Here is a 144179-nt window from a genome sequence, read left to right as displayed (position 1 = left end):
ACTTTAAAAATTCAGATTTGAATCTCATTCAAACAACTTTTAAAATTCAGATTTGAATCACATTCAAACATTTTTTAAAATTCTGATTTGAATCATAATTTAATTGTGTGATTAAAACAACTAATTAAATACTTTAATTAGTCAAAGAATAGGCCTTAGATCATACAACAATTGCAGAATTAAAAGCCAAACCTTGAATCACCCATGGAACCATTGTTGCCGCCACCAATGGTGGCTTCTCCATGTGTGACGCCACATCTCATGATCGAACCACACAATTAAATTATATAATCAACAATCTAAATGGCAAATATAGTGGCTCTGATACCAATTGAAGGAACGGAAGCGTGAAAAACACAAGATTATACCATTGAATTCAAAAATTTTCACCTAGGGTCACATGCACCATGCAAGATTTATTTTTATCTATTTAATTTCAATGATAAACAACATATTAAAACTCTTTTAATATGTTTTTGGATCTGTATTTGCCATTTAAGATTTTAAAATTAATCAGATTAATTTTAGAACCCTAGATTAAATCAAGAACGATTACACTAACCTCTTGATGTGCCGCAGTGTCTGCGCTTTGAGATTCGTCTTCGTGACACCGATGTTGTCCCTCTAGCTTGTCCACACCAAGAACACCTATGGCAGCCCTTGAACAGCTTCTAAAGCCTTTTCTATTAATTAGAAATTCAAGTTCTGCCTTTTAAGAGATTAGAGATGCAAACAGGACACTAGAAACAATTTCTAGTGTTCTTAATTCAAGAGATTGATGGCTAATCTCTTTGAATTGATGAGAGATGAAGAGAAATAGCTGGAGAGGCTCAAAGTGGTGTGACATATGAGAGGAGAGGCTGCTAGTTATGTTTTCTTTTCATAACCCCACTTAAATAGCTAGGTTAACACATTAAACCCTAGCCACATGTCACCTTTTGATTAGCTCTAGGTTTAAGTGACCCAATCACATTGTGCCAAGTGTCAAACCTATATTTAATCTTGATTTTAATCATCTTACATGATTAAAAATATTTGGCAAGCTTATGTGTTATGCCATGTGTCACCATCTCATGGTGCCACGTGTCACACTGCAAAATGACCAAAATGCCCCTGTGTCTTAATTTTGAGTTCTTAACCCAAAATAATTATTTTCTTCTTCTAATTAATTTATATCAAATATAAATTAATTAATTAATCTCTTTTAATTAATTTCTCATCAATTAAATTCATATTTAAACACTTTAAATACAAATTTAATTTATACTACACATCCAATAATCTAGATTTGGTTTCAAGTCATGCTAGGACTTTGCAATTTTATTGCAAACCAAATCTATTTAATTAATCAATTAAACTCTTTAATTAATTAATTAAATCATATTTAAATAGGTGATAACTTGTGTATGTGTGTGACTTACTAGGCTCATCACTAATTGGCAATGAGACATGATATCAACTCTTAATATCATCGAACTCTTTCTTACCATAAATGATTTCTCTAAATCATTTTATGAACCTCATAGACCATGGTTAACACCTAGCATAGCATGCCATGGCCACCCAATTAGTAATAAGATTTACCTTAAATGAACCTATAATCATATGTTACCATGCACTAGAATCTCTCAGTTACAAAATCCCAACTCAAGCCGAGTCATGGTTTATGTCAAACTCCATTTGCTATGAATATTATGTTCTCTTTTAATTCCAGTTCTTGATTAAAAGATTTTTCTCATCGAAACTCTTTTACGAATAAATCTATCTGTCTGCCAGGAACTTGAAACATCAAGAACAATTAAATGAACATAGGATTTTATCTCTATTTACTTAGAGGAACAGATTCCTTCTTGATCAACACCTACCTCCATATATAACTAGCAGGAGCCAACACATGCCCATATACCCATACATAGTACAAGTATGAAAGCGAGATCAAACTCAAACTACCTATATACAAGATAATCATGCTATCTCAGGTCTAAAGATTATATGCACTGATATGATTTATGACAAAACATTGACAAGAGTAAACTCCATGTGCTTGTCATAAGTGTCACTGGTTCGGCCTACTTATCATTTATAAGTGCCTATCATGTTTGTTATATGGCATGAGACTCACCATTCCATCTTATTTATATCTCATATAAATAACTTGGGAACAAACATGAATACAATCTTTCTGGATAAGTCATGTCCTTATTATGAAGTATCCTCGATTGTGAACCTATTTATGATACTTTGTGCTAGAAATATTGTCACTCATATTCTTAACAACTTAAGAATAATATTTCTAACAAAATATCAATGGACCTTTTCTATTATACATAAATATATTATGTAAACGGAAAAGTGGAAATGCCTTTTATTATTAAAAATATGTACAAGATACATACTAAATGATATGCTCTAGGGCATACTACTAACACTAGAAGTGCTTACACAGGAGCTTGGACTGGAATATTGCCAGCCATTTGCTAAAATAGTACAGCCATCTGCTGAGCGAACTGAGCAGGAAACTGCATAAGCGGGATGGGTGCAGCTGACCCACTGGAATTCTGAGGAGCTGGGGCCTCCCCTATACCTCAGCTACTACTGATTGCTCTATTGTGTGATCCCCCTCTTTCATACTGAATCACAAAGAATTCTACTCCCCATACAACAAACACAAGGAGATTTCCCTTCATTAGTCCATATTTATGATGTAATGCACTATATGATCAATTAATGACAGTTGAGCAGTTGTACTTATCAAAATTTTTCAAACATACAATTTCAAAACTTGCATAAAAACCAAAGCTCTGATACCACTAAAACATGTCACACCTTATCCTTGGTAAGGCATGACATGTTCCCATAGCATACCTAATGAATTACCGAACTCCACCTACCGATAACCCATTAGTTATGCTACAAAGGATTTTAAAACAAATCATAGCTTTTTATCTTATCAATTCTTTAGCGGAAAACTGCATGAGAATAGTTAAAATTCCATGTAAACATTCATTGGAAATAATGATAGACTACATATTGCAATTCATAAGTCTCAAAGTAAAATACAAAATAGTTACAAACTCAAAATGTGATAGTAATGCAATGCTTTTAAATACAAACTGCTCAATGTTTGTACATCCATACATATAGGTACAAAATACATCAAAAGGAAATTACAAGGGTATACCTACGATATATACCCATAATCAAAACCAAAATGTTGCTTCCAAGTCTCTCACTCAGCAGCCTTCTCCTTTCCCTTTCTTGCGATAGCATAAATAAGCTATCGCTGAGTATATCACTCAGTGGTGCACAACTAATAACTTTAAAACTTGAAATAAAGTAAAACTTGTCAAGGCATAATAAATCACATCCTTCTTAGGCATGAAAACATCACAATAGTTCTAAGTTCATAAGAGCCATTTACTGGAATAACATTTCAAATAAGAAATCACACTTCGTAAATCACCATTCACAAGCATTAATGTTGCCAACATCAACACACAGTTTAGGCCATGACATAAAATTTCACAATCAGTGCCGTGTTGTACACCACGACAAAGTAATCTCAACCTCACTAACCATTATTAATGAGGGAAGGGCTAGCTAGCTAATGAGTACTCATGTAGTCTTACCCCATTAACCGTTATTAATGGGAAACATAATCAATATTCATTATCAACCCCAAGTAGCCGTTACTGATGGGGGAGTTCCAAAAGGGACTGTCATGCTAACTATGGTTTCAAAACATTTTCCAAAATTTTTCCACTCAACAATCTCATTTATAAACCAATAAACACATTTAAATTCATAATAATATCCATATAAAGGTGGCAACATCTAAATTTCTTAAATGTAAGAGAAAAACTATATTTCAGTCAAAGTAAACTTGTTCAAAGCAAACTCATTCAAATAAACACATTCCATACAATTTACAAGTTTAAAAACGAAGAAAAGGTTAGTTGTGCACAAACCTTCAATGCTCTCATTTCTTTTTACTCACTATTCCTTGTTCGTCCCAACCTCTTTCTCTATTGAAAATAAGCAAATAGAATGTCTCAATACGCATCTCAATTGCTACCAAGAACTCATCACATGAATGTGTAACACCCCTATATTCGGTAGTGCATTCTACTGTTCCGATGATCAGTGTCTGTCCGGATAGCTAGAATGCCTGGAACTACACTTAAATGTTAGTAAGGGGACATGAAATAATGAAAAAAAATAGAGGAAAATATAATAAAAATAAAGGAAAACTAAGAGAAATGAAATGTAACTAAGTTAAACGAGCCAAAAACCGTAGCGATGGGTGATCGCACTGAGAAGTTGCGGTGAGGACCGTTGACTAGCCCTGGACCACGGGGAACCCTGAGAAATATTTTTAAGACTTAAATAACCATCTATTGAAGTATAAATGACATTAGAAATATCAAATAAAAATTAATTAGTATAAAAAATGAAAAATCGAGAAATCGACAAAAATCGGTGTTATCGAAAAATCGGGAATACAACCCGAATAGGGGCATTGTGGTCATTTGACACCTCAAGTTATCTTTTTACCTAAATGTTTATTAAAAATAAATGATATTAAACTTTGAAAATATATGAAAATTAAAATGGTGGTACATAATTTAAATAATGAAAGAAATGGGATATAAATTAAATAATTAAACTTTAACCAGTAAAATGAATTAAATAAATGTTAGTGGAGGATTAGTGGGAGATATTTCCACTTAAGTGGACAGCCACACACTTCAACATGTTCATCTTCAACCTTGGGACCAACCAACCGAAACTAAAGCTCCCAAATCCTCCATGGCCAAACCTTCCACAATCTTCATGCAATCCACTTTAAGCCATCTTCTTTACTAAGTCCTTTCATTAAAGTTTATCCCCACCTTGCAAGGAAGAAGTTGATAGCAATTTTAAGAGGTTTTAGTGAAGTTTTGGTCAAACTTCAAAAGAGGTAAGTGTTTGTTTTCATTACTTGTTTCATTAAAATTGTAACTAAGGTTATGGTGAGTTAGATTATGGAAGAAGTTGAGGGATTTGGTGAGTATGGACAAGGTACTGTTTTTGGCAGCCTTCATGTCCATGGAAGTTGATTTATTTCTTCATGTATTTGATGATTTGGGGTATTGATTTAAGTGCTTAAATGTATAGGAGTTGATTTCCATGTATATAGGTTGAATTGTAAGTTATAAATTGAAAATGGAAGTTTGATGTGAATGTGTTACTTCGGCAGCCTCATGGTGAAGATTGGTAATGTTTAAGTTCATGAAAAGTTGTTGAATTATGGTACAAAAAAATGGCAGCATATTTATATGAAATAGTGGTGATAATGTATGTAATTTGGTAGTGTAAATTATATGTATTGGTTAGGAGTATTATGTGGAAAATTGTTTAGAATTGGATGTTGTAAATTAGGAGTTGTATTTGGTGTATGTAAGGTCATTGTATTCTACCCAAAGTTGCTATAATGTAAACTAATGAATGTTTATGGTTAGTACCAAATACAGAATTGATTGGGGAAGTGAAGATATAGTTGGTGAATGTGTGATTGGTTTGGTATTTGAGAGACATGTAAGGGTAGTATGCAAATGAGCTTATAACCCTAAGTGTGTGACTCCAATTGGTATGAGGCCAATTGGAGGTGAAACTAGGAACAAAATGTGCCAGCATGCATAAAGAAAGCCTACTTAAATTCTGTCTAAAAAGTGACATGAGAATTGACCAAATCCGGATTAGTGACTTTGCAAACCTGAAAATTGACTATTTGAACAGCAGTCAATATTTTGGCCATAACTCACTCAAAACAGGTCCAAATGACCTAAAATTTATACCATAGAAAGCTTAGACATATAGCTACAACTCTTTTGAAGACACCAAAACCCATAAATGACCATAAGCAAGTCAAAATGCTTGCACAAGTTTGGATATAAAAACTGCCAGAATCGGAAATGACCTAAAAATGACCTAAGTTTGCCATTTTAGTGCAATCTGTCCAGCAATAGTAAAATGACCATAACTTGGTCTAGTAAACTCCAAATGACCTAAAATTTGTGGCAAAAGTTCACTAATACATAAACCTAAAAGTTTGTAATTCTGACCAGAACCCAAAAACTGGGGAAACTATGTCATTTGGCTAGGTCAAAACAGCATACCGAAATCCGATAAACTGCAATAAAATGCAATATACTTGAAAATGAAATTGGTAATATATACCAACACTAAAGGACTATAAAATGTGACATATTGATAACATTAAAATTAATACTCCTAGAGTGCATCAAAGGTCAACATTATTGGTTGACTAATGAAAGCAATAGTATTAAATAAATTAATTGTTGAACCTTATTGTTAGAGATAATTTAAATGAGTACCGAAAAACTTTAAAATTGTGTGTTTTAGTTAGCAAAGACTTAGAGAAGGGGAAGAAAACACTGAGTCAAGGCCAAGAGGCTACTCATCAGAGGTTTGTGCACAACAGTTATTTCTTTTGAATTTTCACTTGAAATAAATTATGAAAATTTGTATGTTATTGCTTAAATTATGGAAAATTTGTTTGAATGAAATTTAATGGATACTTATCGCTTGAAAAATATTGCAAATGATTTGAAGCCACAACTATCATGTATATTTGATTGAATAAATCGCTAGCTTGTTTAATGGGACGAATTGGCTATGAATTCCCTCTCTGACTGAAGCGTTGAGGTGTGTGTCAGTTGAGGATGAATAGGATGAGTACTCATATAATTGCTAGCTAGCTATGTTATTCCTCATTAGCCATTGGCTTTTGGGACGAATTGGACTTTGGAAACATGATTAAGCTGTGTATGTGATTTATTGATATCTATTGAGATATTGTGAAATGGAGTTTAAATTCTTTATGACATTCTTTGCCTTTTGAATTTAACTATGATTTTAAGTATCCACAGTTCATATGATTTATGGTTTATGGTTTTAAATTGCTTTTTCTTAATGTTGTCTACCACTGAGACATTGGCTCAGCGATAGTATTTTCATTGCTATCGCAGGTAAACAGACAGACAGAGCAGCAGAGTAGGCTGCTTGTGCTACATTTTGGGATTCTCCTGGGTATATTGAGTATACCATATTTTTGTAATTTTTGTTGTAATGTATGTACATTGTATGTATATATTGTACTTGGTCTTGAGCAGTTGTAAACTAAAGTTATAAATTATTTTGGCCTGTAAAAATGTTATAATATATTCTTCTTATCTCAGCTTTTGGAACTACTGAAAATTTATTTTTAATTGGGTTTGACAAATGTTTAGGAAATTGATTTGTGTTGAGCTATATTGGAGTTTGGGATTGAACAAATATATTAGAAGTGTTTTTTACAGGTTTTTAAAGAACTATTTTATTCAAAATATAGATGGCACTTTGCCAAAAGTTTTACAGAAATTACTGATACTCAGATTTGTTATTTGGTTTCACTTCAGTTAAAAAAAAAATTTAACACCTGTCAAAAGTGCTCACCACTGTAAAAAGTTATAAGAAAAGGTTTAAAATCCCTTGTAGTGTATTTAATGGGTTATCAGTAGACGAAGTTTGATAATTCATTAGGTATACTATGAGATCATGTTATGCCTTACAGAGGGGTAAGGTGCGACATGTTTTAGTCGTATCAAAGCTAGTGTTTAAATTCTGTTTTAACCTGTTATTTGAACATTCTTTCTTTATAGTACAACTGCTCAATGTCATGGTTTGACACATACTGTACATTACATTATAGATATGCACTAACAGGAGGAAATCTCCTTGTGTTATTTGTTCAAGAGGTATAATATCCTCTAATTGACTATGGAAGAAGGGGACCATTTAGTTGATCAATCAATAGAGGCTGAGGTACAAGGGGAAGCCCCTATCCTTCACAATGCGATTGGATCAGCCACACCAGTCCCCTCAGTACCATAATTTCCTGCTCAGTTTGCTCAACAGATGGCTGCAATGTTCCAATAGATGGCTGGTAACATGCCTACTCAAGCCTCATTACAGACACTAGTGGTACAACCACAGCCTTCAGCTAGGCAGTACGACAAGCTGATTAAATATGGGGCTACTGAGTTCAAGGGGACAGTAGATCCACTAGAGGCAGAACAATGGTTGGAGAGAATGGATAGGGTGTTTAAGAAACTACACTGCACAGAAGAGCTGAGATTTGAGCATTCAGTGTCACTACTACAGGGCGATGCATATGACAGGTGGAAAACCATTCCTCATAGTTTGGTGTAACCTCCAGTACTAACCTGGGATGACTTTCTTCGGGAGTTCAGACAAAAATATGTCCGAGATGCCTATATGGACCAGAAGCTACAGGAGTTCTTAAGTATGAAACAGGAAAGTAGGTCAGTGGCAGAATATGAAAGAGAGTTTTTCCGCCTGAGCCACTATGCAGGAAGTCTCCTTTCCACCAGCAGGGAAAGATGTAAGAGGTTTGAAACCAGCCAGAAGCCCAGTCTCAGACTATAAGTGGTTGGATTCAAACATAATAACTTTTTTGAGCTCATTTCTCAAGCACTTGAATTAGAAAGAATTGAGTCAGTAATGGCTCCAGAGAAAAAGAAATTAGAGAAGACAGAAAAAGAGAATGAGGGGAAGTCAGTAGATCAGAGTTCCAGTGGTCCTACTGAGAAGAGAAAGAACTTTGGGGGACACAGCAGGGATGGTAAAAAGTCTGGTAAGGGAAGATTTTTAGGACAGAGACCTCCTCTATCTGGTCAGCAGACTACCAGAAGTTCCTACCCTCCCCGCCAATGTGAAACTTGTGGTAGAAATCATGGTGGGGTATGCTATAAGGCCACAGGAGCCTGTTGTAACTGTGGAGGCATAGTACACTTTGCTAAAGAGTGCACCAGTGCCCGTAGAATTGGGCCACCTCCTACTACTTCAGAAGGGTCAGTTCAGAATCTTGCCACTAGAGGTTCACAAGCACCTACTAGAGGTAGACGTAGGGGTAGAGGTAGTCCATTAGGCAGCCAAGGCACAGTCAATCAATCAGAGCAAGGCAGTGCTTCAGTCAGAGTCTATGCAATGAGATAGAGAGAAGAGGCTGAGACATTTGATATTGTGGCTGGTACCTTCTCAACTTTTAATCAAGATGTGTTTGTGTTATTTGATTCGGGTTTTATCGACTCCTATATGAGTGCTAGCATTATTGATTGCATTGTTGTTTCGTGTATAAAAATGAACTTTGAGGTACTAGTAACAAGTCTGCTAGGACAGGAGGTCAGGGTTAATAGAATGTATAGGGATTGTCCTTTGGTGATCCAAGGACATACTTTTCTATCTGATCTGATTAAAATGCCCTTCAGAGATTATGATATCATCTTGGGCATGGATTGTTAGCCAGGCATCACGCCATGATTGACCGTAGATTAAAGACAGTCACTTTTGGTCTCCCTCAGTACAGTGAAGTGGTAATACATGGGGAGAGGCAGTTATTGCCATCAAACATTATTTCAACTGCACTATCTAGAAAAATGATCAGAAAGGGGTGTGAAGCATACTTGGCACATGTGGTAGACACCCAAGTGGGGAGTCTAGCATTGAGGGACATCCCTACAGTATATAATTTTCCAGATGTGTTTCTTGATGATTTGCTAGGATTACCTCTGGAAAGAGAAGCGCAGTTTGAGATTAATGTTATGCCTGGTGTGGATCCAATCTCCATAATACCATATAGAATGGCACTAGCAGAATTGAAGGAGTTAGTGATATGCATGATGGATGATCATGGACAATAAAAGACCAATGTGATTGGATTTATTTCTTTTATGTTTCTTTGGGTTGTAAATTAATTAATTTATTTTAATTTATTTTAGTGGCATGTATTATAAAGGTTGTAATATTTTGGGTTGTAAATTTCATTTATTTGGTTCTTGTAAATTCGCCTTGGTATGCCAAGGATTACTATATAATTGGATTGTAAGAAGATCAAGGAGGTCAAGAGCATTAGTGGGACCAATGGGAGGAATTAAAGATTAAGTGTTGATTATGTACTCCTTTAGCAGCTCTTATAATATGAATGAATGAAATGCACCTAGAAATGCCAGATTCAATTCTTGGTGGCTCAGAATTAAATCCCTTAGAAAGTCCATGATCATACCATATTTACTGTTTATTCATGAATGCATGAGATGTATGGGATTGTATGCAAGTATATGATATATGCATGCTAAGTGGATAATGTGCAAAGTGAGGCCATAATAGTAATTAGGATGACCACAAAATCTTTCAAAAAAATGATTAAGTTGGAAATAGTATAATTAAAGTAATTATAGCATAGGCCCTCCATTGAGGCAATTATTTTAAGAAATTTTAAATAAATGCATATGATGCAATTAATTTAAAAGATTTTCTTAAGAATAATTATTAAGCATGAGATGTTGTGAATATGTAAATGGTTTGGTGGCCAATAATGGATGTGCCTAAGGACATTAAAATTATTTCCATGTTTACTGGCTCAATTGGATCAACTTAACTAATGCAAGATAAGTCAATAATGGATGTGCCTGAGATTTTGAGCATTAGGGGCTAGGTAAAAGGATTGAACCTCACATGAGATGTGATGGGCAAGGAGTTGCTCAGTTATAGTTTATTGTAATTCCAATAATGGATGTGCCTGAGGATGATCAATAAGGCTCTAAGAATTCAATCACCCACTAGAAATCCATCCAACTAGGATTTCCATTTCCTACTTTGGAAGTGTAGGATTTGCTAAGTTAGTGGGAGGACTAATTTGATTAAAAGACCACAATCATTTTGGTTAAATACATGATACATTTACTAATTAATCTGACCACAACCACCATCATCTAATATCCTTGCAAGCATACTTGATCGCAATAGGTTGACAGGACCTAATCTCTCTGATTGGCTAAGAAATTTTAAACTTGTCCTGAACCTTGAACATATAGGATATGTTATAGACTCAAATGTTCTTAGTCCCTTACCTCCAGAGGCCACTTAAGAGGAACATGAAACTTTGGACAAGTGGAAGGAGCATGATATGAGAGCCAAGTGTTACATGCTTGCTTCTATGAGTAATGAGTTACAGAAGCAGCATGAGAACATGCAGAGTGCGAGTGAGATCCTCCTTTACCTACAAGAGTTATATGATGAGCACAACAGGAATGGTAGGTATGAGATATCTAGACAGCTATTCCACATGAGGATGTATGAGGGACAGAATGTTGGGAATCATGTCCATAAGATTATTCGGCTGATTGAGTAGCTAGAACATCTTGACTTTAACATGGATTTCCAACTGCAAACGGATTTGATCCTTCAGTCCCTTCCTTAGTCATTTGGGAATTTTGTGATAAATTTCCATATGACTAAGTTGGAATGCACCTTGGCTGGTTTACTCAACATGCTAGTTATTGCTCAAAAGAATATGCCAGGCAATAAAGGAAAAGAGGTAGCTTTGATTGCATCTTCTTCTGCTAGAAAGTCCAACAAGAAGAAGGGTAATAAGAAAAAGAAACTTCAAATTCCTGGTCCTTCCAAGAAGATAGCTAAACTGAAAGGGAAGACTAAAGCTGATAGAGGCAAAGGAAAGTGTTTTAACTGCCAGCAGGATGGGCACTAGAAAAAGAACTGCCCAGGATATCTTGCTTCTCGGAAGGACAAGAAGGATACACCTTCGGAAGGTATGTTCATATCTTGTTATTTAGATTCTGATGATACTCATAGTTCATCTACAGCTTAGGTTTTAGATACAGGTGCCAGTTCTCACATTTCTTATGATATGCAGGAACTAGCAAACAGTAGCAGCTTGTGTTCTCGAGATGTTAGACTCCAAATTGGCGATGGCTCAACTATTGAAGCTTTAGCCATATGATTTAAATCTTTTTTTTATGTCTGGACATGTTTTGTGTTTGAATAATATCTTATATGTACCTGATGCTTTTAAGAACATCATTTCGATATCTAGTTTGACTAGAGATGGTTATGAATTTCAGTTCGCAGATGATGTTTACAATATTTATTTTGGAAACAAATATGTTAGCTCGGGTTATATGCATGATGGTCTTTATTATTTGGATAATAATGACAAACACAAATTGAATGTAAGTGATCTAAATGAATGCAATGCCATGATGAAAACCAACTCAAGTTCAAAATATATTTGGCACTTAAGATTAGATCATGTTGCAGAAGATAGGATTGCAAAACTGGAGAAAATGAGGATTCTATCCCCATTGGGTTTTGAACCTACTCCAACTTGTGAATCTTACCTTTAAGGCAAAATGACCAGATCACTCTTTGTTGGACAAGGGCTAAGAGCTGAAAATATTTTGGAGCTAATACATAGTGATGTATGTGGTCCATTTAAAGAAATGGCTAGAGGTGGTTTTCATTATTTCATTACCTTTACTGATGATAAATCAAGGTTTGGGTATTTGTATTTGATGAAATACAAATATGAATCCTTTGAAAAGTTCAAAGAATTTAAATCTGAAGTAAAAAATCAAACAGGAAAAAGTATTAAAGCTCTTCGATCAGATCGTCGAGGTGAATACTTGAGTACCAAATTTGATGAATACTTGAAAAAGCATGGCATTGTTTCCCAGCTGACTCCTCCAAGAACTGAATGAACGAAAGCGTGAAAAACACAAGTTTATACCATTGAATTTAAAATTTTTCACCTAGGGTCACATGCATCATGCAAGATTTATTTTTATCTATTTGATTTTAATGATAAACAACATATTAAAACTCTTTTAATACGTTTTTGGATCTATATTTGCCATTTAAGATTTTAAAATTAATCAGATTAATTTTAGAACCCTAGATTAAATCAAGAATAATTACACTAACCTCTTGATGCACTGCAGCGTGTCTGAGCCTTTGAGATTCGTCTTCAGGACGCCAGATGTTGTCCCTCTTGCTTGTCCATACCAAGAACACCTATGGAAGCCCTTGAACAGCTTCTAAAGCTTTTTCTATTAATTAGAAATTCAAGTTTTGCCTTTTAAAAAATTAGAGATGTAAACAGGACACTAGAAACAATTTCTAGTGTTCTTAATTCAAGAGATTGATAGCTAATCTCTTTGAATTGATGAGAGATGAAGAAGAATAGATGAAAAGCCTCAAAGTGGCGTGACAAAGGAGAGGAGTGGCTGCTGGTTGCTTTTCTTTTTCATAACAACACTTAAATAGCTAGGTTAACACATTAAACCCTTGCCACATGTCACTCTTTGATTAGCTCTAGGTTTAAGTGACCCAATCACATTGTGCCAAGTGTCAAACCTATATTTAATATTTATTTTAATCATCTTACATGATTAAAAAACATTTGGCAAGCTTATGCGTAATCCCATGTGTCACCATGTCATGGTGCCACGTGTCACACTGTGAAATGACCAAAATGCCCCTGTGTCTTAATTTTGAGTTCTTAACCCAAAATAATTATTTTTCTTCTTCTAATTAATTTATATCAAATATTAATTAATTAATTAATTAATCTCTATTAATTAATTTCTCATTAATTAAATTCATATTTAAACACTTTAAATATAAATTTAACTTATATTATACATCCAATAATCTAGATTTGGTTTCAAGTCATGCTAGGGACTTTGTAATTTAATTGCAAACCAAACCTATTTAATTAATCAATTAAACTCTTTAATTAATTAATTAAATCATATTTAAATAGGTGATAACTTTTGTATGTGTGTGACTTACTAGGCTCATCACTAATTAGCAATGAGACATGATATCAACTCTTAATATCATCAGAACTCTTTCTTACCATAAATGATTTCTCTAAATCATTTTATGCACCTCATAGATCATGGTTAACACCTAGCATAGCATGCCATGGCCACCCAATTAGCAATAAGGTTTACCTTAAATGAACCTATAATCATATGTTACCATGCACTAGAATCTCTCTGTTACAAAATCCCAACTCAAGCTAGAGTCATGGTTTATGTCAAACTCCATTTGCTATGAATATTATGTTCTCTTTTAATTCCAGTTCTTGATTAAAAAGATTTTCTCATCAGAAACTCTTTTCTGAATAAATCTATCTATCCTGGCCAGGAACTTGAAACATCAAGAACAATTAAATGAACATAGGATTTTATCTTTATTTACTTAGAGGAACAGATTCCATCTTGATCAACACCTACCTCCATATATAACTAGTAGGAGCCAATAGATGCCCATATACCCATACATAGTATAAGTATGAAAGCAGTATCAAACTCAAACTACCTATATACAAGATAACTGTGCTATCTCAGGTCTAAAGATTATATGCACTAATGTGATTTATGACAAAACATTGACAAGAATAAACTCCATGTTCTTGTCATAAGTGTCACTGGTTCGGCTTACTTATCATGTGCCTATCATGTTTGTTATATGGCATGAGACTCACCATTCCATCTTATTTATATCTCATATAAATAACTTGGGAACAAACATGAATACAATCTTTCTGGATAAGTCATGTCCTTATTATGAAGTATCCTCGATTGTGAACTTATTTATGATACTTTGTGCTAGAAATATTGTCACTCATATTCTTAACAACTTAAGAATAATATTTCTAACAAAATATCAATGGACCTTTTATATTACACATAAATATATTATGTAAACGGAAAAGTGGAAATGCCTTTTATTAATAAAAATATGTACAAGATACATACTAAATGATATGCTCTAGGGCATACTACTAACAATCTCCCACTAGCACTAGAGCCATTCATTACAATATCTTAAACCTATCTTCTCAAGATGTCGGTCTAACTGAGTCTGTGACATAGCCTTAGTGAATGGATCAGCTGGATTTTCAGCTGATGCTATTTTCTGCATGGCTACATCGCCTCGCCCAACTATTTCTCTGATAATGTGGTAGCGCCTTTCTATGTGTTTGGATTTCTTGTGAGACCTTGGTTCCTTAGCCTGTATGACTGCTCCATTATTTTCATAGTTTAGTGGAACTGCTGGCTCAATGGAAGGAACTATTGTAAGTTTTGTCACGAACTTCTTTATCCAAACAGCTTCCTTTGCAGCATCTGATGCAGCAATATACTTAGCCTCTGTAGTGGAATCTGCATTCGTGCTCTGTTTGGAACTCTTCCAACTGACTGCACCTCCATTGCAAATGAACACATATCTAGAGGTAGACTTTCTATCACCGATATCTGATTAGAAATTAGAATCAGTATAACCATCCAATTGCAAGTCTCCACCTCCATAAATAAAGAATAAATCCTTAGTTCTTCTCAAGTACTTAAGGATATTCTTAACAGCTATCCAGTGTTCCAAACCTGGATTGGATTGCTACCTGCTAGTCAAACTAATAGCATATGCGATATCCGGCCTAGTACACAACATTGCATACATTAAACTTCCAATAGCCGAAGCATATGGAATCCTAGCCATCTTATCTCTTTCTTCAGGTGTCTTTGGAGACATCTCTTTAGAAAGGTGGATACCATGTCTCACTGGTAACAATCCTCTCTTGGAATCAAGCATGTTGAACCTCTTTTAATACCTTTTCCAAGTATAGACTTTGAGATAAACCAATTATTCTTTTCGCTCTATCTCTATAGATGCGAATCCTAAGAATATAGGTTGCCTCCCCTAAGTCTTTCATGGAGAATGTATTTGACAACCATACCTTTATAGTCGTCAACATACCTGTGTCATTACCCATCAATAGTATGTCATCTACATACAAGACAAGGAAAGTGATAGCACTGTCACTAACCTTCTTATATACACATGGCTCATCCTCATTTTTGATAAAACCAAAGGATTTAATGGCTTCATCAAAACAGATGTTCCAACTCCTCGAAGCTTGTTTCAACCCATAAATGGATCGCTTTAGCTTGCATACCATGGAATCATCTTAGGATTCAAAACCCCTAGGTTGTTCCAAGAAAATGTTTTCTTCAATGTATCTATTGAGAAAAGCTGTTTTGACATCCATCTGCCAAATCTCATAATCATAGTATGCAGCTATTGCTAATAAAATCCTAATTGATTTAAGCATGGCAACAGGCGAGAAAGTCTCCTCATAGTCTATTCCTTGCCTTTGGTGAAACCCTTTCACTACTAGCCTTGCCTTATAGGTCTCTACCTTTCCATCAGAACCAATTTTCTTCTTGAAAACCCATTTGTTCCCTATAAGTATAATACCTTCAGGTGGGTCAACAAGATCCCAAACTTGATTCTTATACAAGGAATCAATCTCGGATTTCATAGCATCAATCCATTTTGAAGAGTCTATATCTGATATAGCTTCTTCATAAGTAAGTGGATCATCTCCATGATCTACTTCTTCATGAGTAGACAACTCTTGTTCTTCTTCATGAAGAAAACCATATCTCACTGGTGGGTGAGATACCCTGGTTATTCTATGAGGAACAACTGTAGATGTTTCATCAATGGGTATAGGTTGACTAGATGGATCTATATCCATCTGATCTGTTGGTTGGTCAGAATTCTCCAATTCTAGCTCTATTTGCCTTCCTTTGCCTCCTTCTTTAACAAACTATTATTCAAGAAATGTGGCATCTCTACTTATCACAACCTTTTGTGAAGTAGGCAAATAAAATATAATATCCAAAACTATCTTTTGGATATTCAACAAATCGACCTTTTTCTGATATGGTCTCCAATTTATCAGTGTTCAGCTTTTTGATATAAGCTGGACAACCCCAAATCTTAACATGCTTAAGACTTGGTTTTCTTCCATGCCATATCTCATAAGGTGTGGAACAAACTGATTTTGATGGAATCCTATTCAGAATATACAAAACTGATTCTAATGCAAATCCCCAAAAGAAGATTGGCATATCAGTATAGCTCATCATACTACGTACCATATCCAATAGGGTACGATTTCTCCTTTTAGATACACCATTCAGTTGTGGCGTTCCTGGAGGAGTCAGCTGAGAAACAATGCCATGCTCTCTCAAGTATTCATCAAATTCAGTACTCAAATATTCACCTCCACGATCTGATCGAAGAGCTTTAATACTCTTTCCTATTTGATTTTCTACTTCAGATTTAAATTCTTTGAACTTTTCAAAGGATTCATGTTTGTATTTCATCAAATACAAATACCCAAACCTTGATTTATCATCAGTAAAGGTAATAAAATAATGAAAGCCCCCTCTAGCCATTTCTTTAAATGGACCACATACATCACTATGTATTAGCTCCAAAATATTTTCAGCTCTTAGCCCTTGTCCAACAAAGGGTGATCTAGTCATTTCGCCCTGAAGGCAAGATTCACAAGTTGGAGTAGGCTCAGAGCCCAATGAGGATAGAATCCCCATTTTCTCCAGTTTTGCAATCCTATCTTCTGCAACATGACATAACCTTAAGTGCCAAATATATTTTGAACTTGAGTTGGTTTTCACCATGGCATTGCATTCTTTTAGATCTCTTGCATTCAATTTGTGTTTGTCATTATTATCCAAATAATAAAGACCATCATTCATATAACCCGAACCAACATATTTATTTTCAAAATAAATATTGCAAACATCATCTGTGAACTGAAATTCATAGCCATTTCTAGTCAAACTAGATATAGAAATGATGTTCTTAAAAGCATCAGGTACATATAAAATATTATCTAAACACAAAACATGTCCAAACATGTAACAGGATTTAGATCATATGGCTAAAGCTTCAATAGTTGAGCCATTGCCAATCCGGACTCTAATATCTTGAGAACGCAAGCTGCTACTATTTGTTAGTTCCTGCATATCATTAGAAATGTGAGAACTGGCACCAGTATCTAAAACCCAAGCTGTAGATGAACTATGAGTATCATCAGAATCTAAATAATAAGATATGGATATACCTTCCGAAGGTGTATCCTTCTTGTCCTTCAGAGAAGCAAGATACTATGGGCAATTCCTTTTCTAGTGCCCATCCTTTTGACAGTGGAAACACTTTCCTTTGCCTCCATCAGCTTTAGTCTTCCTTTTCTGTTTAGCTATTTTCTTGGAAGGACCAGGAATCTGAGGTTTCTTTTTCTTACTTTCCAGCAGAAGAAGATGCAATCAAAGCTACCTCTTCTTCTTTATTGCTCGGCATATTCTTTTAGGCAATAACCAGCATGTTGAGTAAACCAGCTAAGGTGCATTCCTATTTAGTCATATGGAAATTTGTCACAAAATTCCCAAAAGACTCAAGAAGGGACTGAAGGATCAAATCCGTCTATAGTTGGAATTCCATGTTGAAGTCAAGATGTTCCAACTGCTCAATCAGCTGAATCATCTTGTGGACATGATCCCCAACATTCTGTCCCTCAGACATCCTCATACGGAATAGCTGTCTAGATGTCTCATACCTAGCATTCCTGCTGTGCTCACCATACAACTCTTGTAGGTGGAGGACCTCACTCGCACTCTGCATGTTCTCATGTTGCTTCTGTAACTCATTACTCATGGAAGCAAGCATGTAACACTTAGCTCTCATATCATGCTCCTTCCACTTGTCCAAAGTTTCATGTTCCTCTTGTGTGGCCTCTGGAGGTAAGGGACCAGGAACATTTGAATCTAGAACATATCCCATATGTTCAAGGTTCAGGACAAGTTTCAAATTTCTTAGCCAATCAGACAGATTAGGTCCTGTCAACCTATTGTGATCAAGTATACTTGCAAGGATATTGGATGGTGATGGTTGTTTTGTGCTCATTTTTATCAGAAAATTAACTGCAGAAAATAACCAGATTAATTAGTAAATATATCATGTAATTAACCAAAATGATTATGGTCTTTTAATCAAATTGGTCCTCCCACTAACTTAGCGAATCCTACACTTCCAAAGTAGAAAACGGAAATCCTAGTTGGATAGATTTCTAGTGGGTGATTGAATTCTTATAATTCTATTGATCATCCTCAGGTACATTCATTATTGGAATTACAATAAACTATAAGTGAGAAACTCCTTGCCCATTACATCTCATGTGAGGTTCAATCCTTTACCTAGCCCCTAATGCTCAAAATCTTAGGTACATCCATTATTGACTTATCTTGCATTAGTTAAGTTGATCCCATTGAGCCAGTAATTATGCAAATAATTTTAATGTCCTCAGGTACATCCAATATCGGCCACTAAACCATTTACATATTTACAACATCTCATGCTTAACAATTATTCTTAAGAAAATCTCTTAAATTAATTGCATCTTATGCAACTATTTAAAATTTCTTAAAATAATTGCCCCAATGGAGGGCCTATGTTATAATTACTTTAATTATAGCATTTCCAACTTAATCATTTGTTTGGAAGATTTTATGGTCATTCTAATCACTATAAAGGTATCACTTAGCACATCATCCAATTAGCATGCATATATCATATAATAGCATACATTCCCATACATCTCATGCATTCATGGATAAGCAATAAATATGGTATGATCATGGATTTTCTAACGGATTCAATTCTGAAGCCACCAAGAATTGAATCAGGGCATTCCTAGGTGCATTTCATTCATTCATTTATTTTACAAGAGTTGCTGAAGGAGTACATAATCAACACTTGATCTTGAATTCCTCCCACTGATCCCACCAATGCTCTTGACCTCCTTCAACTTCTTGCAATCCAATATTACATAGTAATCCTTGGCATACCAAGGCGAATTTACAAGAACTTAAATAAATGAAATTACAACCCAAAAATTATTACAAACTTAATAATACATGCCCAAAATAAATTAAAGTAAATTAATTAATTTACAATCCCAAAGAAACATAAAAGAAATAAATCCAATCACATTGGTCTTTTATAGTCCATGATCATCCATCATGCATATCACTATTTAACAATTAAATAAAACATACATACTTAAATTAAATTGAATATCTCATATTCAACTTAAAAATCCAGATTTCAGTATGATTCAAATAAATTTAAAAATTCAGATTTGAATCACATTCAAACAAATTTAAAAATTCAGATTTGAATCACATTCAAACAACTTCAAAAATTCAGATTTGAATCACATTCAAATATTTTTTTAAAAAATCAGATTTGAATCACATTCAAATATTTTTTAAAAAAATCAGATCTGAATTTTATTCAATCAATTTTAAAAAATCAGATTTAAATATGATTCAAACAACCTTAAAAATTCAGATTTGAATCACATTCAAACAACTTTTAAAATTCAGATTTGAATCACATTGAAAAAATTTTTAAAATTCTGATTTGAATCATAATTTAATTGTGTGATAAAAATTCTAATTAAACAATTTAATTAGACATAAAATGGATCTTAGATCATACAACAATTGCACATTCACCATCCATTTAACTTTGCACACCATTGTGGTGCATCAACCATGTGCACCATGGTGTTCATCATTTGTGCCGCCACCTTGGCTTTGCAACCAGCAATGAACTCTTGATCTCATGATCAAACACACAATTAAATCATATATACATCAATCTAAATGGCAAATATAGTGGCTCTGATACCAATTGAAGGAACGGAAGCGTGAAAAATACAAGTTTATACCATTGAATTCAAAATTTTTCACCTAGGGTCACATGCATCATGCAAGATTTATTTTTATCTATTTGATTTTAATGATAAACAACATATTAAAACTCTTTTAATATGTTTTTGGATCTGTATTTGCCATTTAAGATTTTAAAATTAATCAGATTAATTTTAGAACCCTAGATTAAATCAAGAACAATTACACTAACCTCTTGATGCACTGCAGCGTGTCTGCGCCTTTGAGATTCATCTTCAGGACACCAGATGTTGTCCCTCTAGCTTGTCCACACCAAGAACACCTATAGCATCCCTTGAACAGCTTCTAAAGCTTTTTCTATTAATTAGAAATTCAAGTTCTGCCTTTTAAAAGATTAAAGATGTAAACAGGACACTAGAAACAATTTCTAGTGTTCTTAATTCAAGAGATTGATAGCTAATCACTTTGAATTGATGAGAGATGAAGAAGAATAGATGAAAAGCCTCAAAGTGGCGTGACAAAGGAGAGGAGTGGCTGCTGGTTGCTTTTCTTTTCCATAATAACACTTAAATAGCTAGGTTAACACATTAAACCCTTGCCACATGTCACCCTTTGATTAGCTCTAGGTTTAAGTGATCCAATCACATTGTGCCAAGTGTCAAACCTATATTTAATCTTGATTTTAATCATCTTACATGATTAAAAAACATTTGGCAAGTTTATGCATAATCCCACGTGTCACAATCTCATGGTGCCACGTGTCACACTGTGAAATGACCAAAATGCCCCTGTGTCTTAATTTTGAGTTCTTAACCCAAAATAATTATTTTTCTTCTTCAAATTAATTTATATCAAATATAAATTAATTAATTAATTAATCTCTATTAATTCATTTCTCATTAATTAAATTTATATTTAAACACTTTAAATATAAATTTAACTTATATTATACATCCAATAATCTAGATTTGGTTTCAAGTCATGCTAGGGACTTTGCAATTTAATTGCAAACCAAACCTATTTAATTAATCAATTAAACTCTTTAATTAATTAATTAAATCATATTTAAATAGGTGATAACTTGTGTATGTGTGTGACTTTCTAGGCTCATCACTAATTGGCAATGAGACATGATATCAACTCTTAATATCATCAGAACTCTTTCTTACCATAAATGATTTCTCTAAATCATTTTATGCACCTCATAGACCATGGTTAACACCTAGCATAGCATGCCATGGCCACCCAATTAGCAATAAGGTTTGCCTTAAATGAACTTATAATCATATGTTACCATGCACTAGAATCTCTCTGTTACAAAATCCCAACTCAAGCTAGAGTCATGGTTTATGTCAAACTCCATTTGCTATGAATATTATGTTCTCTTTTAATTCCAGTTCTTGATTAAAAAGATTTTCTCATCAGAAACTCTTTTCTGAATAAATCTATCTGTCCTGGCCAGGAACTTGAAATATCAAGAACAATTAAATGAACATAGGATTTTATCTCTATTTACTTAGAGGAACAGATTCCATCTTGATCAACACCTACCTCCATATATAACTAGTAGGAGCCAACAGATGCCCATATACCCATACATAGTACAAGTATGAAAGCAGTATCAAACTCAAACTACCTATATACAAGATAACTATGCTATCTCAGGTCTAAAGATTATATGCACTGATATGATTTATGACAAAACATTGACAAGAGTAAACTCCATGTGCTTGTCATAAGTGTCACTGGTTCGGCCTACTTATCATTTATAAGTGCCTATCATGTTTGTTATATGACATGAGACTCACCATTCCATCTCATTTATATCTCATATAAATAACTTGGGAACAAACATGAATACAATCTTTCTGGATAAGTGATGTCCTTATTATGAAGTATCCTCGATTGTGAACCTGTTTATGATACTTTGTGCTAGAAATATTATCACTCATATTCTTAACAACTTAAGAATAATATTTCTAACAAAATATCAATGGACCTTTTCTATTACACATAAATATATTATGTAAACAAAAAAGTGGAAATGCCTTTTATTAATAAAAATATGTACAAGATACATACTAAATGATATGCTCTAGGTCATACTACTAACAAGAACACCATAGCTGAATGGTGTATATGAAAGGAGAAATCTTACCTTATTGGATATGGTACATAGTATGATGAGCTCTACTAATATGCCAATCTCCTTTTGGGAATTTGCATTAGAATCAGCTTTGCATGTTCTGAATAGGATTCCATGAAAATCAGTATGTTCCACACCTTATGAGATATGGCATGGAAGAAAACCAAGTCTTAAGCATGTTAAGATTTGGGGTTATCCAGCTTATATCAAAAAGCTGAGCATTAATAAATTGTAAACCAGATCAGAAAAGGGTCGATTTATTGGATATCAAAAAGAGAGTTTTGAATATTATTTTTACTTGCCTACATCACAAAAAGGTTGTGGTAAGTAGAGATGCCACATTTCTTGAACAACAATTTGTTCAAAAAGGAGGCAAAAGAAGGCAAATAGAGTTAGAATTGGAGAATTCTGACCAACCAACAGATCAGATGGATATAGATCCATCTAGTCAACCTACACCTATTGATGAAACATCTATTGTAATTGTCACACCCTACCTCTTTGTAAGGCATAACATGATCCTGTAGTATACCTAATGAATTACCAACTTTGTCTACTGATAACCCATTAAATGCACTACAAGGGATTTTAAACCTTTTCTTACTTCTTTTTACAGTGGTGAGTACTATTTACAGGTGTTAAAAAAAAAATTTAACTGAAGTGAAACTAGATAACACATTTGAAGAATTAATAATTTCTGTAAAAATTTTGGCAGAGTGCCATCTCTATTTTAAATAAACCAGTTCTTCAAAAACCTGTAAAAAAAATACTTCATATATTTTGTTCAATCCCCGAACTCCAATATTCAATCAACACAATAAGTTTCTCAATATTTGCTAACTCAAATGCACAATAATTTTCCAGTGTTTTCAAAAGCTGAGATAAAAGAAATATATCACAATATTTACAAGCCAAAATAATTTACAAATTTAGTTTACAACTTTAATATACAATTTTAATGTACAATTTTAATTTACAACTGCTCAAAACCAAGAACAATATATACATACAGTGAACATACATTACAATACAAAATGCAAAATATGGTATACTCAATATACCCGATGAACTCTCAATGTAGCACTAGCAGCCTAGTCTGCTGCCCTGTCAGTCTGTCTACCTACGATAGCAATGAAAAGCTATCACTGAGCCAACATCTCAATGGTTCACAACATTAACAAAATGCAACTTAAAATCATAAATCATAAGTCGTATAAATAGTGGATACTTAAAATCATAGTTAAATTGAAAGACAGTGAATGTCATAAAGAATTTAAATTTCATTTCACAATATCACAATAAATATCAATAAATCACACACACAGCTTAATCATGTTCCAAAGTTCAATTCATCCCAAAAGTCGATGGCTAGTGAGGAATAACATAGCTAGCTAGCAATAATATGAGTACTCATCCTATTCGTCCTTAACAGGCACACACCTCAACACTTTAGCCAGAGAGGGAATTCAAAGTCAATTCGTCCCACTAGACAAGCTAGCGAGGAATTCAATCAATATACATGATAGCTGTGGTTTCAAACCATCTATAATGTTTTTCAAGCGATAAGTATCCATCAAATATCCATTCAACACATTTCCATAATTTAAAACAATAATATACGAAAAGTCATAATTCATTTCAATTGAAAAATTCAAAAGAAATAACTGCTGTGTATAAACCTCTGATAAATGTCTCTTAGCCCTGACTCAGTGTTTCTTTCCGCTTCCCTGAGTCTTTGCTAACTAAAACACACAATTTGAAGTGTTTGTGTGTTTTAGTACTCATTTAAATTTTCTTTAACAATAAAACTTAATAACTAATTTATTGAATTCTATTATTTTTCTTAGTCAACCTAAATTGTTGACCCTCGATGCACTCTAGGTGAATTAGGTTTAATGTTACCAATATGTCACCTTTGATGGCCTTTTAGTGTTTGTACATGTTACCAAATTCATTTTCAAGTATATTGCATTTTATTGCAATTTGTCAGATTTCGGTATAGTAATTTGACCTAGCCGGATGACCTAGTTTCCTCGGTTTTCGAGTTTTGGTCAAAACTACAAACTTGTAGGACTATGTCTTATTGCACACGGGGTAAAATTTCAGGTCATTCTGAGTTGTGTAGACCAAGATATGGTCAATTTACCAATGCTGGACAGAATGTACCAAAATGGTAACTTTAGGTCACTTTTGGTTCGGCCAGTTTTTATATCTGAACTTGTGCAAGGTATTTGACTTGTTTATGGTCATTTCTGGGTGTTAGGGTCTTCATAAGAATTGTAGGTATATGTCTAAACTATTCATGGTAAATATATCAGGTCATTTGGACTTCTTTTGAGTGAGTTATGGCCAAAACACTAACTACTGCCCAAATGGTCAATTTTCAAGCTTTCAAGTCACTAATCCGGATTTGGTCATTTTTCAAGTTACCTTCTAGGCAGAATTTAGGTAAGCTTCCTTCATGAAAGTTGGCACATTTTGTGCCTAGTTTCACCTCCAATTGGTCTCATACCAATTGGATCCACACACATAAGGTTCTAAGCCAAAATATATACTGCCCTATTACACATTGTTCATCCTTACCAATTACACATCCAACACCTACCAAATTAACTCTTCCATGCCAATTCTTGTTTGTATTATAACACTAACACACTTTACTTCATATTTTTGGTCATTTTGATAGCTTGTAACCACTCTCTACAAACACACTATAATACAGAATTTTCCAAAGTCCCATTTACAACAATTCAACCACATGAACATACCTCATTTCCATGTCAAAATACAAACAATTATTTATATACACATGTTTCCATCAATGACAACATAATTCAATAACATTTCATGAACTCCAACACTTCAATCTTCTTTATGAGGCTGCCACAAGTTTACACATACTCATCAATTTCCATTTTCACTTTTCAAGCTTCCAAATCAAACCTTACACATAGAATTCAACTACAATACAATCAAACATTTAAATTATCATTCAAACTGCTATTTACATGCAAGAATAAGCTGTTCATATTGAGGTTTCATGGCTGCCAAAATGGTGCACCACCATTAACTCATCAAACATCAAAACTTCTTCCACAAATCAACTCACCACAACATCCACTCAAAGTTTAATGAAACAAGAATAAAAAATACACACTTACCACTTTTGAAGCTTGACCAAAACCTCACTAAACCTCCTTAAAATTGCTATCAAAATCTTCCTTGCAAGGTGAGGATTAACTTTAAAGAAGAGACTTAGTGAAAATGGTGGCTCAAAGGGGATTGCATGGAGCTTGGAAAGGATTCGGCCATGGAGGTTTCTTTCAAGTGTTTCGGTTGGTTTTGGAAAGTGAGGAAGATGAAGGCATATTCTACCACAAATTATGCTTAATGGTCCACTTTAGTGGTGTTAGTGGAGCACCAATTGAATTAAAAGTATATTTTAATGTTAAACTTTCCAATTTTTTACATTTTCCTCCTATCTTTTGCTATTTAGATTATGTACCACTATTTTAATTTTTCATGACATTTTCCAAGTGTAATATCATTTATTTTTAATGGACATTTAGGTCAAAAGAAAATTCGGGGTGTCAAATGACCACAATTGCCCTGTTCGGGTTGCATTCCCAATTTTTCGGTAACACTGAGTTTTGTCATTTTCTTGATTTCTCGTTTTTCCTTGTACTAATTAATTAATTTTTCTGTAATATCTCTAATGATATTTATACTTCAATAAACGTTTATTTAAGTCCTAAAAATATTTTCCAGGGTTCCCCATGGTCATGGGCTAGTCAACGATCCACACCGCAACTTTCCGGTGCGGTCACCCATCACTATGGTTCTCGACTCGTTTAACTTGATTATATTTCATTGCTATTATTTTTCCTTTGTTTTTCTTGTATTTTCTTTTCTTGTATTTCATTATTTTATGTCTCCTCACTACTTTTAAATGTAGTTCTTAGCATCCTAACTGTTTGGACAACACTGGTCACCGGAAAAGTAGAACGCACTACCGAACATAGGGTGGTTACAATTCTCCCCCCCTTAAAATAAATTTCGTCTCAAAATTTTACATGGCATCAGTTTCTGAACAGCTATGGAAGCTGTCTCCTCATATCCTCTTCACGTTCCCAAGTAGCTTCCTGGCCTGAATGATGGTTCCACAGCACTTTAACCAGGTGTATCTGTTTATTCCTCAGTTGCTTCACCTCATATGCCAGAATTTCTATGGGTTCTTCCTCATATGAGAGGTCTGGATTTACCTCAATCTCTTCAACTAATAGTACATAAGATGGGTCAGATCTGTACCTCCTTAACATGGACACATGGAAGACACTGTGTATCCTTTCTAGCTTTGGAGGTAATGCCAATCGGTATGCCAAAAGACCCACTCTCTCCAGAATCTCATATGGTCCGATGAAATGAGGACTCAGTTTCCCCTTTCTGCTAAATCTCATAATTCTCTTCCAAGGAGAAACTTTGAGGAATACCTTATCACCCACTGCATATTCAATATCTCTTCTCTTCAGATCAACATAGGACTTCTGACGGTCTGATGCAGCCTTGAGTCGATCTCTGATCAATCTGATCTTTTCCTCTGTCTGCTGAACAATTTCTGGCCCAATCATCTTTCTTTCACCTACTTCATCCCAACATAGGGGAGTTCTGCACTTCCTGCCATACAAAGCTTCATATGGAGGCATCCCAATGCTTGATTGGTAGCTGTTGTTATAAGCAAACTCAATCACAGGCAAGTGTGTATCCCAACTACCTTCAAACTCAATCACACAAGCCCGTAGCATATCCTCCAATATCTAAATTACCCTCTAAGACTGGCCATCTGTCCGTGGGTGGAATACTATGCTGAAGTTCAATTTAGTTCCTAGGGCTCTTTAAAGATTACCCCAAAATCTATAAGTGAACCTAGGATCTCTGTTCGATACAATCGATGCTGGCACTTTATGTAGTCTTACAATCTCATATATGCACAATCTAGCCAATCTCTCCAAACTATAGTCCATCTGGACTGGCAAAAAGTGAGCAGACTTAGTTAGTCTGCCACCTATAGCCCATACTGCATCATGACTATTCTGTGTCCTCGAAAGTCCCATCACAAAATCCATAGTTATCCATTCCCATTTCTACTCTGGTACTGGCAATGGATGTAACAAACCTGCTGGTACTTGATGTTCTGCCTTTACTTACTGACAAGTTAAGCATTTGAAAACAAATTCAGCTATATCCCTCTTCATACCCATCCACTAGTAATGCTCTTTCAGCCCTCTGTGCATTTTAGTTCCACCAGGGTGCATAGCAAAAGGAGACTCATGTGCTTCCTTCATAATGATCTGTCTCAATTCCACATCATTAGGAACGCACATTCTGCCCTGATGTAGTAGTAAACCATCATCTCTCATAGAAAATTCAGGTTTCTTACCCTGTTGTGTCACACCCTACCCCTCTTTAAGGCATAACATGATCCCGTAGTATACCTAATGAATTACCAACTCCGTCTACTGATAAACCATTAAATACACTACAAGGGATTTTAAAAACTTTTCTTACTTCTTTTATAATGGTGAGCACTATTTACAGGTGTTAAAAACTTTTTTTTTTACTGAAGTGATAGAACTGACACATTTGACTTATTTGGAATTTCTGTAAAAATTTTGGCAGAGTGCTATTTGTAATTTGGATAAAACAGTTCTTCAGAAAACCTGTAAAAAGCACTTCAATATATTTTCCAAATCTCAAATCCAACATTTTTCTCAACACAACATATTTCTCAACTCAAATCTGCAGTGATTTTTCAAAAACTGAGATAAAAGAAATATAATACAATTTTTACAAGCCACAATAACTCATAATTTACTTCACAATATCAATGTATAATTTTAATTTACAACTGCTCAAAACCAAAACAATATGTACATACAGTGATCATACATTACCGCACGAAATGCAAAATGTGGTATACTCATTATACCCGATAATCTCTCGCTGGATGTACTAGTAGCCTAGTCTGCTACCCTGTCTGTCTGTCTACCTGCGACAGCAATGAAAAGCTATCGCTGAGACAATGTCTCAGTGGTGCACAACATTAACCAAATACAAATTTAAATCACAATTCATAATTCAAATAAATAGTGGATATTTAAAAACCATAGTTAAATTCAAGACAATACTGTCATAAGGAATTTAACACAATATCACAATAAATCTCAATAATCAAAACATAGTTAAATTCAAAAGACAGTAAATGTCAATAAGAATTTAAACTTCATTTCACAAATTATCAAATCACATAACAACACAATTTAGTCGAATAAATTAAGAATACAGTGTTGCCAATTCATTGACAACTTAAGCCATGACACAAATTTCCTATCAATGCCGCGTTGTACACCACGACAAAGCAATCACAACCCCACTAATCGAAATCAATGAGGAAGGGAGCTAGCTATATAATGAGTACTCATCCGATCACCTCAACTGGTAAACTAGAGAGGGAGAAAAATAAACGATCACGACTCCATAAATGGAGAAGGAAAATAAACGATCACAACCCCATAAATGGAGAAGGAATGATATGATACTGTCATGCTAAGTGTGAACATAAAATCAATTCCAAACATTTTATTCGAATGATTCGTGAGAATCCAATAAATTTCCAAAGTTATAATTTCATTCACAAAATGGCAATACAATTCATAACTATCTTTAATTTCCACAAAAACCATTTACAGTGCTTTTCAATCAATAGTATCGATCAAATCATTTACAATGCTTTTCAAGTAATAAATATCCATTCAAACACATTTCCACAATTTAAAACAATAATGTACAAATAGTCATAATTCATTTCAATTGAAAAATTCAAAAGAAATACTGTTGTGCACAAACACAATTTAAATCAATAACATACAATTAATCATATGAAATCTTATTCAGAGTAAAATCAGTTGAAAACTAGTTGTGCACAAACACAATTTAAAACAATAACATACAATTAATCATATGAAATATTATTCAGAGTAAAATCAGTTGAAAACTAGTTGTGCACAAACACAATTTAAATCAATAACATACAATTAATCATATGAAATCTTATTCAGAGTAAAATCAGTTGAAAACTAGTCGTGCACAAACACAATTTAAAACAATAACATGCAATTAATCATATGAAATATTATTCAGAGTAAAATCAGTTGAAAACTAGTTGTGCACAAACCTCTGATGACTGTCTCCTAGTCTAGACTCAGTGTTTCCTCCCCTTTTCCTGAGTCTTTGGTAACTGAGAAACACAATTTGAAGTGTTTCAGTACTAAATTAAATTGTCTCTAACGATAATGTTTGATAAGTAATTCACTGAAGGCTATTATTTGCTTAATCACCTAATCTACCGACCTTCGATGTGTTTTAGGTAAATTAGGTTTTAGTGTCATTAATATGTCACATTCAATAGGGTTTTAGGGTTGGTACGTTTTACCAAACTCATTTCCTTGTTTAGTGCATTTTAATGCAACTTGCTAGATTCCGGGATACTAGTTTGACCTATTCGGACGACCTAGTTCCCTCAGTTTTCGGGTTTCGGTCAAAACTACAAACTTGTAGATCTATGTCTTATTGCACGCAGGGCAAAATTTCAGGTCATTCTGAGTTATGTAGACCAAGTTATGGTCATTTTACTATTGCTGGTCAAATGGCATCAAATTAGGTCATTTTAGGTCAATTTGGTCAACTTTGGTTCGGCCAGTTTTTGGACCCGAACTTGTGCAAGCTTTTTGACTTGCTTATGGTCATTTCTGGGCTTTGTTGTCTTCATAAGACTCGTAGGTATGGGTCTTAACTATTCATGGTTAAAATTTCATGTCAATTGGACCTGTTTTGAGTGAGTTATGGCCTAAATTCTAACTGCTGCACAATTGGTCAGTTTTCAGGTTTCAATTGCACTTAATCCGAATTGGTCATTTTTCATGTCACCTTGCAAGCAGAATTTTGGTATGCTTTCTCAATGAAAGTTGGCACATTTTGTGCCTAGTTTCACCTCCAATTGGTCTCATACCAATTGAGGTTACACATTTAAAGTTATAGGTTAAAATGCATACTGCCCTTAATTACCTTGCTTAAACCTACATCAATGACACATTTACCTTACTATATGTTCACTTCCCTTACCAATTCTGTTTTGGTACATTACCAAAACCATATACCACTTCACTTTAAAGTCACTTTGGGCAGATTACAATTATCCTCAATACACCAATTAAAACTCAAATTTACAAAGTCTAAGTAGAATCACATATACACCTAAACATTACTAATTCTTACATACACTTTACACAATCACTCTATATACATATCCATCAATCCTCAATGTCAATATTCTGCCAATACCTTCATAAACACATACATTTATCCAAGAGTCCCAAGGCTGCCGAAAATCTTCACCATGCCAAAATGTCATACAATTCATCAATTTCCATTCCAAGTGCACAATCACCATATACATGTGGAATAATTTACTAGGATATTAAATTACCCTAATCAACATTATTTCTCATCAAATATATGTATAAATATTTCCTTAAATACATAACTCCATGGCTTTCCAAAATGAACATATCAATAACTCCTCAAACTTGAAAATTTTCTTCACAAAGCACACACCCATAACATGTACACAAAGTTTAACAAAGTAACATTCAAAAATGTAAACTTACCTACGGTTGGAACTTGCTAAACCTTGATTAAAATTCTTGATTTTGGTATCAAGCTCTTCCTTATGATGTGTAGACAAATTTTTATGAAGCTATCTAAGTGATTGGAGTTGAAATGGAGGAGTGGATCAAGCTCATGCAAAAATGGCAATGGAGGTCTTTCTCTTCTTCAATTCGGCAAAGTTGAGAGGGTTTGGGGAAGATGAAGTTTCAGCTTGTATAATGGAATTCCAGCTGCCCCATTATGTTTTTATTTTATTCCTTTAATGACCCACTCACTCAATTAATCATATAATATGTTAAATTCTCACTTATTCCACATTAAACCCTTAATTCTTGTTATTTACTTTAGGTACCACCAAATTAATTTTTCATTTTATTTTCTAAGTGTAATATTATTTATTTTTAATGGACATTTAGGTCAAAAGACAATTTGGGATGTCGATTGACCATAATGCCCCTGTTCGGGTTGCATTCCCGATTTTTCGGTAACACCGGGTTTTGTCTGTTTTTCGATTTCTCACTTTTTGTTGTACTAATAATTTAATTTTTCTTTGATATTTCTAATGATATTCCTACTTCAATTTATGTCTCTTTAAGTCCTAAAAATATTTTCCAGGGTTTCCCGCAGTCCAGGGCTAGTCAACGGTCCACGCCGTGACTTCCCGGTGCGGTCCCCCATCGCTAGGGTTCTCGGCTCGCTTAACTTGGTTACAATTCTTTGATATTATTTTTCCTTTGTTTTTCTTGTATTTTCTTTTCTTGTATTTCATTATTTTATGTCTTCTTACTCATATCGAAGTGTAGTTCTAGGCATCCTAGCTATCCGGATAGCACTGGTCACTGGAGCAGCAGAACGCACTACCGAACTTAGGGGTGTTACAATTCTCCCCCCCTTAGATAAATTTCGTCCATGAAATTTTACCCAATAGCCATCTTACAATAGTCATACGTTTATTTTCTCCTTTCTATATGATCATATAATCTTTTTTTTTTCTCAAATTTGTATAAGACTTTTTAATAATCTAATACAATGTTTAATTTGTTTGGATAACACCAATCTCCTCTTACTATTATGCTGTCTAATATTTCAGTTCACGTTGCTTCTTGAATGACCCTTGAGGTCATGTTAGAATCATTCATCAGTCATTGGTCCTCTGACCATTCTGGTCCATAGTCTTCCTCACATTCGTAATATTTCTTTGTTATATATGAATCAACTATTCAAATCTCTACTTCCATAACTCTTTTTATCTGTCAATATTTTATAACTTACTTTCTTTTGTACCGAACTATAACCTTTCGATATTCTAACTTTTGAGTTTTAGATCGCTAAGTAGGATTTTCAAACTTATTTCTAACAATTAAATTATGTCCTGGCATAACTATACAAAAACAGATGCCGTTCGCAACTATCCTCATCTAGGTGTACTATCAGGTAGTACGTAGCTCTACACAATAATCTCAAGTTAGTACTATAATCCGTAGTTTACAGTATAAACAATCAAGAACATTGCATAGTTACTACAATACATCCCAATAGATCAAACTATCCTATCCTTTATCCTTTTCGAATTCACTGATATCCGAACTTATTTTGATTACAATATCCATTAACAATTACTAACAGTAACATCTCTGCCTTCAGCTAGAGCAATTCTATTACTGTAACTTACTTTTACGTCCTCTTGCTTTCAATTAAATAGGCTCGCCAATTAGCTTTATAATTTATGGTGTGTCAGGAAATACTTTTCGTCGATAAACTCTTCCAAAACTAATTTCACTTATTATCACAATCCCTATCCTAAAGGACTAATCACTAATGCATCAAAATTTATTTCCCTGACCTCCTGTCCTAGCGGACTTGTTACTAGGACCTCAAAGTCCATTTTTGTACATGGAATAGCAATGCAATCAATGATGCTAGCACTCACATAAGAATGGGTAGAATCCGGATCAAATAACACAAACACATCTTGGTTAAAAGTTGAGAAGGTACCAGCCACAACATCAGATGTCTCGGCCTCTTCCATCTGTCTCATTGCATAGACTCTGACCGGAACACTGTCTTGCTCTGAATGTTTCATTGTACCTTGGCTGCCTGCTGGGCTACCTCTACCCCTGCCTCTACCTCTGCTGGGTGGTTGTGAACTTCTAGTGATAGGGCTCTGGACTGACCCTTCTGCAGTAGTAGGAGGTGGTCCAACTCTACGACTACTGGTGCAGTCCTTGGCAAAGTGTCCTGTGCCTTCACAGTTATAACAGGCTCCAATAGCCTTATAGCATATCCCATCATGATATCTTCCACAATTTTCACATTGGCGGGAATGGTAGGAACCTCCGGTACTCTGCTGACCAGATAGAGGAGGTTTCTGTCCTGAATGTCTTCCCCTACCAGACTTCTTGCCACCTCTGCTGTGTCCCTCATAGTTCTTCCTCTTTCCAAGAGGGACCACCGAACTCATTCTACTGATTTTCCCTCTTTCTCTGTCTTCTCTGATTTCTTTCTCTCAAGAGCAGCTTCAGACTCAATTCTTTCTAACTCTAGAGCTTGAGAAATAAATTCAGAGAAGTTAGTGTGTTTGAAGCCGACTACTTGTAATCTGATACTGGGCTTCAAGCCGGTTTCAAACCTCTTGCATCTCTCCCTGCTGGTAGCAAGTAAACTTACTGCATAATGGCTCAGGCAGGAAAATTCTCTTTCATACTCAGCCACTAATCTGTTCCCCTGTTTCAGACTTAGGAATTCTTGTAACTTCTGGTCTACATAAGCATCAGGGACATATTTCTGTCTGAATTCCCTGAGAAAGTCATTCCATGTTAGCTCTGTAGGTTCTACTAGACTGTGGGGAATGGTTTTCCACCAGTCATAAGCATCCCCCTGTAGTAAGGACATTGAGTATTCAAATCTGAGCTCCTCTGTACAATGTAGCTTCTTGAACACCCTATCCATCCTCTCTAACCATTGTTCAGCTTCTCGAGGATCTATCGTCCCTTAAACTCTGTAGCCCCATACTTCATCAATTTGTCATACTGCCTAGTAGGAGACTGTGGTTGTACCACTGGTGTCTATATTGGGACTTGAGTAGGTACATTACCAGCCATTTGTTGAAACATTGCAGCCATCTGCTGAGCGAACTGAGCAGGAAACTGAGGTACTGCAGGGGTGCAACAACCATCGACATTATGTAGGGTCAGCATCCTTGCACCTCAGCCTCTATAGATTGATCGACTGAACGATCACCCTCTTCCATAGTCAATGCGAGGATTTTAGATCTCCCGAACCAATAACACAAGGAGATTTCCTCCCGTTAGTGCATATTTATAATGTAATGTACTGTATGTATCAAACAATGATATTGAGCAATTGTACTATGAAGAAAGAATATTCAAGTAACAGGTGAAAACAGAATTTAAAAACTTTGCTCTGATACCACTAAAACATGTCACACCCTACCCCTCTGTAAGGCATAACATGATCCCGTAGTATACCTAATGAATTACCAACTCCGTCTACTGATAACCCATTAAATACACTACAAGAGATTTTAAAAACTTTTCTTACTACTTTTATAGTGGTGAGCACTATTTATAGGTGTTAAAAACTTTTTTTTTTTTACTGAAGTGATAGAACTGACACATTTGACTTATTTGGAATTTCTGTAAAAATTTTGGCAGAGTGCCATTTGTAATTTGGATAAAAAAGTTCTTCAGAAAACCTATAAAAAAGCATTTCAATATATTTTCCAAATCTCAAATCCAACATTTTTCTCAACACAACATATTTCTCAACTCAAATCTGCAGTGATTTTTCAAAGACTGAGATAAAAGAAATATAATACAATTTTTACAAGCCAAAATAACTCATAATTTACTTCACAATATCAATGTATAATTTTAATTTACAACAGCTCAAAACCAAAACAATATGTACATACAGTGATCATACATTACCGCACAAAATGCAAAATGTGGTATACTCATTATACCCGATAATCTCTCGCTGGATGTACTAGCAGCCTAGTCTGCTGCCCTGTCTGTCTGTCTACCTGCGATAGCAATGAAAAGCTATCGCTGAGACAATGTCTCAGTGGTGCACAACATTAACCAAATACAAAATTAAATCACAATTCATAATTCAAATAAATAGTAGATATTTAAAAACCATAGTTAAATTCAAGACAATACTGTCATAAGGAATTTAACACAATATCACAATAAATCTCAGTAATCAAATCATAGTTAAATTCAAAAGGCAGTAAATGTCAATAAGAATTTAAACTTCTTTTCACAAATTATCAAATCGCATAACAACACAATTTAATCGAATAAATTAAGAATACAGTGTTGCCAATTCATTCACAACTTAAGCCATGACACAAATTTCCGATCAATGCCGTGTTGTACACCACGACAAAGCAATCACAACCCCACTAATCGAAATCAATGAGAAAGGGAGCTAGCTATATAATGAGTACTCATCCGATCACCTCAACTGGTAAACCAGAGAGGGAGAAAAATAAACGATCACGACTCCATAAATGGAGAAGGAAAATAAACGATCACAACCCCATAAATGGAGAAGGAATGATATGATACTGTCATGCTAAGTGTGAACATAAAATCAATTCCAAACATTTTATTCGAATGATTCGTGAGAATCCAACAAATTTCCAAAGTTATAATTTCATTCACAAAATGGCAACACAATTCATAATTAACTTTAATTTCCACAAAAACCATTTACAGTGCTTTTCAATCAATAGTATCCATCCAATCATTTACAATGCTTTTCAAGCAATAAATATCCATTCAAACACATTTCCACAATTTAAAACAATAATGTACAAATAGTCATAATTCATTTCAATTGAAAAATTCAAAAGAAATACTATTGTGCACAAACACAATTTAAATCAGTAACATACAATTGATCATATGAAATCTTATTCAGAGTAAAATCAGTTGAAAACTTGTTGTGCACAAACACAATTTAAAACAATAACATACAATTAATCATATGAAATATCATTCAGAGTAAAATCAGTTGAAAACTAGTTGTGCACAAACACAATTTAAATCAATAACATACAATTAATCATATGAAATCTTATTCAGAGTAAAATCAGTTGAAAACTAGTTGTGCACAAACACAATTTAAAACAATAACATACAATTAATCATGTGAAATATTATTCAGAGTAAAATCAGTTGAAAACTAGTTGTGCACAAACCTCTGATGACTATCTTCTGGTCTGGACTCAGTGTTTCCTTCCCTTTTCCTGAGTCTTTGGTAACTGAGAAACACAATTTGAAGTGTTTCAGTACTAAATTAAACTGTCTTTAACGATAATGTTCGATAAGTAATTCACTGAAGGCTATTATTTGCTTAATCACCTAATCTACCGACCTTCGATGCATTTTAGGTAAATTAGGTTTTAGTGTCATTAATATGTCGCATTCGATAGGGTTTTAGGGTTGGTACGTTTTACCAAACTCATTTCCTTGTTTAGTGCATTTTAATGCATCTTGCTGGATTCCGGGATACTAGTTTGACCTAGTCAGACGACCTAGTTCTCTCGGTTTTCGGGTTTTTATCAAAACTACAAACTTGTAGATCTATGTCTTATTGCACGCGGGGCAAAATTTCAGGTCATTCTGAGTTATGTAGACCAAGTTATGGTCATTTTACTATTGCTGGTCAAATGGCATCAAATTAGGTCATTTTAGGTCAATTTGGTCAACTTTGGTTCGGCTAGTTTTTGGACCCGAACTTGTGCAAGCTGTTTGACTTGCTTATGGTCATGTATGGGCTTTGGTGTCTTCATAAGACGTGTAGGTATGGGTCTTAAATATTCATGGTTAAAATTTCAGGTCAATTGGACCTGTTTTGAGTGAGTTATGGCCTAAACACTAACTGCTGCCCAATTGGTCAGTTTTCAGGTTTCAATTGCACTTAATCCGAATTGGTCATTTTTCATGTCACCTTGCAAGTAGAATTTTGGTATGCTTTCTCAATGAAATTTGGCACATTTTGTGCCTAGTTTCACCTCCAATTGGTCTCATACCGATTGAGGTTACACATTTAAAGTTATAGGTTAAAATGCATACTGCCCTTAATTACCTTGCTTAAACCTACATCAATGACACATTTACCTTACTATATGTTCACTTCCCTTACCAATTCTGTTTTGGTACATTACCAAAACCATATACCACTTCACTTTAAAGTCACTTTGGGCAGATTACAATTATCCTCAATACACCAATTAAAACTCAAATTTACAAAGTCTAAGTAGAATCACATATACACCTAAACATTACTAATTCTTACATACACTTTACACAATCACTCTATATACATATCCATCAATCCTCAATGTCAATATTCTGCCAATACCTTCATAAACAAATACATTTATCCAAGAGTCCCAAGGCTGCCGAAAATCTTCACCATGGCAAAGTTTCCTACAATTCATCAATTTCCATTCCAAGTGCACAATCACCATATACATGTGGAATAGTTTACTAGGATATTAAATCACCCTAATCAACATCATTTCTCATCAAATATATGTATAAATATTTCCTTAAATACATAACTCCATGGCTGTCCAAAATGAACATAACAATAACTCCTCAAACTTGAAAATTTTCTTCACAAAGCACACACCCATAACATGTACACAAAGTTTAACAAAGCAACATTCAAAAATGTAAACTTACCTATGGTTGGAACTTGCTAAACCTTGATTAAACTTCTTGATTTTGGTATCAAGCTCTTCCTTATGATGTGTAGACAAATTTTTATGAAGCTATCTAAGTGATTGGAGTTGAAATGGAGGAGTGGATCAAGCTCATGCAAAAATAGCAATGGAGGTCTTTCTCTTCTTCAATTCGGCAAAGTTGAGAGGGTTTGGGGAAGATGAAGTTTCAGCTTGTATAATGGAATTCCAGCTGCCCCATTATGTTTTTATTTTATTCCTTTAATGGCCCACTCACTCAATTAATCATATAATATGTTAAATTCTCACTTATTCCACATTAAACCCTTAATTCTTGTTATTTACTTTAGGTACCACCAAATTAATTTTTCATTTTATTTTCTAAGTGTAATATTATTTATTTTTTATGGACATTTAGGTCAAAAGACAATTCGGGATATCGATTGACCATAATGCCCCTGTTCGGGTTGCATTCCCGATTTTTCGGTAACACCGGGTTTTGTCTGTTTTTCGATTTCTCACTTTTCCTTGTACTAATAATTTAATTTTTATTTGATATTTCTAATGATATTCCTGCTTCAATTGATGTCTCTTTAAGTCCTAAAAATATTTTCCAGGGTTCCCCGCAGTCCAGGGCTAGTCAACGGTCCACGCCGTGACTTCCCGGTGCGGTCCCCCATCGCTAGGGTTCTCGGCTCGCTTAACTTGGTTACATTTCTTTACTATTATTTTTCCTTTGTTTTTCTTGTATTTTCTTTTCTTGTATTTCATTATTTTATGTCTTCTTACTCATATCGAAGTGTAGTTCTAGGCATCCTAGCTGTCTGGACAGCACTGGTCACCGGAGCAGCAGAACGCACTACCGAACTTAGGGGTGTTACATGTTGGACTTCTTTCAGTAGCTTCTGATATTTATCATCACTCTGAGCAGCCATTTTGATCTGATTAATCAACACTGGCTGTACATGCCATGCAACTACTGTCTGTCCCTCATTATCAATCTCCAAGCTGGCATGCTGTACTTTTAACTCATGTACCATGGACAAAGGAGAAACTCTGAAACTTGCCATAGTCTTGCAACTTAAGGCGTCAGCCGCCACATTTGCTTTCCCTAGCTGATAGTCTATTAAGCAATCATAGTCTTTAATCAGTTTTAACCATCTCCTCTGCCTCAAATTCAATTCCTTCTGCGTGCCTAAGTACTTCAAGCTCTTGTGATCTGTGTAAATGTAGCATTTCTCTCCATACAAAGAGTGTCTCCAGATCTTCAGAGTAGAAATAATAGCTGCAAGCTCCAAATCATGTGTTGGGTAGTTCCCGTCATGCGGTTTCAGCTGGCATAATGCATAAGCAATAACATTTTGGTCTTACATCAGTACACAGCCTAACCCATTGTGAGAAGCATCACTATAAAATATGCATTCTTTACCCGCTATAGGTAAAGTACGGACTGGAGCTTCAGTCAGACACCTCTTCAACTCATCAAAACTCTGCTAGCATTTATCAGTCCACTGAAATTTTACATCTTTCCGAAGTAGCTTAGTCAGTGGAGAAGCTAACATAGAAAACCCTTTCACAAACCGGCGGTAATATATAGCTAAACCCAGAAAACTGCGAATTTATGTGATATTCTTGGGCGACTTCCAATTAAGGATAGTTTTTACCTTTCTAGAATCTACCTTGATCCCTTCAGCTGACACAAAATGTCCCAAAAAGGAGATTTCTTTCAGCCAAAATTTATATTTCCACAATTTAGCATATAGCTGTTTCTCTCTTAAAGTCTATAGTACAATCCGCAGATGTCTGTCATGCTCCTCTGCATTCCTCAAATATATCAAAATGTCATCAATAAACACCACCACAAATTGGTCAAGATATGGTCTGAAGATAGTGTTCATCAGATCCATAAAAGTAGCTGGAGCATTAGTTAACCCAAATGGCATTACTAGAAACTCATAGTGGCCATATCAAGTTCTAAAAGCAGTCTTTGGAATACTCTGCTCTTGCACTTTCAACTAATAATAACCAGATCGCAAATCAATTTTGGAGAATACAAGTGCACCCTTCAACTGATCAAATAGATCATCAATGTGAGGCAATGGATATCTATTCTTTATTGTCACCTTATTCAATTTTCGGTAGTCAATACATAAGCGGAGGGTGCCATCTTTCTTCTTAATAAACAATACTAGCGCTCCCCAAGGTGACACACTAGGGCTGATGAAGCTCTTTTCAAGTAGTTCTTGCAACTGTACCTTCAACTCCTTCAACTCTGCTGGTGCCATTCTGTATGGTGTTATGGAGATTGGATCCACACCAGGCATAACATTAATTTCAAACTGCACCTCTCTTTTTGGAGGTAATCCTGGCAATTCATCAGGAAACACATCTGGAAAATCATACACTGTAGGGATGTCCCTCAATGCTGGACTCCCCACTTGGGTGTCTACCACATGTGCCAAGTATGCTTCACACCCCTTTCTGATCATTTTTCTGGCTAGTGCAGCCGCAATGATGTTTGATGGCAATAGCTGCCTTTCCCCATGTATTACCACATCACTGTACTGGGGGAGACCAAAAATGACGGTCTTTAGTCTACAGTCAATCATGGTGTGATGCCTGGCTAATCAATCCATGCCCAAGATAATATCATAATCTCTGAAGGGCATTTTAATGAAATCAGACAGAAAAGCATGTCCTTGGATCACCAAAAGCATGTCCTTGGATCACCAAAGGACAATCCCTATACATTTTACTAACCCTGACCTCTTATCCTAGCGGACTTATTACTAGCACCTCAAAGTCCATTTTTGTACATGGAACAGCAATGCAATCAATGATGCTAGCACTCACATAAGAATGGATAGAACCCAGATCAAATAACACAAACACATCTTGATTAAAAGTTGAGAAGGTACCAGCCACAACATCAGATGTCTCGGCCTCTTCTCTGTGTCTCATTGCATAGACTCTGACTGGAGCACTACCTTGCTTTGATTGATTCACAGTGCCTTGGTTGCTTGCTGGACTACCTCTACCCCTGCCTCTACCTCTGCTAGGTGGTTGTGAGCCTCTGGTGACAGGACTCTGAACTGACCCTTCTGTAGTAATAGGAGGTGGTCCAACTCTATGAGTACTGGTGCAGTCTTTGGCAGAGTGCCCTGTGCCTCCACAGTTATAACAGGCTCCTATGGCTTTGTAGCACACCCCACCATGATTTCTTCCACAACTTTCACATTGGAAGAGAGGGTAGGAACTTCTGGTACTCTGCTGACCAGATAGAGGAGGTTTCTATCCTGAATCTCTTCCCCTACCAGACTTCTTACCACCTCTGTTATGTCCCCCATGGTTCTTCCTCTTTCCAATAGGACCACTAGAACTCTAATCTACTGACTTCCCCTCTTTCTCTTTCTCTGTCTTCTCTGATTTCTTTTTCTCTGGGGCCGCTTCTAACTCAATTCTTTCTAATTCCAGTGCTTGAGAAATAAGCTCAGAGAAGTTGTTATGTTTGAATCCGACCACTTGTAGTCTGAGACTGGGCTTCAAGCCGGTTTCAAACCTCTTACATCTCTCCCTAATGGTAGAAAGTAGACTCACTGCATAATGGCTCAGGCGAGAAAATTCCCTTTCATATTCAGCCACTGATCTACTCCCCTGTTTCAGACTTAGGAACTCTTGCAGCTTCTGGTCCACATAAGCATCAGGGACATATTTTTGTCTGAACTCCCGCAGAAAATCATTCCATGTTAGCATTGAAGGTTCTACCACACTATGGGGAATGGTTTTCCACCAGTCATATGCATCCCCCTGTAGCAGAGACACTGAATATTCAAATATGAGCTTCTCTGTACAATGTAGCTTCTTGAACACCCTATCCATTCTTTCTAACCATTGTTTTGCCTCTAGAGGATCTACTGTCCCCTTGAACTCAGTAGCCCCATATTTAATCAGCTTGTCATACTACCTAGCTGAAGACTGTGGTTGTACCACTAGTGTCTATAGTGGGACTTGAGTAGGCATGTTACCAGCCATCTGTTGAAACATTGCAGCCATCTGCTGTGCAAACTGAGTAGGAAATCGCTATGATCGAGAGGGTCAGCGGCTGATCCACTGACATTGTGTAGGGCTGGGGCATCCCCTTGCACCTCGGCCTCAATAGATTGATCGACTGAACGATCCCCTTCTTCCATAGTCAATTTGAGGATCTTAGACCTCCTGAACAAATAACATAAGGAGATTTCCTCCTGTTAGTGCATATTTATAATGTAATGTACGGTATGTATCAAACAATGACATTAAGCAGTTGTACTATAAAGAAAGAATATTCAAATTACAGGTGAAAACAAAATTTAAAAACTAGCTCTGATACACTAAAACATGTTACACCCTACCCCTCCATAAGGCATAACATGATCCCGTAGTATACCTAATAAATTACCAACTTCATCTACTGATAACCCATTAAATATACCACAAGGGATTTTAAACCTTTTCTTACTTCTTTTTACAGTGGTGAGCACTATTTACAGGTGCTAAAAAAAAATTTTAACTGAAATGAAACCAAATAACACATTTGAAGAATTAATAATTTCTGTAAAAATTTTGGCAGAGTGCCATCTGTATTTTAAATAAATCAGTTCTTCAAAAACCTATAAAAAAAACACTTTCTATATTTTGTTCAATCCCCAAACTCCAATATTCAATCAACACAATAAGTTTCTCAACATTTGCAAACTCAAATGCACAATAATTTTCCAGTGTTTTCAAAAGCTGAGATAAAAGAAATATATCACAATATTTACAAGCCAAAATAATTTACAATTTTAGTTTACAACTTTAATGTACAATTTTAATGTACAATTTTAATTTACAACTGTTCAAAACCAAGAACAATATATACATACAGTCAACATACATTACAATACAAAATGTAAAATATGGTATACTCAAAATACCCGACGAACTCTCAATGTAGCACTAACAGCCTAGTCTGCTGCCCTGTCAGTCTGTCTACCTGCGACAGCAATGAAAAGCTATCGCTAAGCCAATATCTCAGTGGTGCACAACAGTAACAAAATGCAACTTAAAATCATAAATCATAAGTTGTATAAATAGTAGATACTTAAAACTATAGTTAAATTCAAGGACAGTGAATGTCATAAAGAATTTAAACTCCATTTCACAATATCACAATAAATATCAATAAATCACACACACGGCTTAATCATGTTCCAAAGCTCAATTCGTCCCAAAATCCAATGGCTAGTGAGGAATAACATAGCTAGCTAGCAAGCAATAATATGAGTACTCATCCTATTTATCCTCAATAGGCACACACCTCAACACTTCAGCCAGAGAGGGAATTCAAAGTCAATTCATCCCACTAGACAAGCTAGCGAGGAATTCAATCATTATACATGACAGCTATGGTTTTAAACCATTTACAATGTTTTTCAAGAAATAAGTATCCATCAAATATCCATTCAACACATTTCCACAATTTAAAATAATAATGTATGAATAGTCATAATTCATTTCAATTGAAAAATTCAAAAGAAATAACTGTTGTGCACAAACCTCTGATAAATGTCTCTTGGCCCTGACTCAGTGTTTCTTTCCCCTTCCCTGAGTCTTTGCTAATTGAAACACACAATTTGAAGTGTTTCAGTACTCATTTAAATTGTCTCTAATAATAAGGCTTAATAATTAATTTATTGAATTCTATTATTTTCCTTAATCAACCTAAAATGCTGACCTTCGATGCACTCTTGGTGAATTAGGTTTAATGTTACCAATATGTCACATTTTATAGCCTTTTAGTGTTAGTACATGTTACCAAATTCATTTTCAAGTATATTGCATTTTATTGCAATTTGCCGGATTTCAGTATACTAATTTGACCTAGCAGGATGACCTAGTTTCCTCGGTTTTTGGGTATCAGTCAAAACTACAAACTTGTAGTTCTATGTCTTATTGCACGCAGGGCATAATTTCAGGTTATTCTGAGTTGTGTAGACCAAGATATGGTTAATTTACCAATGCTGGACAGAATGTACTAAAATGGTAACTTTAGGTCATTTTTAGGTCACTTTTGGTTTGGCCAGTTTTTATACTCGAACTTGTGCAAGCTATTTGACTTGCTTATGGTCATTTCTGGGTGTTGGTGTCTTCATAATAATTGTAGATATATGTCTAAACTATTCATGGTACAAATTTCAGGTCATTTGAACTTGTTTGGGTGAGTTATGGCCAAAACACTAACTACTGCCCAAATAGTCAATTTTCAAGCTTTCAAGTCACTAATCCGGATTTGATCATTTTTCAAGTTACCTTCTAGTCAGAATTTAGGTAAGCTTCCTTTATAAAAGTTGGCATATTTTGTGCCTAGTTTCACCTCCAATTGGTCTCATATAAATTGGAGCCACACACTTAAGGTTCTAAGCTAAAACATACACTGTCCTATTACACATTGTTCATCCTTACCAATTACACATCCAACACTTACCAAATTAACTCTTCTATGCCAATTCTGGTTTGTAGCATAACACTAACACACTTTACTTCACATTTTTTGTCATTTTGGCAGCTTGTAACCACTCTCAAGAAGCACACTATAATACAAAATTTTCCAAAGTCCCATTTACAACAATTCAACCACATGAACATACCTCATTTTCATGTCCAAATTCAAATAATTACTTATATACACATGCTGCCATCAATGAAAACATAATTCAACAAAATTTCATGAACTCCAACACTTCAATCTTCTTCATGAGGCTGCCCCAAGTTTACACATACTCATCAATTTTTATTTTCACTTTTCAAGCTTCCAAATCAAACCTTACATGTGGAATTTAACTACAATACTATCAAACATTTAAATCATCATTCAAACCACTATTTACATGCAAGAATAAGCTGTTCATATTGAGGTTTCATGGCTGCTAAAATGGTGCACCACCATTAACTCATCAAACATCAAAACTTCTTCCACAAATCAACTCACCACAACATCCACTCAAAGTTTAATGAAACAAGAATAAAAAATACACACTTACCACTTTTGAAACTTGACCAAAACCTCACTAAACCTCCTTAAAATTGCTATCAAAATCTTCCTTGCAAGGTGAGGATTAACTTTAAAGAAGAGACTTAATGAAAATGGTGGCTCAAAGGGGATTGCATGGAGCTTGGAAAGGATTCGGCCATGGAGGTTTCTTTCAAGTGTTTTGGCTGGTTTTGAACAGTGAGGAAGATGAAGGCATATTCTGCCACAATTATGCTTAATGGTCCACTTTAGTGGTGTTAGTGGAGCACTAATTGAATTAAAAGTATATTTTAATGTTAAACTTTCCAATTTTCCACATTTTCCTCCTATCTTTTGCTATTTAGATTATGTACCACTATTTTAATTTTTCATGATATTTTCCAAGTATAATATCATTTATTTTTAATGGATATTTAGGTCAAAAGACAACCTGGGGTGTCAAATGACCACAATTGCCCTGTTCGGGTTGCATTCTTGATTTTTCGGTAACACCGAGTTTTGTCATTTTCTCGATTTCTCGTTTTTCTTTATACTAATTAATTAATTTTTCTTTGATATTTCTAATGATATTTATACTTCAATAGACGTTTATTTATGTCCTAAAAATATTTTTCAGGGTTCCCCGAGGTCTAAGGCTAGTCAACGGTCTAGGCCTCAACTTCCCGGTGCGGTCACCCATCGCTATGGTTCTCGGCTCGTTTAACTTGGTTACATTTCATTGCTATTATTTTTCCTTTGTTTTTCTTGTATTTTCTTTTCTTGTATTTCATTATTTTATATCTCCTCACTACTTTTAAATATAGTTATAGGCATCCTAGCTGTCTTGACAATACTGGTCACCGAAACAGTAGAACGCACTACCGAACATAGGGGTGTTACAGTAATTCCTCACAGATCAACCAGGATTTCTCACGCACCCGTGAGATATGGTTCTCTTCATGAAGAAGAACAAGAGTTGCCTACTTATGAAGAAGTAGATCATGGAGATGATCCACTTACCTATGAAGAAGCTATATCAGATATAGACTCTTCAAAATGGATTGATGCTATAAAATCCGAGATTGATTCCATGCATCAGAATCAAGTTTGGGATCTTGTTGACCCACCTGAAGGTATTGTACCTATAGGGAACAAATGGGTTTTCAAGAAGAAAATTGGTTTGGATGTAAAGGTAAAGACCTATAAAGCAAGTCTAGTAACAAAAGGGTTTCGCCAAAGGCAAGGAATCGAATATAAGCAGACTTTTTCGCCTGTTGCCATGCTTAAATCAATTAGGATTCTATTAGCAATAGTTGCATTCTATGATTATGAGATTTGGCAGATGGATGTCAAAATAGTTTTTCTCAATGGATACATTGAAGAAAACATTTTCATGGAATAACCTAGGGGTTTTAAATCCCAAAATGGTTCCAAGGTATGCAAGCTAAAGTGATCCATTTATGTATTGAAACAAGCTTCAAGGAGTTGGAACATCCGTTTTGATGAAGCCATTAAGTCATTTGGTTTTATAAAAAATGAGGATGAGCTATGTATATATAAGAAGATTAGTGATAGAGCTGTCACTTTCCTTGTCTGATATGTGGATGACATTTTGTTGATGGATAATGACACAGGTATGTTGACAACTGTAAAGGTATAGTTGTCAAATACATTCTCCATGAAAGACTTAGGGGAAGCAACCTATATTCTTGGGATTCGTATCTATAAAGATAGAGCAAAAAGAATAATTAGTTTATCCCAAAGTCAATACATGGAAAAGGTGTTAAAGAGGTTTAACATGCTTAATTCCAAGAGAGGATTGTTACCAGTGAGACATGGTATCTACCTTTCTAAAGAGATGTCTCCAAAGACACCTGAAGAAAAAGATAAAATGGCCAGGATTCCATATGCTTCAGCTATTGGAAGTTTGATGTATGCAATGTTGTGTACTAGGCCGTATATCGCACATGGTGTTAGTTTGAGTAGCAAGTATCAATCCAATGCAAGTTTGGAACACTGGATAGCTGTCAAGAATATCCTTAAGTACTTGAGAAGAACTAAGGATTTATTCTTGATATATGGAGGTGGTGACTTGCAATTAGATGGTTATACTAATTCTGATTTCTAATTAGATATCGATGATAGAAAGTCTACCTCTGGATATGTGTTCATTTGTAATAGAGGTGCAGTCAGTTGGAAGAGTTCCAAATAAAGTACGATTGTAGATTCCACTATCGAGGCTGAGTATATTGCTGCATCAGATGCTGCAAAGGAAGTTGTTTGGATAAAAAAGTTCGTGACAAAACTTGCAGTAGTTCCTTCATTGAGTTAGCTGTTCCACTCTACCGTGACAACAATGGAGCAGTCATACAAGCTAAGGAACCCCGGTCTCACCAGAAATCCAAACACATAGAAAGGTGCTATCACATTATCAGAGAGATAGTTGGGCAAGGCGATGTAGCCACGCAGAAAATAACGTCAGCTGAAAATCCAGCTGATCCATTCACTAAGCCTATGTCACAAGCTCAGTTAGACCAGCATCTTGAGAAGATAGGTCTAAGTTATTGTAATGAATAATTCTAGTGCTAGTGGGAGATTATCTAGAGCATAGCATTTAGTATGTATCTTGTACATATTTTATTAATAAAAGGCATTTTCACTTTTCCGTTTACATAATATATTTATGTATAATAGAAAAGGTCCATTGATATTTTGTTAGAAATTCTATTCTTAAGTTGTTAAGAACATGAGTGACAATATTTCTAGCATAAAGTATCATAAATTGGTTCATAATTGAGGATACTTCACACTGGACATGACTTATCCAAAAAAATTGCATTCATGTTTGTTCCCAATGTATTTATATGAGATATAAATAGGATGGAATAGTGAGTTTCATGCCATATAACAAACATGATAGGCACTTATGCATGACAAATAGGCCGAACCAGTGACATTTATGATAAGCACATGGAGTTTACTCTTGTCAGTGCATTGTCATAAATCATATCAGTGCATATAATCTTTAGACCTAAGATAGCATAGTTATCTTGTATATAGGTGGTTTGAGTTTGATACTACTTTCATACTTGTACTGTGTATAGGTATATGGGCATGTGTTGGCTCCTACTAGTTATATAGAGAGGTAGGTGTTGATCAAGATGGAATCTGTTACCCTAAGTAAATAGGGATAAAATCTTATGTTCATTTAATTGTTCTTGATGTTTCAAGTTCCTGGCCAGGATAGATAGATTTAATCAGAAAAGAGTTTCTGAAGAGAAAATCTTTTTAATCAAGAACTGGAATTAAAAGAGAATATAATATTCATAGCAAATGGGGTTTAACATAAACCATGACTCCAGCTCGAATTGGGATTTTGTAACAGGGAGATTCTAGTGCATGGTAACATATGATAAAAGCTTCATTTAAGGTATTCCTTATTACTGATTGGGTGGCCATGGCATGCTATGCTAGGTGTTAACCATGGTCTATGAGGTGCCTAAAATGATTTAGAGAAATTATTTATAGTAAGAAATAGTTCTGATGATATTAAGAGTTGATATCATATCTCATTGCCAATTAGTGATGAGCCTAGTGAGTCACACACATACACAAGTAATCACCAAGTTAAATGTGATTTAATTAATTAGTTAAAGAGTTTAGTTGATTAATTAAATAGGTTTGGTTTGCAATTAGATTGCAAAGTCCCTAGCATGGCTTGAAACCAAATCTAAGTTATTGGATGTATAGTATAAGTTAAATTTATATTTAAAGTATTTAAATATGAATTTAATTATGAAAAATTAATTAATAGAGTTTAATTAATTAATTTATATTTGATATAAATTGATTAGAAGAAGAGAAATAATTATTTTGGGTTGAGAACTCAAAATTAATACACAAGGGTAATTTGGTCATTTCACAGGGTGATATGTGGTACCATGAGATAGTGACACAAGGCACTACACATAAGCTTGCCATTTGTCTTTTAATCATGTAAGATAATCAAAGTCAAGATTAAATCTAGGTTTTACACTTGGCACAATGTGATTGGGTCAATTAAACTAAGAGCCAATCAGAAGATGACATGTGGCAAGAGTTTTAAGTGATGACCTAGCTACATAAGGGAAAGGATGAAAGAACAAAATTTTAGTCTAATTTTCTCAAAGAGGTGCCACCACCCTTGTCTTCTTATTTATCTCTTCTTCTTTATCTCTCATCAATTCAAAGAGAATTGCTAACATTCTCTTGAATTAAAATTGCTAGAAATCGTAGTGTCCTATATACATCTATAACATCTCTAAAGGCAAAACCTTAATTTCTAATTGATTGGAAAGGCTTGAAAAGCTGTTCAAGGGCCTGCCATTGGTGATCTTGGTGTGGACAAGCTAGAGGGACAATATATGGGGTCCTAGGTGCTTCATAAAGGTACCAAGCACAACTACAGTGTATCAAAAGGTTAGTGCATGTGTTCTTGTTTTAATCTAGGGTTCTAATGAATTAATCTATTAATTTTAAAAATCTTTAAATGGCAAACATAGATCCAATACATATTCAAAGAGTTTTAATATGCAATTGTGTCACACCCTACCCCTCTGTAAGGCATAACATGATCCCGTAGTATACCTAACGAATTACCAACTTCGTCTACTGATAATCCATTAAATACACTACAAGGGATTTTAAAACTTTTCTTACTTCTTTTTACAGTGGTGAGCACTATTTACAGGTGTTAAAAATTTTTTTGAACTTAAATGAAAGAGAAAACACATTTGAATTATTAGGATTTCTATAAAAATTTTGGCGGAGTGCCTTCTGTATTTTGAATAAAACAGTTCTTCAGAAAACCTGTAAAAGCACTTCAATATAATTCTCAATCTCCACTTCAACAGTTAAACAACACAATATCTTTTTCAACTCAAATCCACAATAATTTTTCAAATACTGAGATAAAAGAAATATAATACAATTTTTACAAGTCAAAATACTCATAATTTAGTTTATAACTTCAATGTACAATTTTAATTTACAACTGCTCAAAATCAAGAATAATATATACATACAGTGAACATACATTACAGTATAAAATGCAAAATGTGGTATACTCAATATACTCGATGGTTTCTCGCTGAATGTACTAACAGCCTAGTCTGCTGCCCTGTCAATCTGTCTACCTGCGACAGCAATGAAAAGCTATCGCTGAGACAATGTCTCAATGGTGCACAACATTAACCAAATATAACTTCAAATCACAATTCATAAATCATATAAATGATGGATATGTAAAACCATAGTTAAATTCAAGACAATGAATGTCATAAGGAATTTAACACAATATCACAATAAATCTCAGTAATCAAAACGTAGTTAAATTCAAAAGACAGTGAATGTCAATAAGAATTTAAACTCCATTTCACAAATTATCAAAGCTCATAATAACACAATTTAGTCGAATAATTTAAGAACACAGTGTTGCCAATTCATTCACAACTTAAGCCATGACACAAAATTTTCGATCAATGCCGCGTTGTACACCACGACAAAAGCAATCACAACCCCACTAATCGAAATCAATGAGGAAGGGAGCTACCTATATAATGAGTACTCATCTGATCACTTCAACTGGTAAACCAGAGAGGGAGAAAAATAAACGATCACGACTCCATAAATGGAGAAGGAAAATAAACGATCACAACCCCATAAATGGAGAAGGAATGATATGATACTGTCATGCTAAGTGTGAACACAAAATCAATTCCAAACATTTTATTCAAATGATTCGTGAGAATCCAATAAATTTCTAAAGTCATAAATTCGTTCACAAAATGGCAACACAATTCATAATTAACTTCAATTTTCACAAATCACACTAAATCAATTTTTCCACAGTTTCAAACCGTTTACAATGCTTTTCAAGCAATAAGTATCCATTCAAACACATTTCCATAATTGAAACAATAATATACAATTAGTCATAATTTATTTCAATTGAAAAATTCAAAAGAAATAACTGTTATGCACAAACCTCTGATAACTGTCTTCTGGCCTTGACTCAGTGTTTCCTTCCCTTTTCCTGAGTTTTTGCAAACTGAGAAACACAATTTAAAGTGTTTCAATACTTAATTAAACTGTCTCTAACGATAATGCTTGATAAGTAATTCACTGAATGCTATTATTTGCTTAATCAACCTAATTTATCGACCCTCGATGCGTTCTAGGTAAATTAGGTTTTAAGGTTACCAATATGTCACATTCGATAGTCTTTTAGGGTTGGTACATATTACCAAATTCATTTCCATGTATCTTGCATTTTCTTGCAATTTGCTGGATTTCGGGATACTAGTTTGACCTAGCCGGACGACCTAGTTCCCTCGGTTTTCGGGTTTTGGTCAAAACTACAAACTTGTAGATCTATGGTCAAAACTACAAAATTTCAGGTCATTCCGAGTTATGTAGACCAAGTTATGGTCATTTTACTATTGCTGGTCAAAGTGCATCAAAATTGGTCACTTTAGGTCATTTTAGGTAAATTTTGGTTGGCCAGTTTTTGGATACGAACTTGTGTAAGCTGTTTGACTTGCTTATGGTCATTTCTGGGCTTTGGTGTCTTCATAAGACTTGTAGATATGGGTCTTAAATATTCATGGTCAAAATTTCAGGTCAATTGGACCTGTTTTGAGTGAGTTATAGCCTAAACACTAACTGCTGCCCAAATGGTCAATTTTCAGGCCTTATTTGCACTCAATCCGGATTTGGTCATTTTTCAAGCTACCTTGCAGGCAGAATTTTGGCAAGTTTTCTTCATGAAAGTTGGCACATTTTGTGTCTAGTTTCACCTCCAATTGGTCTCATACGAATTGGAGCCACACACTTAAAGTTCTAGGCCTAAAACTCAAACTGCCTTATTGTATTTATTTCATACACATCAAGGATCACTTTTAACACTCACCAAACTCAACATTCAAGCCAATTCTGGTTGTACCATAACCTAAACATAATTTACAACATATTATAGGTCATTTTGGTAGCTTACAATTACATTCAACATACACCATAAAGTGCAGAATGTTTCAACTCAATTACAACAATTCAAGTACCTAACCATAACACTTTTACATGTTCAACTTCACACCATCATACATACCCTCAAACTGCCATAACCACTATCACAATTCAACACCATTATTCCATAAACCAAGCATGAATTCCAGCATTCCTCAAGAGTTAACAAACTGCCACAATGGTACCTTTACATTCCATTAATTTCCAAGCTTCAAATTTCAATTCACATTTACATATACTAAGTATACATCACCCAAACAATTTCATACACAATATACATTTAATCAATCATTTAATTCACCATTTACAAGCAACAATAAACTGCCTTCAAAGTGTTTTCATGGCTGCCAAAAGTACACATCCCCCTTTAAACATCAAACCTCAAAAATCTCTCCATAATTCAAGTACCCATAACATTCTTACTAACTTTAATGAAGTACTAACCAAAAAAACAAACTTACCACTTTGGAAACTCTTCAAAATCTCTCCAAAACTTGGTCTTATTGCTTCCTATCTACTGCCCAAGTGGTGTAGAACAGTTTTTGTGAAGGAAGCTAGTGAAAAATGTGGCTAAATCATGGTTGCATGGCTTGGTTAAGCTTTGGCCATGGAGTATCTTCAATGGAGGTTCACGGCTGAAATTTTGAGAAGTGAGGAAGATGACAATCTGCTGGTCCAAATTGATGAATAAGTGGTCCACTTTGGTGGGTGAGTGGAGCACTAAGGGCCTTTAATATTAGTTTATTCATAAATTTCATTTTCCCACATTTAACTCCCTATTTTTGCTATTTATATTAGGTACCACTAATTTAATTTTTCATTATATTTTCCAAGTGTAATATTATTTATTTTTAATGGAAATTTAGGTCAAAAGACAACTCGGGGTGTCAAATGACCACAATGCCCCTGTTCGGGTTGCATTCCTGATTTTTCGGTAACACCGAGTTTTATCCGTTTTTCGATTTCTCACTTTTCTTTGTACTAATTAATTAATTTTTATTTGATATTTCTAATGATATTTATACTTCAATTGATGTCTTTTTAAGTCCTAAAAATATTTTTCAGGGTTCCCCGCGGTCCAGGGCTAGTCAACGGTCCACGCTGTGACTTCCCGGTGCGGTCACCCATTGCTAGGGTTCTCGGCTCGCTTAACTTAGTTACATTTCTTTGCTATTATTTTTCTTTTGTTTTTCTTGTATTTTCTTTTCTTGTATTTCATTATTTTATGTCTCCTCAATCATAACGAAGTGTAGTTCTAGGCATCCTAGCTGTCCGGACAACACTGGTCACCGGAACAGTAGAACGCACTACCGAACTTAGGGGTGTTACAAATTGAACATTGAAATCAATAGGTAAAAAATGAATCTTGCATGATGCATGAGACCCTAGAAGAAAATTTTTGAATTCAATGTTCTAATCTAATAATTTTTATGATTTCGCTTCTTCAATTGATATTAGAGCCACTATTTTCCAGTTAGATTGTTTAATACATGATTTAATTGTGATTTGATCATGAGATGATTGATTCATTGCTTGTTGCAAAGAATAGGTGGCAGTATGATGATGAACACCATTGGTGCGCATGGTTTGGTGCATTCAACCATGCGCATGGCTTTTGGGCTTGAATGTGGGCTTGGATTCAAGGCCCATAATTAGGCCCATGACTAATTAAAGTGTTTAATTAGGAGTTTTTGTAACACCCTCACTATAGTAATTCCGCACATTCTACTGTTCCGATGACCGATGTCAGTCTGGATAGCTAGAACGTCTAGAAAAATATTTAAACTAGAGTGAGGAGTCATAAATAACTCAAATAAGTGTAAGAAAAACTAAGAAAAAATTTTAAAAATAAAATACAACCAAGTTAAATGAGCCGGGGCCCTAGCGATAGGTAACTCAATGGAAAGTTGCGGTTCTCACAACTAGGAGCCCTAAACCTAGAGGAAAATTTATAAAATAATTTTTGGGACTCCAGAGAAGAGCTATTGAGGTTTCTATGGCATTAGAATGCCAAGAAAAGGTTTTGAAAAATTTTTCAATCGGTACAGACAATTTTAGTCTGTTAAGCCAAACGTAGGGCATTTTGGTCATTTCTTCTTTAGAGATGATTTTTGGCCAACTTGTCCAGTTAAGTAAATAATTATTATGATCTAAAATATGAATAAATATTACTAAAAATTAAATTGGAAATGAGTAGAGAAGAGAAGAATAGAAAATGAAAGAAAATGCTAATTATGACATCATATGATGTCATTTAAATTTCCTCTACCAATCACAATTTGTTAAACTCATTAAAAGAGATAAAAGAGACCAAAAATTGAAAAACAATCTGCATCTTCAACCTTTGGGCAGCCAAAAACGTTGACAGAGAGAGAGAGAGAGAGAAGAGGTTCCACCATTTTCAAGCTTAAAAGCTTGAATTTCCTCTCCATTTGTTCACCAAAATTGCCAAGTCCCTTCACAAAAATTTGATCTTTCACCTAGAAAAAGCTAATGGCAGCCAAAGAAGAAGAGATTAGGGAGGTTTAATCAAGGTTAAGTGAAGCTCAAAAAGGTTAGTGCCTATACTTATTTCCCTCTCTTTTTAATCCTTGTTAGAAAGACTAATTAAATGAGAGTTTGTTGAAAAATTAACCAAAACAATTATATTGAAGTGTGTATGAAAATTTTCAGCCATGGGAGAAGGATGAGATTTGTTGATTTGTTTAGAAGTGGTTTGTGATGAGAAAACTTGAGTTAGATGTTGGATTATGTGTGTTGGATGTGTTAGATGGCATGATAGCATGAAATGGACACTTGGAAATTAGGGTTTATGAAAAAAATTAGGGTTTGCTCATGAAATAATATATTAACCTTGTAATGGTCAACTAGTGACCATTTAAATGTGTGTGAGGAGGAATTGAAGTGAGTAAGTGTAACACCCCTAAGTTCGGTAGTGCGTTCTACTGTTCCGGTGACCAGTGTTGTCCCGGACAGCTAGGATGCCTAGAACTACCCTTCGTTATGATAGAGGAGACATAAAATAATGAAATACAAGAAAAGAAAATACAATAAAAATAAAGGAAAAATAATAGCAAAGAAATGTAACCAAGTTAAGCGAGCCGAGAACCCTAGCGATGGGTGACCGCACCGGGAAGTCACGGCGTGGACCGTTGACTAGCCCTGGACTGTGGGGAACCCTGGAAAATATTTTTAGGACTCAAATAAATATTTATTGAAGTATAAATATCATTAGAAATATCAAAGAAAAATTAAATAATTAGTATAAAGAAAAGTGAGAAATCGAAAAACGGACAAAACCCGGTGTTACAGAAAAATCGGGAATGCAACCCGAACAGGGGCATTGTGGTCATTTGACACTCCGAGTTTTCTTTTGACCTAAATGTCCATTAAAAATACATGATATTATATTTGTAAAATTTCATGAAAAATTAAATTAGTGGTACAAAGTTTAAATAGCAAAAATGGGAAGCTTAATGTGAGAATTTGGAAAATTAAGAATAAAAAAATCATTAATTCTTACTTAGTGCTCCACTCACCTTACCTAAGTGGACCACTACATATTTTTGGGTAGAAACAAATCAACTTCTTCAACCTCCCAAACCAGAACCAGCAGAATCATTTTCTTCTCTCAACTTCCTCCATGGCCGTCCATGGCAAAGCTCTATGCATGCATGAAGTAAGCCAATTTCTTCCTAAGTTCCTTCATCAAAGTTAGTCTACACCACTTGGGCAGCATTTAGGGAGTGAGAAAGGTAGGTTTTGATGAGTTTTTACGAAGCTTCAAAAGTGTTAAGTTTGTGTTTTTGATTATTGTTTAATTAAAGTTTGTAAGGATGTTATGGGTGTTTGATTTATGGAGAGATTTTTGAAGTTTGATGTTGAATGGGGAAGTGTACTTTTGGCAGCCATGGAAACACTTTAAAGACAGTTTATTTTTGCTTGTAAATTGTGGATTAAAGGATTGATTAAATATATATGTGTGTAGGAAATTGATTGGGTGATGTATACTAAGTATATTGTGAATGTATACTTGAATTTGGAAGCTTGGAACTTTATTCAAAGTGAGGTATAAATTGGCAGCCTGGTTTGGTGAACCATAAGGATTTTATTTCATGTTCGGTTTATGGAATAATGATGTTAAAATGTGTTGGTTGTTATGGCAGTTTGAGTGTGTGTATGGTGGTGTGAAGTGGGACATGTAAATGAGCATGTATAGGTGATTGAATTGTTGTAAATTGGATTGAAAAATTATGCACTTGTTGGTGCACATTGAATGTAATTGTAAGCTTCCAAAATGACCTATAATGTGTTGTGAATTATGTTTAGGACATGGTACGACCAGAATTGGCTTGAATGTTAAGTTTGGTAAGTGTTAGGAGTGATCCTTGATGTGTATGGAAGAAATGCAATAAGGCAGTTTGAGTTTTAGGACTATAACTTTAAGTGTGTGGCTCCAATTGGCATGAGACCAATAAGAGCTGAAACTAGGCACAAAATGTGCCAACTTTCATGAAGGAAGCATGCTAAAATTCTGCTTGCAAGGTAGCTTGAAAAATGACCAAATCCGTATTAAGTGCAAATAAGGCCTGAAAATTGACCATTTGGGCAGCAGTTAGTGTTTAGGCCATAACTCACTGAAAACAGGTCCAATTGACCTGAAATTTTGACCATGAATAGTTAAGACTGATATCTACAAGTCGTATGAAGACACCAAAGCCCAGAAATGATCATAAGCAAGTCCAAAAGCTTGCCCAAGTTCGGGTCCAAAAACTGGCCGAACCAAAATTGACCTAAAATGACCTAAAGTGACCAATTTTGATACACTTTGACCAGCAATAGTAAAATGACCATAACTTGGTTTACATAACTCAGAATGACCTGAAATTTTGCCCTGCGTTCCATAAGACATAGATCTACAAGTTTGTAGTTTAGACCGAAACCCGAAAACCGAGGGAACTAGGTCGTCCAGCTAGGTCAAACTAGTATCCCGAAATCCAGCAAATTGTAAGAAAATACAGTATACACGGAAATGAATTTGATAACATGTACGAACCCTAAAATACTATCGAATGTGACATATTAATAACATTAAAACCTAGTTTACCTAGAATGCATCGAGGGTCGACATATTAGGTTGACTAAACAAATATTAGAATTCAGTGAATTAATTATCAAGCATTATCGTTAGAGACAGTTTAAATGAGTACTGAAACACTTCAAATTGTGTTTCTCAGTTAGCAAAGACTCAGGGAAATGGAAGGAAACACTGAGGCAAGGCCAGGAGATAGTTATCAGAGGTTTGTGCACAACAGTTATTTCTTTTGAAATTTTCAATTGAAATAAATTATGACTATTTGTATATTATTGTTTTCAATTATGGAAATGTATTTGAATGGATACTTATTGCTTGAAAAGCATTGCAAATGATTTGAAACTGTGGAAAAATTGATTTAGTGTGATTTGTGAAAATTTGAAGTTAATTATGAATTGTGTTGCTATTTTTGTGAATGAATTTATGACTTTAGAAATTTATTGGATTCTCACGAATCATTTGAATAAAATGTTTGGAATTGATTTTGTGTTCACACTTAGCATGACAGTATCATATCATTCCTTCTCCATTTATGGGGTTGTGATCGTTTATTTTCCTTCTCCATTTATGGAGTCGTGATCGTTTATTTTTCTCCCTCTCTGGTTTACCAGTTGAGGTGATCGGATGAGTACTCATTATATAGCTAGCTCCCTTCCTCATTGATTTCGATTAGTGGGGTTGTGATTGCTTTGCGTGGTGTACAACGCGGCATTGATCGAAAATTTTGTGTCATGGCTTAAGTTTTGTATGAATTGGCAACACTGTATTCGTAAATTATTTGACTAACTTGTGTTATTATGAGCTTTGATAATTTGTGAAATGGAGTTTAAATTCTTATTGACATTCACTGTCTTTTGAATTTAACTACGTTTTGATTACTGAGATTTATTGTGATATTGTGTTAAATTCCTTATAACATTCATTGTCTTGAATTTAACTATGGCTTTACGTATCCATCATTTATATGATTTATGAACTGTGATTTAAAGTTGTATTTGGTTAATGTTGTGCACCACTGAGACATTGTCTCAAATGATAGCTTTCATTCTTTGTCGCAGTAGACAGACAGACGAGCGTGACTAAATTTGCTAGTACATCCAGCGAGAGATTATCGGGTATATTTAGTATACCACATTTTGCATTTTTTACTGTAATGTATATTCACTGTATGTATATTTTGTTCTTGGTTTTGAGCAGTTGTAAATTAAAATTGTACATTGAAGTTGTAAAATAATTATGAGTTATTTTGGCTTGTAAAAATTGTATTATATTTCTTGTATCTCGGTCTTTGAAAAATCACTGTGGATTTGAGTTGAGAAAAATGTTGTGTTGAGAAAAATGTTAGAGTTGAGATTTGGAAATATATTGAAGTGCTTTTTACAGGTTTTCTGAAGAACTGTTTTATCCAAAATACAGATGGCACTTTGCCAAAATTTTTACAAAAATTCCAAATAATTCAAATGTGTTAGTTCTATCACTTCAGTTCAAAAAAGGTTTTTACACCTGTAAATAGTGCTCACCACTGTAAAAGAAGTAAGAAAAGCTTTAAAAATCCCTTGTAGTGTATTTAATGGGTTATCAGTAGACGGAGTTGGTAATTCATTAGGTATACTACGGGATCATGTTATGCCTTACAAAGGGGTAGGGTGTGACATGTTTTGGTGGTATCAGAGCAAAGTTTTTAAAATTCTGTTTTCACCTATAATTTGAATATTCTTTCTTCATAATACAACTGCTCAATATCATTGTTTGATACATACAGTACATTACATTATAAATATGCAGTAACGGGAGGAAATCTCCTTGTGTTAATTGTTCAGGAGGTCTAAGATCCTCGAATTGGCTATGGAAGAGGGTGATCGTTCAGTCGATCAATCGATAGAGGCTGAGGTACAAGTTGAGGCCCCAGCTCCACAAAGTGTCGAAGGCCCGACTGTACAAGTTTTACCGGTACAAATTACTGCACAAATGGCCCAGCAAATGGCCACTTTCTTTCAACAAATGGCTGATAATCTGTCAGCCCAAGCCGAAGTTCAAACCCAACCCCCACAAGGGCAACATGAAATAGAGAAGAGGGAAAAACCTATGGGTCAGAGCTCAAGCAGTAATTTAAGAAAGAGAAAAGAATATGAGGAGCTCCGAGTTCAGGGATATAATAGAGGTGGATCATCGAGGCAGAGAAGACCAAGGTTCAGTCGTTGAACAACTAGAAGTTCTTACCCTTCCTGCCAATGTGAAACTTGTGGTAGAAATCATGGTGGGGTATGCTACAAGGCCATAGGAGCCTGTTATAACTGTGGAGGCATAGGACACTTTGCCAAGGACTGCACCAGTGCCTGTAGAGTTGGACCACCTTCTACTACTGCTGAAGGGTTAGTTCAGAGCCCTGTCACCAGAGGTTCACAACCACCTAGCAGAGGTAGAGATAGGGGTAGAGGTAACCCAGCAGGCAGCCAATGCACTATGAAACAATCAGAGCAAGACAGTGCTCCGGTTAGAGTCTACGCAATGAGACAGATGGAAGAAGTCGAGACATCTGATGTTGTGGCTGGTACCTTCTCAACTTTTAATCAAGATGTGTTTGTATTATTTGATCCGGGTTTTATCCATTCTTATGTGTGTGCTAGCATCATTGATTACATTGTTGTTCCATGTACAAAAATGGACTTTGAGGTGCTAGTAACAAGTCCGCTAGGACAGGAGGTCAGGTTTAATAGAATGTATAGGGATTGTCCTTTGGTGATCCAAGGACACACTTTTCTGTCTGATTTCATTGAAATGCCCTTCAGAGATTATGATATCATCTTGGGCATGGATTGGTTAGCTAGGCATCATGCCATGATTTACTGTAGGCTGAAGACAGTCACTTTTAGTCTCCCTCAGTACAGCGATGTGGTAATACATGGGGAGAGGCAGTTATTGCCATTAAACGTCATTTTGGCTGCACTAGCTAGAAAAATGATCAGAAAGGGGTGTGAAGCATACTTGGCACATGTGGTAGACACCTAAGTGGGGAGTTCAGCATTGAAAGACATCCCTACAGTACATGACTTTCCAGATGTGTTTCCTGATGAATTGCTAGGATTACCTCCGGAAAGAGAAGTGCAGTTTGAAATTAATGTTATGCCTGGTGTGGATCCAATCTCCATAACACCATACAGAATGGCACTAGCAGAGTTGAAGGAGTTGAAGATACAGTTGCAAGAATTACTTGAAAAGGGCTTTATTCGCCCTATTGTGTCACCTTGGGGAGCGCCAGTATTATTTGTTAAGAAGAAGGATGGCACTCTTCGTTTATGTATTGTTTGACCTGGAGTCTGAATACTTTTATGTTAGTGTTAGAACTATATGTTTTGTTGTTATTCCTTTAGAGGGGAATAAATTTTGATGCATTAGTGATTAGTCCTTTAAGAGAAGGATTGTGATAATAAGTGAAATTAGTTTTAGAACAGTTTATCGGCGAAAAGTATTTTCTAACACACTAAAAATTATAAAGCTAATTGGCGAGCCTACTTAATGTAAGGCAAGAGGAAGTAAAAGTAATATGCAGTAATGGAATTGCTCTAGATGAGGGCAAGGATGTTACTATTAGTAATTGCTAATGGATATTGTAATCAGAATAAGTTCGGATATCAGTGAATTTGAAAAGGATAAAAGATAGGAAAGTTTGATCTATTGGAATGTATCGAAGTAACTATGCAATGCTCTTGATGTTTATATTGTAAGCTGCAGATTACAGTACTAACTTGAGATTATTGTGTAAAGCTATGTACTACCCGATAGTACACCTAGATGAGAATAGTTGCCAACGGCATCTGTTTTGGTAGAGTTATGCCAGGACAAAATTTAATCGTTAGGAATAAGTTTGAAAATCCTACTTAGGGATCTAAAACTCAAAAGTTAGAATATTGAAAGGTTATAATTCAGTACAAAAGGAAGTAGGTTATAGAATATTGACAGATAAAAAGAGTTATGGAAGTAAAAATTTGAACAGTTGGTTCAGATATAACAAAGAAGTGTTACGAATGTGAGGAAGACTATGGACTAGAATGGTCAGAGGACCAATGACTAGATGAATGATTCTAACATGACCTCAAGGGTCATTCAAGAAGGAACGTGAACCGAAATATTAGACAGTACAATAGTAAGAGGAGATTAGTGTTATACAAACAAATTAAGCGTTGTATTAGATTGTTAAAAGTCTTATACAAATTTGAGGAAAAGAAGATTATACGATCATATAAAAAGGAAAAAAAAATAAAAGTATGACTATTGTAAGATGGCTATTGGGTAAAATTTCATGGACGAAATTTATTTTAAGGGGGGGAGAATTGTAACACTCCTAAGTTCGGTAGTGCGTTCTACTGTTCCGGTGACCAATGTTGTCCGGACAGCTATGATGCCTAGAACTACCCTTCGTTATGATAGAGGAGACATAAAATAATGAAATACAAGAAAAACAAAGGAAAAATAATAGCAAAGAAATGTAATCAAGTTAAGCGAGCCGAGAACCCTAGTGATGGGTGACCGCACCGGGAAGTCACGGCGTGGACCGTTGACTAGCCCTGGACTGCAGGGAACCCTGAAAAATATTTTTAGGACTCAAATAAATATTTATTGAAGTATAAATATCATTAGAAATATCAAAGAAAAATTAAATAATTAGTACAAAGAAAAGTGAGAAATCGAAAAACGGACAAAACTCGGTGTTACCGAAAAATCGGGAATGTAACCCGAACAGGGGCATTGTGGTCATTTGACACCCCGAGTTGTCTTTTGACCTAAATGTCCATTAAAAATACATGATATTATATTTGTAAAATGTCATGAAAAATTAAATTAGTGGTACAAAGTTTAAATAGCAAAAATGGGAAGCTTAATGTGAGAATTTGGAAAATTAAGAATAAAAAAATCATTAATTCTTACTTAGTGCTCCACTCACCTTACCTAAGTGGACCACTACACTTTTTTGGTCAGAAACAAATCACCTTCTTCAACCTCCCAAACCAGAACTAGCTGAATCATTTTCTTCTCTCAACTTCCTCCATGGCCGTCCATGGCAAAGCTCCATGCATGCATGAAGTAAGCCAATTTCTTCCTAAGTTCCTTCATCAAAGTTAGTCTACACCACTTAGGTAGAATTTAGGGAGTGAGAAAGGTAAGTTTTGATGAGTTTTTAAGAAGCTTCAAAAGTGGTAAGTTTGTGTTTTTTATTATTGTTTAATTAAAGTTTGTAAGGATGTTATGGGTGTATGATTTATGGAGAGATTTTTGAAGTTTGATGTTGAATGGGGAAGTGTACTTTTGGCAGCCATGGAAACACTTTAAAGAAAGTTTATTTTTGCTTGTAAATGGTGGATTAAAGGATTGATTAAATATATATGTGTGTAGGAAATTGATTGGGTGATGTATGCTAAGTATATTGTGAATGTATACTTGAATTTGGAAGCTTGGAACTTTATTCAAAGTGAGGTATAAATTGGCAGCCTAGTTTTGTGAACCATAAGGATTTTATTTCATGTTTGGTTTATGGAATAATGATGTTAAAATGTGTTAGTTGTTATGGTAGTTTGAGTGTGTGTATGGTGGTGTGAAGTGGGACATGTAAATAAGCATGTATAGGTGATTGAATTGTTGTAAATTGGATTGAAAAATTTTGCACTTGTTGGTGCACATTGAATGTAATTGTAAGCTTCCAAAATGACCTATAATGTGTTGTGAATTATGTTTAGGTCATGGTACAACCAGAATTGGCTTGAATGTTAAGTTTGGTAAGTGTTAGGAGTGATCCTTGATGTGTATGGAAGAAATGCAATAAGGCAGTTTGAGTTTTAGGCTTATAACTTTAAGTGTGTGGCTCCAATTGGCATGAGACCAATTAGAGGTGAAACTAGCACAAAATGTGCCAACTTTCATGAAGGAAGCATGCCAAAATTCTACTTGCAAGGTAGCTTGAAAAATGACCAAATCCGGATTAAGTGCAAATAAAGCCTGAAAAATGACCATTTGGGCAGCAGTTAGTGTTTAGTCCATAACTCACTCAAAACAGATCCAATTGACCTGAAATTTTGACCATGAATAGTTAAGACCTATATCTACAAGTCTTTTGAAGACACCAAAGCCCAGAAATGACCATAAGCAAGTCCAACAGCTTGCACAAGTTCGGGTCCAAAAACTGGCCGAACCAAAATTGACCTAAAATGAACAAAAGTGACCAATTTTGATGCACTTTGACCAGCAATAGTAAAATGACCATAACTTGGTCTACATAACTCAGAATGACCTGAAATTTTGCCTCGCAATACATAAGACATAGATCTATAAGTTTGTAGTTTAGACCAAAACCGGAAAACCGAGGGAACTAGGTTGTCCGGCTAGGTCAAACTAGTATCCCGGAATCCAGCAAATTGCAAGAAAATGCAGTATACACTGAAATGAACTTGATAACATGTACCAACCCTAAAATACTATTGAATGTGACATATTAATAACATTAAAACCTAGTTTACCTAGAATGCATCGAGCGTCGACATATTAGGTTGACTAAACAAATATTAGAATTCAGTGAATCAATTATCAAGCATTATCGTTAGAGATAGTTTAAATGAGTATTGAAACACTTCAAATTGTGTTTCTCAGTTAACAAAGACTCAGGGAAAGGGAAGGAAACACTGAGTCAAGGCTAGGAGATAGTTATCAGAGGTTTGTGCACAACAGTTATTTCTTTTGAATTTTTCAATTGAAATAAATTATGACTATTTGTATATTATTATTTTCAATTAAGGAAATGTGTTTGAATGGATACTTATTGCTTGAAAAGCATTGTAAATGGTTTGAAACTGTGGCAAAATTGATTTAGTGTGATTTGTGAAAATTTGAAGTTAATTATGAATTGTGTTGCCATTTTGTGAATGAATTTATGACTTTAGAAATTTATTGGATTCTCACGAATCATTTGAATAAAATGTTTGGAATTGATTTTGTGTTCACACTTAGCATGACATTATTATATTATTCCTTCTCCATTTATGGGGTTGTGATCGTTTATTTTCCTTCTCCATTTATGGAGTCGTGATCGTTTATTTTTCTCCCTCTCTGGTTTACTAGTTGAGGTGATCAGATGAGTACTCATTATATTGCTAGCTCCCTTCCTCATTGATTTCGATTAGTGGGGTTGTGATTGCTTTGTCATGGTGTACAACGCGGCATTGATCGAAAATTTTGTGTCATGGCTTAAGTTGTGTATGAATTGGCAACACTGTGTTCGTAAATTATTTCACTAAAATGTGTTATTATGAGCTTTGCTAATTTGTGAAATGGAGTTTAAATTCTTATTGACATTCACTGTCTTTTGAATTTAACTACGTTTTGATTACTGAGATTTATTGTGATACTGTGTTAAATTCCTTATGACATTCATTGTCTTGAATTTAACTATGGCTTTACGTATCCATCATTTATATGATTTATGAACTGTGATTTAAAGTTGTATTTGGTTAATGTTGTGCACCACTGAGACATTGTCTCAGCGATAGCTTTTCATTCTTTGTCGCAGTAGACAGACAGACGAGGCGTGAGACTAGGCTGCTAGTACATCCAGCGAGAGATTATAGGGTATATTTAGTATACCACATTTTGCATTTTGTACTGTAATGTATATTCACTGTATGTATATTTTGTTCTTGGTTTTGAGTAGTTGTAAATTAAAATTGTACATTGAAGTTGTAAAATAATTATGAGTTATTTTGGCTTGTAAAAATTGTATTATATTTCTTATATCTCAGTCTTTGAAAAATCACTGTGGATTTGAGTTGAGAAAAATGTTGTGTTGAGAAAAATGTTGGAGTTGAGATTTGGAAATATATTGAGGTGCTTTTTACTGGTTTTCTGAAGAACTGTTTTATCCAAAATACAGATGGCACTTTGCCAAAATTTTTACAGAAATTCCAAATAATTCAAATGTGTTAGTTCTATCACTTCAGTTCAAAAAAGGTTTTTACACCTGTAAATAGTGCTCACCACTGTAAAAGAAGTAAGGAAAGTTTTAAAATCCCTTATAGTGTATTTAATGGGTTATCAGTAGACAGAGTTGGTAATTCATTAGGTATACTACGGGATCATGTTATGCCTTACAGAGGGGTAGGGTGTGACAGTAAGGATGTTGGAGTTGAGCTTAGGCATGCTACCCTTGGTGACCTGCACGACTGGTTGTGAGTCCAGCAAGTTTGGGCTGCCATAAATGGAGTTGCGTAGGTTCAATTAGCGCTAGGCTATTGGACATGAAACCAAACACATAATGGCAAAACTTTAGTGAGCAAACCCTGCCCAGAAAACTAAACCAAGTTGACCTAAAAATTGCCCTAATCCGGGTGACTTGCATTCTGCCTAGGCAAAATGACCAAATGAATAGTATTTATTCATCTTGTCATAACTCAGTGTAGGAAGGTCCAATTGGCCTGAAATTTTACCATAAGAAAGCTGAGACATAGCCCTACAATTTTCGTGAAGAACACAAACTCAAATTCTGAACCTAACCAATTCAAATTGCCAACCAAACTTAGGTTACCAAATCTGCCAGAATCAGTTTTGCCCAGAATTCTGGATTTTGTCCAATCCGGCCAGTTATGGTTTTTAGGCCATAACTTGAGCTACAAAATTCCAAATGGAGTGATTCAAAAAACTAAATGTAACTAAACACAATAAGGAACAACTTTCATGAAGGCAATTTTGTCAAATTCCTACTGTATAAATGACCAATGGAAAAGTAAACCTAAGGTATGAAATCTGCAAATTTTGAATAAGATAAGATAAGCTTTGAAATGGTATTGGCAACCAATACCAACAACTTTAGAATGCAAAATGTGGTATCTTGGTGAACTTAGGTTCAATAAATTTATTATGTAGTAAAATGTCAACAATTTGAGTGAATAGTAATATAAATAGTAATACAAAGACACAAAGTGTAATAACTAAATTGGTAGAGGAAATTAAGGCATGAAATTTAGAATCCATGAAACATTCATGGATTACTTGGAATAGAAATAGCAATTTACCTAAATGACTTAATGAACATTTAAGTTATGTGAGTATATGGTTAAGATTTGTATTCCCCTTGCTAGTAGGTCTAATAAAACATAAGTAATACCACTTGAATATGAAATGACATTAAACTAGATGGATTGTTGAGTATAAATAGGATGAGGTTCACATTAGGATTTATGTTTCCATTACAAATAAGATAATAACACCTTGTATGAGTTATGAATTCATATAAATATTGTAATGAATAAATGAATCACATGAAAATATGAATGAAACATTAGTTCTCTTTGTAAGAGAAAGGAAGAATGTTTTGAGTAAAATGGTATATGAACACCATTGTTGTGAATTGTGATCAATATGAATGATGTAAGAAATGTATGAATATTATGATGAATGTATAAATTATGAAATTTATCATGAAATAATGAAGTCATAAAACACAATATATTAATCTTTAATGATATTATGTGCTCTTATATTGGCCAGACATGTGTGTCAGATTGGATAGTTTGGCACGCCAATAGGGTATTTTGTTTTAGCAGTACTGCGAAAGGCTTTATGCCCGTATTCATGACTTTTATGCCCGATTATGTGTTATCATGGCTTTTTAGCCATACTGACTGCATACATGGTTGATGTTCTGCGTCCCATGGTATGACGGCCCGAGGCACTGCGGTGTCCAGTGCTAACAGCCCGTTATCCAGTTTAGTCAGCCTTTCATAGGTTACTTGGGCCGTGAAATTTATTGAAATAAGTTAAGAATATTAGTAATTAAAAATATTAGAAATTAAATAAATGAGTAAGATGACCTAAAATAAATTAAAATAGTTATTTATTAAAAAGAATCGAAATGAACTGGACCGATATTAAAATTTATTTATTATGAAATAATCTGAGACAACCTAGAAAGTATTGAGAAAATACTAAAAGATTAGCAAAGAAAATTATAACATACATAAATATTGTAAATGTGACTTACATAATAATATAAGCATAAATTTATTATTTTTAGATCATTTTTCTATGTACATTATTACTGTACATTGGCGAAATAAGCACTTCTAAAGAAGACTAAATTAGGATAAAACATATGAAATTTTAGAAACTGCATGTGAAGTATAAATAAATCTTAATTATTTAAATTATGTTTTATTTCTATCTTTATTTGTATATTGTTTCCTTGTTATATTATTGCACCACTAAGAAGCAATGCTTAGCGCGATGGAATTATTTCCTCGCGCAGGTACTGAAGGTAAAGCCTAGATAAAAATATTAAACAGAGATTTTAGAGTTTTGATCTGCAGAAGTGTCTGAAGTATTCAAGATTGTCACCTCTTCAGCAATGCAAATAGATACGGCCCATATAGATCATATTTTATATTTTGTATAAAATGCTTAGATATTGTATTGTAATGTATATTATGAACATGTAATTAATAAGAATGCGATGTAAATTAATAAATTAGCTTTTTCATATGTAATTAATTTATATATCATGTAAATTACGAAATTTTGTAATTATTTTGTAAATTATGTAAATTAAGGAAATTTGAAAATGATGCTTATGTAATTTGAGAATGTTTACATATGAATTGAGTATGAATGGAAATGTATGGAAATGATTATGAAATTGAAATGTATGGATGAGATTTAAAATATGAGAAAATTATGAGAATGATTGATGAGATAATTATGATTAGCATAGATAAGATTTTATTTTGAAAATATTGTTGAATTTCAAACAGGTGAATATTGAAATACGCCAAACGATAATAAAATAGGGAAAACTCCATTGGTTTCTTTGTCGAAAAATAATTGATGTTAAATTAAACGAATTCAAAATTATTAAAAAAATAAAGTAAGATAAGTTAGGGTGCTTCGGCACCGATTGTAGCACGCCTTGCTCGGCTATACTGTAGTCGGGTGAGGGGTGTTACATTTGTTGGTATCAGAGCACAGTTTAGGCATTCCTAGGAATAGATAGATGGAAGGGGATAGTGTGCATAACATGCATTGTATTCATATGAGTCAAGGTGATTCTAATGCAGATCTGTTTTCTTGGTTATTTTAGGTTAAGGTATGGAATTAGAATCGCAGAAGGCAGTAGAAGAAGAAGTAGTAAGCCGTATCCTGACTGAGAGTGATATTGGAAATCGGGGAGATCATACTCCACCAGTGCAAGAGGTGCCTATAAAATCCCAACAGGCCTTGTTTGAGCATATGACTGAATTCTTTCGACAGATGACTGGGGTTATTCCACCACCGCCTCAGCGGAAATCACCTCTAGGAAAAATTAGGAAGTATGGAGCTGTAGATTTCAATGGTAGAAAGGAAGATGATTCTTCAGCAACTGAGTATTTGTTAGAAAGGACTGAAAGAGTCCTACAGCAGCTCCATTGCACACCAGAACAGAGTTTGGAGTGTGCAATTTCATTGTTATAAGAAGCTACATATCGGTGGTGGGATGTTATAACCAAGGTAGTGCCACCAGCCGACGTAACTTAGGAATTCTTTCTGATAGAGTTCAGAAAGAAATATATTAGCTGTGTTCATGAAGAGGAACAGAAGAGGAGGGGTGATCAGCAAAAGAGGAAATTTGGACAGTCTAGTAATAAGAGGCCGAGAGAATAGTCATCTGATCAAAGTAGGAGATCTAGACCCAGCCTATACCTAGAAGAGATCAACTAAAAACAATAGCAGTGAGTGCGCTAAGACTAGCAAGAAAATGTGGCCATTGTAACAAGTGGCATAAAGGTGAATGTAGGGGATTGACTGGAGCCTGTTATAAATGTGGGGCCATAGACCATCGCCTGAAAGATTGTCCTAAGAGGAATTAACCACGGACCCAAATAGAGGTCATGGAAGGACCAAGTACAACAGTAACACCACTTCCAAATGTCACCCAAGCCGGAGAGGAACAAGAAGCCCCAAATGTGAATTTGAGGTAAAGTATCATTCTCTTATGATATGCCTAAGTGTATAACGATAGATTCGAAAAGACTAAATAGTACCATATATATATAAAAGAAGTAGACAGAGGGAGCAACAGAAAGGTAAAGGAATTATCTCAGATACCTACACCGGGTAAATTTTGAGGACGAAATTTTTATTAGAGGAGAAGAATTGTAACACCCTCACTGCAGTAATTCTGCACATTCTACTGTTTCAATGACCGGTGTCAGTCTGGATAGCTAGAACGTTTGGAAAAATATTTAGACTAGAGTGAGGAGTCATAAATAACTCAAATAAGTGTAAGAAAAATTAAGGAAAAATTTTAGAAATAAAATACAACCAAGTTAAATGAGCCGGTGCCCTAGCGATGCGTAACCCAATGGAAAGTTGCGGTTCTCGCAACTAGGAGCCCTAAAATAGGAGGAAAATTTATAAAATAGTTTTTTGGACTCCAGAGAAGAGTTATTGAGGTTTCTATGGCATTAAAATGCCAAGAAAAGGTTTAGAAAAATTTTTCAATCAGTACAGACAACTTTAGTCTATTAAGCTAAACGTAGGGCATTTTGGTCATTTCGTCTTTAGAGATGATTTTTGGCCGACTTGTCCAGTTAAGTAAATAATTATTATGATCTAAAATATGAATAAATATTGCTAAAAATTAAATTGGAAATGAGTAGAGAAGAGAAGAAAAGAAAATGAAAGAAAATGCTAATTATGACATCATATGATGCCATTTAAATTTCCTCCACCAATCACAATTTGTTAAACTCATTAAAAGAGATAAAAGAGACCAAAAATTGAGAAAAAATCTACATCTTCAACCTTTGGGCAGCCAAAAACTTTGAGAGAGAGAGAGAGAAAAGAGGTTCCACCATTTTCAAGCTTAAAAGCTTGAATTTCCTCTCCATTTGTTCACCAAAATTGCCAAATCCCTTCACAAAAATTTGATTTTTCACCTAGAAAAAGCTATTAGTAGCCAAAGAATAAGAGATTAGAGAGGTTTAATCAAGGTTAAGTGAAGCTCAAAAAGGTTAGTGCCTATACTTACTTCCCTCTCTTTTTAATTCTTGTTAGGAAGACTAATTAAATGAGAGTTTGTTGAAAAATTGAACAAATCAATTATATTAAAGTGTGTATGAAAATTTGCAGCCATGGGAGAAGGATGAGATTTGTTGATTTGTATGACTTTAATTGTTTAGAAGTGGTTTGTGATGAGAAAACTTGAGTTAGATGTTGGATTATGTGTGTTGGATGTGTTAGATGGCATGATAGCATGAAATGGACACTTGAAAATTAGGGTTTGTGAAAAAAAATTAGGGTTTGCTCATAAAATGGTATATTAATCTTGTAATGGTCAATTGGTGACCATTTAAATGTGTGTGAGGAGGAATTGAAGTGAGTAAGGATGTTGGAGTTGAGCTTAGGCATGCTGCCCTTGGTGACCTGCAGGATTGGTTATGAGTCCAGCAATTTGATCAAGTTAGGTCCATAATTTGGTCTAATTTTCTTCATATGAAATGTTTTACTATGCCTTAGGTTTCCATCGGTTTAAGAATCACCTAAATCAGAGTTTTCTAGAGAGAGTTATAGCCATTGAAACTTTACTGTTCATATGGTAAATCTGCAGTTTTGCAGGTTCAGTGATCCAACTTTGCTCAGTGATTTGATTAGGCTAATGGCATAATTTGGGTTTGTGTTCTTCATGAAAGTTTTAGATCTATATCTCATCTAACCACTGGTAATATTTCAGGTCATTTTGACCTACCTAGCTTGAGTTATAACCAAATGGACAAATACTATTCATTTGGTCAGTTTGTGTAGGGCAGCCTGCAATTTTTCAACTTTAGTCAATTTGTTAACTAGATTTTAGTCACTCTTTAGGCATGCTTCCTAAATGAAAATTGTGTCATTTAGTGCCTATTTTCATCCCCAATTGGTCCCATATCCATTGGACTTGTAAAATTCCATTTTTGGTCCCTCAAAGCTGACTTTTGGTCATGGTGCATACCCAATCCGAATTTGGCTTTGATTCCAACACCTCTAACACTCTTCATTAGGTCACAAATGACCATTTTTCACTTCACATTAGGTCAAAGACATCATTTCACCATTTTTCCAAATTTTGTCTCCCAAACCCTAGGTCCAAAACCCTAACTTCCATGTTTAACTCACTTGTTGAATTTTAATTGCATACTTAGAAGTTATACACTCATTCACACTTAACTAATTCATAATTTGTATCAAAATTATCCATCCTCAAACCTAAACCCTAGCTACCCACATTTCTATTTGGTCCCCCATGCTTGATTTTATTCACTTATTTGTTGCTTACAAATGTAACTTAGCTACTTAAACATAAATTCAAAGAGAGAATGAAGGAAGAGTACCAACCTTAAGTGAGCAGAATTTTTAGCTCTAATTCTTCAATTTCATTCCCTTTTTCCTTTTCTTTTCTTCTTCAAATGCTTCCCCAAGTGAGGTTAACAAGTTTTTATGGATTAATTTGGGGACAAAATAAGGTTAAGTGGGTGGAATCAAGCTTGTATCAAGCTTCCATGGGAGTTTTTGGTGAGGGAGAGGGAGAGAGAATGGTTCACATTTTTTATGAGAGGATGAAGTCTTTTTCTTTTTTTTTTTTTTGTTTTTATCCCTATGGAAGACCCAAAAATCTAAATAAGAAAATAAATTAATTATATACTTTATGGCATCATGCATGATGTCATGCATGATGTCATCACCTTTTGACTTTTCCATTTTTTTTATTTATTTATTTTTCTATTAGTTCTTTAATTTAATTCTCGATTCTGAAATTTTCTTTTCTCCGATTTTATTTGATAGTTAGGTCAGGAGTCAGCTCTCGGGGTCAATTGACCAAATTGCCCCTCGCCGGTTCATCCCGGTTTGTAACTAATTCCATATGTCTTACGGCTCTTTGACCTAATTATTTGATTGGCTTAACAGTTCTTTTTCATGATTTTCTCTTTTCCACTGTGTTTATAAGGGTCCTAAGGGCCGCGACGTCACATTTTACGATTTGAAATTTGAGTTTAAAATGACTTTGCAGTCATTCCCGAGAAGGTCACCCATCACTGTGACTCTCGGCTCGTTTAACTTCTTATGTTCTGTTTTTCTTATTTTTACTTAACTAATTGGACATAACTAATTATTTGTGTTTATAGGTTATCTAGTTGTCTTAGATGTGGTTCTAATCCCCTTAATTGTCCGGACCGACTCCGGTCACCGGAATAGTGAAATATACCAGGCTATGCAATTAGGGTTGTTACAATTCTCCCCCCCTTAAATAAATTTCGTCTCGAAATTTTACCTGGTATTAATCTCTGAACAGCTGTGGGTGTTGTCTCCTCATGTCCTCCTCTCATTCCAAAGTAGCCTCCTGGCCCGAATGATGGTTCCACAGCACTTTTACCAATGGTATCTGCTTGTTTCGTAGCTGCTTCACCTCATAAGCTAGAATCTCTATGGGTTCTTCATATGTGAGGTCTGGATTCACTTCAATTTCTTCTACTGGTAGTACATGAGATGGGTCTGATCGATACCTCCTCAACATAGACACATGGAAGGCGTTATGTATCTTCTCCAACTCTGGAGGTAATGCCAACCGATATGCCAAAGGACCCACTCTTTCCAGAACCTCATATGGACCAATGAAACGAGGACTTAGTTTTCCATTTCTGCCGAATCTCATAATTCTCTTCCAAGGAGAAATTTTGAGGAAAACTTTCTCACCCACTGCATACTCAATATCTCTTCTTTTCAAATCAATGTAGGACTTTTGACGGTCTGATGCAGTCTTAAGTCGATCTCTAATCACTCTGATTTTTTCTTCAGTTTGCTGAACAATTTCGGGTCCAATCATCTTTCTTTCACCCACGTCATCCCAACACAATGGGGTTTTACATTTTCTGCCATACAAAGCTTCATATGGAAGCATCCCAATGCTTAATTGGTAGCTGTTGTTGTAAGCAAACTCAATCAAAGGCAAGTGTGTATCCCAACTGCCCTCAAACTCAATTACACAAGCCCGTAGCATATCCTCCAAGATCTGAATTACCCTCTTAGACTGGCCATCTGTCTGTGGGTGGAATGCAGTACTGAAGTTCAATCTACTTCCTAGGGCTCTATGAAGACTACGCCAGAATCTAGAAGTGAACCTAGGATCTCTGTCTGATACAATGGATACTGGCACTCCATGAAGTCTCACAATCTCATTGATGTATAACCTGGCCAATCTGTCTAAACTGTAGTCCATTCGGACTGGCAGAAAATGAGCAGACTTGGTTAGTCTGTCAATAATGACCCATACTGCATCATGACTCTTCTGTATCCTCAGAAGTCCCATCACAAAATTCGTAGTTATTCTCTCCCATTTCCATTCTAGCATTGGTAGTGGATGTAATAACCCAGTTGGTACTTGATGCTCTGCCTTTACTTGCTGACAAGTTAGGCATTTGGAAACAAACTCTGCCACATCTCTTTTCATACCCATCCACCAGTAATGCTCCTTTATCCCTCTATATATTTTTGTACCACCAGGGTGCATGGCAAAAGGAGACTTATGTGCTTCCTTCAAAATGATCTGCCTCAAATCAACATCATTAGGAACACACATTCTACCCTGGTGTAGCAATAGACCATCATCTCTTATTGAGAATTCTGGTTTCTTGCCCTGCCAGACTTCTTCCAACAGCTTCTGATATTTCTGATCGTTCTAAGCAGAAATTCTAATCTGATCAATCAATACTGGCTGTACATGCCATGCAACTGCTGTCTTTCCATCGTCATTAACCTCTAAGCTGGCATGTAATGATCTTAACTCATGCACCAAAGACAAAGGAGTAACCCGTAGACTTGCCATAGTCTTGCGATTTAAGGCGTCAGCCATAACATTAGCTTTCCCTGGTTGATAGTCTATCAGACAATCATAGTCTTTTATCAACTCTAACCATCTCCTCTATCTCAAATTCAGCTCTTTCTGGGTGCCCAAATACTTCAAACTCTTATGATCTGTGTAGATGTAACACTTCTCCCCATACAAATAATGTCTCCAGATCTTAAGAGCAAACACAATGGCTGCAAGCTCCAAGTCATGTGTCAGATAATTCCTCTCATGTGGTTTTAGCTGGCGTGATGCATAGGCAATGACATTTCGATCTTGCATCAACACACAACCTAACCCATTGTGAGAAGCATCACTATAAACTGTATATTCTTTACCCAGTGTAGGTAAAGTCAGGACTGGAGCTTCAGTCAAACATCTCTTCAATTCATCAAAGCTTTGCTGGCATTTATCCGTCCATTGAAATTTTACATCTTTTCTAAGCAGCTTAGTCAATGGAGATGCCAACATGGAGAATCCTTTCACAAACCGATGATAGTATCCAGCTAAACCCAGAAAACTGCGAATCTCTGTGACATTTCTGAGTAGCCTCTAATTAAGGATAGCTTCAATCTTACTTGGATCTACCTTAATACCCTCCGCTGATACTATGTGCCCCAAAAAGGATATCTCCTTCAGCCAAAATTTACACTTCGACAGTTTGGCATATAGTTGTTTCCCCCTCAAAGTCTGCAGTACAATGCGCAAATGTCTATCATGCTCTTCTGCATTCCTTGAGTAAACCAATATATCATCGATAAATACCACAACAAGCTGGTTGAGGTATGGTCTGAAGATAGTGTTCATCAGATCCATAAAAGCAGTCGGAGCATTAGTTAACCCGAATGGCATGACCAAGAACTCATAGTTGCCATAGCGGGTTTGAAAGGCAGTTTTAGAAATACTCTACTCTTGTACTCTCAGCTGATAATAACCTTATCTCAAGTCAATTTTGGAGAACACAGCTGCACCCCTCAACTGATCAAACAAGTCATCAATACGGGGCAATGGATATCTGTTCTTTATTGTCACCTTGTTCAACTGCCGATAGTCAATGCATAACCGAAAAGTGCCATCCTTCTTCTTTACAAACAACACCGGGTCTCCCCAAGGTGACACACTAGGGCGGATGAAGCCCTTGTCAAGCAACTCTTGCAACTGTACTTTCAATTCTTTTAGTTATGCTTGTGCCATTCTGTATGGTGTTATGGAGATTGTGTCCACACCAGACATAACATCAATTTCAAACTGCACTTCTCTTCTTAGAGGTAATCCTGGCAATTCATCAGGAAACACATCGGGAAAGTCACATACAGTGGGGATGTCCTTCAGAGCTGGACTATCCACTTGGGTGTCTATCACATGTGCCAAGTACGCCTCACACCCTTTCCTAATCATTTTTCTGGCCAGTGCAGTTGAAATGATGTTTGAAGGCAATAACTGCCTCTCCCCATGTATTACCACATCACCATACTGAGGGAGACCAAAAGTGATCTTGATCTCTGATCAATCATCGCATGATTCCTGGCTAACCAATCCATGCCCAAGATAATGTCATAATCTCTGAAGGGCATTTCAATTAAATCAGATAGAAAAGTGTGTCCTTGGATCACTAAAGGACAATCCCTATATAATTTATTTACCCTGACCTCCTGGCCTAATGGACTAGTTACTAGCACATCATAATCCATTGGTACACACTGAATAGCAGTAGAACACATCACACTAGCACTAACATATGAATGTGTGGAGCCAGGATCAAATAACACATGTACATCTTAATCAAGTATGGAGAAAATACCAGTTACTACGTCTGATGTTTCAGCCTCCTCCCTTTACACATGGTATACACTCTGACTGGTGCGCCACTAGATACTGGCTAGTTAACAGTGCTTTTACTTCCAGGAGTGTTACCAGGACCCCTACCTCTGCCTCTACCTCTACCAGTTGGCTGTGATCCTCTTGGTGCAGAGACTTGGGTTGATCCTTCAGATGTAGCAGAAGGTCCAGACCGGCGTGGACTAGTGCAATCCTTAGCTAAATGTCTGCTTCCTCCACAGTTAAAACATGCACCAGTGGCCTTGAAACACACCCCATCGTGTGTTTTATCCCAAGTTTCACTGCTTCGTCTTGATAAAGCTCCTCGGGGTGCTCACTGGTCTGCGACGGTGAGGGTGGTCTTTGGCCAGAGAATCTGCCTCTGCCAGATCTATGGGAACTGGATCCCCCAAACTGTTTCCTCTTCCCAGAACCACTTTCAGATACTTGTCCAGTAGTCTTTTCAGTCTTCTCTTTCTCTTATATACCCTTCTTCACTGCCCCTTCTGATTCTATCCTTTCCAGTTCCAGGGCCTGTGAGATCAACTCAGCGAAATTCTGTTGTTGGAAACCCACAACTTGTATTCTCAGATTTGGCCTTAACCCGGACTCAAACCTCTTACATCTATCTCTGGGGGTGGAGACTAAGCTTCCAGTATAGTGGCTTAGCCTTGAGAAGTCTCTCTCATACTCTGCTATGGTTCTGTCCCCTTGTTTCAAACTCAAGAATTCTTGCAATTTCATATCTACATACGCATCAGGAACCTATTTCTGTCTGAATTCCCTCAGGAAGTCTATCCATGTTAGTACAGGTGGCTCAACTAGGCTGTGGGGGATGGTTTTCCACCATTCATATGCATCCCCTTGCAACAAAGAAACAGAATATTCAAATTTTAATTCTTCGGTGCACTGCAGCTTTCTGAAAACTCGTTCCATTCTTTCCAACCACTATTCTGCCTCCAGTGGATCCATAGTGCCCTTGAACTCAGTGGCCCCAAATTTTTCATATTGTCGAACTGAGGGTTGTGGTTGTGCTACAGGTACTTGCATCTGAGTTTGGGGTAGCACATTTCCAGCCATTTGCTGGAAAAACGCAGCCACCTGTGCCTGGCGAGCGAGGAACTGCGATCTTTGGAGTAGGAGCCGAGTAGCCGACCCTCTCACGTTAGAGTCTTTGGGGCTTCCTCTTGAACCTCAGCCTCAACAGACTGTTCCACAGAATGATCTCCTTCTTCCATTCCGTTTTCCCAAAATTTCTACTTCCTGAGATCAAACACAAGGAGGTTGACCTCCGTTAGTGCATATTCATGATGTAAATATGTCATATGTATCAATTAAAGACACTTGAGCAGTTGTACTTATCAAAGAAATGTTCACATAAATAGTCAAAATTCATTGCAAAACCATGCTCTGATACCACTAAAACATGTCACACCTTACCCCTCTGTAAGGCATAACATGATCCCGTAGAATACCTAATGAACTACCGAACTTCGCCTATCGATAATTCATTAAGTACACTACAAGGGATTTTAAAACTATTCTCTTGCATTTTGGAAGTAGTGAGCATTTTGGTAGGAATTAAAATCATTTCTTAAAAGCTTATAAACTAGTAAAAATTTTGTCCATTTAAATTTTACCGCATATTTTATAAAAATTTTGACAGAGTTCCGTTTATATTTGGAGAAAACAGTTCTTCAAAAACCTGTAAAAAGCACTTCCAAAAATTTTTCACAACTCCCAACCACCAAATAATGTGACACCCCTTACCCGTCAACAGTGTAGCCGAGCAAGTTATGCCACTCAGTGTGTCAGAACACCAAATCATATTTCAATTTCAATTAATCTCTTTTAATTCATTTATTTATAATTTTTGATAAATCTAAATTTTTTCGCAAATTTTATAGAAAATCCGGCAGAGTGCCGGCTATAAATTGGAAAAACAGTTCTTCTGAACCTGTTAAAAACACTCCCAATAATATCATCACCTTATTCTCAATCAACCTCCAATATATTCTCAACAATTTCTCAATTCACTTCAATATCTCAAAATTCAATTAAATTCAAACCATAGTCAACTCAATAAAAAAAAGCTCAATTTATTACTGAACATGTTTCATAGATATTTACATCAAAAGCATAATTACATAAATTTATGATATACATTACAGAAGGTTACAAAATACAAAATATCAAAATATCAAAATGGCCTAATGTCCTACCAAATGCACTGCAATGTGAGGTGACTCCAAACTCTGAGTGCAGATATGAAGGCTCACCCTGTGTGAGGTCTGCTGGACTCCCCAGCTATGTCTCCAGTACCTGCGCGTGGCAAAAGCGACGCGCTAAGCAATTCTGCTTAGTGGTGACAATATAAAATAGAATAAAATAAAATAATATAAAATAAAATAAGACATGTGTGCAAAATGTATATTTACATTTTTGGGGTGGACTAAATTTCAAATATTTATTGCAATATTATTCGATTAAAGTTTGGTAAAATTTATTAATACTACCCGAGTAACCTACACTAGTTGACTGGACTGGATAAATGGGTAAAATGGTACTGGGTACTAAGTACCTCAGACCATCACACCATCGGTCACATTGTGTCTCCCGGTGGGCAACAGAACAGCTAATAAGCTGTGATAATTATCGAGGATTAAACCCGAGTATAATAACTCATTGTCATAGCCAAAGGCTATTATGTCACAAAATGGCATGGGAAGCCATGAAATAGAGAATGGCATAAAGCCATATGCAGTACTGCTAACAGAACCCTATTGGCATGCCAACCTATCCAAACCAATCACATTAGGCCTACTAGGGCATTTAACACTTTTAATTTGTGTAATTCTTTGAAATTGAAATTTTTATGATCACTATTCATTTCATTAGTCAACCAAAATGTTGACTTTTACATTGAAAATAGGTAATTTAGCTTAAATATCATCAAAATACCACATTTTGCATTTTAAACTTATTGGTATTGGTTGCCAATACCATCTCTAAGCTTAATGTGAATTGGACAGAATTTTCAATTTTCAAGCCTTGGGTTTACTGTTCCATTAGTTACTGTTGCAGTGGGAATTTGGAAAAATGATAAACATGAAAGTTGTTCCACATTTTGTCTAGTTGAATTTCCTTTTTTGAATCACTCGATTTGGAGTTTTGTAGCTCAAGTTATGGCCTAAAAACCATAACTAGCCGGATTGGGCAGATTCCAAAAATCTGGGCAAAACTGGTTCTGCCAGATTTGGTAATCTAAGTTTGGTTGGCAATTTGACTAAGTTATGGTCATAATTTGGGTCAAGTTTCTTCATGAAATTTGTTGGTCTATATGTCACCTTGTTGCTGGTAAAATTTCAGGTCAATTGGACCTTGCTAGTTTGATTTATGGCCAAATGACCAAATACTGTTCATTTAGTCATTTTGCCTAGGCAGATTGCAGGTCACCCGAATTGGAGCAAGGTTTTGGTCCACTTGGTTTGGTCTTATGGGCATGGTTTCTTCACCAAAGTTGTGCCATTTTGTGTCTAGTTTCATTTCCAATTGGCCAAACATCAAATGAACCTCTACAATTTAAGTTATGGCTGTCCAAACAGGCCGGACTCACATCCAAACCTGCAGGTCACACAAGGCAGCCACTCCAACCTCAAATCCCACAACCCAATTCACTTCATTTTTTATTCAAACCAATCCAAATGGTCACTAATTGACCATTAAAACTTAATTTCACCATTACATGATCAACATCTCAATTTTGGGTCCAAACCCTAGTTCTACCATTTCAACTTTTCAAACACATAAAATCAATAGATCAATTCACACTCCTAATGATGCATATATAAGTTTAAAGAATTAATTATCACTAACCTTTAATGGAGATAATCTCAAGCTTGTAAGAACTCTTCCTTTTGATTTCTTTTTGCTCCCAAAAGCTTTACTAAGAGAAAAGAACAAGAATTTGTGTTGGGAACTTAGGCTTTGGTTGGGTAAAAACCAAGAAAATCAAGCTTGGTAAAGCTTGGCTATGGTGGACAATGGGAGAGCATGGGTGACGTTTTTGAAGAGAGAAAGGGCTGCTGAAATTTTCTAGAATTCTGCCTCATTTATCCCTTTTTATTGAATTTTAATTGTCTTGCTTTAATGTGATTGGCCATAGCATTTTTAATTACCTCATGCTTACATAAGCATGAGGTAATAAATCCCATTATTTCCATTTACTTTTCTTTCATTGCTTATTCATTTTTTAAATAAATTTTCATTAATATTTGTTCATATTTTATGTCATATAATTCACTTGCATAAATGGACAAGTTGGTAAAAAATCATGTCTGAAGACGAAATGACCAAAATGCCCTCCATTTGGCTTACCGGGCCAAAATTGTCTGTACCGATTGAAAAATTTTTCTAAGCATTTCCTTGGCATTCTAATGCCATAAAAACCTCAATGACCCTTCTCTGGAGTCCCAAAAATTATTTTATAATTTTTTTCTTGGGTCTAGGGCTCCTAGTTGCGAGAATCGCAACTTCTCATTAGGTTACCCATCGCTAAGGCACCGGCTCATTTAACTTGGTTGTATATTATTTCTAAAATTTTTCCTAAATTTTTTTGATTAATATTTGAGTTAATTATGGTTGCTCTCTTTAGTTTAAATATTTTTCCAAACGTTCTAGCTGTCCGATCGACTCGTCACCGAATAAGAGAATGTACAGAGTTGCTACCGGGAGGGTGTTACAACTCTTCCCCTCTAATTTAAATTTCGTCCTCGAAATTTTACCTGGTGCAAACAGTTGAGGGAACTGTTGCCTCATCGTCTCTTCACTTTCCCAAGTTGCCTCCTCGGTGTCGTGGTGCCTCCAAAGCACTTTCACCAGTGGAATCTGCTTATTCCTCAACTCTTTTACTTCCAGAGCCAGGATCCGTATGGGTTCCTCTTCTTATGTCAAATTCGGTTGTACTTCAATTTCTTCCATGGAGATGACATGTGAAGGATCTGAGCGGTATCTTCTTAGTATAGACACGTGGAACACATTGTGGATCTTGTCCAGCTCTGGTGGTAAAGCTAACCTATAGGCTACTGGTCCCACACGTTCAATGACTTCATATGGGCCAATGAACCTAGGGCTTAACTTACCCTTTCTTCCAAACCTCAATATTTTCTTCCATGGTGAGACTTTGAGAAACACTTTATCACCAACTGCATACTCTATCTCTTTTCTCTTCAGGTCAGCATAAGACTTCTGTCTATCGGAGGCAATCTTCAGGTTAGCTTTGATTATTTTCACTTTTTCCTCAGTCTGTTTCACCAGGTCTGGCCTTACCAGCTTATCTTCGCCCAATTCAGTCCAGCACACTGGAGTTCTACATTTCCTCCCATACAGTGCTTCATACGGAGCCATTTGAATGCTAGCTTGGTAGCTATTGTTGTATGCGAATTCTGCCAGTGGGAGGTATCTATCCCAACTTCCCTCAAACTCAATGACACAACTCCTCAGCATATCCTCAAGGACCTGACATATATTTCATGTTATTATTATCATTTCAGTTCAATATTTGCATTAGTTCAATTGGTTTCAGTTGTTTACCTGAATTACTCTTTCTGATTGCCCATCCGTCTGAGGATGAAAAGCTGTGCTGAAGTGGAGTTGTGTACCCAAGGATTCATGCAACTTCTTCCAGAATCTTGATGTAAACCTTGGGTCTAGGTCAGATATGATAGAAAGTGGGATTCCATGCAGCCTAACTATCTCACTGATATACAATTCTGCTAGCTTCTCTAGTGAGTAGTCAGTCCTAACTGGCAGAAAATGTGCTGACTTCGTCAATCTATCCACTATCACCCATACTGCATCATGCTTCCTTTGGGTGAGGGGTAGACAACTAACAAAATCCAGAGTGACTCGGTCCCATTTCCATTCAGGTATGTTTATAAATTTGTAAAACCCGATGGAACTTGATGTTCTGCTTTGACTTGCTGACATGTCAAACACTTAGTCACATAATCAGCTATATCCCTCTTCATACCAGGCCACCAATAATGAGGCTTCAGATCATGATACATTTTTGTACTTCCTGGGTGCATAGCATAAACACTGGCATGTGCCTCTTTCAGAATACTGGCTTTCAATTCCCCATTATCTGGTACACATACTCTTCCTTTGTAGTACAGACACCCATCTGCTTTCACCTCATAGTCAGTTGCTTTTCCCTCTGAGATTTTGCTCATAATAGCCATTAACTTTTCATCTGCCTTTTGCCCATCTAAAATCTGCTGTAGCAGGTTTGGCCTCACTTGCAACTCAGCCAAAATAGCTCCATTTCGAACCAAAGATAGACGGGCATTCAATGATCTCAAAGCTGTGATGGATTTTCTGCTCAAAGCATCAGCAACTACATTTGCCTTCCCAGGATGGCAGTCAATTACACAATCATAGTCCTTCAGGAACTCAATCCATCGCCTCTGTCTAAGGTTGAGCTCCTTCTGAGTTGGCAAATATTTTAGACTTTTGTGGTCTGTGTAAATGTAGCACTTTTCACCATATAAGTAGTGCCTCCATATATTCAGTGCGAAGATAATTGCTGCAAGCTCTAGATCATGGGTAGGGTAATTCTGCTCATGTGGCCTTAGTTGCTTGGAAGCATAAGCGACCACCTTCCCCTCTTGCATTAATACACACCCTAACCCATTATGAGAGGCATCACTGTAGACCACAAAGTTCTTTCCTTACACTGGCTGTGCTAACACTGGTGCTTCTGTCAACATAGCTTTTAGCCTCTCAAAACTGGCTTGGCACTTGTCGTTCCAGCCAAATTTCACATTCTTGTGCAACAACTTGGTCATTGGAGCAGCTATAAGAGAAAACCCCTTCACAAATCTTCTATAGTATCCAGCTAGCCCCAAGAAACTTCTAACCTCAGTTGTACTTCTGGGAGGCTTCCATTCCATCACTGCTTCTATCTTTTTGGGATCCACTCTAATCCCCTCTACTTATACTATGTGTCCAAGGAAAGAGATTTCACTCATCCAGAAGTCACACTTGGACAACTTAGCATACAGCTTCTTTTCTCGCAGGGTTTGCAGAACAATCCTCAAATGTTCATCATGTTCTTCTCTGGTATTGGAATACACCAGAATATCATCAATAAAGACCACTACAAACCGATCTAAGTATGGATGGAAGATACGGTTCATAAGGTCTATAAATGCTGCTAGTGCATTTGTTAACCCAAACGGCATCACTAGAAATTCATAGTGCCCATACCGAGTTCTGAATGTAGTTTTTGACACATCTGCATCCTTTACCCTCAGCTGATGATATCCTGATCTAAGATCAATTTTTGAAAATACACTGGCTCCTTTCAACTGATCAAACAAATCGTCGATTCTGGGCAATGGATATTTATTCTTCACAGTTACTTTGTTCAACTGCCAATAATCGATACACAATCTCAAGGTTCCATCCTTTTTCTTCACAAACAGCACCGGAGCTCCCCATGGTGACACACTGGGGCGTATGAACCCTTTGTCAAGCAACTCTTGCAACTGAGTTTTCAACTCCCTCAATTCAGTGGGTACCATCCTATAAGGAGCAATGGAAATGGGTGTTGTACCCGGCATTACCTCAATAGCAAACTTGACTTCCCTTTCTGATGGTAAACCAGGCAACTCTTTAGGAAATACATCTGGGAAGTCTCTTACTCTGGGTATATCATTCAGGTTTGGCTTAGCTTGCCTAGTATCAACCACGTGTGTTAGGTAAGCTTCACAGCCTTTTCTCATCATTCTTCTTACAACTGTAGCTGAGATAACAGTGGACAGGAAATCTGTCCTTTCACCCACAACAGTGATCTCATTAAGTTTTCAGAAAAATTCTCTTCAATTTACAAGCAACTATTGCCTGATGACGTGACAACCAGTCCATTCCCAATATCACGTCAAACTCATGGAAGGGCAATTCAATTAGGTCTGTCGAGAATTCATACCCTTGAATCCTCAACGGGCACCCTTTATACACCTTATTCACTACCACATTGTGGCCTAGTGGATTTGTGGCCAGAATGTCTTGATCACTCTCCTCTACTGGAACTCCCCTCTCTACGGGTAGTTTGATGCAAATGTAGGAATGAGTGGATCCTGGATCCACAAATGCATGTACAGAAGTGTTATAGAGGGAAAACGTACCCCTAATGACATCCGGGGCATCTTGCTCCTCTTGAGCTCTGATGGCATAGGCCCTGGCTGGTATTCTAGTGTCTGGCCTCTCAGCTGACTCAGATGCAGGCCTCAGTGATGGACCAGCTGTCTCAGGTTTACCAGGTTTCCTACCCCTTTGTGGTGCATGAGCAGGTCTGTCAATTTGTGTTAGAGCAACAGTAGTAGTCCTCTTTAGACAATTCTTAATCTGATGTTCTGTCGATCCACACCGTAAGCATGCACCGGTCACTCGCCAACACTCCCCCTTATGCCACTTCTGACAGTACTGACAAGTAGTAGATGCAGGGCTTGGTCCCCAAAACACCGTTTCTGGAGAGCTGCCCATTGATGGTGTGGACTGGCCTCTCCTAGGTGTGAACTGTGGTCTGGGCCCCTGAGACTGACCCTGACCCTGTGGTGGTCCTGAACTCTGAGCAGGAGGACCCTTACTCTTCTTACTGGGAGCAGAATATGCACTGGACAGACCCGGAACCCTCTTCTGCTGTCTTTCCATTCTATTTTGTTCATTGATTCTAACCCTTTCCACTTTTGATGCTGCATCTACCAGTTTAGCAAAATCCGTAATCTCCAGTGCTGTGATCATAACTTTGATGTTGTCATTGAGCCCTTCCTTAAACCGTCTGCACCACTCCGCCTCGGTAGGGACTATCTCCCTCCCATACCGGCTCAGTCTAACAAACTCACGCTCATAGTCAGCCACTGACAACTGTCTTTGTCTCAAACTGATGAATTCCCTTCTTCGCTCTTCTAAATATACTTTGCTAATATATTTCTTCCTGAACTCTGTAAGGAAGAATTCCCAAGTGATCCGTTCAAGTTGCACCTCACTAGTTACTGTGTCCCACAACTGATATGCGTCATCCTGAAGTAGGGACACAACACCCACCAGGTTCTGCTCGGGGGTGCAGTTTAACTGTTTCAGTACTCTGATGGTTCTGTCCAACCAATTTTCTGCAGCCATGGGATCATCCTCCCTCTTCCCAAAGAAGTCTACAGCCCCATGTTTTCGTAATTTCTCCAGATAAGATTTTTGTGGTGCTGGTGCAGGTTGTGGCTGTGGTTATGGTGGTGGAATTGCCCCCATCATTTGCCGGTAGAACTCGGTCATTTGCTGAAATAGCGCAAACTGAGGTTGAGCAGGTGCCTCAGCTGCTGGTGGAGTGGGTTCTCCTCTACCCCCAGACTCAGCCCTTGGTGGAGCATGACTCTCCACCTCTTCATCAACTACTCTTTGCAAAGCAAGATCCATAACCTATTCAAAATAAGAAAATAACAGATCTTCATCAGTGTCACCTCAACACTTACAAATGCAATGCAATGGTATGTACTCTATCTAGACCCAGAAACGCCTAAACCGATACTCTGATACCACTAAATGTGACACCCTTTACCCGTTAACAGTGTAGCCGAGCAAGTTATGCCACTCAGTGTGCCGGAACACCAATTCATATTTCAATTTCAATTAATCTCTTTTAATTCATTTATTTATAATTTTTGATAAATCTAAATTTTTTCCCAAATTTTATAGAAAATCCGGCAGAGTGCCGGCTATAAATTGGAAAAACAGTTCTTCTGAACCTGCTAAAAACACTCCCAATAATATCATCACCTTATTCTCAATCAACCTCCAATATATTCTCAACAATTTCTCAATTCACTTCAATATCTCAAAATTCAATTAAATTCAAACCACAGTCAACTCAATAAAAAAAAGCTCAATTTATTACTGAACATGTTTCATAGATATTTACATCAAAAGCATAATTACATGAATTTATAATATACATTACAGAAGGTTACAAAATACAAAATATCAAAATATCAAAATGGCCTAATGTCCTACCAAATGCACTACAATGTGAGGTGACTCTGAACTCTGAGTGCAGATATGAAGGCTCACCTGCAGGTGAGGTCTCATTGGACTCCCACTATGTCTCCAGTACCTGCGCGTGGCAAAAGCGACGCGCTAAGCAATTCTGCTTAGTGGTGACAATGTAAAATAAAATAAAATAATATAATATAAAATAAAATAAGACGTGTGCAAAATGTATATTTACATTTTTGGGGTGGACTAAATTTCAAATTTTTATTGCAATATTATTCGATTAAAGTTTGGTAAAATTTATTAATACTGCCCGAGTAACCTACACTAGTTGACTGGACTAGATAAATGGGTAAACTGATACTGGGTACTAAGTACCTCGGACCATCACACCATCCGTCACATTGTGTCTCCCGGTGTGCAACAGAGCAGCTAATAAGCTGTGATAATTATCGGGGATTAAACCCGAGTATAATAACTCATTATCATAGCCAAAGGCTATTATGTCATAGAATGGCATGGGAAGCCATGAAATACAGAATGGCATAAAGCCATATGCAGTAATGCTAACAGAACCCTATTGGCATGCCAACCTATCCAAACCAATCACATTAGGCCTACTAGGGCATTTAACACTTTTAATTTGTGTAATTCTTTGAAATTGAAATTTTTATGACCACTATTCATTTCATTAGTCAACCAAAATGTTGACTTTTACATTGACAATAGGTAATTTAGTTTAAATATCATCAACATGCCACATTCTGCATTTTAAACTTGTTGGTATTGGTTGCTAATACCATCTCTAAGCTTAATGTGAATTGGACAGAATTTTCAATTTTCAAGCCTTGGGTTTACTGTTCCATTAGTTACTGTTGCAGTGGGAATTTGGAAAAATGGTAAACATGAAAGTTGTTCCTCATTTTGTCTAGTTGAATTTCCTTTTTTTGAATCACTCCATTTGGAGTTTTGTAGCTCAAGTTATGGCCTAAAAACCATAACTGGCCGGATTGGGCAGATTCCAAAAATCTGGGCAAAACTGGTTCTGCCAGATTTGGTAATCTAAGTTTGGTTGGCAATTTGACTAAGTTATGGTCATAATTTGGGTCAAGTTTCTTCATGAAAGTTGTTGGTCTATATTTAACCTTGTTGTTGGTAAAATTTCAGGTCAATTGGACCTTGCTAGATTGAGTTATGGCCAAATGACAAAATACTGTTCATTTGGTCATTTTGCCCAGGCATATTGCAGGTCACCCAAATTGAAGCAAGGTTTTGGTCCACTTAGTTTGGTCTTATGGGCATGGTTTCTTCACCAAAGTTGTGACAATTTGTGTCTAATTTCATTTCCAATTGGCCAAACATCAAATAAACCTCTAGAATTTAAGTTATGGCTGTCCAAACAGGCTGGGCTCACATCCAAACCTACAGGTCACACGAGGCAGCCACTCCAACCTCAAATCCCACAACCCAATTCACTTCATTTTTTATTCAAACCAAACCAAATGGTCACTAATTGACCATTACAACTTAATTTCACCATTACATGATCAACATCTCAATTTTGGGTCCAAACCCTAGCTCTACCATTTCAAATTTTCAAACACATAAAATCAATAGATCAATTCACACTCCTAATGATGCATGTATAAGTTTAAAGAATTAATTGTCACTAACCTTTAATGGAGCCAATCTCAAGCTTGTAAGAACTCTTCCTTTTGATTTCTTTTTGCTCCCAAAAGCTTTACAAAGAGGAAAGAACAAGAATTTGTGTTGGGAACTTAGGCTTTATTTGGGTAAAATCCAAGAAAATCAAGCTTGGTAAAGCTTGGCTATGGTGGACAATGGGAGAGCATGGGTGACGTTTTTGAAGAGAGAAAGGGCTGCTGAAATTTTCTAGAATTCTGCCTCATTTATCCCTTTTTATTGAATTTTAATTGTCTTGCTTTAATGTGATTGGCCATAGCATTTTTTAATTACCTCATGCTTACATAAGCATGAGATAATAAATCCCATTATTTCCATTTACTTTTCTTTCATTGCTTATTCATTTTTTAAATAAATTTTCATTAATATTTGTTCATATTTTATGTCATATAATTCACTTGCATAAATGGACAAGTTGGTCAAAAATCATCTCTGAAGACGAAATGACCAAAATGCCCTCCATTTGGCTTACAGGGCCAAAATTGACTGTATCAATTGAAAAATTTTTCTAAGCATTTCCTTAGCATTCTAATGCCATAAAAACCTCAATGACCCTTCTCTGGAGTTACAAAAATTATTTTATAATTTTTCCCCTGGGTCTAGGGCTCCTAGTTGCGAGATCGCAACTTCCCATTAGGTTACCCATCGCTAGGGCACCGGCTCATTTAACTTGGTTGTATATTATTTCTAAAATTTTTCCTAAATTTTTTTGATTAATATTTGAGTTAATTATGGTTGCTCTCTTTAGTTTAAATATTTTTTCGGACGTTCTAGCTGTCCGGACCGACCCTAGTCACCAGAACAGTAGAATGCACGGAGTTGCTACCGGAAGGGTGTTACAAATAATTTTAAGTCAACTCAATTTAATCCACTTCAAAAATAATTTCACAATCCAATCAAAGTTTAACATCACAAAATATTTAATAACTTCATTCACAGTGTATAAAGTATGAAATTCTCAACTACAAATAGTAATTTACGAAAAGAAGTTCCAAACATAATATTATTACAATTTATTATACAACTGCTCACTTTACATTGATACTTATGACATTAAAGTATTTACATCAAAATAACAATAAGGGTATAAAACAATACCCGTACAAAAATGATCAAGAGTTCTTATCAATCCCGCAGCTCACTCTGCTGCTTTCTCTTGGCTCTTATCTGCGACAGCAAAACAAGCTATTGCTGAGTATAAAAATACTCAGTGGTGCACAATAAAAATTTAAAATACAATACATAAATCATTCATTATCAAAACACAGTTTAAATATTTCTCAATCACATTTTATAAATTTTCAAAGCTCATAATAACACAATTTAGTCAAATAATTTAAGAAACACAGCGTTGCCAATTCATACACAACTTAAGCCATGACACAAAATTTTCGATCAATGCTGCATTGTACACCATGACAAAGCAATCAATAACCTCACTAATCGAAATCAATGAGGGAGGTGGCTAGCTAGCTAATGAGTACTCATCCGATCTACAACCTCAACTGGTAAACCAGAGAGGGAGGAAAATAATCGATCTCACCCCATAAATGGAGGAGGAATAATAAGGCACTGTCATGCTAAGTGTGAATCAAAAATCAATTTCAAACATTTTATTCAAATGATTCATGAGAAATCCAATAAATTTCCAAAGTCATAATTTCATTCACAAGATGGCAACACAATTCATAATTAACTTCAAATTTTCATAAATCACACTAAATCAATATTTCAATGACAAAAGGTTCAAATAAGGTTTATTGTGCACAAACCTGACGTGAGTCGCCTCTAGGCTTTGACTCAGTCTCTCAGAGCTTCCAAGTCTTTTTCAGCAGAAACACACAGTTTCACAGTGTTTCAGTTCCATAACTTAGCATAAATCCAAAAATAAATTTAACTTCACTTTTACCTAGCTCTAACGTGCTAAATTCGACGTTCTCGAAATTTCTATGTTTTGGGTTACTATTCACTACACTATTCAAGTCAAATTGTTGACTTTCTAAGGCTTAATAGATATGGGAATTCCAACTTCACCCACATACCACATTTTGGTCGCCAAACTTGTTGGTTTTGGTCATTTTCTCAACACTTAAGTCTTTTAGGCAAAATTGTCAATTTTCAGTTTTTGGTATCTCGGTTGCACTGTTTCATTGGTCATTTTACTATTAGAATTTGGCAAAACTTCCTTCATATAAAATATTCCTTATTGTCTTAAGTTTATTCTCCTTTTTGAATCACTCCAATTAGAGTTTTGTAGCTCAAGTTATATGCAAATTAAGTTTACTGTTTATGTTGCAGAATTTTGTTTTGGCAGATTATTGATTCCAACTTCGTTCAGCAATTTGATCAAGTTAGGTCCATAATTTTGTAATACCCTCCCGGTAGCAACTCCGTACATTCTACTGTTCCAGTGACTGGTGTCGGTCCGGACAGCTAGAACGTCCGGAAAAATATTTAAACTAAAGTAAGGAACCATAATTAACTTAAATATTAATAAGAAAAATTTAGGAAAAATTTTAGAAATAAAATACAACCAAGTTAAACGAGCCGGTGCCCTAGCAATGGGTAACCCAGTGGGAAGTTGCGGTTCTCGCAACTAGGAGCCCTAGACCCGAGAGAAAATTCATAAAATAATTTTTGGGACTCCAGAGAAGGGTCATTGAGGTTCCCATGGCATTAGAATGCCAAGAAAATATTTATAAAAATTTTTCAATCAGTACAGACAATTTTGACCCGTTAAGCCAAACGGAGGGCATTTTGGTCATTTCGCCTTCAGAGGTGATTTTTGGCCGACTTGTCTAGTTAAGTAAATAATTATTATGACATAAAATATGAATAAACATTACTAAAAATTAAATTGAAAATGAGTAGTGATGAAAAGAAAAGAAAAATCAAAATAAATCAAATTATGACATATGATGATGTCATTTAAAAAGCTACCACCAATCACATTTAAACAAACATTTAACTAACTAATAAAAGAGATAAATAAAGACCAAAGGAAACAAAAAGTAAACAGTCATCTCCTTCCTCCCAAACCAGCCGAAACCTTGCTTAGCCCAAACCTCCATTAATCCTTAATCAAAGCTTCATTTCTCCCTTTGTTTCACTACTAAACCCTAGACACCTTTCATTAAAACCTATCCATACCTCTTGGGGAAGTGTTTGGCAGCCAAGAAGAAGAAAGAAAGTGAAGTTAAGCTTGGGAAAATTTTTCCCTACAAGAGGTTAGTGCACATATATACCTTAAACTCTTTATTTCCATGATTAGAGACTTGAATTAAGTAAGAAATTGTAACTTAAATGAATAAAAATTTTGTGTATGTCCACCATGAATTTCGGCAGCCCTAAGGAAGGGATAGGGTTGATTGTTTTGATGGATTTAAAGTGGACTAGAGATCATGTTTAAAGCATGTATGTATGTGGTTAGTGAATGAGTTAGTAAATTATGGCATCTTGTGTGAATCATAATGAGAAGCTAGGGTTTTGAGAGTAAAATGTGGACTTGGCCTATGAAATTGTTAAAGAACATTATAATGGTCAATTAGTGACCATTTGAGGTAAGTTGACCATAATTTGGACTGAAATATAGCATGGCAAAGTGGAATGGTAGGCTGCCTAGGGACAGCAGCAAGGAGGCTGTGAATCCAGCCTGTTTGGACTGCCATACCTTTGTCTGTGTAGGTTCAATTGGTGTTTGGCCAATTGGAAATGAAACTAGACTTATAATGGCACAATGTTTCTGAAGAAACAATGTCAAAAAGACCAAAGCAAGTGGACCAAAAATTGGCCCCAATCCAGATACCCTGCAAACAGGTTCTGCAGAATGACCAAATGAACAGTATTTGACCATAACTCACTGTAGATATGGTCAATTGACCTGAAAGTTTTACAGCAACAAGTTAAGACATATACAAACAACTTTCATGAAGAAACCTACCCCAAATTATGACCAGAACCTATCCAACAAGGCAGTGGCAGTCACTGTTCATGGTACTGTAGATTTGGTAAATTCTGAAGATTTGAAATTCGGCCAGCTGTGGTTTTTGGACCATATATGGAGCTACAAAACTCCAAATGGAGTGATTCAAAAAAGGAAATTCAACTAGACAAAATAAGGAACAACTTTCATGTTTACCATTTCCTCAAATTCCCACTACAACAGTGCCCAATGAAACAGTAAATTTGGGCTACAAAAACTGAAAATTCTGCTTCCCTTGGTTTAAGCTTAGAAATGGTATTAATGCTTAATGCCAACAAGTTTTGAATGCAAAATGTGGTATGTTGGGAGTTCCAAAACCAATGTACCTATTTTCTATCAAAAATTCAACATTTTTGTTGACCAATGAAGTGAATAGTGACACCAAAACTTGAAATTCAAAATTTGAAGAATTCAAAAGTATCAAATGCCCTAGTATACCTAACAAGATTGGTTTGGATAGTTTGGCATTCTAATAGGGTTCGGTTAGCAGTACTTCACATGGCATTATGCCATTCTGTGATTTTATGGCTTTTAGCCATTTTGATATTGTGTTGAGACTTGGCCTCGTGCCTAATATTATTTACAGCTTGTTAGCTGTTCTATTGCACACCGGGTGATACATATGTGACCGATGGTGTGACGGCCCGAGGTACTTGATACCCAGTGCCAGTTTACCCGTTTATCCAGTCCAGTCGTTCAGTATAGGTTACTTGGGCAACCAAATGAATGAAAGTGGACAAAGTTAACGAAATAAATGGATATACAAATACAAAACAAATAAGACATATACATTCAATGCATATTTATTTCTGTTATTTCTTTCTATTTTATTATTGCACCACTAAGCATCATTGCTTAGCGCGTTGCTTTTGCCACGCGTAGGTTTTGGAGATACTGATCATGAGCCTAGTAGACCTCAGACTGGGTTAGTCCATCCTGCAGCTCTGCACAGTGTCTGTGTCACCTCACCTTCTACAGTGCATTGGTAGGACACTAGGTTTCATTTAGGTGTTTTGTAACTAAATTTTTATTTTCTCATATGTATTTGGATTTATGTAATGTATTTTGATGTTCATGTAAATAATGAAAATGGTGTTGGTGAATGAAAAAAAAAAATGAATATCTATGTGTGACTTGTACATGATTATTACATGAGCTGAATGATTGAGAAACGAAATTGAAAAATATTGAGATTTTAATATTGGAGTTTGAGAGTGATGAGATATGAATATTGGAAGTGTTTTTAACAGATTCCGAAGAACTGTTTTCTCCATTTTTAGCCGGCACTCTACCGGATTTTCTTTAAAATTTTCGGAACCTCAAATAAATAATAATTTCGATAAATGGCTTAAATAAATTATATTTCATAAACTATATTCAAAACTATGACAAAAATTGATTAAGTTAAAATAGAGGGTGCCGATACACCGTGTGACATTGCTTACTCGGATATACTGTACACGGGTAAGGGGTGTCACATTTAGTGGTATCAGAGCACGGTTTAGGCGTTTCTGGGCCTAGATTGAGTCCATACCATTCATTGCATTTGTAAGAGTCGAGGTGACACTAATGCAGATCTGTTTGTCTTTCTTATTTTGAATAGGATATGGACCCTACATCTCAGAGGGCAGTTGAGGAGGAAGTGGAGAGTCATGCTCCACCTGTAGCAGCTGAGACTGGGGTTATGGGAGAACCTACTCCGCCAGCTCAAGCAGAGCCTGCTTAGCCTCCACAGGCCATGTTCCAGCAAATGGCCGAATTCTTCAGACAAATGGCTGGGGTAATGCTAGCACCACCACCACCACCACCACCTCCGCAACCAAAATCACACCTGGAAAAATTGAGGAAGTTTGGAGCAGTGGACTTCTTTGGCAAGAGAGAAGATGATTACATTGCGTAGAAAATTGGTTGAAACAGAGCAGCGAGTTTTAAAACAACTCCACTGCACTCTATAGCAAAATCTAGAAGCTGCTGTATCTTTGCTGCAAGACGATGCATATGAATGGTGGGACACAGTATCCAGTGAATTGCAGCTAGAAGTTATAACTTGGGACTTCTTCCTCTCCGAATTCAAGAAGAAATATGTGGGTAGTGTATACCTGGAAGAGAGAAGAAGAGAGTTCATTAATCTGAGGCAGAGACAGTTGTCAGTGGCCGAGTATGAGAAGGAATTCGTTACATTAAGCCGCTAAGGAAGGGAGATAGTCCCTAATGAAGCTGAAAGGTGTAAGAGATTTGAAGAGGGACTAAATGATAACATAAAGATCCAGCTCACGCCACAGGAATCACGAATTTACCAAGTTAGTGGAAGCTGCAATAAAGGTTGAAAAAGTGAGAATCGGTGAGCGGACTGGAAGGATAGATGCAGAAGAGGGCCTGTGTCAGTCTAGTTCAGCTCCTGCATCTGGGAAGAGGTTCAAGGGTCCACTTGCACAGAGTTCAGGTCAGCCACACGGTCAGGGTCAGTCTCAGGGGCCCAGGCCATAGTTTACCCCTAGGAGAGGTCAGTCCACACCATCAGTGGGCAGCTCTCCAGGGATGGGGTTTAGGGGACCAGCCCCAGTATCTTCTGCATGTCCACACTGTTTGAAATGGCATAAGGGGGAGTGTTGGAGAGTGACTGGTGCCTGCTTAAGGTGTGGGTCAACAGAGCATCAGTTGAAGAAATGTCCACGCAGAACTACTACATGCTCCAACACAAGCGAGCATGCACCTACTCCTGCACCACAGACGGGTAGAAAATCTGGCAAATCTGAGGCTGTGGGACCATTACAGAGGCCTGCGTCTGAGCCAGCAGAGAGGCTTGACAGCAAACCACCTGCAAGAGCTTATGCCATTAGAGCTCAGGAGGAGCAAGATGCCCCGGACGTCATCAGGGGTACGTTCTCCCTCTACAATACACCTGTGCATGCATTGGTGGATCCAGGATCCACTCATTCATACATCTGTATCAACCTACCCGTAGAAAGGGGGATACTAGTAGGGGAGAGTGACCAAGACATTCTGGTCACTAATCCATTGGGCCACAGTGTAGTGGTGAACAAAGTATACAAGGGTTTCCCGTTAAGGATTCAGGGGTATGAATTCTTGGCAGACTTGATTGAGTTGCCTTTCCATGAGTTTGACGTGATTTTGGGAATGGACTGGTTGTCACGTCATCAGGCAATAGTTGATTGCAAACTGAAGAGGATTTCTCTGAAAACTTCTAAGGGTAATGAGATCACAGTTGTGGGGGAAAGGACAGATTTCCTGTCCAATGTTATCTCAGCCACAGTTGCAAGAAGAATGATGAGAAAAGGTTGTGAAGCCTACCTAGCACATGTGATGGATACTAGGCAGGCTAAGCCAAACTTGAGTGATATACCCACAGTAAGAGACTTCCTAGAGGTATTCCCTGAAGAATTGCTTGGTTTGCCACCAGAAAGGGAAGTTGAATTTGCTATTGAGACACTGCCGGGTACAACACCCATTTCCATTGCTCCTTATAGGATGGCACCCACTGAATTGAGGGAGTTGAAAACTCAGTTGCAAGAGTTGCTTAATAAGGGGTTCATACGCCCCAGTGTGTCAGCATGGGGAGCTCCAGTGCTGTTTGTGAAAAAGAAGGATGGGACTTTAAGGCTATGCATCGATTACCGGCAGTTGAATAAAGTGACTGTGAAGAATAAATATCCATTGCCTAGAATTGATGATCTGTTTGATCAGTTGAAGGGAGCAGGAGTATTTTCTAAGATTGATCTCAGATCAGGATATCATCAGTTAAGGGTGAAGGATGTAGATGTGCCAAAGACTGCATTCAGGACCTGATATGGGCATTATGAGTTCCTGGTAATGCCCTTTGGCCTAACAAATGTACCAGCGGCATTCATGGACCTTATGAACCGTATCTTTCATCCATACCTAGATCGGTTCGTAGTGGTCTTTATTGATGATATTCTGGTGTATTCCAAGACTAGGGAAGAACATGATGAGCATTTGAGGATTGTTCTGCAAACCCTGAGAGAAAAGAAGCTGTATGCTAAGTTGTCCAAGTGTGACTTTTGGTTGAATGAGATTGCATTCCTTGGACACATAGTGTCAGCTGATGGGATTAGGGTGGATCCCAAGAAAATAGAAGCAGTGATGGAATGGAAGCCTCCCAGGAATACAACTGAGGTCAGAAGCTTCTTGGGGCTAGCTGGGTATTACAGGAGATTTGTGAAGGGATTTTCCTTAATAGCTGCTCCAATGACCAAGTTGTTACATAAGAATGTCAGATTTGACTGGAATGACAAGTGTCAGACCAGTTTTGAGAAGTTGAAGGCTATGTTGACAGAGGCACCAGTGTTAACACAACCAGTGTCAGGAAAGGACTTCGTGGTCTACAGTGATGCCTCTCATAATGGATTAGGGTGTGTATTGATGCAAGAGGGGAAGGTGGTCGCTTATGCTTCCATGCAGCTAAGGCCATATGAACAAAATTATCCTACTCATGATCTAGAGCTTACAGCAATTATCTTCGCATTGAAGATATGGAGGCATTACTTGTATGGTGAAAAGTGCTACATTTACACGGACCACAAAAGCCTAAAATACTTGCCAACCCAGAAGGAGCTCAACCTTAGACAGAGGCGATGGATTGAGTTCCTGAAAGACTATGATTTTGTAATTGACTACCATCCTGGGAAGGCAAATGTAGTTGCTGATGCTTTGAGTAGAAAATCCATGACAACTTTGAGATCATTGAATGCCCGTCTAACTTTGATTCGAGATGGAGCTATTTTGGCTGAATTGTAAGTGAGGCCAACCCTGTTACAGCAGATTTTAGATGGGCAGAAGGTAGATGAGAAGCTAATGGCTATTATGAGCAAAATCTCAGAGGGAAAAGCAACTGACTATGAGATGAAAACAGATGGGTGTCTGTATTACAAAGGAAGACTGTGTGTACCAGATGATGGGGAATTAAAGGCCAGTATTCTAAAAGAGGCACACACCAGTGTATATGCTATGCACCCAGGAAGTACAAAGATGTATCATGATATGAAGCTTCAGTATTGGTGGCCTGGTATGAAGAAAGACATAGCTGACTACGTGACTAAATGCTTGACATGTCAACAAGTCAAGGCAGAACATCAAGTTCCATCGGGTTTGCTACAGCCTATACGCATACCTGAATGGAAATGGGATCGGGTCACCATGGATTTTGTAAGTGGTCTACCTCTCACCTGGAAGAAACATGATGCAGTATGGGTGATAGTTGATAGATTGACTAAGTCAGCACACTTTCTGCCAGTTAGGACTGACTACTTACTGGAAAAGTTAGCAGAATTGTATATTAGTGAGATAGTTAGACTGCATGGAATTTCACTTTCCATCATATCTGATCGAGACCCAAGGTTCACATCGAGATTTTGGAAGAAGTTGCATGAGTCCTGGGTACACAACTCCACTTCGGCACAGCTTTCCATCCTCAAACGGATGGGCAATCCGAAAGAGTAATCCAGGTAAATAATTGAAACCAATAGAAATGATACAAATATTGAATTGAAATGATAAAAATAACATGAAATATATGTCAGGTCCTTGAGGATATGCTGAGGAGTTGTGTCATTGAGTTTGACGGAAGTTGGGATAGATACTTCCCACTGGCAGAATTTGCATACAACAATAGCTACCAAGCTAGTATCCAAATGGCCCCATATGAAGCACTGTATGGGAGGAAATGTAAAACTCAGCAGGCCGGATCAATTGGGCGAAGAAAAATCGTAGGGCTGCACTGGTGAAACAGATCGAGGAGAAAGTGAAACTAATCAAAGCCAATCAAGGTTGCCTCGCATGCATGTAAATCTTATGTCGACCTGAAGAGAAAAGAAATAGAATATGCGGTTGGTGACAAAGTGTTCCTTAAGGTATCACCGTGGAAGAACGTATTGAGGTTTGGAAGGAAAGGTAAGTTAAGCCCTAGGTTCATTGGCCCATATGAAGTCATTGAACGTGTGGGTCCAGTGGCCTATAGGCTAGCTTTACCACCAAAGCTGGACAAGATCCACAATGTGTTCCACGTGTCCATGCTCAGAAGATACCGCTCAGACCCTTCACATGTCATCTCCAGGGAAGAAATTGAAATACAGCCGGATTTGACATATGAAGAAGAACCTCTACGGATCCTGGCTCGGGAAGTAAAAGAATTGAGGAACAAGCAGATTCCACTGGTAAAAGTGCTTTGGAGGCACCACAACACCGAAGAGGCAACATGGGAAAATGAACAGACGATGAGGCAACAGTTCCCTCAACTGTTTGCATCAGGTAAATTTCGAGGACGAAATTTAAATTAGAGGGGAAGAGTTGTAACACCCTCCCAGTAGCAACTCCGTACATTCTACTGTTCCGGTGACCGGTATCGGTCCGGATAGCTAGAACATCCGGAAAAATATTTAAACTAAAGTAAGGAACCATAATTAACTTAAATATTAATAAGAAAAATTTAGGAAAAATTTTAGAAATAAAATACAACCAAGTTAAACGAGCCGGTGCCCTAGCGATGGGTAACCTAGAGGGAAGTTACGGTTTTCGCAACTAGGAGCCCTAGACCCGAGAGAAAATTCATAAAATAATTTTTGGAATTCCAGAGAAGGGTCATTGAGGTTCCTATGGCATTAGAATGCCAAGAAAATATTTAGAAAAATTTTTCAATCGGTACAGACAATTTTGACCCGTTAAGCCAAACGGAGGGCATTTTGGTCATTTCGCCTTTAGAGGTTATTTTTGGCCGACTTGTCCAGTTAAGTAAATAATTATTATGACATAAAATATGAATAAACATTACTAAAAATTAAATTGAAAATGAGTAGTAATGAAAAGAAAAGAAAAATCAAAATAAATCAAATTATGACATATGATGATATCATTTAAAAAGCTACCACCAATCACATTTAAACAAACATTTAACTAACTAATAAAAAGAGATAAATAAAGACCAAAGGAAACAAAAAGTAAACAACCATCTCCTTCCTCCCAAAGCAGCCGAAACCTTGCTTAGCCCAAACCTCCATTAATCCTTAATCAAAGCTTCATTTTTCCCTTTGTTTCACTACTAAACCCTAGACACCTTTCATTAAAACTTGTCCATACCTCTTGGGGAAGTGTTTGGCAGCCAAGAAGAAGAAAGAAAGTGAAGTTAAGCTTGGGAAAATTCTGCCCTACAAGAGGTTAGTGCACTTATATACCTTAAACTCTTTATTTCCATGATTAGAGACTTGAATTAAGTAAGCAATTGTAACTTAAATGAATAAAAATTTTGTGTATGTCCACCATGAATTTCGGCAGCCCTAAGGAAGGGATAGGGTTGATTGTTTTGATGGATTTAAAGTGGACTAGAGATCATGTTTAAATCATGTATGTATGTGGTTAGTGAATGAGTTAGTAAATTAAGGCATCTTGTGTGAATAATAATGGGAAGCTAGGGTTTTGAGAGTAAAATGTGGACTTGGCCTATGAAATTGTTAAAGAACATTCTAATGGTTAATTAGTGACCATTTGAGGTATGTTGACCATAATTTGGACTGAAATATAGCATGGCAAAGTGGAATGGCAGGCTGCCTAGGGACAGCAGCAAGGAGGCTGTGAATCCAACCTGTTTGGACTGCCATACCTTTGGATGTGTAGGTTCAATTGGTGTTTGGCCAATTGGACATGACACTAGACTTATAATGGCACAATTTTACTGAAGAAACCATGTCCAAAAGACCAAAGCAAGTGGACCAAAAATTGGCCCCAATCCGGATACCCTGCAAACAGGTTCTGCAGAATGACCAAATGAACAGTAACTGTTCATTTGGCCATAACTCACTATAGATATGGTCAATTGACCTCAAACTTTTACAGCAACAAGTTAAGACATAGAAAAATAACTTTCGTGAAGAAACCTACCACAAATTATGACCAGAACCTATCCAACAAGGCAGTGGCAGTCACTGTTCTTGGTACTATAGATTTGGTAAATTCTGCAGATTTGAAATCCGGCCAGCAGTGGTTTTTGGACCATATCTGGAGCTACAAAACTCCAAATGGAGTGATTCAAAAAAAGAAATTCAACTAGACAAAATAAGGAACAACTTTCATGTTTACGATTTCCTCAAATTCCCACTGCAACAGCGCCCAATGGAACAGTAAAGTTGGGCTACAAAAACTGAAAATTCTGCTTCCCTTGGTTTAAGCTTAGAAATGGTATTAATGCTTAATGCCAACAAGTTTTGAATGCAAAATGTGGTATGTTGGGAGTGCCAAAACCAATGTACCTATTTTCTATCAAAAAGTCAATATTTTTGTTGACTAATGAAGTGAATAGTGACACCAAAACTTGAAATTCAAAATTTGAAGAATTCAAAAGTATCAAATGCCCTAGTATACCTAACAAGATTGGTTTGGATAGTTTGGCATGCCAATAGGGTTCGGTTAGCAGTACTGCACATGGCATTATGCCATTCTGTGATTTTATGGCTTTTGGCCATTTTGATATTGTGTTGAGACTTGGCCTCGTGCCTAATATTATTCACAGCTTGTTAGCTGTTCTGTTGCACACTAGGAGATACATATGTGACCGATGGTGTGATGGCCCGAGGTACTTGATACCTAGTGCCAGTTTACCCGTTTATCCAGTCCAGTCGTTCAGTATAGGTTACTTGGGCAACCAAATGAATGAAAGTGGACAAAGTTAATGAAATAAATGGATATACAAATACAAAACAAATAAGACATATACATTCAATGCATATTTATTTCTGTTATTTCTTTCTATTTTATTATTGCACCACTAAGCATCATTGCTTAGCGCGTTGCTTTTGCCACCCGTAGGTTCTGGAGATACTGATCGTGAGCCCAGTAGACCGCAGACTGGGTGAGTCCATCCTGTAGCTCTGCACAGTGTCCGTGTCACCTCACCTTCTACAGTGCATTAGTAGGACACTAGGTTTCATTTGGTGTTTTGTAACTAAAATTTTATTTTCTCATATGTATTTGGATTTATGTAATGTATTTTGATGTTCATGTAAATAATGAAAATGGTGTTGGTGAATGAAAAAAAAAAATGAATATTTATGTGTGACTTGTACATGATTATTACATGAGCTGAATGATTGAGAAACTAAATTGAAAAATATTGAGATTTTAATATTGGAGTTTGAGAGTGATGAGATATGAATATTGGAAGTGTTTTTAACAGGTTCCGAAGAACTGTTTTCTCCATTTTTAGCCGGCACTCTGCCAGATTTTCTTTAAAATTTTCAGAACCTCAAATAAATAATAATTTCGATAAATGGCTTAAATAAATTATATTTCATAAACTATATTCAAAACTATGACAAAAATTGATTAAGTTAAAATAGAGGGTGCCGATACACCGTGTGACATTACTTACTCGGATATACTGTACACGGGTAAGGGGTGTCACAAATTTGGTCTAATTTTCTTCTTATGAAATGTTCTACTATGCCTTAGGTTTCCATCGGTTCAAGAATCACCTAAATCAGAGTTTTATAGAAAGAGTTATAACCATTGAAACTTTACTGTTCATATGGTAAATCTGCAGTTTTGCAGGTTCAGTGATCCAAATCTGCTCAGTGATTTGATTGGGTTAATGGCATAATTTGGGTTTATGTTCTTCATGAAGGTTTTAGATATATATCTCATCTAAACACTGGTAAAAGTTTACGTCATTTTGACGTACCTAGCTCATGTTATGACTAAATGAACAAACATTGTTCATTTGGTCAGTTTGTGCAGGGCAGCCTACAATTTTTCAACTTTAGTCAATTTGTTCACTAGGTTTTAGTCACTCTTTAGGCATGCTTCCTAGATGAAAATTGTGTCATTTATTGCCTATTTTTATCCCCAATTGGTCCCATGTACATTGGACTTGTAAAATTCCATTTTTGGTCCCTAAAAGTTGACTTTTGGTCATGGTGCTTACCCAATCCGAATTTGGCTTTGATTCCAACACCTCTAACACTCTTCATTAGGTCACAAATGACCATTTTTCACTTCACATTAGGTCAAAGACATCATTTCACCATTTTTCCAAATTTTGTCTCCCAAACCCTAGGTCTAAACCCTAACTTCCATGTTTAACTCACTTGTTGAATTCTAATTGCATACTTAGAAGTTATACACTCATTCACACTTAACTAATTCATAATTTGTATCAAAATTATCCATCCTCAAACCTAAACCCTTGCTACCCACATTAGTATTTGGTCCACCATGCTTAATTTTATTCACTTATTTGTTGCTTACAAATGTAACTTAGCTACTTAAACATAAATTCAAAGAGAGAATGAAGGAAGAGTACCAACCTTAAGTTATTCCTTTTCTTTTCTTCTTCAAATGCTTCTCCAAGTGAAGTTAACAAGTTTTTAAGGATTAATTTGGGGACAAAATAAGGTTAAGTGGGTGGAATCAAGCTTGTATCAAGCTTCCATGGGAGTTTTTGGTGAGGGAGAGGGAGAGAGAATGGTTCATATTTTTTTTGAGAGGATGAAGTCTTTTTCTTTTTTTTTTCTTTTGTTTTGTTTTTATCCCTATGGAGGACCCAAAAATCTAAATAAGAAATAAATTAATTATATTCTTTATGATATCATGCATGATGTCATGCATGATGTCATCACCTTTTGACTTTTCCATTTTCTTTTTTTTTATTTATTTTTCTATTAGTTCTTTAATTTAATTCTCGATTCCAAAATTTTCTTTTCTCCAATTTTATTTGACAGTTAGGTTAGGAGTCAGGTCTCGGGGTCAATTGAGCAAATTGCTCCTCGCCGGTTCATCCCGATTTGCAATTAATTCCATATTTCTTTCGGCTCTCTGACCTAATTATTTGACTGGCTTAATAGTTCTTTTTCGTGATTTTCTCTTTTCCACTGTGTTTATAAGGGTCCTAAGGACCGCTGCATCACATTTTATGGTTTGAAATTTGAGTTTAAAATGACTTCGCAGTCGTTCCCGAGAAGGTCACCCATCGCTGTGACTCTCGGCTCGTTTAACTTCTTATGTTCTGTTTTTCTTATTTTTACTTAACTAATTGGACATTACTAATTATTTGTGTTTATAGGTTATCTAGTTGTCTTAGATGTGGTTCTAATCCCCTTAATTGTTCGGACCGACTCCAGTCACCGGAACAGTGAAATATACCAGGCTATGCAAATAGGGGTGTTACATCATGTTGACAAGATGATTTGGTTGATTGAGCAGCTGGAACATCTTGACTTTAACATGGATTTCCAACTATAAACAGATTTGATCCTTCAGTCCCTTCCTAAGTCATTTGGGAATTTTGTAACAAATTTTCATATGACTAAGCAGGAATGCAACTTGGCTGGTTTACTTAATATGCTAGTTATTGCCCAAAAGAATATGCCAGGTAATAAAGGAAAAGAGGTAGCTTTGATTACATCTTCTTCTACTGGAAAGTCCAACAAGAAGAAGGGCAATAAGAAAAAGAAACCTCAAATTCCTGGTCCTTCCAAAAAGATAGCTAAACTGAAAGGGAAGACTAAAGCTGATCTAGGCAAAGGAAAGTGTTTTAATTGCCAGCAGGATGGGCACTGGAAAAGGAACTACCCAGGATATCTTACTTCTTTGAAGGATAAGAAAGATACACCTTCAGAAGGTACGTTCATATCTTGTTATTTAGATTCTGATGATACTCATAGTTCATTTACAGCTTGGGTTTTAGACACTAGTGCCAGTCCTCACATTTCTTATGATATGCAGGAACTAGCAAACAGTAGCATCTTACGTTCTCTAGATGTTAGACTCCGGATTAGCGATGGCTCAACTATTGAAGCTTTACCCATATGATCTAAATCTTTTTATATGTTTGGACATGTTTTGTGTTTGAATAATATCTTATGTAAGACCCTCACTATAGCAATTTTATACATTCTACTGTTCTGGTGACCGGTGTTAGTCCAGATAGCTAGAACGTCTGGAAAAATATTTAGACTAAAGTGAGGAATCATAAATAACTCAAATATTAATAAGAAAAATTTAGGAAATGTAACACCCCTAAGTTCGGTAGTGCGTTCTGCTGTTCCAGTGACCAGTGCTGTCCGGACAGCTAGGATGCCTAGAACCACACTTCAATGAGAGTGAGGAGACATAAAATAATGAAATACAAGAAAAGAAAGTACAAGAAAAACAAAGGAAAAATGATAGCAAAGAAATGTGATCAAGTTAAACGAGCCGGGAAACCTAGCGATGGGTGACCCTTAGGAAGTCACGGCGTGGGACGTTGACTAGCTCAATTTGCGGGAACCACGGAAAATATTTTTAGGACTTAAATAGACCCTTGTTGAAGAATAAATATCATTAGAAAGATCAAAGAAAAATTAAATAATTAGTACAAAGAAAAGTGAGAAATCGAAAAACAGACAAAATACGATTATTCTGAAAAATCGGAATGCAACGAGCAGGGGCATTATGGTCATTTGACATCCCGAAGTGTCTTTTGACCTAAATGTCCATTAAAAATAAATAATATTACACTTAGAAAATGAAATGAAAAATTAAATTGGTGGTACCTAAAATAAATAGTGGAAAATCATGGGTTAATGTGGAATAAATGCACATTTGGCTTATTATATGATATAATTATTTTAGTGGACCACTAAGGGGATTAATTAAATACATAGTGGGACATGTGTACACTTAAAATGCAGCTGAATAATTCATCTTCCTCATTTGCATTCAACTTGCCGAAATGAAGAACCTTGAAACCTCCATGGACGTGTTGTGTAAAGCTTGATTTCCTCTCTCCATTTCAACTCCAATCCTTTAAGTTCCTTCACAAAAAATGGTCTACACATCACAAGGAAGATATTGATACCAATTTTGAGAAGTTTGGTGAAGGTTTAGCAAGTTACAATTAAAGGTAAGTTTGCATTTTTTTGAGAATTCCTTTGTTAAGTTTTGTGTGCATGTTATGGGTGTTGGTTTGGTGAAGGAAAATTTTGAGTTTGAAGAGTTATTGTTGTTTTCATTTTGGACAGCCATGAGTCACGTTTTTGATGAGATATTTGTGCATATAATTGATGAGAAATAATGTTGATCATGGTAAATTAATATCCTAATGAATTGTTTCACATATATATGGTGATTTTGGCACTTGGATGAGAATTGATGGATTGTAGGGCAATGTGGTGTTGAAGGACAATTTTCGGTAGCTTGGGAACCCTTGAATAATTTTATGTATTGATGGAAGTATAGGCAGAATATTGACCTAGAAGGATTGATGGATATGTATGTAGATTGATATTGTAAAGTGTATATAAGATTTGTAATGGTTAGGTGTGTATGTAATGGTATTTAGAACTTGTAAATGTGAATTATATTTGGTGTGTTGAGGGTAATTGTAATCTGCCCAAAGTAATGTTAATGTAAAGTAGAAAATGCTTTTGGTAATGTACCAAAACAGATTGGTAGGGAAGTGAACCAAATTGCAAGGTATATGTGTGTTTGAATTGGGGTTTGAATGACATATAGAGGACAGTGTGCAAATAGACCTATAACTTTAAATGTGTAACCTCAATTGGTATGAGACCAATTGGAGGTGGAACTAGGCACAAAATGTGCCAACTTTCATTGAGAAAACATACCAAAATTCTGCTTGCAAGGTGACCTAAGAAAATGACCAATTCGGATTAGGTGCAATTAGGACCTGAAAAATGACCAATTGGGCAGCAGTGAGTGTTTAGGCCATAACTCACTCAAACCAGGTCCAATTGACCTGAAATTTTAACCATGAATAGTTAAGACCCATACCTACAAGTCTTATGAAGAAACCAAAGCCCAGAAATGACCATAAGCTAGTCAAAAAGCTTGCACAAGTTCGGGTCCAAAAACTGGCCGAACCAGAGTTGACCAAATTGACCAAAAATTGACCTAATTGATACCAATTGACCAGAAATAGTATAATGACCATAACTTGGTCTACTTAACTCGGATTGACCTGAAATTTTGCCCCGCGTGCAATAAGACATAGATCTACAAGTTTGTAGTTTTGACCAAAACCCGAAAACCGAGGGAACTAGATCGTCCAGCTAGGTCAAACCAGTGTCCCGAAATCCAGCAATTTGCATTAAAATGCACTAAACAAGGAAATGACTTTGGTAAAACGTACCAAACCTAAAACCCTATCGAATGTGACATATTAACGACACTAAAACCTAATTTACCTAAAGCATAGCGAGGGTCGGTATATTAGGTGATTAAGTGAATAATTGAGTTCAGTGCATTATTTACCAAACACCATCGATAGAGACAGTTTAATTTGGTACTGAAACACTTCAAATTGTGTTTCTCAGTTAACAAGGACTCAGCAAAAGGGAAAGAAATACTGAGTCAAGATCAGGAGACAAATATCAGAGGTTTGTGCACAACGGCTATTTCTTTTGAATTTTTCAATTGAAATAAATTATGACTATTTGTATATTATTGTTTTAAATTGTGGAAATGTGTTTGGTGGACACTTATTGATTGAAAAACATTGTGAATGGTTTGAAACTGTGAAAAATTGTTTGAATGATATTGATGGATACTTATTGATTGAAAAGCACTGTAAATGGTTTTTGTGGAAATTGAAGTGAATTACGAATTGTGTTGCCATTTTGTGAATAAAATTATAATTTTGGAAATTTATTGGATTCTTACGGATCATTTGAATAAAATGTTTGGAATTGTTTTGACTCACAATTGGCATGACACTGATAATATGTTCCTCCTCCATTAATGGGGTGAGTGTGATTATTCCTCCCTCTTTGACTTATCAGTCTGGGGTGAGTATGATTATGTTCCTCCCTCTTTGACTTCCCAGTCTGAGGTGAGTATGGATGAGTACTCATTAGATAGCTAGCTTCCTCCCTCATTGATTTCGATTATTGGGGTGAGTATGTCTTGTCGTGGTGTACAACACGGCATATATGGAAAAATGTGTGTCATGACCTAAATTGTGTTATTGATTGGCAACATTGTATTGTTCAATTATTTGATCGAATTGTGTTATTGAATTGCAAAACAATATTATTCAGTTATTTGATCAATTGTGTTATTGATTTGCAAAACGATATTATTCAGTTATTTGATCAATTGTGTTATTGATTTACAAAACGATATTATTCAGTTATTTGATTGAATTGTATTATTGATTTGCAAAACGATATTATTCAGTTATTTGATCGAATTGTGTTATTGATTTGCAAAAAGGTATTATTCAGTTATTTGATCAAATTGTGCATGAATTGGCAATACGGTATTCTTAAACTATTTGACTAAATTGTGTTATTATGAATTTTGATAATTTGTGAATTGGAGTTTAAATTCCTTATGACATTCATTGTCTTGAATTTAACTATGGTTTTAAGTATCCACTATTGATATGATTTATGAATTGTGAATTAAAATTGTATTTGGTTAATGTTGTACTGCTGAGACATTGTCTCAATGATAGCTTTATTCTTTATCGCAGTAGAGAGCAGACAGAGCGTGAGACTAGGCCGCTAATACATCCAGTGAGGGATTACAGTATAATGAGTATACCAACATTTTGCATTTTGTCTTGTAATGTATGACATTTGTATGTACATTTTATTTTTGGTTTTGAGCGATTGTAAATTCAAATTGTACCTTGAAGTTGTAAATTAATTATGAGTTATTTGACTTGTAAAAATTGTATTATATTTCCTTATCTCAGACTTTGAAAAATTTCTATGGAATTGAGTTGATAAATTGTTGTGTTGAGAAATGTATTGGAGTTGAGATTTGGAAAATTATTGAAGTGCTTTTTACAGGTTTTTTGAAGAACTGCTTTGTCAAAATACAGATGGCACTTTGCCAAAATTTTTACAGGAATTCCAAATAAACCAAATGAGTTAGTTGTTTCACTTCAGTTCACCAAAGTCTTTCACACCTGTAAATAGTGCTCACCACTGTAAAAGAAGTAAGAAAAGTTTTTAAAATCCCTTGTAGTGTATTTAATGGATTATCGATGAAGCGGAGTTGGTAATTCATTAGGTATACTACGGGATCATGTTATGCCTTACAGAGGGTAGGGTGTGACATGTTTTAGTGGTATCGAGCAAAGTTTTTAAATTCTTTTCACATGTTATTTGAATATTCTTTCTTCACGATACAACCGCTCAATATCATTGTTTGATACATACAGTACATTACATTATAAATATGCACTAACGGGAGAAATCTCCTTGTATCATTGTACAGAGGTCTAAAATCCTCGAATTGATTATGGAAGAGGGTGATCGTTGATCGATCAATCGATAGAGGCTGAGGTGCAAGGGATGCCCCATGCCTACATAATGTCGATGGTTCAAGAGCACCACTGCGATCTGCGCGATTCTACTGCTCGATTAAGCTCGTGACGGTGCAATGTTCCAACAAATGGATGGTAATGTGCCTACTCAAGCCCCAATCTGAGACTCGATGGTACAACCACCACGGTCTTACGCTAGACAATATGACAAATTGATGAAGTATGGGGCTCTGAGTTTAAGGGGACGATAGATCCTCTAGAAGGTTGAACAATGGTTAGAGAGGATGGATAGGGTATTCAAGAAAGCGCATTGCAGAGGAGCTCGGTTGAGTACTCGGTATCTTTGCTACTGAGGGGATGCTTATGATTGGTGGAAAACCATTCCCCACGATGCAGTAGAACCTCTGATGCTAACATGGAATGACTTCCTCGGGAATTGGGCAAAAATATGTCCCGATGCTTATGTAGACCGGAAGCTGCAAGAATTCCTAAGTGCAAAGCAGGCGGTCGGTGGTGAGTATGAAAGGGAATTTTCCGCCTAAGCCATTATGCAAGAAGTCTACTTTCTACCAGTAGGGAGAGATGTAAGAGGTTTGAAAGCAGGCTTGAAGCCTAGTATCAGTTACAAGTGGTGGATTCAAACATAACAACTTCTTCGAACTTATTTCTCAAGCACTAGAATTAGAAAGAATTGAATCAAGCGGCTCTTGAGAAAAAGAAATCAAAGAAGGCAGAGAAAAAGAGGAAAGTCACAGTGACGAGTTCTAGTGGTCCCTCTTGGAAAGAGGAAAAACTTTGGGGATCTGACGGAGATAGTAAGAAGTCAGGTAGAAATAGATTTTTGGACGAAACCACCTCGATTCGATCAGCAAACTCAACAGAAACCCGAATGCTTTGTCGGATCGACTTTGTGAAACTTGTGGTAAACCACATAGTGGGCTATGTTATAAAGCCGTAGGAGCATGCTTTAAGCGTGGAGAGGCGGTCATTTTGCTAGGGATTGTGTAAATCCAGTCGTTACGGATCATTTACTACACCAAAGGGATCAACCCAAGTTTCTACCCCAAATAGTTCACCATCGGTTAGTAGAGGCAAAGGTAGAGGTAGGGGTAATACACCTAGAAGTCGGACTCACGTGAATCACCAAAGCAGGTGATGCTTCAACTAGAGTATACGCTATCTGACGAGAAAAGTGAGACTTTTGACATCATTCTTTGGTACTTTCTCAATTAGCAACTAAGATATATATATGTATTGTTTGACACAGGTTTGCATACTTTTATGTTAGTGTTAGAACTACATGTTACATTGTTATTCCTTCTGAGAATAAATTTTTATGCATTAGTGATTAGTCCTTAAGATAAGGATTGTGATAATAAGTGAAATTAGTTTTGGAAGAGTTTATCGGCGAAAAGTATTTTCTGACACACAATAAATTATAAAGCTAATTGGCGAGCCTACTTAATGTAAGGCAAGAGGACGTAAAAGAAAGATGCGATAATGGAATTGCTCTAGATGAGGGCAAGGAGGTTACTGTTAGAAATTGCTAATGGATATTGTAATCAGAATAAGATTCGAATATCAGTGAATTCAAAAAGAATAAAAGATAACAAAGTTTGATCTATTGGGATGTATCGTAGTAACTATGCAATGTTCTTGATGTTTATACTTTGTAGTCGCGATTCTGATCGACTTGAGATTATTGTGTAGAGCTACGTACTACCCGATAGTACACCTAAATAAGAACAGTTGTCAACGGCATCTGTTTTGGTATAGTTATGCCATGACAGAATTTAATTGTTAGAAATAAGTTTGAAAATCCTACTTAGTGATCTAAAACTCAAAAGTTAAAATATCGAAAGGTTATAGTTCAGTACAAAAGGAAGTAAGTTATAGAATATTGACAGATAAAAAGAGTTATGAAAGTAGAGAATTGAACAGTTGATTCATGTGTAACAAAGAAATATTACAAATGTGAGGAAGACTATGGACTAGAATGGTCAGAGGACCAATGACTGATGAATGATTCTAACATGACCTCAAGGGTCATTCAAGGAGCAACGTGAACCAAAATATTAGACAGCATAATAGTAAGAGGAGATTGGTGTTATCCAAACAAATTAAACATTGTATTAGATTGTTAAAAGTCTTACGATCATATAGAAAGAAGAAATAAACGTATGACTATTGTAAGATGGCTACTGGGTAAAAATTTCGTGGACGAAATTTATTTAAGGGGGGGAGAATTGTACCACCCCTAAGTTCGGTAGTGCGTTCATTGCTCCGGTGACCAGTCTTTGTCAGGACAGCTAGGATGCCTAGAACCACACTTCAATAAGAGTGAGGAGACATAAAATAATGAAATACAAGAAAAGAAAGTACAAGAAAAACAAAGGAAAAATGATAGCAAAGAAATGTGATCAAGTTAAGCAGTAGGAAACCTAGCGATGGGTGATCTTGCCAGGAAGTCACGGCGTGGACCGTTGACTAGCTACTGACTGCGGGAACCACGGAAAATATTTTTAGGACTTAAATAGACCCTTGTTGAAGAATAAATATCATTAGAAAGATCAAAGAAAAATTAAATAATTAGTACAAAGAAAAGTGAGAAATCGAAAAACAGACAAAATACGGTGTTCAGAAAAATCGGAATGCAACGAGCAGGGCATTATGGTCATTTGACATCCCGAAGTGTCTTTTGACCTAAATGTCCATTAAAAATAAATAATATTACACTTAGAAAATGAAATGAAAAATTAAATTGGTGGTACCTAAAATAAATAGTGGAAAATCATGGGTTAATGTGGAATAAATGCACATTTGGCTTATTATATGATATAATTATTTTAGTGAACCACTAAGGGGATTAATTAAATACATAGTGGGACATGTGTACACTTAAAATGCAGCTGAATAATTCATCTTCCTCATTTGCATTCAACTTGCCGAAATGAAGAACCTTGAAACCTCCATGGACGTGTTGTGTAAAGCTTGATTTCCTCTCTCCATTTCAACTCCAATCCTTTAAGTTCCTTCACAAAAAATGGTCTACACATCACAAGGAAGATATTGATACCAATTTTGAGAAGTTTGGTGAAGGTTTAGCAAGTTACAATTAAAGGTAAGTTTGCATTTTTTGAGAATTCCTTTGTTAAGTTTTGTGTGCATGTTATGGGTGTTGGTTTGGTGAAGGAAAATTTTGAGTTTGAAGAGTTATTGTTGTTTTCATTTTGGACAGCCATGAGTCACGTTTTTGATGAGATATTTGTGCATATAATTGATGAGAAATAATGTTGATCATGGTAAATTAATATCCTAATGAATTGTTTCACATATATATGGTGATTTTGGCACTTGGATGAGAATTGATGGATTGTAGGGCAATGTGGTGTTGAAGGACAATTTTCGGCAGCTTGGGAACCCTTGAATAATTGTATGTATTGATGGAAGTATAGGCAGAATATTGACCTAGAAGGATTGATGGATATGTATGTAGATTGATATTGTAAAGTGTATGTAAGATTTGTAATGGTTAGGTGTGTATGTAATGGTATTTAGAACTTGTAAATGTGAATTATATTTGGTGTGTTGAGGGTAATTGTAATCTGCCCAAAGTAATGTTAATGTAAAGTAGAAAATGCTTTTGGTAATGTACCAAAACAGATTGGTAGGGAAGTGAACCAAATTGCAAGGTATATGTGTGTTTGAATTGGGGTTTGAATGACATATAGAGGACAGTGTGCAAATAGACCTATAACTTTAAATGTGTTACCTCAATTGGTATGAGACCAATTGGAGGTGGAACTAAGCACAAAATGTGCCAACTTTCATTGAGAAAACATACCAAAATTCTGCTTGCAAGGTGACCTAAGAAAATGACCAATTCAGATTAGGTGCAATTAGGACCTGAAAAATGACCAATTGGGCAGCAGTGAGTGTTTAGGCCATAACTCACTCAAACCAGGTCCAATTGACCTGAAATTTTAACCATGAATAGCTAAGACCCATACCTACAAGTCTTATGAAGACACCAAAGCCCAGAAATGACCATAAGCTAGTCAAAAAGCTTGCACAAGTTCGGGTCCAAAAACTGGACGAACCAGAGTTGACCAAATTGACCAAAAATTGACCTAATTGATACCAATTGACCAGCAATAGTATAATGACCATAACTTGGTCTACTTAACTCGGATTGACCTGAAATTTTGCCCCGCGTGCAATAAGACATAGATCTACAAGTTTGTAGTTTTTACCGAAACTCGAAAACCGAGGGAACTAGATCGTCCAGCTAGGTCAAACCAGTGTCCCGAAATCCAGCAATTTGCATTAAAATGCACTAAACAAGGAAATGACTTTGGTAAAACGTACCAAACCTAAAACCCTATCGAATGTGACATATTAACGACACTAAAACCTAATTTACCTAAAAGCATAGCGAGGGTCGGTATATTAGGTGATTAAGTGAATAATTGAGTTCGGTGCATTATTTACCAAACACCATCGATAGAGACGATTTAATTTGGTGCTGAAACACTTCAAATTGTGTTTCTCGATTAACAAGGACTCAAGAAAAGGGAAAGAAATCGAGTCAAGATCGGAGACAAATATCGAGGTTTGTGCACTGTGGCTATTTCTTTTGAATTTTTCAATTGAAATAAATTATGACTATTTGTATATTATTGTTTTAAATTGTGGAAATGTGTTTGGTGGACACTTATTGATTGAAAAACATTGTGAATGGTTTGAAAGCGTGAAAAATTGTTTGAATGATATTGATGGATACTTATTGATTGAAAAGCAACGTAAATGGTTTTGTGGAAATTGAAGTGAATTACGAATTGTGTTGCCATTTTGTGAATAAAATTATAATTTTGGAAATTTATTGGATTCTTACGGATCATTTGAATAAAATGTTTGGAATTGTTTTGACTCACAATTGGCATGACATCGATAATATGTTCCTCCTCCATTAATGGGGTGAGTGTGATTATTCCTCCCTCTTTGACTTATCGATGCAGGGTGAGTATGATTATGTTCCTCCCTCTTTGACTTCCCGATCGAGGTGAGTATGGATGAGTACTCATTAGATAGCTAGCTTCCTCCCTCATTGATTTCGATTATTGGGGTGAGTATGTCTTGTCGTGGTGTACAACACGGCATATATGAAAAAAAATGTGTGTCATGACCTAAATTGTGTTATTGATTGGCAACATTGTATTGTTCAATTATTTGATCAAATTGTGTTATTGAATTGCAAAACAATATTATTCGATTATTTGATCAATTGTGTTATTGATTTGCAAAAGCGATATTATTGATTATTTGATCAATTGTGTTATTGATTTACAAAGCGATATTATTCGATTATTTGATTGAATTGTATTATTGATTTGCAAAGCGATATTATTGATTATTTGATCGAATTGTGTTATTGATTTGCAAAAAGGTATTATTCAGTTATTTGATCAAATTGTGCATGAATTGGCAATACGGTATTCTTAAACTATTTGACTAAATTGTGTTATTATGAATTTTGATAATTTGTGAATTGGAGTTTAAATTCCTTATGACATTCATTGTCTTGAATTTAACTATGGTTTTAAGTATCCACTATTGATATGATTTATGAATTGTGAATTAAAATTGTATTTGGTTAATGTTGTACTGCATCGAGACATTGTCTCAATGATAGCTTTATTCTTTGTCGCGGTAGAGAGCAGACAGGCGGCAGACTAGGCCGCTAATACATCCAAAGTGAGGATTACAGTATAATGAGTATACCAATATTTTGCATTTTGTCTTGTAATGTATGACCTTTGTATGTACATTTTATTTTTGGTTTTGAGCAGTTGTAAATTCAAATTGTACCTTGAAGTTGTAAATTAATTATGAGTTATTTGACTTGTAAAAATTGTATTATATTTCCTTATCTCAGACTTTGAAAAATTTCTATGGAATTGAGTTGATAAATTGTTGTGTTGAGAAATGTATTGGAGTTGAGATTTGGAAAATTATTGAAGTGCTTTTTACAGGTTTTCTGAAGAACTGTTTTGTCCAAAATACAGATGGCACTTTGCCAAAATTTTCTGAGAATTCCAAATAAACCAAATGAGTTAGTTGTTTCACTTCAGTTCACCAAAGTCTTTCACACCTGTAAATAGTGCTCACCACTGTAAAAGAAGTAAGAAAAGTTTTTAAAATCCCTTGTAGTGTATTTAATGGATTATCAGTAGACGGAGTTGGTAATTCATTAGGTATACTACGGGATCATGTTATGCCTTACAGAGGGGTAGGGTGTGACAGGAAAAATTTTAGAAATAAAATACAACCAAGTTAAATGAGCCAATACCCTAGCGATGGGTAACCTGGTGGAAAGTTGCGGTCCTCGCAGCTAGGAGCCCTAAACCCGGGAGAAAATTTTTAAAATAATTTTTGAGACTCCAGAGAAGAGTCATTGAGGTTTCTATGGTATTAGAATGCTAAGAAAATGCTTAGAAAAATCTTTAGATCCGTACAGATGATTTTGGCTCAATAAGCCAAATGGAGGGCATTTTGGTCATTTCGTCTTCGGAGACAATTTTTGACCAACTTGTCCAAGTGAGTAAATAAATTATATGGCATAAAATATGAGTCAATATTGATAATAATTTAATAAAAAATGATTAAAAGAGAAAGAAAAAGAAAAAAATGAGTTTAAACTTAGTTATTACACAAGCATGATGTAAGCTTGATGTAATTACAACCCCTTAGCCAATCAAAATTTAACAAATACATTTATAAGACATTAAATAAGAGAAAATGAAGTCAAAATAGGCAAAAGCATTTTGCTCACCTTCAATCTCTTGGCCGAACCTCCATGGCCATTTTTCTTCATCATATTTTCAAGCTTTAAGCTTGAATTTTCTCTTTATCTATCCACCAAAATCCTTAAGCTCCTTTACTAAAATTTATCCCCACATCAAGAGGAATATTTTGATTATCAATAAGTGAGGAAATTCCAAAGTTTCTACAAGTGCAAGAAGTGGTTAAAGTGAGGTTAGTGCCAATTAATCTTAATTACTTTGTGTATACATCATGGAGAAAATGAAGTGAGTGTGAAATTAAGCTAATTTAAATAAATTCAGCCTAAATTTTACCAAATTTTGGCAGCCTTAGGGTACATTAAGGTTTCTTTTAATTTGAATGAATTATAGTTGTCCATGGCTGCCATTGAACATGTGCCTTAACTCATTAATTGCATTTATATGAAGCATTGAAGTTGTTAGAGTTAGGGTTTGGGGGAAAACTTGGGATTTTGCTTATGTGTTGGTAAATGGAAGTTTTAATGGTCAATTAGTTACCATTTGGCTATGTATAATGAGGAATTGAAGGGAATGGTGGCTTGGGATTTGAGGTTGGGTGTGCAACCTTGAGTGCCCTGCAGGTCTAAATGAGAGTCAAGCATATTTGGGCAGCTATAACTTGGGTTGTGTAGGTTCAATTAGTGCAAGGCTAATTGGACATGAAATTTGACACATAATGGCACAACTTTGATGAAGGAAACCTGTCCAGAAACCAAACTTAGGATGCCCTAAGAATTGACCGAATTCGGGTAACTTACATTCTGCCTGGGCAAAATGACCAATGAACAGTGTTCATTCATTTGGTCATAACTCAGTGTAGAAAGGTCCAATTGACCTGAATTCTTACCAGTAGAAAGCTAAGACATAGCCCTACAAACCAAACCCAAATGTTGACCATAAGATATCCAAAAACTGACCTGCAATTAGTGTACAAAAACTGCAGAATTGATTCAATCCAAAAATTCTGAAAAAATTACAATCCGGCCAGTTATGGTGTTTAGGCCATAACTTGAGCTACAAAACTCCAAATGGAGTGATTCAAAAAAAGAAATGTATTTAGACACAATAAGGAACAACGTTGATGAAGAACATTTGTCCAAATTCTCATTGTAGAATGGCCTAATAGAACAGTGAACTCTAGTACCCAAAACTGAAAATTTTGATTTATTCACCATTGGTTAGTAGTATGGATTGGCAACTAATGCTAATACTTTTGGGAACCAAAATGTGGTAAATTTATGTGATTAGAACTTATGTAGCTATTATGCATTGGAAAGTTAATAATTTGACCTAAATAGTAGAATGAATAGTAACCTTACATGTAAAGCATGAAAATTCAATCAATAAATTGGTAATGTGCCCTAATACACCTAGTAAGATTAGTTTGGTTAATGTGCTAATAGGGTTCAGTTAGCAGTACTGTACATGGCATTATGCCATTCTGTGATTTTATGGCTTTTAGCCATTCTGATATTATGATGATACTTGGCCTTGTGCCTAATGTTATTACAGCTTATCAACTGTTCTGTTGCACACTGGGAGACACTATGTGACCGATGGTGTGACGGCTCGAGGTACTTGGTACCCAGTCCCAGTATACTCATTTATCCAGTCCAGTCATCCAGTATAGGTTACTTGGGCAACCAAAAATGAAAGTTGATAAATTTAATGAAATAATGGATATAACAAGTACCAAATAAATAAGACTACAAATAATTACAAAAAATTTGTCGATAAGAGACATCAATATACTCACTACATATTTATTTTCTTTTAGTTCTTTTTATTTTATTATTGGCACCACTAAGCATTATTGCTTAGCGCGTTGCTTTTTGCCATGCGTAGGTTCTGGAGAGACTGATAGAGAGCCCAGCAGACCATAGCTGGGTGAAGTCACAGAACTGTATAGAGTCAGAGTCACCTCTCATCTGCAGTGCATCAGTGGTAGGACCTTTAGGTTCCTTTTGATATTTGGTTTTTTACACTTTGTAATAAGTATTAGTTTATGATTTGTAAATTATGAACTCATGTAAATAGCAAATTTATGTAATCATATGTTGATGTACATATTTTGTAAAATTTCATTAATTAATATAATTTGAGAATATCTTCATGAAATTAAATTTGATTTTGATCTGAATGAAATTGTGGATTCATGTTGAAAACTTGAGATGATTGTAAATGTTCAAAATTGTTGAGACCATATTGATGGTTATTGGAGTTTGAGAATATGGATGAATATTTTGGAGTGTTTTTCACAGGTTCCGTAGAATTATTTTCTCCATTTTTAGTCGGTACTCTACCGGATTTTCTACAAAATTTTCGGAACCTCAAATGAATTTATAATTTCTATAAATGACTTAAATGAGTCAATTCTTCCAAATTGTATTTCATCATCATAAAGAAATAAATTAAGGAAGGATAAAAATAATTGAGACAAAATATGGTGTTTCAGTACACAGTGTGGCATATCTTGTTCGGCTATACTGTAGATGGGTAAAGGGTGTCATATTTAGTGCTATCAGAGCATAGTTTAGGCATTTCTAGGTTTTTGATCGAGTCTATACCATGCATTGTAATTGTAAGAGTCGAGGTGACATTATTGCAGATTTGTTTGTCTTTGTTATTTTGATTAGGATATGGACCCCACATCTCAGAGGGCAGTTGAGGAAGAAGTGGAGAGTCATGCTCCACCTGCAGTAGCTGAAACTGGGGGTAGGGGAGAACCTGCTCCACCAGCTCCAGCAGAGCCTGCACAGCCTCCACAGGCCATGTTCCAGCAAATGGCCGAGTTTTTCAGACAAATGGTAGGGGTAATGCCACCACCACCACCTCCACAGTAGAAATCCCATCTAGAAAAACTGAGTATTGAAGCAACTACATAATACCCCAGAGCAAAACTTAGAGGGTGCTATGTCTCTACTCCAAGACGATGTCTATCAGTGGTGGGACACGGTATCTAGTGAGGTGCAGCCCGAGTAGATCACTTGGGAATTCTTCCTTGCTGAGTTCAAGAAGAAATATGTAAGCAGTGTGTACTTGGAAGACCAAAGAAGAGAGTTTATTAGCCTGAGGCAGAGGCAGCTATCGGTAGCAGAATATGAATGGGAATTAGTGAGATTAAGTAGGTATGGGAGAGAGATAGTTCCTACAAAAGCAGAGAGGTGCAGAAGGTTTGAAGAAGCACTCAATGATAACATTAAAATAATGATTACAGCCTTAGGGATTTCTTATTTTTCCAAGTTAGTTGAAGCTGCTTTAAAACTTGAAAAAGTCAGGATAAGTGAGCAAACTAGAAGAGAGAGACAGCAAAAGAGGGGTCCAGGTCAGTCCGGTTCATCCTCTGCACCTAGGAAGAAATTTAAATGTCTACCTGCTCAGAGTTCAGGTCAGCCTCAAGGTCAGGGTCAGTCCCAGGGGCCCAGACCACAGTTTACACCTAGGAAAGGCCAGTCCACACCATCAGTGGGTAGCTCTCCAGGGACAGTGTTCAGGGTACTAGCCCCAGCATCTTCTGCTTGTTCGCACTGCCTAAAATGGCATAAGGGGGAGTGTTGGACAGTGACCGGTGCCTGCTTAAGGTGTGGGTCAACAGCGCATCAATTCAGGAACTGTCCACGCAGAACTGCTATAGCTACTCCAACACAAGTAGATAGACTTGCCCCTGTACCTCAAAGGGGTAGGAAGTCTAGTAAATCTGAGGTAGTTGGTCCATCACAGAGACCTACATCTGAACTAGCCAAGAGGCTAAAGGCTAGAGCACCTTCTAGAGATTATGCCATGAGAGCTCAGGGGGAGCAAGATGCCCCGGATGTTATTAGGGGTACATTCTCCCTCTATAACACATCTTTGCATGCATTAGTGGATCCAGGATCCATTCATTCATACATCTATATCAACTTACCAGTAGAAAGGGGGATACTAGTAGGGGAGAGTGACTAAGACATTCTGGTCACTAATCCATTGGGCCACAGTGTAGTGGTGAACAAAGTATACAAAGGTTGCCCGTTAAGGATTTAGGGGTATGAATTCTTGGCAGACTTGATTGAATTGCCTTTCATTAGTTTGACGTGATTTTGGGAATGGACTGGTTGTCACGTCATCAGGCAATGGTCGATTGTAAATTGAAGAGGATTTCCTTGAAAACTCCTGAGGGTAATGAGATTACAGTTGTGAAGGAAAGGATAGATTTCTTGTCCAATGTCATTTCAACTATAGTTGCAAGAAAACTGATGAAAAAAGGCTGTGAAGCATACCTAAGAATAGAATTTCTGATAAAATATCAATGGACCTTTTCTATTGTACATAAATATATTATGTAAATGGAAAAGTGAAAATGCCTTTTATTAATAAAAATATGTACAAGATACATACTAAATGATATGCTATAGGGCATACTACTAATAATTGTGTCTACTATCTGTTTTTAAATAGTCATACATGTTGTTTTCCCATGTTGTTTTCCTTAGTTCTTCTCAAGTACTTGAGAATATTCTTGACAGCTATCCAGTGTTCTAAACCTGGATTGGATTGATAACTGCTAGTCAAACTAACAGCAAATGCGATATCCGGCCTAGTACACAACATTACATACATTAAACTTCCAATAGCCGAAGCATATGGAATCCTGGCCATCTTATCTCTTTCTTCAGGTGTCTTTGGAGACATCTCTTTAGAAAGATGGATACCATGTCTCATTGGTAACAATCCTCTCTTAGAATCAAGCATGTTAAACCTCTTTAACACCTTTTTCCAAGTATAGACTTTGGGATAAACCAATTATTCTTTTCGCTCTATCTCTATAGATGCGAATTCCAAGAATATAGGTTGCCTCCCCTAAGTCTTTCATGGAGAATGTATTTGACAACCATACCTTTATAGTCGTCAACATACCTGTGTCATTACCCATCAACAGTATGTCATCCACATATAAGACAAGGAAAGTGATAGCACTGTCACTAACCTTCTTATATACACATGGCTCATCCTCATTTTTGATAAAACCAAAGGATTTAATGGCTTCATCAAAACGGATGTTCCAACTCCTCGAAGCTTGTTTCAACCCATAAATGGATCGCTTCAGCTTGCATACCTTGGAACCATCTTGGGATTCAAATCCCCTAGGTTGTTCCATGAAAATGTTTTCTTCAATGTATCCATTGAGAAAAGCTGTTTTGACATCCATCTGCCAAATCTCATAATCATAGTATGTAGCTATTGCTAATAAAATCCTAATTGATTTAAGCATGGTAACAGGCGAGAAAGTCTCCTCATAGTCGATTCCTTGCCTTTGGCAAAACCCTTTCGCTACTAGCCTTGCCTTATAAGTCTTTACCTTTCCATCAGAACCAATTTTCTTCTTGAAAACCCATTTGTTCCCTATAGGTATAATACCTTCAGGTGGGTCAACAAGATCCCAAACTTGATTCTTATACGTGGAATCAATCTCGGATTTCATAGCATCAATCCATTTTGAAGAGTCTATATCTGATAGAGCTTCTTCATAGGTAAGTGGATCATCTCCATGATCTACTTCTTCATGAGTAGACAACTCTTGTTCTTCTTCATGAAGAAAACCATATCTCACTAGTGGGTGAGATACCCTGGTTGTTCTACGAGGAATACCTGTAGATGTTTCATCAATGGGTATTGGTTGACTACATGGATCTATATCCATCTGATCTGTTGGTTGGTCAGAATTCTCCAATTCTAACTCTATTTGCCTTCCTTTGCCTCCTTCTTGAACAAACTGTTGTTCAAGAAATGTGGCATCTCTACTTATCACAACCTTTTGTGAAGTAGGCAAATAAAAATAATATCCAAAACTATCTTTTGGATATCCAACAAATCGACCTTTTACGATCTGGTCTCCAATTTATCGGTGTTCACTTTTGATATAAGCTGGACAACCCCAAATCTTAACATGCTTAAGACTTGGTTTTCTTCCATGCCATATCTCATAAGGTGTGGAAGAAACTGATTTTGATGGAATCCTATTCAGAATATACAAAGCTGATTCTAATGCAAATCCCCAAAAGGAGATTGGCATATCAGTATAGCTCATCATACTACGTACCATATCCAATAGGGTACGATTTCTCCTTTCAGATATTCCATTCAGCTGTGGCGTTCCTGGAGGAGTTAGCTGAGAAATAATGCCATGCTCTCTCAAGTATTCATCAAATTCAGTAATCAAATATTCACCTCCACGATCTGATCGAAGAGCTTTAATATTCTTTCCTGTTTGATTTTCTACTTCAGATTTAAATTCTTTGAACTTTTCAAAAGATTCATGTTTGTATTTCATCAAATACAAATACCCAAACCTTGATTTATCATCAGTAAAGGTAATAAAATAATGAAAGCCCCCTCTAGCCATTTCTTTAAATGGACCACATACATCACTATGTATTAGCTCCAAAATATTTTTAGCTCTTAGCCCCTGTCCAACAAAGGGTGATTTAGTCATTTTGCCCTGAAGGCAAGATTCACAAGTTGGAGAAGGCTCAGAGCCCAATGAGGATAGAATCCCCATTTTCTCCAGTTTTGCAATCCTATCTTCTGCAACATGACATAACCTTAAGTGCCAAATATATTTTGAACTTGAGTTGGTTTTCACCATGGCATTGCATTCATTTAGATTGCTATACTGCCGATGGAAACACTTTCTTACTGGCAATGGAAACACTTTCCTGTTGCCAATGGAAACACTTTCCTGTTGGCAGTGGAAACACTTTCCTTTGCCTTTGTCAGCTTTGGTCTTCCCTTTCTGTTTAGCTATTTTCTTGGAAGGACCAGGAATCTGAAGTTTCTTTTTCTTATTGCCCTTTTTCTTGTTGGACTTTCCAGCAGAAGAAGATGCAATCAAAGCTACCTCTTTTCTTTTATTGCCCGGTATATTCTTTTGGGCAATAACCAGCATGTTGAGTAAACCAGCTAAGGTGCATTCCTATTTAGTCATATGGAAATTTGTCACAAAATTCCCAAAAGACTCAGGAAGGGACTGAAGGATCAAATCCGTCTATAGTTGGAAATCCATGTTGAAGTCAAGATGTTCCAACTGCTCAATCAGCCGAATCATCTTGTGGACATGATCCCCAATATTCTGTCCCTCAGACATCCTCATACGGAATAGCTGTCTAGATATCTCATACCTAGCATTCCTGTTGTGCTCACCATACAACTCTTGTAGGTGATTGAGGATCTCACTCGCACTCTGCATGTTCTCATTTTGCTTCTGTAACTCATTACTCATGGAAGCAAGTATGTAACACTTAGCTCTCATATCATGCTCCTTCCACTTGTCCAAAGTATCATGTTCCTCTTGTGCGGCCTCTGGAGGTAAGGGACCAGGAACATTTGAATCTAGAACATATCCTATATGTTCAAGGTTCAGGACAAGCTTCAAATTTCTTAGCCAATCAGACAGATTTGGTCCTGTCAACCTATTGTGATCAAGTATGCTTGCAAGGATATTGGATGGTGGTGATTGTTCTGTGCTCATTATTATCAGAAAATTAACTGCAGAAAATAACCAGATTAATTAGTAAATGTATCATGTAATTAACCAAAATAATAATGGTCTTTTAATCAAATTGGTCCTCCCACTAACTTAGCGAATCCTACACTTCCAAAGTAGGAAACGAAAATCTAGTTGGATGGTTTTCTAGTGGGTGATTGAATTCTTATAATTCTATTGATCATCCTCAGGTACATCCATTATTGGAATTACAATAAACTATAAGTGAGCAACTCCTTCCCATCACATCTCATGTGAGGTTCAATCCTTTACCTAGCCCCTAATGCTCAAAATCTCAGGTACATCCATTATTGACTTATCTTGCATTAGTTAAGTTGATCCCATTGAGCCAGTAATTATGTAAATAATTTTAATGTCCTCAGGTACATCCAATATTGGCCACCAAACAATTTACATATTTACAACATCTCATGCTTAACAATTATTCTTAAGAAAATCTCTTAAATTAATTGCATCTCATGCAACTATTTAAAATTTCTTAAAATAGTTGCCCCAATGGAGGGCCTATGTTATAATTACTTTAATTATAGCATATCCAACTTAATCATTTGTTTGGAAGATTTTATGGTCATTCTAATTACTATTAAGGTCTCACTTTGCACATTATCCATTTAGCATGCATATATCATATAATTGCATACATTCCCATACATCTCATGCATTCATGGATAAGCAGTAAATATGGTATGATCATGGACTTTTTAAGGGATTCAATTCTGAGCCACCAAGAATTGAATCAGGGCATTCCTAGGTGCATTTCATTCATTCATTTTACAAGAGTTGCTGAAGGAGTACATAATCAACACTTGATCTTGAATTCCTCCCACTGGTCCCACCAATGCTCTTGACCTCCTTGAACTTCTTGCAATCCAATATTATATAGTAATCCTTGGCATACCAAGGCGAATTTACAAGAACTTAAATAAATGAAATTACAACCCAAAAATTATTACAAACTTAATAATACATGCCCAAAATAAATTAAAATAAATTAATTAATTTACAATCCCAAAGAAACATAAAAGAAATAAATCAAATCACATTGGTCTTTTATAGTCCATGATCATCCATCATGCATATCACTATTTAACAATTAAATAAAACATACATACTTAAATTAAATTGAATATCTCATATTCAACTTAAAAATCCAGATTTGAATATGATTCAAATAAATTTAAAAATTCAGATTTGAATCTCATTCAAACAAATTTAAAAATTCATATTTGAATCACATTCAAACAACTTCAAAAATTCAGATTTGAATCACATTCAAACATTTTTTAAAAAATCAGATTTGAATCACATTCAAACATTTTTTAAAAAATCAGATCTGAATTTTATTCAATCAATTTTAAAAAATCATATTTAAATATGATTCAAACAACTTTAAAAATTCACATTTGAATCACATTCAAACAACTTTTAAAATTCAGATTTGAATCACATTCAAACAATTTTAAAAATTCTGATTTGAATCGTAATTTAATTGTGTGATTAAAATTCCTAATTAAACATTTTAATTAGTCATATGATGAACCTTTCATTATGCAACAATTGCAGAATTTAATAACAACCATGAACACCATGATCTTCCAAAGCCATGCTCACCATGTTGGAGTTCATCAAGCATGCCGCCACACCTCTTGATCTAACCAGCAATGGATCAATCATCTCATGATCAATTCACACAATTAAATCATATAATAAACAATCTAAATGGCAAATATAGTGGCTTTGATATCAATTGAAGGAACGGGAGCGTGAAAAACACAAGTTTATACCATTGAATTAAAAAATTTTCACCTAGGGTCACATGCATCATGCAAGATTTATTTTTATCTATTTGAATTCAATGATAAACAACATATTAAAACTCTTTTAATATGTTTTTGGATCTATATTTGCCATTTAACAATTTAAAATTAATCATATTAATTTTAGAACCCTAGATTAAATCAAGAACGATTACACTAACCTCTTGATGCACTGCAGCGTGTTTGCGCCTTTGAGATTCGTCTTCAGGACACTAGATGTTGTCCCTCTAGCTTGTCCACACCAAGAACACCTATGGCAGCCCTTGAACAGCTTCTAAAGCCTTTTCTATTAATTAGAAATTCAAGTTCTGCCTTTTAAGAGATTAGAGATGTAAACAGGACACTAGAAACAATTTCTAGTGTTCTTAATTCAAGAGATTGATGGCTAATCTCTTTGAATTGATGAGAGATGGAGAAGAATAGAGGGAGGGCTGCAAAATGGCGTGACCAAGGAGTGTGGCTGCTGGTTGTATTTTATTTTCTCATAACAACACTTAAATAGCTAGGTTAACACATTAAACCCTTGCCACATGTCACCCTTTGATTAGCTCTAGGTTTAAGTGACCCAATCACATTGTGCCAAGTGTCAAACCTATATGTAATCTTGATTTTAATCATCTTATATGATTAAAAAACATTTGGCAAGCTTATGTGTTATGCCATGTGTTATCATCTCATGGTGCCACGTGTCACACTGCAAAATTACCAAAATGCCCCTGTGTCTTAATTTTGAGTTCTCAACCCAAAATAATTATTTTTCTTCTTCTAATTAATTTATATCAAATATAAATTAATTAATTAATCTCTATTAATTAATTTCTCAATAATTAAATTCATATTTAAGCACTTTAAATATAAATTTAACTCATATTATACATCCAATAATCTAGATTTGGTTTCAAGTCATGCTAGGGACTTTGCAAACTAATTGCAAACCAAACCTATTTAATTAATCAATTAAACTCTTTAATTAATTAATTAAATCATATTTAATTAGGTGATAACTTGTGTATGTGTGTGACTTACTAGGCTCATCACTAATTGGCAATGAGACATGATATCAACTCTTAATATCATCAGAACTCTTTCTTACCATAAATGATTTCTCTAAATCATTTTATGAACCTCATAGGCCATGGTTAACACCTAGCATAGCATGCCATGGCCACCCAATTAGTAATAAGGTTTACCTTAAATGAACCTATAATCATATGTTACCATGCACTAGAATCTCTCTGATACAAAATCCCAAATCAAACTGGAGTCATGGTTTATGTCAAACTCCATTTGCTATGAATATTATGTTCTCTTTTAATTCCAGTTCTTGTTTAAAAGATTTTCTCATCGTAAACTCTTTCGAATAAATCTATCTGTCTGCCAGGAACTTGAAACATCAAGAACAATTAAATGAACATAGGATTTTATCTCTATTTACTTAGAGGAACAGATTCCATCTTGATCAACACCTACCTCCATATATAACTAGTAGGTGCCAACGCATGCCCATATACCAACACACAGTACAAGTATGAAAGCAGTATCAAACTCAAACTAGCTATATACAAGATAACTGTGCTACCTCAGGTCTAAAGATTATATGCACTGATATGATTTATGACAAAACATTGACAAGGGTAAACTCCATGTGCTTGTCATAAGTGACACTGGTTCGGCCTACTTATCATTTATAAGTGCCTATCATGTTTGTTATATGGCATGAGACTCACCATTCCATCTTATTTATATCTCATATAAATAACTTGGGAACAAACATGAATACAATCTTTCTGGATAAGTCATATCCTTATTATGAAGTATCCTCGATTGTGAACCTATTTATGATACTTCGTGCTAGAAATATTGTCACTCATATTCTTAACAACTTTAGAATAATATTTCTAACAAAATATCAATGGACCTTTTCTATTACACATAAATATATTATGTAAATGAAAAAGTGGAAATGCCTTTTATTAATAAAAATATGTACAAGATACATAGTAAATGATATGCTCTAGGGCATACTACTAACAATCTCCCACTAGCACTAGAGCCATTCATTACAATATCTTAGACCTATCTTCTCAAGATGTCGATCTAACTAAGTCTGTAACATAGGCTTAGTGAATGGATCAGCTGGATTTTTTAGCTGATGTTATTTTTCTGCATGGCTATATCGCCTTGCCCAACTATATCTCTGATAATGTGGTAGTGCCTTTCCATGTGTTTGGATTTTGGGTCAGACCTTAGTTCCTTAGCCTGTATGACTGCTCCATTATTGTCACAGTGTAGTGGAACTGCTGACTCAATGGAAGGAACTACTGTAAGTTCTGTCATGAACTTCTTTATCCAAACAGCTTCCTTTGCAGCATCTGATGCAGCAATATACTCAGCCTTTGTAGTGGAATCTGCAGTCGTGCTCTGTTTGGAACTCTTCCAACTGACTGCACCTCCATTACAAATAAACATATATCCAGAGGTAGACTTTCTATCATCGATATCTGATTGGAAATCAAAATCAATATAACCATCCAATTGCAAGTCTCCACCTCCATAAATCAAGAATAAATCCTTAGTTCTTCTCAAGTACTTGAGAATATTCTTGACAGCTATCCAGTGTTCTAAACCTGGATTGGATTGATAACTGCTAGTCAAACTAACAGCATATGCGATATCCGGCCTAGTACACAACATTGCATACATTAAACTTCCAATAGCCGAAGCATATGGAATCCTGGCCATCTTATCTCTTTCTTCAGGTGTCTTTGGAGACATCTCTTTAGAAAGATGGATACCATGTCTCATTGGTAACAATCCTCTCTTAGAATCAAGCATGTTAAACCTCTTTAACACCTTTTTCCAAGTATAGACTTTGGGATAAACCAATTATTCTTTTCGCTCTATCTCTATAGATGCGAATTCCAAGAATATAGGTTGCCTCCCCTAAGTCTTTCATGGAGAATGTATTTGACAACCATACCTTTATAGTCGTCAACATATCTGTGTCATTACCCATCAACAGTATGTCATCCACATATAAGACAAGGAAAGTGATAGCACTGTCACTAACCTTCTTATATACACATGGCTCATCCTTATTTTTGATAAAACCAAAGGATTTAATGGCTTCATAAAAACGGATGTTCCAACTCCTCGAAGCTTGTTTCAACCCTTAAATGGATCGCTTCAGCTTGCATACCTTGGAACCATCTTGGGATTCAAATCCCCTAGGTTGTTCCATGAAAATGTTTTCTTCAATGTATCCATTGAGAAAAGTTGTTTTGACATCCATCTGCCAAATCTCATAATCATAGTATGCAGCTATTGCTAATAAAATCCTAATTGATTTAAGCATGGTAACAGGCGAGAAAGTCTCCTCATAGTCGATTCCTTGCCTTTGGCAAAACCCTTTCGCTACTAGCCTTGCCTTATAACTCTTTACCTTTCCATCGTAACCAATTTTCTTCTTGAAAACCCATTTGTTCCCTATAGGTATAATACCTTGGTGGGTCAACAAGATCCCAAACTTGATTCTTATACTTGGAATCAATCTGATTTCATAGCATCAATCCATTTTGAAGAGTCTATATCTGATATAGCTTCTTCATAGGTAAGTGGATCATCTCCATGATCTACTTCTTCATGAGTAGACAACTCTTGTTCTTCTTCATGAAGAAAACCATATCTCACTGGTGGGTGAGATACCTGGTTGTTCTACGAGGAACAGCTGTAGATGTTTCATCAACGGGTATTGGTTGACTAGATGGATCTATATCCATCTGATCTGTTGGTTGGTCAGAATTCTCCAATTCTAACTCTATTTGCCTTCCTTTTTCTCCTTCTTGAACAAACTGTTGTTCAAGAAATGTGGCATCTCTACTTATCACAACCTTTTGTGAAGTAGGCAAATAAAAATAATATCCAAAACTATCTTTTGGATATCCAACAAATCGACCTTTTTCTGATCTGGTCTCCAATTTATCAGTGTTCAGCTTTTTGATATAAGCTGGACAACCCCAAATCTTAACATGCTTAAGACTTGGTTTTCTTCCATGCCATATCTCATAAGGTGTGGAAGAAACTGATTTTGATGGAATCCTATTCAGAATATACAAAGCTGATTCTAATGCAAATCCCCAAAAGAAGATTGGCAAATTAGTATAGCTCATCATACTACGTACCATATCCAATAGGGTACGATTTCTCCTTTTAGATACACCATTCAGCTGTGGCGTTCCTGGAGGAGTCAGCTGAGAAACAATGCCATGCTCTCTCAAGTATTCATCAAATTCAGAACTCAAATATTCACCTCCACGATCTGATCGAAGAGCTTTAATATTCTTTCCTGTTTGATTTTCTACTTCAGATTTAAATTCTTTGAACTTTTCAAAGATTCATGTTTGTATTTCATCAAATACAAATACCCAAACCTTGATTTATCATCAGTAAAGGTAATAAAATAATGAAAACCCCCTCTAGCCATTTCTTTAAATGGACCACATACATCACTAGGTATTAGCTCCAAAATATTTTCAGCTCTTAGCCTTTGTCCAACAAAGGGTGATCTAGTATGCTTGCAAGGATATTGGATGGTGGTGGTTGTTCTGTGCTCATTATTATCAGAAAATTAACTGCAGAAAATAACCAGATTAATTAGTAAATGTATCATGTAATTAACCAAAATGATTATGGTCTTTTAATCAAATTGGTCCTCCCACTAACTTAGCGAATCCTACACTTCCAAAGTAGGAAACGGAAATCCTAGTTGGATGGTTTTCTAGTGGGTGATTGAATTCTTATAATTCTATTGATCATCCTCAGGTACATCCATTATTGGAATTACAATAAACTATAAGTGAGAAACTCCTTGCCCATCACATCTCATGTGAGGTTCAATCCTTTACCTAGCCCCTAATGCTCAAAATCTCAGGTACATCCATTATAGACTTATCTTGCATTAGTTAAGTTGATCCCATTGAGCCAGTAATTATGTAAATAATTTTAATGTCCTCAGGTACATCCAATATTGGCCACCAAACCATTTACTTATTTACAACATCTCATGCTTAACAATTATTCTTAATAAAATCTCTTAAATTAATTGCATCTCATGCAACTATTTAAAATTTCTTAAAATAATTGCCCCAATGGAGAGCCTATGTTATAATTACTTTAATTGTAGCATACCCAACTTAATTATTTGTTTGGAAGATTTTATGGTCATTCTAATTACTATTAAGGTCTCACTTTGCACATTATCCATTTAGCATGCATATATCATATAATTGCATACATTCCCATACATCTCATGCATTCATGGATAAGCAGTAAATATGGTATGATCATGGACTTTCTAAGGGATTCAATTCTGAGCCACCAAGAATTGAATCAGGGCATTCCTAGGTGCATTTCATTCATTCATTTTACAAGAGTTGCTGAAGGAGTACATAATCAACACTTGATCTTGAATTCCTCCCACTGGTCCCACCAATGCTCTTGACCTCCTTGAACTTCTTGCAATCCAATATTATATAGTAATCCTTGGCATACCAAGGCGAATTTACAAGAACTTAAATAAATGAAATTACAACCCAAAAATTATTACAAACTTAATAATACATGCCCAAAATAAATTAAAATAAATTAATTAATTTACAATCCCAAAGAAACATAAAAGAAATAAATCAAATCACATTGGTCTTTTATAGTCCATGATCATCCATCATGCATATCACTATTTAACAATTAAATAAAACATACATACTTAAATTAAATTGAATATCTCATATTCAACTTAAAAATCCAGATTTGAATATGATTCAAATAAATTTAAAAATTCAGATTTGAATCTCATTCAAACAAATTTAAAAATTCATATTTGAATCACATTCAAACAACTTCAAAAATTCAGATTTGAATCACATTCAAACATTTTTTAAAAAATCAGATTTGAATCACATTCAAACATTTTTAAAAATCAGATCTGAATTTTATTCAATCAATTTTAAAAATCATATTTAAATATGATTCAAACAACTTTAAAAATTCACATTTGAATCACATTCAAACAACTTTTAAAATTCAGATTTGAATCACATTCAAACAATTTTAAAAATTCTGATTTGAATCGTAATTTAATTGTGTGATTAAAATTCCTAATTAAACATTTTAATTAGTCATATGATGAACCTTTCATTATGCAACAATTGCAGAATTTAATAACAACCATGAACACCATGATCTTCCAAAGCCATGCTCACCATGTTGGAGTTCATCAAGCATGCCGCCACACCTCTTGATCTAACCAGCAATGGATCAATCATCTCATGATCAATTCACACAATTAAATCATATAATAAACAATCTAAATGGCAAATATAGTGGCTTTGATATCAATTGAAGGAACGGGAGCGTGAAAAACACAAGTTTATACCATTGAATTAAAAAATTTTCACCTAGGGTCACATGCATCATGCAAGATTTATTTTTATCTATTTGAATTCAATGATAAACAACATATTAAAACTCTTTTAATATGTTTTTGGATCTATATTTGCCATTTAACAATTTAAAATTAATCATATTAATTTTAGAACCCTAGATTAAATCAAGAATGATTACACTAACCTCTTGATGCAATCGCAAATGTTTGCGCCTTTGAGATTCGTCTTCAGGACACTAGATGTTGTCCCTCTAGCTTGTCCACACCAAGAACACCTATGGCAGCCCTTGAACAGCTTCTAAAGCCTTTTCTATTAATTAGAAATTCAAGTTCTGCCTTCTAAGAGATTAGAGATGTAAACAGGACACTAGAAACAATTTCTAGTGTTCTTAATTCAAGAGATTGATGGCTAATCTCTTTGAATTGATGAGAGATGGAGAAGAATAGAGGGAGGGCTGCAAAATGGCGTGACCAAGGAGTGTGGCTGCTGGTTGTATTTTATTTTCTCATAACAACACTTAAATAGCTAGGTTAACACATTAAACCCTTGCCACATGTCACCCTTTGATTAGCTCTAGGTTTAAGTGACCCAATCACATTGTGCCAAGTGTCAAACCTATATGTAATCTTGATTTTAATCATCTTATATGATTAAAAAACATTTGGCAAGCTTATGTGTTATGCCATGTGTTATCATCTCATGGTGCCACGTGTCACACTGCAAAATGACCAAAATGCCCCTGTGTCTTAATTTTGAGTTCTCAACCCAAAATAATTATTTTTCTTCTTCTAATTAATTTATATCAAATATAAATTAATTAATTAATCTCTATTAATTAATTTCTCAATAATTAAATTCATATTTAAGCACTTTAAATATAAATTTAACTCATATTATACATCCAATAATCTAGATTTGGTTTCAAGTCATGCTAGGGACTTTGCAAACTAATTGCAAACCAAACCTATTTAATTAATCAATTAAACTCTTTAATTAATTAATTAAATCATATTTAATTAGGTGATAACTTGTGTATGTGTGTGACTTACTAGGCTCATCACTAATTGGCAATGAGACATGATATCAACTCTTAATATCATCAGAACTCTTTCTTACCATAAATGATTTCTCTAAATCATTTTATGAACCTCATAGGCCATGGTTAACACCTAGCATAGCATGCCATGGCCACCCAATTAGTAATAAGGTTTACCTTAAATGAACCTATAATCATATGTTACCATGCACTAGAATCTCTCTGATACAAAATCCCAAATCAAACTGGAGTCATGGTTTATGTCAAACTCCATTTGCTATGAATATTATGTTCTCTTTTAATTCCAGTTCTTGATTAAAAAGATTTTCTCATCAGAAACTCTTTTCTGAATAAATCTATCTGTCCTGGCCAGGAACTTGAAACATCAAGAACAATTAAATGAACATAGGATTTTATCTCTATTTACTTAGAGGAACAGATTCCATCTTGATCAACACCTACCTCCATATATAACTAGTAGGTGCCAACGCATGCCCATATACCCATACACAGTACAAGTATGAAAGCAGTATCAAACTCAAACTAGCTATATACAAGATAACTGTGCTACCTCAGGTCTAAAGATTATATGCACTGATATGATTTATGACAAAACATTGACAAGGGTAAACTCCATGTGCTTGTCATAAGTGACACTGGTTCGGCCTACTTATCATTTATAAGTGCCTATCATGTTTGTTATATGGCATGAGACTCACCATTCCATCTTATTTATATCTCATATAAATAACTTGGGAACAAACATGAATACAATCTTTCTGGATAAGTCATATCCTTATTATGAAGTATCCTCGATTGTGAACCTATTTATGATACTTCGTGCTAGAAATATTGTCACTCATATTCTTAACAACTTTAGAATAATATTTCTAACAAAATATCAATGGACCTTTTCTATTACACATAAATATATTATGTAAATGAAAAAGTGGAAATGCCTTTTATTAATAAAAATATGTACAAGATACATAGTAAATGATATGCTCTAGGGCATACTACTAACAATCTCCCACTAGCACTAGAGCCATTCATTACAATATCTTAGACCTATCTTCTCAAGATGTCGATCTAACTAAGTCTGTAACATAGGCTTAGTTAATGGATCACCGGATTTTTAGCTGTTGTTATTTTTCTGCATGGCTATATCGCCTTGCCCAACTATATCTCTGATAATGTGGTAGTGCCTTTCCATGTGTTTGGATTTTGGGTCAGACCTTAGTTCCTTAGCCTGTATGACTGCTCCATTATTGTCACAGTGTAGTGGAACTGGCGACTCAATGGAAGGAACTACTGTAAGTTCTCACATGAACTTCTTTATCCAAACGACTTCCTTTGCAGATCTCGATGCAGAATATACTCGCCTTTGTAGTGGAATCTGCAATGCTCTGCTTGGAACTCTGCCAACTGACTACACCTCCATTACAAATAAACAGAAACCCAGAGGTAGACTTTGTATCATTGATATCTGATTGGAAATCAAAATCAATATAACCATCCAATTGCAAGTCTCCACCTCCATTAATCGGGAATAAATCCTTAGTTCTTCTCAAGTACTTAAGGATATTCTTGTGACTATCCAGTTGTTCTAAACTGGATTGGATTGATAATCGCTAGTCAAACTAATAAAGATATGCGATATCCTACTAGTACACAACATTGCATACATTAAACTTCCAATAGCCGAAGCATATGGAATCCTGGCCATCTTATCTCTTTCTTCAGGTGTCTTTGGAGACATCTCTTTAGAAAGATGGATACCATGTCTCATTGGTAACAATCCTCTCTTAGAATCAAGCATGTTAAACCTCTTTAACACCTTTTTCCAAGTATAGACTTTGGGATAAACCAATTATTCTTTTCGCTCTATCTCTATAGATGCGAATTCCAAGAATATAGGTTGCCTCCCCTAAGTCTTTCATGGAGAATGTATTTGACAACCATACCTTTATAGTCGTCAACATATCTGTGTCATTACCCATCAACAGTATGTCATCCACATATAAGACAAGGAAAGTGATAGCACTGTCACTAACCTTCTTATATACACATGGCTCATCCTTATTTTTGATAAAACCAAAGGATTTAATGGCTTCATAAAAACGGATGTTCCAACTCCTCGAAGCTTGTTTCAACCCTTAAATGGATCGCTTCAGCTTGCATACCTTGGAACCATCTTGGGATTCAAATCCCCTAGGTTGTTCCATGAAAATGTTTTCTTCAATGTATCCATTGAGAAAAGTTGTTTTGACATCCATCTGCCAAATCTCATAATCATAGTATGCAGCTATTGCTAATAAAATCCTAATTGATTTAAGCATGGTAACAGGCGAGAAAGTCTCCTCATAGTCGATTCCTTGCCTTTGGCAAAACCCTTTCGCTACTAGCCTTGCCTTATAACTCTTTACCTTTCCATCAGAACCAATTTTCTTCTTGAAAACCCATTTGTTCCCTATAGGTATAATACCTTCAGGTGGTTCAACAAGATCCCAAACTTGATTCTTATACTTGGAATCAATCTCGGATTTCATAGCATCAATCCATTTTGAAGAGTCTATATCTGATATAGCTTCTTCATAGGTAAGTCGATCATCTCCATGATCTACTTCTTCATGAGTAGACAACTCTTGTTCTTCTTCATGAAGAAAACCATATCTCACTGGTGGGTGAGATACCCTGGTTGTTCTACGAGGAACAGCTGTAGATGTTTCATCAACGGGTATTGGTTGACTAGATGGATCTATATCCATCTGATCTGTTGGTTGGTCAGAATTCTCCAATTCTAACTCTATTTGCCTTCCTTTTTCTCCTTCTTGAACAAACTGTTGTTCAAGAAATGTGGCATCTCTACTTATCACAACCTTTTGTGAAGTAGGCAAATAAAAATAATATCCAAAACTATCTTTTGGATATCCAACAAATCGACCTTTTCCGATCCTGGTCTCCAATTTATCAGTGTTCAGCTTTTGATATAAGCTGGACAACCCCAAATCTTAACATGCTTAAGACTTGGTTTTCTTCCATGCCATATCTCATAAGGTGTGGAAGAAACTGATTTTGATGGAATCCTATTCAGAATATACAAAGCTGATTCTAATGCAAATCCCCAAAAGAAGATTGGCAAATTAGTATAGCTCATCATACTACGTACCATATCCAATAGGGTACGATTTCTCCTTTTAGATACACCATTCAGCTGTGGCGTTCCTGGAGGAGTCAGCTGAGAAACAATGCCATGCTCTCTCAAGTATTCATCAAATTCAGAACTCAAATATTCACCTCCACGATCTGATCGAAGAGCTTTAATATTCTTTCCTGTTTGATTTTCTACTTCAGATTTAAATTCTTTGAACTTTTCAAAAGATTCATGTTTGTATTTCATCAAATACAAATACCCAAACCTTGATTTATCATCAGTAAAGGTAATAAAATAATGAAAACCCCCTCTAGCCATTTCTTTAAATGGACCACATACATCACTAGGTATTAGCTCCAAAATATTTTCAGCTCTTAGCCTTTGTCCAACAAAGGGTGATCTAGTATGCTTGCAAGGATATTGGATGGTGGTGGTTGTTCTGTGCTCATTATTATCAGAAAATTAACTGCAGAAAATAACCAGATTAATTAGTAAATGTATCATGTAATTAACCAAAATGATTATGGTCTTTTAATCAAATTGGTCCTCCCACTAACTTAGCGAATCCTACACTTCCAAAGTAGGAAACGGAAATCCTAGTTGGATGGTTTTCTAGTGGGTGATTGAATTCTTATAATTCTATTGATCATCCTCAGGTACATCCATTATTGGAATTACAATAAACTATAAGTGAGAAACTCCTTGCCCATCACATCTCATGTGAGGTTCAATCCTTTACCTAGCCCCTAATGCTCAAAATCTCAGGTACATCCATTATAGACTTATCTTGCATTAGTTAAGTTGATCCCATTGAGCCAGTAATTATGTAAATAATTTTAATGTCCTCATGTACATCCAATATTGGCCACCAAACCATTTACTTATTTACAACATCTCATGCTTAACAATTATTCTTAATAAAATCTCTTAAATTAATTGCATCTCATGCAACTATTTAAAATTTCTTAAAATAATTGCCCCAATGGAGAGCCTATGTTATAATTACTTTAATTGTAGCATATCCAACTTAATCATTTGTTTGGAAGATTTTATGGTCATTCTAATTACTATTAAGGTCTCACTTTGCACATTATCCATTTAGCATGCATATATCATATAATTGCATACATTCCCATACATCTCATGCATTCATGGATAAGCAGTAAATATGGTATGATCATGGACTTTCTAAGGGATTCAATCGAGCCACCAAGAATTGAATCAGGGCATTCCTAGGTGCATTTCATTCATTCATTTTACAAGAGTTGCTGAAGGAGTACATAATCAACACTTGATCTTGAATTCCTCCCACTGGTCCCACCAATGCTCTTGACCTCCTTGAACTTCTTGCAATCCAATATTATATAGTAATCCTTGGCATACCAAGGCGAATTTACAAGAACTTAAATAAATGAAATTACAACCCAAAAATTATTACAAACTTAATAATACATGCCCAAAATAAATTAAAATAAATTAATTAATTTACAATCCCAAAGAAACATAAAAGAAATAAATCAAATCACATTGGTCTTTTATAGTCCATGATCATCCATCATGCATATCACTATTTAACAATTAAATAAAACATACATACTTAAATTAAATTGAATATCTCATATTCAACTTAAAAATCCAGATTTGAATATGATTCAAATAAATTTAAAAATTCAGATTTGAATCTCATTCAAACAAATTTAAAAATTCATATTTGAATCACATTCAAACAACTTCAAAAATTCAGATTTGAATCACATTCAAACATTTTTTAAAAAATCAGATTTGAATCACATTCAAACATTTTTTAAAAAATCAGATCTGAATTTTATTCAATCAATTTTAAAAAATCATATTTAAATATGATTCAAACAACTTTAAAAATTCACATTTGAATCACATTCAAACAACTTTTAAAATTCAGATTTGAATCACATTCAAACAATTTTAAAAATTCTGATTTGAATCGTAATTTAATTGTGTGATTAAAATTCCTAATTAAACATTCTAATTAGTCATATGATGAACCTTTCATTATGCAACAATTGCAGAATTTAATAACAACCATGAACACCATGATCTTCCAAAGCCATGCTCACCATGTTGGAGTTCATCAAGCATGCCGCCACACCTCTTGATCTAACCAGCAATGGATCAATCATCTCATGATCAATTCACACAATTAAATCATATAATAAACAATCTAAATGGCAAATATAGTGGCTTTGATATCAATTGAAGGAACGGGAGCGTGAAAAACACAAGTTTATACCATTGAATTAAAAAATTTTCACCTAGGGTCACATGCATCATGCAAGATTTATTTTTATCTATTTGAATTCAATGATAAACAACATATTAAAACTCTTTTAATATGTTTTTGGATCTATATTTGCCATTTAACAATTTAAAATTAATCATATTAATTTTAGAACCCTAGATTAAATCAAGAACGATTACACTAACCTCTTGATGCACTGCAGCGTGTTTGCGCCTTTGAGATTCGTCTTCAGGACACTAGATGTTGTCCCTCTAGCTTGTCCACACCAAGAACACCTATGGCAGCCCTTGAACAGCTTCTAAAGCCTTTTCTATTAATTAGAAATTCAAGTTCTGCCTTCTAAGAGATTAGAGATGTAAACAGGACACTAGAAACAATTTCTAGTGTTCTTAGTTCAAGAGATTGATGGCTAATCTCTTTGAATTGATGAGAGATGGAGAAGAATAGAGGGAGGGCTGCAAAATGGCGTGACCAAGGAGTGTGGCTGCTGGTTGTATTTTATTTTCTCATAACAACACTTAAATAGCTAGGTTAACACATTAAACCCTTGCCACATGTCACCCTTTGATTAGCTCTAGGTTTAAGTGACCCAATCACATTGTGCCAAGTGTCAAACCTATATGTAATCTTGATTTTAATCATCTTATATGATTAAAAAACATTTGGCAAGCTTATGTGTTATGCCATGTGTTATCATCTCATGGTGCCACGTGTCACACTGCAAAATGACCAAAATGCCCCTGTGTCTTAATTTTGAGTTCTCAAGCCAAAATAATTATTTTTCTTTTTCTAATTAATTTATATCAAATATAAATTAATTAATTAATCTCTATTAATTAATCTCTATTAATTAATTTCTCATTAATTAAATTCATATTTAAACACTTTATATATAAATTTAACTTATATTATACATCCAATAATGTAGATTTGATTTCAAGTCATGCTAGGGACTTTGCAAACTAATTGCAAACCAAACCTATTTAATTAATCAATTAAACTCTTTAATTAATTAATTAAATCATATTTAATTAGGTGATAACTTGTGTATGTGTGTGACTTACTAGGCTCATCATTAATTGGCAATGAGATATGATATCAACTCTTAATATCATCAGAACTCTTTCTTACCATAAATGATTTCTCTAAATCATTTTATGAACCTCATAGACCATGGTTAACACCTAGCATAGCATGCCATGGCCACCCAATTAGTAATAAGGTTTACCTTAAATGAACCTATAATTATATGTTACCATGCACTAGAATCTCTCTGATACAAAATCCCAACTCAAGCTGGAGTCATGGTTTATGTCAAACTCCATTTGCTATGAATATTATGTTCTCTTTTAATTCCAGTTCTTGATTAAAAAGATTTTCTCATCAGAAACTCTTTTCTGAATAAATCTATCTGTCCTGGCCAGGAACTTGAAACATCAAGAACAATTAAATGAACATAGGATTTTATCTCTATTTACTTAGAGGAACAGATTCCATCTTGATTAACACCTACCTCCATATATAACTAGTAGGTGCCAACCCATGCCCATATACCCATACACAGTACAAGTATGAAAGTAGTACCAAACTCAAACTACCTATATACAAGATAACTGTGATACCTCAGGTCTAAAGATTTTATGCACTGATATGATTTATGAAAAAACATTGACAAGGGTAAACTCCATGTGCTTGTCATAAGTGTCACTGGTTCGGCCTACTTATGATTTATAAGTGCCTATCATGTTTGTTATATGGCATGAGACTCACCATTCCATCTTATTTATAACTCATATAAATAACTTGGGAACAAACATGAATACAATCTTTCTGGATAAGTCATGTCCTTATTATGAAGTATCCTTGATTGTGAACCTATTTATGATACTTCGTGCTAGAAATATTGTCACTCATATTCTTAACAACTTAAGAATAATATTTCTAACAAAATATCAATGGACCTTTTCTTTTACACATAAATATATTATGTAAACGGAAAAATGGAAATGCCTTTTATTAATAAAAATATGTACAAGATACATACTAAATGATATGCTCTAGGGCATACTACTAACATTTAGCCAATACTATTTACCTAGTCATTGGTCTTCTGACCATTCTAATAAATAATCTTGATAATATTCATAATATTTCTTTATTATCTATTCAACTTTTTACTTCTATAACTCTTTTATCTATCAATATTCTATAGCTTATTTTGCACTGATATGTAGTCATTACTTTCTTTTGTACTGTACTATAACCTTTCGATATTCTAACTTTACAGTTTTATATCCCAAGTTAGGATTTTCAAACTCCCTTCCAATAATAAAATTTTGTCCCGGCAGAATTTTATCAAAACAAATGCCGTTTGCAACTATTCTTATCTTGGTACACTATCGAGTAGTACGTAGCTCTACACAGTAAATCCCAAGTCAATACTGTAATCTGCCGCTTACAGCACAAACATCAAGAATATTGCATAGTTACTGTGATACATCCCAATAGGTCAAACTTCCCTATATCTTATTTCTTTTAAATCCACTAATATCTTAAACTTATTTTAATTATGGTATCCACTGACATCTATCAACAGTAATACCCTTACCCGCATATAAGGTTGTAACACCCCTATTTGTATAGCTTGGTATATTTCACTATTCCGGTGACAAGAGTCGGTCCGGACAATTAAGGGGATTAGAACCATACTTAAGACAACTAGATAAGCCATAAACACAAATAATTAGTAATTGTGAATTAGTTAGTATAAATAAGAAAAACAGAATATAAGAAGTTAAATGAGCCGAGAGTCACAGCAATGGGTGACCTTCTCGGGAACGACTGCGAAGTCGATTTAAACTCAAATTTCGAACCGTAAAATGTGACGCCGCGGTCCTTAGGACCATTACAAACACAGTGGAAAAGAGAAAATCATGAAGAAGAATTGTTAAGCTAGTCAAATAATTAATTTAAGAAGCCGGAAGAAATATTGAATTAATTGCAAATCGAGTTGAACTGGGGAGGGGCAATTTGGTCAATTGACCCCGAGAGCTGACTCCTGACCTAACTGTCAAATAAAATTAGAGAAAAGAAAATTTCGGGATCAAAAATTAAATTAAAGAACTAAGGAAAAATAAATAAAAAAAAAAAGAGAAAATGAAAAAGTAAACAGTGATGACATCATGCATAACCTCATGCATGATTGTGACACCCCTTACCCGACTACAGTGTAGCCGAGCAAGTTATGCCACTCAGTGTGCCGGAGCACTCTATTTTATCTGATTTCATTACAGTCCTTGATTTATTTATTCAAAAACTTTATTGAAGATTTAGGCTATTTTTACTTTTATCAAAATCTAACTAAATTGGAAATTTCAAAAATTTTAACGATAATCCGACAAAGTGTCGGCTGTAATTTGGACTAACAGTTCTTCTGAACCTGCCAAAGACATTTTCAATATATACTCAATTTCTCAAACTTAATAGTCTCAAAAATTTTCAAACATAATGTATTTCAATACAGTATTCAGATTTCTCAGAAATCTCATTAGATTTTCAATATCTCAATATTCACAAGTATAATCTCATTATAACTCAAATTCAATTCACATACTAAAATACTTACTTTGAATAGCTTCCATAATTCATAGGTTAATTACATGAGTTTATTTTGTACAAGATATACAAATAATTTACAATGTGCTAGGAATGAACAATATACATAACATGTATAAAATGAGCCCTATCTACATGCATTCTTTGAGGAGGTGACAATCTTGAACTCTTCGACACTTCGCAGATCTGGACTCCAAAAATCTCGATCTACGATCTCTGGTTTTACCTTGATTACTGCGAGGAAGCAATTCCATCGCGCTAAGTATTTCTGCTTAGTGGTGCAATAATATAACCATAAATAATATATACAAGTAAAGAAAGAAATAAATGATAATTCAGATACTCAGAGTCAATTTAATTTGGTATGGCCTTTCTAGTATCAACGATCTTATATACTAGTTTGTTCCTCTTTGGAAGTGCTTAGTTTATAACTTTTCAGTAATACTAGCAGGTATATAATTTATTCTATCTGTATTGTATTTCAAGTCATGCAGTTACGCAATTTATATTTTTGTTATGTTTCTTTTGCTAATCTCTTTTGTTTATTCATTCAATACTTAATTTAATTGTACTGGATTTTCATTATACTTAACTTAACTTAGCTGCCTGAATTGAATAATACTTTAATTGACTGCCCAAGTAACCTATACTAGACGACTGGACTAGATAACGGGTCGTTGGCACTGGACACCGCGGTGCCTCGGGCCGTCATACCATGGGACGCAGAACGTCAACCATGTATGCAGTCAGTATGGCTAAAAAGCCATGATATCACATAATCGGGCATAAAAGCCATGAATACGAGCATAAAAGCCATGAATACGGGCATAAAGCCATGAATACAGGCATAAAGCCTTTCGCAGTACTGCTAACACAATACCCTATTGGCATGCCAAACTATCCAAACCAATCTTGTTAGGTATACTAGGGCATTTGATATTTTAAAATGTTAATATATTGTGCTTTATGACTTCATTTTTTCATGATAAATTTCAATCATAATTCATACATTCATTGGATCATTTATATGATCACAATTCACATCAATTATTCTTTTATACCATTGTACTCAAAATACTTCTCCTCTTTACAATAATGAGAACTAATGTCTCATTCATACATTAATATGGTTTATTTATCCATTCATTATGTTATTCATATTGATCACAATTCTAAACAATGGTTCACATGTACCATTGTATTCAAAACATTTTTCCTTTCTCATTTATACATTCAAGAATCTACTTATGTAATTACAAATTTTATATTTCAAGTTGAGTTACTAATATTTTATGAATTCCATTTGTGATGGGCATATATGCCCTAACTATCTATTCATATCAATTAGGTGACTTATTTTTTCATGTTTCAAGTAATCCATGAATATTTCATGGATTTCAAATTTATGGCCTAATTTCTTTTCAACAATTTTGACTAGGATGCATAGTCCATATTTGTCATACAATTCTAAGTATTTAAGCTTAGAATTGGTTCTAGGTCTTCATCTTAATTCACTAATCATTTTGATTACTATTCACCATACTAGTCAACCAAAATGTTGACCTTTTTATACTTAATGGATATATTAATTCTAATTACACCAAGATCCCACATTTTGAGTTTTACATTTACTAGTATTAATTGCCAATTGCAATTTAAAGTCCCCTAGATGCATTTCTAATTTCAAATTTTTGAATTTCAAGTTTTGGTGTCACTATTCACCTCATTGGTCAACAAAAATGTTGACTTTTGCATAGACAATAGGTACATTGGTTTTAACACTCCCGATGTACCACATTTTGCATTTAAAACTTGTTGGAATCAATTACCAAATCCATTTCCAAGCTTATTTCAAGTTTTCATGTCACTATTCACTTCATTAGTCAACTAAAATGTTGACTTTTGCATAGAAAATATGTACATTGACTTTGGCACTTCCAACATACTACATTTTTCATTTAAAACTTGTTGGTTTTGGTCACTTTCTCAAAGCTTAGGTCATTTTGGCAAAATTGCCAATTTTCGGTTTTGGTGCTCCGAAGTTGCACTGTTTCATTGGTCGATTTACTGTTGGAATTTGACAAAACTTCCTTCATAGAAAATGTTCCTTATTTTGTCTAGTTGAATTTCTTTTTTTGAATCACTCCATTTGGAGTTTTGTAGCTCAAGTTATGGCCAAAATAAGTTTACTGTTCACGTGTACTGTTCATGCTGAGATTTTGGGTCTGGCAGATTTTTGGTCCAATTTTGGTCAGTAATTTGATCAAGTTAAGTTCATAATTTGGTCTAACTTTCTTCTTATGAAATGTTCTAACATACCTTAGGTTTCCATCGGTTTAAGAATCGCCTAAATCCGAGTTTTCTAGAGAGAGTTATAGCCATCCAAACATTACTGCTCAAATGAAAATTCTGGAAATCTCAGTATAGTAAACTTCACTTTGCTCAATGATTTGATTAGGTTAATGGCATAATTTAGATTGGTGTCCTTCATGAAATTTGTTTTTCTATATCTTATCTTGTTGCTGTAAAAATTTCAGGTCAATTGACCATATCTACAGTGAGTAATGGCCAAATGAACAGTTACTGTTCATTTGGTCATTTCTGCAGGGGCTGTTTGCAGGGTATCCGGATTAGGGCCAAGTTTTGGTCCTCTTACTTTGGTCTTTTGGGCATGGTTTCTTCAGCAAAAATGTGCCATTATAAGCCTAGTTTCATGTCCAATTGGCCAAACATCAATTGGACTAACACATCCCAAGTTATGGCAGTCCAAGTGGACTGAATTTTCAGTCACTCTGCTGCACTAACAAGGCAGCCTACACATTCACTTGGCTATACTATTTTTCAGTCCAATTCATGGTCAACATACCTAAAATGGTCACTAATTGACCATTAAGATGTTCTCTAACAATTTCCTAAGCCAAGTCAATTTTTCACTTCTCAAAACCCTAGTTTTCCCTTATGATTCACACATACACCTAATTAAGCACTTCCATTCATTATTTATGTGTATATACACCTTAAACATAATCTCTAATTCATTCTAAGTCCATTAAAACCATCAAAAACACTCCACCTTTGTTCCTTCCTTAGGGCTGCCGAAATTCAAGGTAAGCATACACACAAATTTGGTTCATTTAATTCACAAATTCATGTTGATTTCAAGTCCCTAACATGGAAAATAAGAGTTTTAAGTAGATAGGTGCACTAACCTCTTGTAGGGCAGATTTTTCCAAGCTTCAACCTCACTTTCTTTCCTTTTCTAGGCTGCCAAACACTTTCCCAAGATGAGTGGACAAGTTTTAATGAAAGAGGTTTAGGGTTTAGTAGTGGAAACAAGGGAGAAATGAAGCTTTTTGGTTAAACATCAATGGAGGGAGAAGAGGGAGAGGTTTAAAACGTTTTGAAGAAGAAGAAGGCAGCTGGTATTTTAATTCCTTTGGCCTTGTTT

This window comes from Hevea brasiliensis, chromosome 10 (genome assembly GCF_030052815.1).
Source record: "Hevea brasiliensis isolate MT/VB/25A 57/8 chromosome 10, ASM3005281v1, whole genome shotgun sequence".
Lineage (NCBI taxonomy): Eukaryota > Viridiplantae > Streptophyta > Magnoliopsida > Malpighiales > Euphorbiaceae > Hevea > Hevea brasiliensis.
The sequence above is the reverse complement of the archived record's forward strand: the minus strand, read 5'-3'. Positions refer to the sequence as shown.